At 50.4% G+C, this 138,547-nt stretch overlaps 6 protein-coding genes across 14 annotated transcripts; 3 read left to right on the top strand and 3 right to left on the bottom strand.

Moving 5' to 3' along the window:
• Window positions 1-2,539: 2,539 nt before the first annotated feature.
• Window positions 2,540-3,463, top strand: FNDC11 (fibronectin type III domain containing 11). Its single transcript, XM_069872098.1, has one exon. The coding sequence runs from the start codon at window positions 2,540-2,542 to the stop codon at window positions 3,461-3,463; it is 924 nt and encodes a 307-aa protein (XP_069728199.1).
• Window positions 3,464-4,761: 1,298 nt separating this feature from the next.
• HELZ2 (helicase with zinc finger 2) lies at window positions 4,762-34,755 on the bottom strand. 2 transcript variants are annotated; one of them, XM_069871495.1, is made up of 20 exons: window positions 34,683-34,743; window positions 26,440-27,559; window positions 26,170-26,353; window positions 25,656-25,763; window positions 24,503-25,026; window positions 23,507-24,139; window positions 20,893-21,676; window positions 20,378-20,453; window positions 15,547-19,060; window positions 14,272-14,357; window positions 13,801-13,932; window positions 12,989-13,141; window positions 12,580-12,721; window positions 12,016-12,132; window positions 11,274-11,466; window positions 10,390-10,524; window positions 9,977-10,195; window positions 9,512-9,668; window positions 8,903-9,070; window positions 4,762-8,188 (listed from the first exon to the last, which is right to left on the bottom strand). In XM_069871495.1, the coding sequence occupies exons 2-20, from the start codon at window positions 27,420-27,422 to the stop codon at window positions 8,064-8,066; spliced, it is 8,433 nt and encodes a 2,810-aa protein (XP_069727596.1). In that variant the 5' UTR covers window positions 27,423-27,559; window positions 34,683-34,743; the 3' UTR covers window positions 4,762-8,063. The 2 variants fall into 2 exon arrangements, 1 of the variants encoding a protein (XP_069727596.1); XR_011338693.1 differs by lacking the exons at window positions 4,762-8,188; window positions 8,903-9,070; window positions 9,512-9,668; ... (3 more) ...; window positions 12,016-12,132; window positions 12,580-12,721 and having other exon boundaries at window positions 13,007-13,141; window positions 14,268-14,357; window positions 34,683-34,755.
• Window positions 34,756-40,521: 5,766 nt separating this feature from the next.
• GMEB2 (glucocorticoid modulatory element binding protein 2) lies at window positions 40,522-55,990 on the bottom strand. 2 transcript variants are annotated; one of them, XM_069871536.1, is made up of 10 exons: window positions 55,953-55,990; window positions 52,658-52,849; window positions 49,854-49,951; window positions 48,834-48,961; window positions 47,699-47,802; window positions 45,920-46,077; window positions 44,270-44,341; window positions 43,262-43,399; window positions 42,627-42,749; window positions 40,523-42,406 (listed from the first exon to the last, which is right to left on the bottom strand). In XM_069871536.1, the coding sequence occupies exons 2-10, from the start codon at window positions 52,786-52,788 to the stop codon at window positions 41,760-41,762; spliced, it is 1,599 nt and encodes a 532-aa protein (XP_069727637.1). In that variant the 5' UTR covers window positions 52,789-52,849; window positions 55,953-55,990; the 3' UTR covers window positions 40,523-41,759. The 2 variants fall into 2 exon arrangements, with proteins under 2 accessions (XP_069727638.1, XP_069727637.1); XM_069871537.1 differs by lacking the exons at window positions 52,658-52,849; window positions 55,953-55,990 and having other exon boundaries at window positions 40,522-42,406; window positions 48,834-48,956.
• An 8,334-nt stretch (window positions 55,991-64,324) lies between these two features.
• Window positions 64,325-76,220, bottom strand: STMN3 (stathmin 3). Its single transcript, XM_069871895.1, has 5 exons — window positions 75,922-76,220; window positions 67,038-67,133; window positions 66,423-66,598; window positions 65,454-65,645; window positions 64,325-64,936 (listed from the first exon to the last, which is right to left on the bottom strand). The coding sequence occupies exons 1-5, from the start codon at window positions 75,938-75,940 to the stop codon at window positions 64,877-64,879; spliced, it is 543 nt and encodes a 180-aa protein (XP_069727996.1). The 5' UTR covers window positions 75,941-76,220; the 3' UTR covers window positions 64,325-64,876.
• Window positions 76,221-81,066: 4,846 nt separating this feature from the next.
• Window positions 81,067-124,326, top strand: RTEL1 (regulator of telomere elongation helicase 1). 7 transcript variants are annotated; one of them, XM_069871501.1, is made up of 36 exons: window positions 81,067-81,106; window positions 81,554-81,670; window positions 83,408-83,606; window positions 83,894-83,987; window positions 84,344-84,425; window positions 85,017-85,077; window positions 85,301-85,376; window positions 86,438-86,522; window positions 87,599-87,664; window positions 89,315-89,468; window positions 89,859-89,897; window positions 90,550-90,628; window positions 91,547-91,644; window positions 92,899-92,954; window positions 94,251-94,325; window positions 95,597-95,678; window positions 98,330-98,462; window positions 98,616-98,729; window positions 99,166-99,206; window positions 99,598-99,683; window positions 100,463-100,540; window positions 101,242-101,319; window positions 102,188-102,331; window positions 103,046-103,161; window positions 103,566-103,689; window positions 104,748-104,901; window positions 106,669-106,823; window positions 109,075-109,170; window positions 111,350-111,560; window positions 112,641-112,778; window positions 113,298-113,414; window positions 116,019-116,261; window positions 118,106-118,273; window positions 119,108-119,293; window positions 119,735-119,838; window positions 124,192-124,318. In XM_069871501.1, exons 2-36 carry the CDS (start codon window positions 81,569-81,571, stop codon window positions 124,264-124,266), a joined length of 3,909 nt encoding a protein of 1,302 aa, XP_069727602.1. In that variant the 5' UTR covers window positions 81,067-81,106; window positions 81,554-81,568; the 3' UTR covers window positions 124,267-124,318. The 7 variants fall into 7 exon arrangements, 6 of the variants coding, with proteins under 6 accessions (XP_069727602.1, XP_069727601.1, XP_069727600.1 ...); XM_069871500.1 differs by having other exon boundaries at window positions 113,295-113,414; XM_069871499.1 differs by having other exon boundaries at window positions 109,075-109,176.
• Window positions 124,327-131,145: 6,819 nt separating this feature from the next.
• TNFRSF6B (TNF receptor superfamily member 6b) lies at window positions 131,146-137,727 on the top strand. The gene is made up of 4 exons (XM_069871575.1): window positions 131,146-131,339; window positions 131,869-132,247; window positions 134,258-134,452; window positions 136,898-137,727. The coding sequence occupies exons 1-4, from the start codon at window positions 131,298-131,300 to the stop codon at window positions 137,173-137,175; spliced, it is 894 nt and encodes a 297-aa protein (XP_069727676.1). The 5' UTR covers window positions 131,146-131,297; the 3' UTR covers window positions 137,176-137,727.
• The last annotated feature ends 820 nt before the right edge of the window (window positions 137,728-138,547 follow it).

The raw sequence follows: 138,547 nt of genomic DNA, 5'->3' as shown, positions 1-138,547 counted from the left end.
TTGACAGAAAGGGCTGTTGAGCTCTGGCAGAGGCTGCCTAGGGAGATGGTGGAGTCCCCATCCCTGAAGGGGTTTAAAATCAGTGTGGCTGTGGTGCTCAGGGACAGGGTTCAGCAATGGGGCTGGCAGCATTGGGTTTATGGTTGGACTCGGTGAGCTTAAAGACCTTTTCCAACCTGAATGTGCCTGTGAACAGCACCTGCACCCTCCCAAGGGCTGGTGCCTTGGCCCTGGGTGGTTCAGCTCGGTCATCCTGGGCAGGGGTGAGGGCAGGAAGGGATCCTGGGTCCCAAACTTGAACCCAGCCCTGCGCACCACAGCACATCACCATGGCAACCGGCGGGGATGCAGGCAGCGGGCTGGGGATGCTGGATGGAACTCCCAGGGGTGACACGGTGGGTCGGGGCTGAAGGACTGGGGCTGGGGGTTGGCTGCCTTGAATGAGCCACAGAGAAGGGGTCAAGGTGGCCTCGATCCCATGGGTGCCGCCTTCCTTGGCACCCAGGGCCAGGCAGCCCCCGCCTCGGGCGACTGCAAGCATCCCTGGCTGCAAACATAGCAGCGCTGCTGGGAAAACAGCCAGTTCTGGCAAGGAAAAAAAGAAATGTAAAAACAGAAAGGGAAAACAAGCACAATGACAGCTCTGTCTGTGGGCAAACAGGCTGCTCCGGAGAGCCAAAGCGCTCCAAAAGCTGGGAACGTCACCTGGCGCGCGTGCTCTCCCTGTCGCACTACATACGGGTGCCAGGAGCTGGCACTGCTCTGGTTTAGGGGTTTTTTTAAGTGGAAAGGAAACATAGGTTGTTTTTTTAAGTTGTCAACCCCTCAAGGGGGGAAAACATTGCTGAGAATGCATGAATTACTATAAGTCACCATGAGGCTGGGGCCAAGCAGCTGATGGGCTTACAGATGCCTACAAGGAGATATTGTTAGTTATCTTATGTATTTAGGGAAACTGAGGCGAAGAAAAATTGCTTCGTCAACTAGCTATTACCAACTAACTTCTACAGGACATTCTACACTACACAAGAACTCAAATATCTAAGTTAGATCAGAGTCATTAAAGTTGAAAGACCTCCAAGATCATTAAGTCCAACCATCAATGCAACCCCAACATGCCCAATAAACCATGTCTCAGAGCTCCATGTCTACGTGGTTTTTGAACCCCTCCAAGGCTGGAAGCACCATCACTGCCCTGGGCAGCCTCTGCCAGGGCTTCACTGCTCTGTCAGTAAAGAAACGGTTCCTAATATCCAATTGAAACCTCCTCAGGCACAACTTGAGGCCATTTTCTCTTGTCAGAAGATACTATAAGATAGATCCTACAAAAACTTATGTACTTACAACCAGGGAATGACACCGAACGAGGAAAGCTGCCTGTTGCTGGAGTGAACCATCGCAGCCTGGCTGGGGTCACCCGATCATACGCTCCGAATTCCTTATTTATTGCTTTTTCAAACCAAGTGTATTCAGCTGGTGAAAGCCACACTCTCCGTGTCAGGCTGGGTTCTCATTACAGCATCACTGATGGCAGAGACACTGGCATTCCTTTAGCTAATTTCTGTTTATGTGAACCACAGGTTCTTCAGCTGAAGCACAAGAGAGAAACACCTCTCATCTTGGCTCAGCCAGGCACAGCTTTGCTGGTCAGTGAAACAGCGAAGAATGAGACAGAAAACAGATTTGGCATCGCAAAGGACAAAGGCTTGAACACTTTCTTACCAGCAAACAGTTACCTGCTCACAGGTGCCTTATTTGTGTTTCGTTCTCTTCCTGTATCTCACATATGGACTAAGAGAGTTCTACAAGAAAGCAAAGGGCTGAGAGGATGGTGTAAACTAAAACCAAAGAAAGGGAAAGCAATACAACACTGAAAATGTAAGGTTACGACTGTCGATCCAGTGCTGAAGACAAAGGTGCAAGGGAAAACACTAACGCTCCTCTTGAAAGCTGTTGTGAGGCAGCACGCAGAGTTTCGCACAGTTCTGCCTGCTCACCTCAGGGGCAGAGGGTTAATCTGAATCACCAAGGTGATTATGTAGCTGTAGGAACTGACTTAAAAACTGGGTCTCAAACCTCAGCAGCCCGGCAGATTACAAAGGGAGAAAAATAGACATTTCTAGAGATGCAGAAGAATGGAAAAAAAATTGCTTACAGGAGCACCAAGGCATCTAAATCGAATGAAACAGAAGATAATAAGATAGGGAGAAATTTTGGCAGAGTATCTCAAATAGTAATTGTTGACAGTGAATCTATTAAGCAGAGGCAGAATCTCTCACGAGGGGGTAGCAGGAGACCAGTTATTATAAAAATAAGACTATACAAAACATTAGAAATCATAGAACTATAGAAAAAAAAGACCCTCTGGAACTACACTAGTCTAAGAGTTCTTTTCCATCTACAAACTCATAAGCTAAGCTTTGTAATTAAGAGAGGAGAGAAATATCATAGCCATGATTGCAGCCCTCTCAGCTGCTTTTTCTTTGGTTCTTAACATCATTATCACTGCTTCCCTACACAGGAACTGAGCTTCGGAGCCATGGCTGGGATTTCTGATGAGTCCCACACCAGTTTGGAGATTGCCGTGCCCAGCAAAGGACACGATGACGCCAGCCAGCAGATGTACATGGAAAAAAGAAACTTTGTTCTGCAGATCCTTCAGACCACCATGAGCCCCCACCACATCCAGCACTACCGGAACAAATTTGAGGTCTTTAAGAAGTGTTATTTCTACGTGGACATCGAGCCCCGCCACGTGCATGCGAGAGACCAGAACCACGTGATGCATTGCACTGACATCATGCAACTCATAGATCCCTACCAGCTGCTGAAGATAAAGAAGAAGGCGAAAAACCAGATTGAAATTGAGATGTTGCTTATAGCGGAGCTGTTGGAGCAGCTAGAACAAGGACGGGAGGAGCTGAGACGCTACATAATGACTTGCGACATGATAACCTTCCTGGCCCAGTGGCCATTGATTTCGAAGAGGCTACACCAGCTCTCCAAGTTTATGGCAACTCTCGTTTCCTTGGATATGCCAGGAAAGCTCCACATCAAGCACCATTTGTTGTTACACGCAGATCTTAGAGGCACTAGGCTTCCCAGGTTTAGGGTTTCTCTCCGTGTCAAGATGCCTCTGATTTTTGATCGGAAAGGATCATTTGCATGCAAGAACTCAGCCAAGCTGAAGTGGTTTGACAAAAATCAAGAGCCACACCTCAAACCGTATGAACTGCACTTCAAGTTACTGACCAGCGAGATTCACAGAGAAATGGGATACAGCAGGATTCAAGAAGCCACCTCCACCTCATGCGTAGTCCAGGGCCTGCTGCCTGGCAGGTCCTACGAGTTTAGGATTGGAAGACCAGACACTCAGACCTTCATCCTTGTGAAATGGCACGACAGCATCACACTGACAACAACAACAGAAGATGCGGTCGGCAGCGCTTGTGCGGCAGAATGATGAGGGAGCGGGCAGGAGGATGCTTCTCATTTTATCCATTTGAAACAGGTTAATGAGAAAACTTAAAGGTAAAGCGTCTTTTGAAACACTTGGCGTGCAACTGAGCTTATTCTGTTTCCAAAAACAATTTTACAAGCGCCTTCCCCAAATCTCTTCAGGTTAACAGTGCCCATTACTAATTCCTCACACAAACTCGCTTCCCACAGCCGGGACGCACAGGTGGGAGCAGCGGGAAGCAGGCAGCCTTGCAGGACACCCTGGATGCAAAGCACAGGGGATGGAAACACCTTCCTAGGCTTATAGAGTCATTAAAGTTGGAAAAGACCTCCAAGATCATCCAGTCCACCATCAATGCAACCCCACTGTGCCTACCAAACCATGTCCCTGAGTGCCACAGCTACACACTTTTTGAACCCCTCCAGGGATGGAGACTCCCCCACTGCCCTGGGCAGCCTCTGCCAGGGCTTCGCTGCTCTTTCAGTAAAGAATTTTTTCCTAATATCCAATCTAAACCTCCCCTGGCACAACTTGAGGCCATTTCTTCTCATTCTATCACATGTTACTTGGGAGACGAGCCCAGCACCCACCTCACTGCAACCTCCTTTTAGGTAGTTGTAGAGAGCAACAGGGTCACCCTTCAGCCTCCTCTTCTCTAGGCTAAACAATCCCAGTTCCCTCAGATGCTCCTCATAAATCCTGTACTCCACAGACCCTTCAACAGCTCCGTTCTTCTTCTCCAGATGGTCTCCAGCAGCTCAGTATCTCTGAGGGGCCCAAAGCTGGACCCCAGATTCGAGGTGTGGTGTGTTCCATCCTCCAGTGCTTTTCATCCACCAAAAGCTGCCCAGTGCCACCTTCTTGCCCCTGTGGTGTTTGGTTTTTTCGCCCCAGGTTATTTTTATCCCCACATCCTTCCTTCAGAACACAAACCAAATCCTAAACTCTTCAAATCACTCTCCAGCCTTATCTCTAGCCCTGCCTCCTCTCACCCTCTACACCCTGTGCCTTACAGATACCTAAGCAGGATTAAATACCCACTCCTCTACGGCGCATGGTAAGATCACTCTGATTAAAAAACACCACAACAACCATGCCAACCACCCCCAAAACCCCTACAACAAACAGGGAAGGGCAACACAGCCACACGACCAACATGTTAAAACAATCTTTTCTGCCACGCGCATGAGTTAAAGCTCCTTTCCTTCATTTCCATTTGGTTCGCTCCATGCAGAGCTGCCTCCACGCAGGCTCCAGTCAAACCACCAAACGGACTTTTTAGTAATAAAATTTATTATTTAAATAAATTCAAATAATTTTTACAATTATGGCTTAAATATCAAGAACAAAAAAAAGGAATGTTGAGGTTCATTCTTAGAAACAGTAGTAGCAGGTAAAAATATTTGTATCCAAAACATCATCTGAGGTTTGCTGCAAGTCACAGACATACAAAAGATAAAAACCTGCCACGGTTAAAGTTCCTTAATTTACACTTCATGACTGTTAACATTTCATTTCTAGTTTAAAAAACCCAAGAATTTATTGCAGTAAATTGATTGTCCTACACAGATCCGTCCAGCTCCTCCCAGAGAGCCCCGTGGGCTCCTATCTACCAGCTGGTGCCAAGGGGAGGTTTCTCATTTCTGGACGCCTTTCAACCCCCATCCGAGCAGGACGCAGGGCGACAGCTACAACCACATGGATCACTGCAGGCTGACTACACACACAGCTTCCCCTGGGCTTAAGCTCTAGCCAGTACCAAGGAAATCATGAGCCAACATTTGTGTCCTGCACCAAAGTTCTTTTGTCTGTGAGCTGCAGGAAACGCAGAGCTTGTGATGGGACAGGTACCCTGTGCACCGTGCCGACAGCGCTTTCCTACTGGAATCACCAAAGAGTTGGTGGGTTTGTGGTTGAAGCATTTGAAGAATATGTGCTCGAACATAAAATTCTTTCCAATGTAAATTCAAAGCTCTGTGTGCAAGCGAAACCAGAGTACTTTGCACTTTTTTTCCTCTATTAACTGCTATGATTCTCTCTATTCATGAGCAAAAGGACAAGAACAGGACATTCCACTGTCACTAACAGTCTATAAAAAGTTCAACTAATGGCACTTTCTGCTATCCCTGACTATTCCAGCTGCACGACCAACGCTGCAGGTACCTGCTCACAGCCCAAACAGCCCAAGCCCCAGCCTGGCTGTTCCTCCTGCTGGGTGGTCCAAGGCAGCGTTTTCTAAATACCCGTTACAAAACGCGTCTTCAGAGGAACGAAAAATAAAATGCACATTGTCTTGCAGCGCAGAGGTGACCAAGAAAACCATTTGAGTCTCGGCTTTACCTTCCAAGGAGTAGCAGCACTTTTTCCCCACTGAGAGCGGAGAGATGCTTTGTGAGGTCTCTCTCTCTCAGTCTACAAAAACTCACGGCCAAACCGCCCACAAAAGCATTGGACTAAGCCACTAAGCTTGCAAGTGCAGACTCCTAAGCAAGACTCCTCATTTATATCACGTGTAATGAAATAAGTAGCAAAACAAAACAGGGAAGAGACTCTTTGCAGACATTAGATCATGAAAACAAGACCCGTTCATTCTAAAGGGACGAAGGCGACCGTGTCAGAATCAGGCTGGTGTCACGGTAAAGTGTTTATCCCAGCAATTCTAGTATCTCTTGCAATTCCCTCACCTTGGAGACACAAAATTGCATTTCAATAGTCCAGAAAACTATTCCTATGCTGGCTTATTTTGGAATTGCAATATTATTTGCAAAATCCGGCTGGTGCAGAATCTTTAAGACCCCAGCCAGGATGACTCCAAAGAGGAATAATGAACTTTACATCTTACCAGGTTTTTTATTAAGCATCTTTAAAACCAGCAGAAGGTGCTTCCTAGAGACTTTTGTCCCTTCTGGACTCACCAGCCACTTGCCTGTTATTATGCTAAAAGAGCAAGCCTGGTTGAATGGGGCTTTGAACAACCTGATCCAGTGGGAGGTGTCCCTGCCCATGGCAGAGGGGTTGGAATTGGATGGGCTTTAAGGTCCCTTCCAGCCCAACCCATTCCTTGATCCTAGCGTGCAAACCCACCCAAGGCAGAAGTGCAGGAATGTGGTTTAAAATAAGGAAGAGAACAACAAAATTTCTCCATAGGTCCTTGAGTCAAAACTAAGAGAAAGCCATGAGAACAAACACAGCGTTCAGTAAGGACTTTTCCAGACACGATGCTTTCTTATTGCACGTTCCTCCACACTAGAAAGAGCCAAGCTGCATTTTCAGTTGCAAACACAGGGCAAAATTCATCCCTGCCATAGCACCGCGAAATCACGGGGACCCCTCCCTCATGCCAAGGACACACTTGGAGCAAAACCACCCCGTGACTGCATCTTGGCTCCATCGCACGTGAACATCTAGAAACAACCAAGCGTGTGTGCTTGGGGAGAGCTGAGGCAGGCACTTCATACATTCACAACTGAAAGGAGAGGAAGGACATCACCCCTCCCTCAATACCACCACCGCGTTTCAAAAAGCAGCTCCGTGATTCAGCAGAGAGCACCACCTCGCTGCTCTGTGTCTGCATCAGCCACGTGTTACGGGGCGAAGGCAGCCTTCGCCGGTCACAGCTTCCAGTTTACAGCAGTTTGGCTACTTAACATAAAAAAATACATTATACACATCTATGCCGTGGTACACTTATCAAATTTACATCACTTCTCTTAAAAAGTCAGGCCTTAAGACTGTGAAACAAATCCACAGAGTTAAAAAGTAATAAATTAGAAGCAGCCTTTAAAAAAATCTGGGGTAGGAAAGGGGAGCTTTTGCTGGAAGAGATTTCAAATAAAACCCAGCACAGTTTAAAATATGTGTACAAATTCCAACATTTCCTGGTAGGAGCCGTCCTTGGTTTTTTGTTAACTTCACACTGGTGAGACAACCTCCTTCATATAAAGAATAAGTAAATCTATTTACAGCATCAACTTGGCCTTGGCTCTGTGGTATTTACAGCTCAGAGAACAGCGAGCTACACAAAGAGTGGTACGTGGTTCTCTCTTTGCTTTCTTTCTTCATTTAAAAAAACAAAGAACAAAATCCCCCCCTGCAGAATGTGTTTTTTTCTGCTTTGCGAAATGAGAAGCCTTAAAAAATCCCCTGGCCTTGGTTTTAAAATGAGTGGTAGCACTCAGAAGCTTTGATCCTCTAGAACAAATCGGAGCTCACCAGGCGGCTCCGTTGCGCGCGGTCGTTCCACCCGTGACGAATGGAGCGAGTGTGTTTGGTCCCCAAGGCGCAGCTGCACTGGCAGAGAGGTCGGGGGGTTCCGCTGAGCATCCCACAGTTAAAAAACAGCATCATCGTCAATAAAGTCACCCCCCCATCCACCCATTGCCAATGCTTTTTTGGTTTGCTAGAGCTGAAGGTTCCTATTCAAGGTTTGATTAAAAACCCCACGATGCCAAAGCCGGCGCCGTCACCGTGCAGGGGAAGATCCGGGCTCCCCCGTTGCGTTTGGCTCCGTGGGTGATTAAGGAATGGAAAGCTTGAGTCCTTCCCAAGGCACACGAAATGCAGTTCACATAGAGGGATGAACTCATCGAGGTACGACCCGTCCTCACCGGCGGACGGCTGGAGTCCTCCTGACAAAAATCCCCTGTGCTGCAGCGAAGCATTTGTGCTGCCGGTAATGCTGAAGGAGCCTCTTCCACAAGAAGTTGCTCTCCAGGAGGTACCGGTTCCCTGTCAGGAATGGGGGCAGTGAATTAGTGGCCAGAAGAGGCTCAGATGATACAAACTTCTGTCTACCATCTCGAGGCTGTGGGTGCTGGATAAGGCATGGAGCGCTAGGACGAGGGAGAATGGCTATAAATTGGAAGGGGGAAGATTTAGACTAAGCATTAAGAGGAAATTCTTCATGCTGAGGGTGGGGAGACCCTGGCCCAGGTTACCCAGAGCAGTGGTGACTCTTCAGAGCCAGGTTGGATGGAGCTTTGAGCCCCCTGGTCCAGTGGGAGGTGTCCCATCCCAGGGCAGGGGGGTGGAATTGGATGATCTTTAAGGTCCCTTCCAACTCAAACCATTCTATGATTCTATGATAACTTGCAGGAGTGTTTCCCTTAGCCAGCACTCTGTGAAATCCCAGCACTGCTCTGCGAGCAGCCTCCCTACACATCCCAGCCTACATCTGCATGATTAGGAGCTGCCACATTCTGTTAGGAGAGAGCTCTAGCTCACAAGCAATGGAAACACCGTGGTCTGAACCAGAGGCTGAGAAAAACTAATTCCACATGCTGCGTATGAGCCACACGCGATCTCTGCTTTGCCCAGACTGCCCACTTTTGAAACCACAGAAGAAAAAAAGCAAGACCATTGGTAGTACTAGTTTGCATTTCCACTCCTTTATCCAAGCACCCTGTTCCACTGGAGAGCTGTCCCCACTCCCAGGAGACCCACCTAAGATGCAGAGTCCTTCCTGAGCTCGTGTGATGCCGACATTGATCTGGTTTGGGTCGGTAATAAAGCCCAGGTATTTCTTCTGCCAGCTCTTTGTGGGCTTTCTATCAATCTCTGACCGGGGGCAGGAGCGGACGGTTGACAGGATCACGTATCTCCACTCGCTTCCTAGAAAGCAGAATTGAAACAGGGTTTTTTTTTCAGAAGGAAGCATCTGGCCTCCCCTCCACCCCACAGGACACTCATTTCTCTGCAGCAGACACACAGAACTGCAGCTTCTTGTCTGAGTTTCTCCAGCTTTGAGGTCACTGGATTCCTGGTCATTGGTCTCCAAAGAGAATGTGCTATGGCAGTTCTTCAGCACCCCAGTCAGACGTCCTCCACCTTCCTACCTTCATCGTTCTCATCCTGCCTGGGCACTCCAGAGGTTCCCAAAGAATTTATTACAATGACAAATCACTCAGAAATCTGGCCCAGAGATGCTTCCTCCACGGCAGAAATGCCCTTGGTGTAGGATCTGCTCAAAGACCATCTCTGTGAGAAGCCGCTTCAGTCCTCAGGAAGGCAGGAGAGAACAGAACTGGTCCTCCCCTCTCCTGCCAGCCTCACCTTGACTCTTCGTGATGGTGCAGACGGTCACCCCACAGATGCCCTCTCTCAGGAGGCTCTTGCTGATCTCGGACACCTGGGCGCTGTAGGGGCTCAGGATGGCGATGCTCTCTGGCCGGATGGTGCCATCTAGTGTCAACTGCTTCGCCAGCCTTACCTGGGGACAGGAGGGTCCTGCTCACCTGGGAGTGGGGGCAGGAGGGAACCAGCCCTCCAGCACCCTGTCCCCAGGGCAGAGCGGTGCCTGGCTATGCTGCTGCCCCTGCTCCAAGGTCTTTCCCTGCGGCTGCCTCTGGCCAGGAGCATCGTGGCACGCTCCAGATCCAAGAAGACATCAGGCAGATACTGTACCCCACTGATCTTTATCCTATATCGATACCCACTGTCCCTCGATGATCCCTGCAGCCCCTCTATGCAACACCCTCCCATTTTGCATCTCCAGCAATACCCTAAGACCCTCCTCACCGCCTGCTCCGCTTCTTCTGGGTTAGCTTTGGAGTTCTCATTTCCTTCCTCAGTAGAAATCATGAGGCTCTGCTCCTTCCCCTCCAAGTGCCCGAAGATGATAGGGCAGCAGTCATTATCTTTGTGATGGAAGACACTGGGCTTACGAAGAAGCTGGGGGCACGTTTTCAGACGCATTTCATAGAACTCCTGGGATGGGAACTCACAAATGGCTTTGTGCTGGCAGAGAAAAGGGGAGAAAATGAAGTGAACAACAGTCAAGGAAACTCTCACCCTGCAGGTTCGACCTGCAACGCACCAGGCACCTGCATCATTACTCTAGGAAGGGAAAACACTAATGGACTGTATCCGAGACAAGCCCCAACTACAGCATGTCCATGATGGAGAAAAGTCAATCCACTTGAGGGCCTCACCATGCGGTACTGGGTATCCAACATCCACGCCTGACTCCGGTAGCGCTCAAAAAGAGACTTCTCCATGCCAAGACTCTTGCAGAAGTCATGGTTGACCACGGGCCGCAGCTGTTTGTGATCCCCAAGCAAAACAACCTGGAATGAAGAGTGGACACCTCAACTCTGAGGGTGGTGGCACTAATGAAGGCAATCAGGTCTTTGAAAAGTTATTTGCACACAGACATTTGTCGCTACTTATTTATGGTATGGTTACAGCAACCTCAGTCAAGGGCCATGTTATATAAAGATCCTGACCCAGATAATGTGGAGCCTTGTTCCCATCTGACAGGAGAAAGACATCACATAGTAAGTCTACTGTGATCTGCTCTATTCTTCTCACCACTTTGGGCCTGGGTCAGCACATTTTTTGGTAGCAGTGATACCCACCCACCAAAAATCTAGCCTCATCACACTTGTTTTCTCTTGCAGAAGGCCAAGAGCAAGTTTAGAGCAGACAGCACAAGCGTGACTGAAGACAAGGAGCTGAGATGATGCACACAGCTAGAAGCGAGCAGGCGCAATAGTTCTTCACCTCAGCTTTCAGGCCTGCAGCAGGTCTTATGACTCTGTTTTATGCGATATCCACAGATAACGCGTAGCTCACGCATCTAGTGAGAATAGTTATGGACTGTGTGGACCTCTCTCAAGACTTCAGTTAGCAGAGTTATACGCGAGAAGGAACAACTCCCTGAAGGCTGAATCATGGATACACCACCACAGATACTACAAAGAACAACCTTAAGACCTGGTAAAACTCAGAAGAGCAGCATAGGGAGAGTGAAAGATGCAGAGATTTGAGAGCCCTGTGCAGCCATCCTAGAGACACATCTCTGGAAAGGTCTTACCTTCTCAGCATAGCAGTGGCTGACCAAGGGGATGAGGGTTTCAGGCTCTGTGGACATGGCACACTCGTCAATGATTATCTGCTTGACATTGAGCTTCTCCAGGGAGCTGGCAGATGCAGCAGAGCACGTGCACAGGATGACATTGTGCTTCATCAGTTCATAACTACGAGCAGCTGCCAAGTGACATTTGTACCTGGTGGTTGACGTAGAAGACACCAGGTTATGCAGAAGGGAGACATCTCCAGGTTCCTCATGCCAGAACCAGGCAGAGGTTATACATTCCCAAATTATTACGGCTCTACCTCCCTCCTCAGAATGAGCTGGTGTTCCCAGAAAAGGACTCTGGATGGCCACAGTGGGAAATGTACTTTGTCCTGAACTCAACAAGGAAGAGGCTCAGGGCAGACAATGCAAGTGTCACACACACATAATGTGTCACCAGAGCAGAAGCGATGCTGAGGCTCTGCACTGCACCCCTAGCCCCAAGGTAATCTCTCTTATCATTATTCCAAACACATGCTTATTAATCCGCCTTGATGTTTCCACCTTGCCCCTTGGCTTCACAAGCCAAGACAAACCCAGAACCTTTCACACGGTTTTTCAGTTTGTGTCAGCTGAGACTCAACAAGCACAGCCCAAACCTCTTCTCATAGAGGGAGGAGATTGCTCCTTCGGGCAGTGCTCCAGAGGTGGCACATGGCCAAAGCCAGCTGTCTCTCACCAGGGTCTCTTTCTTACTCACTTCTTTGTTTCTTCTTCTGTTATCTGCTCTCCTCTCTTCATCCGAGCATCAAAGTCACAGATCTCACGCCAACGAGGGTTGGGTGGCCGCCGGATGCGATGATGCAGGATTATTTCGCTGAATAAAGAGTCAATACATAAATATTTTCTAACACAGACCCAAGTGATCTCTTCTGCAATGAAGCAGACCACACCTGTCTATGTGGAGAAACCCTGCCAACTGAAGAAGTCACAACCAGAGTTTTCCGTCTTTATAGACCTAACACTTAGTTCACCTTTGAGGACACAAAACACAACCACTTTCATTAGCAGTTGCAGGCAGGAATGAAATCAGAGCCTTTTAGAGCTGTTCAAAAGAGAGCTGAAAACATCAGAGAAGTTTTCAACAACCTGAGTTTCCTGACTAAGTCCTACACTGGACCGTACACCTCCACTTGAAGGAGGTTAATAGTGCTGCTCCAAAGTAGCAAAGCAGCAACTGCATTTTCTCTGGCTTGTTCAGCTCAATAGTGCAGAAAACATCGTGTCCCTGCACTCTCAGAGCCTGAGGGACCAACGGTCCTACCTGAGCTCACGCTTTGGCTTTGCATCCCGCAGGGCTTTGCGGCTGACGTGCCGGTTGCTCCCTGGGTAGGGGTATTCCATCGCCTCCATGGCCTCCCCGTAAACCCTCAGTGGTTTCAGTGCCTTCATCTTCAGCAGCATCTCTGCGGAGGGAGAACAGGTCTGCTCAGAGAGCACCAGGTACCAGTCATGAGGAGAAAGCTCATGGCCTGTAAGGTGCCCAGCGTTGACCACACGCTTGCCTCTTCTCATAACCCCACCTGTATCGGTCCCTCGCCCCGCAGTGAGGGGTCTTCCCTTAGGACAAGCCCTGCTTGAGGCCCCTCCTGCCTCCCAGCCTCCCACTCACAGCCATGCGTTCTTCCTCCCACCAGTACAAGCTGCTTCGAGGGCTTAAAACCAATAGTTACCAGCCACAACGTCAACAGACTTGTTGGACGGGCCACAGTACAAGATGTACTTTTCTTCTTCAGAGGATGGTGTTTGCTCCTTCTTGCCACAATCGTTGTTCAGCTGATGGAACCAGTAGACAATGTGAGTTCCAACAACGGTTTTCCCTGTGCCTAGAAAAGCAAGGAGGTTGCTGAGAACATTTTAACAGTGACACCCATGTTCTTAGATCAGCATCAGGGGGGTCAGCCGTGAAATAAAACCAAGAACCAAGGGGAACGCACTGAACAGGTGTGGGTGATGCCAGCCCATGCCACCTTCTCCTGTCTCACCAGGTATAGTATGGAAAGCTGTCCAGGGAAGTGGCTGAGTCACCAGCCCCAGAGGAGTTTAAAAGATGTGTAGACATGGCACTTAGGGACATGGAATCATGGAATGGTTTGGATTGGAAGGGACCTTAAAGCCCATTCAGTTCCAATCCCCCTGCCATGGACAGAGACACCTCCCACTGGATCAGGTTGCTTTAAGCCCCATCCAATCTGGCCTTGAACACCTCCAGGGCTGGGACATCCAGGACTCCGTTGGTTTTCTGGGCTGCAAACACATATTGCTGGCTCACGTTGAGTTTCTCATCCACCAGCACCCCAAGCCTTTCTCTTCAGGGCTTCTCTCAACTTACATGGATTAGTGCTGGGTTTGGTAGCACTAGGTTAACAGTTGGACTGAATGATCTTAAGAGTCTTTTCCAACCTAAATGACTCTATGAAAGCAACAGATTAGCTCTAAGCTGCCCCTCAAAACAAAGCAGGCACGTACACCCACCCAGCCTTACCTGGTGGGCCTTGGATGAGCGTGAAGGGTTTTCTCAAAGCATTTAGAATAGCCTGGTTCTGACTCTGGTTGAGTTTCCTGCGGCTGCCAGGGAGATCAAAGGATTTTTGCTGCAGGATTTTGGACGTTGTCACTGTTACGGCAAAGAGCCAAGAAAATAAATTTAAAGAAGGTTTAACACACAAGCGATTTAACCTGAGGATGCAGCAGGTACCAGGCAGTTGCACCCCATGAACAAGATCACCTAAAAGTAATCTTTGTCCTATGCCAAGAGGTTCTGCCCATTGGCTCTGGGACCTAAAAATTCACCTGTACCACCTTCCTTCAGCAGAGCATCCTGCACCCCTGTTACCTCCCCTCGGCAGGGGGACACCCTTGGCCTGGGAGCGTAACCCCTACAGCAAGGACCATGGAAACCACGGGGAACCCTGCCTGGCCTCAAGTAGGTGCCACAGAGAATATTTGCACCTACCTTTTTTAGGAGGTTCATGGCCCAGGGCGATGCTTTTAGCAAGCTCAGACGCATACTTAAGCCTCCAAATTGCCTTTTCTTTCCGTCTGACAGACAAGGAAAAATAAGAATGAATGGAAAAAGGAATAAAACAGTGAAAATTGTAATACAGCCTTGTACAACGGTCCTGTTTATTCTTTCACTCTGCTTTGGCACTGTGTTATATTGTAGAATCATGGAACGGTTTGGGTTAGAAAGGACCTCAAAGCCCACCCAGTTACAAACACCTCCTGCTGTATCTGGTTGCTCCAAGCCCCATCCAACCTGGCCTTGAACCCCTCCAGGGATGGGGCAGCCACCACTGCTCTGGGCAACCTGGGCCAGGGCCTCCCCACCCTCACAGCAAAACATTTCTCCCCAAGATCTCATCTCAATATCCCCTCTTGCAGCTGAAAACGGTTCTCCTCATTCTGTCCCTGCCCTCCCTGATCCAGAGCTTTCCTGGAGCCCCTTCAGTGCTGGAAGCTGCTCTAAAGTCTCCCCAGAGACTTCTCTTCTCCAGGCTGAACAACCCCAACTCTCTCAGCCTGGCCTCACAGCAGAGGTGCTTCAGCCCTCAGATCATCTCCGTGGCCTCCTCTGGACCCGTTCCAACAGCTCCATGTCCTTCTTACGCTGGGGACTCCAGAACTGGACACAGGGCTCCAGGTGGGATCTCACAGGAGCAGAGCAGAGGGGCACAATCCCCTCCCTCGCCCTGCTGGCCCCACTGCTGTGGATGCAGCCCAGGACACGGGGGGCTTTCTGAAATCCTTCCACAAAGAATTTAAACCAGAACAACTCCTATTCCACCCTTTTGCATCTGGGACTATTTCTCAACAGAGAGCTGAGCATGCCAAGATCCCTTGAGAGCAGGGAACACAACTTGTGTCCAGACTACGTTTCATTATGACTCACCCCATTTTATTAGATCAGCTTCCAATTTTTTCCTAAAATTCACAATACAAAAGCAAGCACATTCTGCCCCAGAAAAGCTACAGCAAACCCTGATCCGATGCTTCATGCTGCCTTATATGACACACATTGCAGTATCCAGTAACATAAGAAACAGATAGCAGAGTAATTTCAGCACGACACATTCCCCTGTTGCCCTGTCCTCAAGATCAACCAGAAGGTGTCTGGAGACCAGAACTGAGAAATGCTACCACACCACCAAACGTCAACAGCCCCAGAGCGTGGCCAGTTGGAGCTGGGTAGGGACAGGTTAACCAGGGCACGACCACTGAGCACACTTACATGTCTGGCAGCATCTTTGGGATGAGCTCCACCGTGTACTTCGCAGAGGTCTGTGAGATCTCCACAGGAATGTTCTCCATAGACAGATAGTGGATGTAAAAATTAATGGTCTGCTCACTAGACCTATCTGACTTCTCCTCATCGCTGAACTCTTCGGTGACCCCGTGAGCCACCCAGGTGTAGGTATCAGGATCAACCACAAGTCTGCTTTCTGGCCTGCCCTTGTTTACAAAAGTCAGATTCTGGAGGCCATGGCAAAGATATTCCTCATCCTTTTGAAGGCTCCCAACCTTCAGCCCACCTAAGCGAATGCACAAGTAACAGTGGCAGAAGTCCACGTCGATGGAGCAGTCCTCCAAACACTTTTTGTTTAGAGCGAAACTCCCTTGGAGCTGCCCTTTGCTCGTCCTTTGCTTTGCCCAGGTTATTCTGACATCGTGGAGGACAATCGAGTCGTTTTCAGCCACCGCACACAAAGCAGACTCCATGGCGCTCATGGGCATCCACACCTTGCTGTACTCCGTGGCGTTTTTGTACTTGTCTTTGGACGGCAGGGTGGCGTAGGCGGAGAAGCAATCGATAGGCTTTTCTGTGTGCTGCAGGCAGATGTCAAAACCCGGCGTCACACACCACAGCTGCACGAAGGGCACCAGAAAACCCCGGCAGACGTCGGTGGTGAGCTGGAACTGCAGCGTGTTACCGGTGCTCAGCTCCAGGGAGATCTCCATGTAGTGCGAGCAGTGGCTCTTCCTTACCCAGCCCATGTGCTGCTGGTACAGCTCCTTGCTGTTCTGCAGGAGGAAAGCCGCGGTCTCAAAATCCTCGTTCTTGATGGCTGTGAGCACGTCTCGCCAAGTCTGCGTGCCAAAGAGGCTGACGCTGTAGTCGCGGAGAGGTCCTTCCCGCAGGCTGTGGTCCTTCATCGACTCTGCAGAGTACACCCTCCTCTTCCACATCAGTCTGATGCTGTTCCGCTGCTGGATAAACGTGGGCTGCTCTATCAGCTGCAGGGACCTGTAGCTAATTTTCTGGGGATCTGGAAGACTCTCTTTGTTCAGCGGAAACAGGACTTTAAAATCCTTGCTCATCTCTGTGATACCCACTACAAAGGCGATCTTCCGCAGGACTTGGCCCTTCAGCTGGGTGGCCATCTGCAGGCAGCGGGCTCTCTTCTCATACGTCATGGCCTGGGAATTCTTCCTGTTGAAGTCATGACAGAGAAGGTCAATGTCATCTGAAGAATAGATGATGGGCTTCTTGCGAAGCACGGAATGAAGGTGCCGCTGGACCACGACATCCACGTAACGGCGGATGGGAGAGGAAGCCCAGGTGTAAGAGTCAACGTGCAGGGAGTAGTGGCCTGCTTTTGACTGGACGGTAGAGTTAGAACGACTGAAATAGGAGCGACCGAGCAGCCTCCTGAACTCCAGGGCCACGGGGGCCAGCTTTGGGTGGATGTCATCAGTAACGATAATGTCTAGCATCTTGTGGAAGTCACGGTCTTTAACAGCTGATAGCAGATGCTTCCAGACAGGGTCCAAGAGACTGAACACCACAGTTTTAGAGGAGTCTTGGTCAGGAGGCACCACCCCCAGGTGGTGTGAGAGATGGATGGACAAAGGAAGAATGTGGCTGTACTTGTTTCTCATGGCTGTTAACTGTTGAGGGTTTGGCTCGCACTGACAGCGCAGAGGAGTGACATTCCTGGTGTTCTCCTGGTTGGTGAGGAACTCAGCCACGAAACTGTTGAACATGATCATTAACTCCTCGATCATCTGATGGGAACCTCTGTTACCTGGGGAGCTTTCCTCATCCAGCTGGTCATAGAAACAGTCCTCCTGCAGCCGAAACTTCCGATGGACCCTGGAGAAGTGATAAGCCACAGCTATGCAGTCCTCTAGAGTATTGAAACAAAGCGTGCCTCCCACTTGCTTGTAGTGGTCCTTAATGCAGACTTCTGCCTCTTCATAGGAGAGCTGCCTGTCTGAGCGGATCACAGAGGTGGTGAAGACTTCCTTTAACATCTCATCAGTCTTCTTTTCTATGGTGACAAACAAGGAGATCACCCGGCGATCTTTCTGCGGCAGGAGGCTGCAGACATCTTGGCTAATGTGGGGTGGGAACATGGACAGAGGCTCCTGGTTGGGAGCGTAGTAGGTGACACCCCGCTTCTTTGCTTCCAGGTCCAAGGCGCTGCCTTTGGGAATGATGCCAGCCACATCTGCAATGTGGATCCCAATCTCATAGTGAAGCCCAAGATCCCTAACGCTGATGGCATCGTCCAAATCCCTGGCACCTTGGGGGTCAACAGTGAAGGTCGGGTAGCTCCGACAGTCCTTCAGATTTTCCTTGGTGAGGTTTAGTTTGCTGCTGGAGGTGTATTTGGCTGAGTCCCTGGTGACAGCAGGTGGGTATTTCTTCTCCAAACCATATTCCAGCTCAAGGATCTTCAAGCCTTCTTCCAAAGTCAACGCCGCATGCAGAATCTCCGTTATTACCCCCAAGGGGTAGTAAAACCCTTCCCTCCAGGAGATAACCTGGACACAGAAGAATTGGCATCTCCTTGTCTTCTGGCTGATCTTCTCACAGCTGACCACTTGGTACTTTCCATTGACAAGCCTGCGGATGGGAATAACGTTGGGTTTCTCTTTCAGCCCCGGGACAAATATTTTGGTGACAGTGGGGTCGATGGGTATCATCACCCGGGGATCAAATTCGTCCATCATGCAGATGAAGGTCCGTTCTCTCTCCCCACGCTTGAAGATGCCAACCACCTTCCCCTGAGGGCGGTGGCTGCCGCTGTCAGCCGTGCTGCTCTGCAGGATTTCCACGAGCACCTCATCCCCGGTGAAAGCTGTCCCGCAGTTAACTCTGCCTTTGATCTGAATGGTCATCGCTGGGGAGTCATCGAGGGTGAAGGCAGAAGCTCTGTCGAACCCTTCTTTGACCAGCTCGCATCTCTTGTACATTTTGGGGTGCATGTGCAGGTAGTCCTGCATCATCTGGGAAGAGAAGCTAACATATTCCTGCCTGCGTTCCTGCCGGGCTGAAGCCTCAGACTTCACATTCAGCAGCCCTTCTTCAGACACTGTCACCAGCACGTTCTTGCTCTCATCTAAGAGCTCCTGGAGGATAGGATCATCAGGATTCACGCTTTCATCCTCAGAGCTCCAGGAATCTGTGTCACTGTCCTCCTCGTCCCTCTCTGGGCTCGTTCTGCTCCAGCTCTCCTTGTCGCACGCAGCCTGTTTGATTTGGGCCATCGTCAGGTTCTCTGGGAAGATGCTCCCCTTCTCGATGCACTGCTGGATGAAGCGCTTCCACACCTTGCTGCACTGGCCATGGGAGCACAAGGCCACGGCATCCCCCACCGCAACAACCAGCGACTGAGCCCGGGTCATGATCGTGTTGAGCACTCTGGCTTCGTTGAAGAACTCGAGATGGTGAGAGGCTGAGATACGCAGACTCTCGCTGGTATGGACTGTGCTGATGATGATGACCCGGAACTCTCGCCCTGCACCAGAGGGGACAAGGGAGAAGTCACTCACGGGAACCCAACGGGGAAGCCCCTGCCTGGCTGCCACCCAGCATTCCACCCATCTGTGTTGTGTTACGTGGCTGGGGGCTGATGCAGCCTTGCTTGGTTGAGTCATGGATGCAAACGAAGCTCTTGGGGATCATGAGGGCCTCCAGGCATGAACCAGGATGGACACCACAAACCATCAGCACCTGCGCACCAGGTAGGGAAGGGTAGGAGAGAAAGGGGAGGTGGGGCACTGGATGAGTGCAGCCTTGAGTGCCCATGGAGCAGCCCCATGCGCACGGTGCCCCTGTCAGCCACTCCTCACAAACACAGGTGGAGTTTTCTGTGAATCCCAAAATCCTCCAAGAACCAAGGGCCTTGCAGGAACAAGAGCAGTGATGGTTCGCAAGAATCCCTCTCCCCTCAAGGGCAGCCCTGCTGATCGCGCAACAAATAACAAGCAGCAAGAAGCACCCTGGTGATTTCAGAGCTGGGAAGAGACTGCAAAGAAAGGGTGTGGTGATCCAAAACACGCCCCAGGGGTTGGTTATTCTCACCACGAGGAGTCCCAGCTGCACCATAAAAAAAAATAATAATAAAAGCACGGATGAGTCATAAACTGAGTCCTTGAGGACAAAACCAGCCCTATCCTCCTCTCGTCATCCAGAGCCACAGACTCCTCCTTTGGTGAGCAACGCTGTGATTCGTTGCTGTGACTGGTACCCACAGGCCGTCCTGGTTTCAATTCCCTTCTATTTCCAGCCTCCCCCACTGGTACTTGGGGCTTCACATGATTCACACATGCTCAGGGCCCTGGAATCGCACATACAGGGTTTTCACCCTCCTACAAAGCAACATCCCATATATCTGAAATGAGCCGACAGCTGGGCGGGGATTGAATTCAGTGTGAAATCCTACTCACCAAGGAAAGGACAAAATCACAGAATTGCCAGTCAGAAGGGGATGGAAATCAGCCAAAGGGTTTTCAGGCACTCCCTCCTAATCGGCGCTCTGTGGGCTGTGGCGGTGGCAGAGCCACAGGGAAGCACAGGGGAGCTTTGCTAGCACCACACTCACCCTCCCAGAGATGGATTTTGCCACAAGATCAGACCAGTATTTTGCATTTTAGCAAGGAGGAAACATTAAGATGCCAGCAAGGCCCAGCACTTCTTCCCCCTGCTCATTTCACGGTGGCTGTAACTGCCATAGACTCTCCTGACCCCCAACACCAGTGGGAAAGTTCTCCCTCTCACACAGAAGACCTCAAAATGCAGCCAGGCACGACCAGCTATTGCACAAGGCACAAACCTGGCAAGTTCTCATAGTTTTCTACCACCACATCCTGCAGCTGCTTCTTCCTCAGCTCTTGTCTCGTTGCAGAAACCTGGTAAGGAAGAAATAGGCAGAACTGAACACAGTTTCAGCTCAGAAACATCCCCCACCCAACACCAAGGTCCCTCACCCAGCTCTGCTGCAGGTTCTCCAAGTTAATCGACAGCAGCCACATGGCCTGGGCTGAATTCAGCCAGTGGTCCCAGTCTGCCCTGTAGTTAACCTGCCCAGAGGGCGCTGAGAGAAACCTTCAACTAAACCATAACACCATGAGGCACCTCCACTCCAATCACCCATGACATCCTACCCAAACGGAGAGCACCTTGACAAACCACTGGTGACATGCAAGACCCCAGAGTGCCTATTTTTCCTAGCAGAAGAGAGAGGTTTATCCTAAATAGAGCCCAGCATTTATTAGGGAGAGTTTAGAGAGGAGTCAGCAGTGCACACACCACCTCTTCAGGTGGGGAACACGTGGTTCTCTTACATACCTGCATCCCATGGGAGACCACACAGATCCTCTTCAGATCTCGGACACCCCACTCATCTGGCCACCTCTGATAGATCTCCTTCACTTTCTCAATCACTTGTGTTATCTCAGAGGCGTTGTGCCAAGAAATCATGGACACATCCCTTTCAGCCACGCCAGACACGTGGCAGAACACAAGCGGATAGATTTCGGGATGGGGTGGGATGTTCCCACTGGCTTGGATAGCGTTGCCGTTGCCAATGTAGAAGTGCTTGGAGACAAACTCAATTATGCCTGCAGTGGAACGATAATTCTCATTGAAGATGATCCTGCTCTTCATGGCCACCTCATGCTGCTTCTTCTGGTAAAACTGAAAGAGTCGGTTTAACAAGGTGTGATCAGCAGATTGGCCATTCCCAACGCAGAACAGCTTTGGGGTTATCTGCATGTGGTCCCCAGCGAGGACAATCCGGGTCTTGAAAGTGGCGTACGAGAGTGGAATTAAAGCTTCACACTCCAGCATCTGAGCAGCTTCGTCAATCATGATGTGGGTAAAGTAGCCTGGTTCAACCTTCAAGTTCTTCGATAACGTGGAGGTGGTAATAATGATGTGGTGCCTGTCGATCTCTGCCCGCGTGGGGTGCCGGAAGGAGCGCTGGTCTGGCGAGAGGCAACAGTACATCTGAGTGATGGGGTCTGTCATGTTGATGGGACGGTCAGTAGATATAATCCTCAAGGGAACAGCCCACGGATGCCCCTTGGTCACGTAGTTATGGAAATATTCCCGGATGTAGATGTCAGCAGCACTGCAGGGGAACAAGAGGGGAAGCTAGCAAGGAACTGTAAGTGCCCTTCCCAATGTTGTGATCATAATCCCAAAGCACCATCCCAAAGCACGGCTGAGAGAGCTGGGGTTGTTTAGCCTGGAGAAGAGGAGGCTGAAGGGAGACCTCATTGCTCTCTCCAACTACCTGAAAGGAGGTTGTGGAGAGGAGGGAGCTGGGCTCTTCTCCCAAGTGACAGGGGACAGGACAAGAGGGAATGGCCTCAAGCTCCACCAGGGGAGGTTCAGGCTGGACATTAGGAAAAAATTTTTAACATAAAGGGTCATTGGGTATTGGTAGAGGCTGCCCAGGGAGGGGGTTGAGTCACCTTCCCTGGAGGTGTTTAAGGGACGGGTGGATGAGGCTCTGAGGGACATGGTTTAGTGTTTGATGGGAATGATTGGACTCGACGATCCGATGGGTCTTTTCCAACCTGGTGATTCTATGATTCTGTGATCATGCACCGACATGCACCCAAGCTCTCCCCAGCTCTGGCTGACAACACACTCATCCCAGGAGACATTCACATATGTGCAAAGAATCTGGTGTTTACACAGCCATCAATTCCAAGCCTATTTTGAGAGTACGGTTTAAAATAGAAGCTGATACTCAGGACTAGGGCATCTCTTGGTTGTACGGAGAAACGCAATATACTCAACAAAAGCTGTGGCCCTGCCTCTCTCTAGGGAAAAGTCACGCTGACGTGACCCAGCACCTCTCATCTGACAGCTGACCGTCCCCAGCCTGGGCGGGTGACACGAGATCTGCAGATGAAGCTTCAGTGCAAGCAGACAGCCTGAAACAGGCTAAGATTAGCAGTCACCCATCTATTATACATTAAAAACTCAGGCAGTAGCAGGCTGCAGGATCAGGTGTGGACAGTCTTCTCAGTGTAACTGCTCTAATTTTAACAATCCTGGCCTGGTTTCTCAGAAGGCAAATTCAACGGCAGTCAGACCAGAGCTGCATTTCCTCTTCCCCAAAGTCTCCCTGGAAAAGTCAAAAACATCGGCATCCGTGCAGAGCACAATGGGCTTCAAGGGCAAGTGGGGCACATCATCCCAGCGAGGGCAGGCAATGGCTTCTGCTGCTTCAGTACACAGCAAAGGCTGGCAAAACCCATCTCACCAAACCCATCCCCATCTCATAATGGGGCAGGAATACACTGTCTCTTCCACAAAGACTTCCACCCACGCCAGGCAACTTCCCAGCAGGAAGCACTAGAGCAGTTTAAAGCGTAGTAAATCTAACTGGATCGCTCTAAACCAGTAATTAAAACGCGTATTAAGAAAATGGTAGCTCAGCTCCATCTCCTACATCTTGGCTTATCCTGTCAGGCAAGCGCTGGACCAGTGCAGGGTCTCAGCCCATGAATCATAGAATCGTAGAATCACCAGGTTGGAAAAGACCCACCAGATCATCAAGTCCAACCATTCCCATCAAACACTAAACCATGTCCCTCAGCACCTCGTCCACCCGTCCCTTAAACACCTCCAGGCAAGGTGACTCAACCACCTCCCTGGGCAGCCTCTACCAGTGCCCAATGACCCTTTCTGTGAAAAATTTTTTCCTAATGTCCAGCCTGAACCTCCCCTGGTGGAGCTTGAGGCCATTCCCTCTCATCCTGTCCCCTGTCACTTGGGAGAAGAGCCCAGCTCCCTCCTCTCCACAACCTCCTTTCAGGTAGTTGGAGAGAGCAATGAGGTCTCCCTTCAGCCTCCTCTTCTCCAGGCTAAACACCCCCAGCTCTCTCAGCCGTTCCTCATAAGGCCTGTAAGACTCTGGTCGCCTCCTCCCTCATCCTCTGCTAACCTGTTAGTGTGAGTGCAGATCAGCACCCGCGAGTTGGGCTGCCGGAGGATCTCTATTGTGGCCATCGCCAAGGTGAATGTCTTCCCCGTGCCAAAAGGCCCGTAGATGAGAAGAGGTGGGACCTGCCGGCTGCTGGTTGTCTGGCCCGTGATGAAGGAGATGGCTAGTTTCTGCTTGCTGTTCCCTTTCTGTGGTGACCCAAGAGAGTAGGGGACAGTGCAACCGGCGACGTCTGGTAGGACCAGCTTCTCATCCAACAGGTGATCCACAGCCTGGTGCCACTGTCGGAACAGCAGCTGGTCGATTTGGAACTGGATCTCCACCCTGTGGGAGGTGTTTGGCTTGAAGTTCAGCTCGGAGCAGCATCTCTTTGGTATCTGTAGCCAGATGGTCTTCTCTGTGGTGGCTTTATGCTCCACAATAACCTCATAAACCCGATTGTCTACAGGTGGGTCAAGTGCCAGGAAAGCAGTGGGCACAGACCTGCTCAGCAGATAGCCCTCGTCTGTGTCTGGCGAGAGGTTATAAGGTGTAGGCACTTCAGCAAACAGCTCACCAGAGTGGGCAAACTTCATCCCCACGGAGAAGCTTTGCAGCATGGGGGTCAGCGAGATGAGGACCCGCAGGTTGAGTCTGAAAGGAGGAAACACCCAAATGAACAGCAGGGAAGTGGACCATAGGTGCAAGCACCCGTCCTGCTGCAGAGGGAGCATTGCCACCAACCCTGAGAGAGGGTCCACCAGCCTCCCGAGCACACAGAGACAGAAATCACACCTCTAGTTAATCCACGGCTGCAGGACAAGACCCAGCTCCTCCCCTCCTATCACTACCAAGCAAGACGTGTGTCTTGAGAGGTTTCCACTGCTCTGGGAAGGTGCCCCAGGACCCAACCCAGAAGGGATAGAGACTTCAGTAGCAGTATGGTCCCAAGGGTTAGTGATAGCTCTGTGGTCCACAGCGAGGGGAAACCCATCTGGATCCACACCTGGCACTTACTTGGCAATCAGAGCCTGTTCAGCTTCTTCCTCGCGGAATAGGAAGCTGTGCATCCTCTCGCGATAGTTGAGGTGGGTGATGGGAACAGCCACGCTACCCTCACGCTGGCAGTCCAGCGCGAGAGCAGGAGGTTTGTACTTGGCCAGCAGATCCATATCTTCACTGGTCCTTGGCACGCTGGGAATGATGATCCGGTTCCCTCTATCCCATCGCACAAAGTTGACGGGGTGGCTGCTCTCCCGGTTGCCGGGGACGTGCTGGGGGGCCTCCCGCCGTCCCACCTTCACCTTGATCTTCTGAATGAGGACGGGGCGTTTGCCAAAGTCAAACACCACCCACTGCTCGAAGACGCCCAGCGTGCAGCACTCCATGCAGACCTCCACCAGCGCGGTGGGTGGGGAGGAAGGCAGGGTGGCCACGTGCTCCCCTCGAAGGTACTGGAGACCCCGGGAAATCCCATCCTTGGAGAAGTAGAAGTTGACTCCAGGTTCCCGCTTCAGTAGTGCCACGTGCTGCAGAGACATCTGCCGGTTGAGGAGAAGACAGGGACATGGTGAGGGCAGCCCAGGAGAAGACCTCAGCAGCTGATGAGGTCCTCCCAGAAAAGCTTCCTACTGAAAGCTGCTGCAGGAACTGAAAGCTGAACCTAGGGTGCTCTTGAAATCCTCTTGGAAGAAGTGTACTCCTTGTGCAACCCCACAGCAATTATTTTAAGCTCTCAACCTCAGGTTTCAGTTTTATAGCAACTGAGGAATCTGCTACAAGCAGGAAATCTCCTAAGTTGGAGAGGACATTTAGACCCAGCCTCTTTCCACGGACGCCCACGAAATCCTGGGTAGGAAAGAGACTGAATCTCATTATTTGTGATGATTTGTGGGAGGTGCTGAGGGCAGCCGGGTTCACCCCAGTCCCATCGCACAAGATGAGACAGGAGATATGGTGGCTGCGCCCCTCCCACGTGGCTCCATGGCAGCGTCTGAGCTGCTTCCAAATACCCAACCCTTGTCCTCATTGCAACATCCCAAAATCCATTGCCCCTTGCAGAAATAATAATTAAATAAACGAAAAAAGAAACCCCAAAGGACAAGGACCGTGCACAGCAGCAGGCGCTGCCGGCAGCTCGCAGGCTCCCGCTGCATGGAGCTGGGTTTACCTGGGAGTGGACCTTGAACCTCCAGCAGTACTTCATCCTCCTGTCCTCCGACTGCACGTGCAGGGGCTGCTCGCACACCACTCTGACGCCCTCAACGTGCTCAGACATCTGCGGGGGAGGCATGAGAGGAGCAGGACTGAGGGCAACATCCCTGGGACAGACATCCCGCAGAGCCCTCCACCCTTAGCCTTTGCCTTTTCTCTTCATCCTCCCAAGAAGGAACAATCAGTAAATCCTCACGCTCAGTCCTTACCCTCCGCTGCTCAGAAACCCCACGCAGAAGCCTTTGGAAATGAAAGGACCCACGGCAGAGCACTGGGCTTGGGTACCACACACCGGCTCTTGCGCCGCTGTCTCAAAAGGTGTAAGGGAACAGGGATGAAACCTCCCCTTCTGCATCACCATTAGAAAGGTGAGCAGTGGGCTCTGCTCCTAAAATCTTACGCAAGTGGCTCCTCACAATGTGCCAGGCTACGCCGGACCAACGCGCTGCCACCCTGTGCCCGCAACTCACAATCAACACCTCGTTGGAGCACGTCCGATACTCGGTGATGAGCCGGTCCTGGTAGGACAACAGCCCTTCCTTCAGGGCTTGCTTCTTTTTCTTCACAGCAACCTTCACCCTCTGGATCCACTCCTGCAACTCCTCATTGGAATGAGCCTTGGTGCAGCTGTTCCCCATCTCGCACACCTCCGCTCTGTGGGGACAGAGGCATCGCGGGTGGCAGGAGGGTCCCTGGGGAGCTGCCCCTGCCCTCTTCCCCGCACTGTGCAGACGTCTTACCTCTTACACAGCGAGAACTTGGTCAGCCCCAGTGGCGGCGCGCGATAGACCCACTGGACGGAGGTGTCTGCCGAGAGCATCTGCACGTGCTCGGCAGAGGAGCAGTGGCTCTCAAAGCTCTCCTGCGAGCTGAAGGTCACCAGGCAGAGCCGGCAGTAGAAGTGCACGGGCGCAGTCGCCGGCAGCTCGCCGTTAGCGCTGCAGGTCTCTGCGGTCGGCAGCAGGTCAGAGCGGACCAAGCCGTGCTCCCTCTCGGCCTCCCAGACGGCCATCTCCACGTCGCTGTGCGCGAACCAGCAGCGCTGCAGGCTGTGCTTGCAGGGCTGTCCCCTGGAGACGTACCTGCAGTAGCTGAAGGTCGGCATGAACTCGGGGCAGGGCCGGATGGCCGTGTACTGCTGCTTGCGCCGGCTGTCCGACACCACGTGCACCAGGAGAGGGTCCCACACCTGGTGGAACTCGCAGAGCCACCCGTGGCCGCCCGCCGAGATGCGCTGCGGGCAGCCCAAGAAGCATCGCTTGCAGATCTCCTGGAACTTCCCACCAAACTCGCTGGTGATCTCGCTGGCGATGCTGGCGGTGGCGGAGGCGTCACCCCCGAGCTGCGCCTGCAGCACGGCCGCCTTCAGCCGGCGCCGCTCCAGCCGCTGGTCCCTCTCAAAGTTCCAGACCATGGCCTCCTCCACGCACCTGGCGAAGGTGCACTGGTTCATGTGCTTCCTGCAGCCCTGCCCCACCACGTAGTACCTGCAGACTGTGTAGTGCGCCGGGTTGGGGAAGCCCGGCCGCCTGGACACCTTCCTCCAGACGGCGCTCCGGCGGCGGCGGGCCAGGAGGATCTCATACATGCACTTGTGCTCCACATCTCGCAGGTGGTAGGTGATCTCGTTCTCCTTCACGCTGCACTTGGAGCAGACCAGGCGCAGCTCCAGCTGCTGCTGGAGGCTGCTCAGCGGCACCGCCGGGCCGTTTGCCATCGGCATCCTTGGCGGTGACTTGGTCGGAGCAAAATTAACGGCAGGAAGTTCCTACAAGCTGATGCCAGGGTTGGAGGCACCACGGAGCGGCCGTTTCCTAGCTTGCTGCGTACCTGCCGGCCATTGGTGCGAGTTCACAAAGCCTGACAAAGAAAGGAGAAACAAACGGCTTAGCAGGAAGCATCAGCTGGTCCCTAGCTGGACGCACACCAGGGTATCGGCGCAGCCCGGCCGTGCTCACCAGTAAGGATCCAGGAACCCAGAAGCACCCTCAGCCCCAGCACTCAAGCTCCTGGGGTCCATCCCAATGCGCTCGCCCGGCTCCGTTCACCGACGAGCACCGTGTCCCTGCGGGCGCTGGGCTGCCCAGCACAGAGGGCTCCCCACAGCGCTCAGCTCAGTCACGGCGTGCTGCAGCCTCTTGGCTTTCACTGCCCAAGGTGGGAGAGCCAACTGCAGTCTGGAGAGCCCACTATGCTCCCCGCAGCCACCATGACCTCCTCCCAGACTACGGCCGGACAATCTGACTTCTTCCCGCTGCTGATGCCTCCTCAGATTCAGTTCATTCCTGCCAACTTTCTTTCTTTTCCCTGCTCCCTCCTGGCTCCAGCCACACAGCCCCAGTGCTGTCCAGGCCAAGCAGGAGAAACCCAGCTCCAAGCCCACCTCACCCTGTGGCACTCAAGATTGATTGGAATTAATTAACAAAGCATCCACCGTCTTTGCTCCGTGGTTGCAGCACCAAAGGCCGGGAGGCAGGCATGCTGGAACAGAGACCTGCCAGCATCTCCTCCGGCTGACAGCTCGGTAAACACCCGCTGGGAGAGCTCAGGCGGTGAGAAAGGTGACTCACTGCTCCCTGCCCTCCCCGACCACCGGCTCCGGCATTTTCCAGCAGTTTCCTGGGTAACCAGGGCCCGGGAGCATCCCTGAGAATGATGCTGCAGGGATTCGTGGCCCGGCCGCCCAGCTTGGGGCGAATCATAGAATCATAGAATCACCAGGTTGGAAGAGACCCACCGGATCATCGAGTCCAACCGAAGGAGCAAATCGAAGTCCAACTCGAAGTTCAAAAAAAAACCAAAAAAAAGTCCAAAAAAAACCCGAAGTCCAAATCGAAGGAGCACACGCGAGCAGCTCTGCAGGCAGGGAGCTCAGCCAAGCAAAGCCACCAGCCCCATGCCCAGCGTCCGCCTTGGGCTCGGACCCACAGCCACGAAGGACGAGCTCTCCAGAGACAGGGGATAAGTGGTGTTTACAGCCGTGGTCATTCAAACTCTTGGCTTGTATCAGAAACGGCGTGACCAGCAGGTCCAGGGAGGTTATTGTCCCTCTGTGCTCGGCACTGGTGAGACCGCTCCTCGAATCCTGTGTTCAGTTCTGGGCCCCTCACCACAAGAAGGATGTTGAGGCTCTGGAGCGAGTCCAGAGAAGAGCAACGAAGCTGGTGAGGGGGCTGGAGAACAGGCCTTATGAGGAACGGCTGAGAGAGCTGGGGGTGTTTAGCCTGGAGAAGAGGAGGCTGAGGGGAGACCTCATTGCTCTCTGTAACTACCTGAAAGGAGCATGTGGAGAGGAGGGAGCTGGGCTCTTCTCCCAAGGGACAGGGGACAGGACAAGAGGGAATGGCCTCAAGCTCCACCAGGGGAGGTTCAGGCTGGACATTAGGAAAAAAATTTTAACGTAAAGGGTCATTGGGCAGTGGCAGAGGCTGCCCAGGGAGGTGGTTGAGTCACCTTCCCTGGAGGGGTTTAAGGGACGGGTGGATGAGGTGCTGAGGGACATGGTTTAGTGATTGATGGGAATGGTTGGACTTGATGATCCGATGGGTCTTTTCCAACCTGGTGATTCTATGACTCTTTCCCAGCCCCTGGGATAAGCAGGGTGTTCGGTGAAGTAGGCAGTGGGGTGCTGGAGCTGCTGAAGCTCCAGGCAGCAAACACTGAGCTGGTCCTGCAGGGCAGAAGCAGCTGGAGCATCACCCACCCTCCCAGCTCACCGTTAGTGAGCTCCTTGCATGCCATCCCCCTGCCACAGCCCCAACCCATGCCGAGTGAGGAGGAAATCACCTAATCCTACTGCTCTGCTGTGCAGCAGGTTGCACACGCGCCTGGTGGGTAAACACCAGCTCTATTATCTCTCAAGGTCTGGCAGCAAGCCTGACGCTGGGTGGAACTGCTGGTTTCTGGTTTGGTAAGCTGCGAGACTCTGCGGTGAAGCCCCACGGCAGCGCTGGCTCTTCCTCCGCCACGATTCGAGTCACCATGCCACATCTCAGCTAAACCACCCCGAATCATCTCTGCGCCTCAGTTTCCAAGCCTGCCCCTGCAGCGCTCCCATGCAGGCTGGCAGCCCCCACTTGAGGCACGAGCTCGCAGCCAGATGGGCAGCATGGCCCTGCCACGGCATCTATAAACCATCCAAACCCACAGCACTGTGGTCCTGCTACGGTGGCATCATCCGTGTGCTGCATCCCACCCAAAGCCCCAGCAGAGCTGTTGGACATGAACACAAGTGCTAAGGAAGAGCATCCTCCATCCAGAGTGGGGCTTGGGCCAGTAGGGAGCCAGGGTATTTTCACTGTCTGACTGTAACGAGGTCGTGGTCCTCAGAAGAAAACAGTTTCTGCAGCTCAGTTGCTGCACATGGTTCAGGAGCACTTTTTTTGCTCTGATTCTACCACAAAAAAAAAAAAAACGTTGGGGCCACAGCAGTGGTTTTGGTGTTGCCTGACTGCTGAGTGATGCAGAGAAATCGTTTCACACTGAAATGAAATAACTTGGGAAGCCATAAAAATACAACAGAGCCCCTATAAACAATAAAAAATGCAAGATGGGGAGTGGGACACTGTGCCTCCTGCCCAAGGGCACCAAGAAATGCTCTGCTGATCCCCAGCAAGACAACGAAGGCAACGCAGCGCTGGCACGGAGCATCAGACCCCAACACTGGGGGCTGCTCCCACTGAACCCTGGAACGATTTGGGTTGGAAGGGACCTCAAAGCCCATCCAGTTCCAAACACCTCCCACTGGATCCAGTTGCTCCAAGCCCCATCCAGCCTGGCCTTGAACACCTCCAGGGATGGGGCAGCCACCACTGCTCTGGGCAACCTGGACCAGGGTCTCCCCACCCTCACAGGGAAAAACTTCTCCCCACAATCTCCTCTCAATCTTCCCTCTTTCAGTTCAAAACCATTCCCCTCATCCTGTCCCTGCCCTGCCTGATCCAGAGCCCCTCCCCAGCTTTCCTGCAGCCCCTTTCAGCACTTTAAGCTGCTCTAAGCTCTCCCCGCAGCCTTCTCTTCTCCAGGCTGAACAACCCCAGCTCTCTCAGCCTGGCCTCATAGCAGCAACTCCTCCAGCCCTCGGATCATCTCCGTGGCCTCCTCTGGACTCACTCCAACAGCTCCATGTCCTTCCTGTGCTGAGGGCTCCAGAACATGAGCACCAGCAAACCCCCACTCATCAGGAGCCAAGGCAGCGATGTGGGGGGACGGAACCTGCCTTGAGCACAGCCTTGTGGGACCCTGCACGGGGCTGCAGGAGGGGAACCCCCTGCACCTTTTAGGGGGGGAAATATCCCTCCTGCGCCAGGTTCGAAGACTGTCCTGGTTCAAAGTCTGATGCCAAGAAGCAGCGTTCCCTCTCGGCAGGGGGATGTGGCAGCGAGGGGCCAGCGGGACCAAGCTGCTGCTGAACATCAGCCCACGGTCTTGCTCAGCCTCGAAGAGCCTTTAGCTCATTCGAAGCCGGCAGGGGTGAGCAGCTCGCTTCTGGTGGAACCGGGGATGATATCTGTGGCTTTGGGAACACTCTAGTTTCCCTCCAACAGCAGCTTTACCTTCCTTCCTCTGGAATTCTCCTCCTTAGGATGAGCCCTCCAGGGAAAAGCCCTCACAGTCAGGATCTGAGCAACATCCACCTGGGTGAAAACTCCACAATACCTCAGTAACGCACACGAGAGAGGATGAAATCTGATCACCAGCCCTCGGCTCATGGCGCGGGAGCCAAGAGCTGTGGTCCTGGAGACGTGATCCTGCAGCACCGACCTGCTCGGCTCAACGCTCCCCGAACTCCCTATAAAAACTGTACAGGACAGCCGGACTACTGCTCGCCTTCGTCCTAAAGACACGGCATCCCAGTAGGAAAAAGCTGAGGGAATATTCTGCCTGTAAAGGGTCAATTCCCTCGCTGTTTATTTTTTTTAAGAAAGCCTTTGATTTGGAGCAAGCTGCCAGAACACGTCCTGGGTCTGGAGGTGGGAGGGAAGAGGAAGGGGAAGTGCGAACCCCTCTTAAAGTCTCCACGCAGCACAGCCACTGAGGCCAAATTAAAGCTTTTTTTCTCTCTACAACCATCCTACACCAGCGCAGAAAGGAGAAAAGAGGAAAAAGCTATGGGAACTTTTGCAATCCAAGCCTTTGCGGAGGAAAGATGCAGGGAACAAGGAATCCTGTGGAGGTGCACCACGCGGCAGCCCTCCTACCGACAATAAAACCCTGTCAACAGGGCAAAATCCAAGTGGCCCAAGGAAAGTAGGGGCTGATCGATAGGAATATTTACAGACTGCGATTCGCAAGCTGAATTTTGTATGTTTGAAGAAAAACAAGCTGCTTTGCTGTGGTCCTGAAAAGCCCAGCCTGGTGTTTAAAGCCACTCGCATCACGTTGAGGGGTGAAACGAGTCGCTGTGGCAGACGGAGAGGCTGCGTTATCGCACGCCCAGCTCCGCACCCGCTCCCGGAGGCTCAGGGCCTCATCAGGATGAAATCTGCTCATTGCACCCACCCTGCTCAGGCACCGACCCGGCCACACACCCCATTGCCCAGCCCCAGGGCAGCCTCGCTGCAAACCAAACCGAACCAAACCAAACCAAATCACAGCACCATCTTGTCAACGGAATTTCCTCCACGCTCAGGAAGAAGCCTCGGGTCAGGGCCAGGCCACGCCGTGTCCGAGCATCGTCCCCCGGCAGGCGCCTCGCGGGGCTGCGCTGACGCAAGGGATAATCACATTTCCCTGGAAATGGCGAGACGAAGCACGGCAGAGAAACGCTCATCACGCCTGGGCGGCCAAGTGCTGCTGCTCCACACCCCTCTGCCACCCCCAGCCCACGGGGAGGAAGGTGGCCTTCTTGTCAGGTCTTGCCTCGTTTAATTATTGACAGATTAGGTAACACGCTGCTCTGGGGCGAGCCACGTACGCGTCAATCAGAGCAAGCAATGAGGGTCAGAGTGCCAGAACAGCCCCTCGCAAGGATGGGGACAGGCCAGCAGCACGCCCCGGGCAGCTTGGGGGACCACAGCCTCGCACCCCCGCTATCAGACTTAGCCAAAAACCAACCTGGACACCCAGGAAGTTTTTTACCTCTCAGCCACAAGTGCTCGGAGCAGTGGGGCAAGACCAGTGCACCATCCCTGAGCACCCTGCACACAAATCATAGACTCATAGAATCATAGAATCACCAGGTTGTAAAAGACCCATCAGATCATCGAGTCCAACCATTCCTATCAAACACTAAACCATGTCCCTCAGAGCCACATCCACCCATCCCTTAAGCCCCTCCAGGGAAGGTGAATCAACCCCCTCCCTGGGCAGCCTCTGCCAGTGCCCAATGACCCTTTCTGTGAAGAATTTTTTCCTAATGTCCAGCCTAAACCTCCCCTGGCAGAGCTTGAGGCCATTCCCTCTTGTCCTGTCCCCTGTCACTTGGGAGAAGAGCCCAGCTCCCTCCTCTCCACAAACTCTTGGAGGTAGTTGGAGAGAGCAATGAGGTCTCCCCTCAGCCTCCTCTTCTCCAGGCTCAACACCCCCAGCTCTCTCAGCCGTTCCTCATAAGGCCTGTTCTCCAGCCCCCTCACCAGCTTCGTTGCTCTTCTCTGGACTCGCTCCAGAGCCTCAACATCCTTCTTGTGGTGAGGGGCCCAGAACTGAACACAAGGGTTTGGCACCTGTGGAGTAGGAGCTGCACCGCAGATGCTGCCCCAGGGATGCTGCCCGGTGCCACCCAATCGCCTGCAGTTATCAACCTGTCTGCAGCGAAACCACAGCCCCTCCAGTGTTTCCCTCTTGGGCAAAACCAACTCAGAAGTTGCTGGGGACCCTCCTTTCCCAAGCTGTTTCCAACGAGACAGTTCACTCCACATCTCACCCAGAGCCAGTGCGGTCCTGCCAGCCTGGCTGCTGCAAAGCCCAGGTCGGTGGGCACATATGAACTGCCCCAGTCTGCACGCAGCCTCCAGGCACCTGCACCCCCAGCATTTGCCTTAGCCAACTCGAAAAAGTTCTCTAGGAGCTTCCAGACCATATTCCCAAAGTGCAGAAGCAACAGTAGGGATGGGAGGTGGCACCACACACCCCTGCCAGCCTGGGTGCTCCCTGCCCTCCAGTCCAGGGCTTTGCACCCCGAGACCTGCACCCTGACTGTAACAATGCCCCCTCTCCCAAAAGTGCTCCAGCTGGGGCAGGGATGCTGCGAGGTGGGGCAGGGACGCCGAGGAGGGGATGCTGGGGTAGGGGATGCCGTGAGCCAGGGCAGGGATGCTCCGAGCTGGGGCAAAGATGCTCCTAGCTGGGACAGGGACGCCGAGGAGGGGATGCTGGGGCAGGGGGATGCCGTGAGCCGGGGTAGGGATGCTCCTAGCTGGAGCAGGGATGCTGCGAGCTGGGTAGGGATGCTCTCAGCTGGGGCAGGGATGCTGCGAGCAGGGCAGGGATGCTCTGAGCTGGGACAGGGATGGCGAGGAGGGGATGCTGGAGCAGGGGGATGCCGTGAGCCGGGGCAGGGACGCTCGGAGCAGGGGCAGGAGCAAAGAGGGGCTGAGCAGGACAAGCCCCCCAAAGCCCTGCAGCCCCCAGCCCCGCCCCGGGGAGCCGCACAGCGCCCGCCGCCCCCCGCCCGCCGCTCTCACCGCCCGCCGGGCACTCTCCGCCGCCGCTGCCGCCGCCGGTTTCGTTTCTGGGGCCTCCCCGCATTCAAACCGGGGCTGGACTTCGCGGAAATTGCATCACGGCGGCCCCGCCCCGCCCCGCCCGCCGGCACCGGGGGCACCGAGCACCGCGGGCACCGGCACCGGGGCGGGGGTGGGGTGGGGGGTGCGCACCGGCACCGGGGGAGGCGGCCCCGGCAGCGGGCGGGGGGCAGCAGCATTCCTGCCCGCATCCCAGGACCCCCTCTCAGCCCCCATCCCCGTCCCGCCCCATCCCTGCATCCCCGCGCCCGGGTACCGGGATGCTCCCGGGTACCGGGATGCTCCCGGTCGCCGCTCACCCGCCCGGATCGGGGCTCTCCGGCGGCTCCAGCGCCCGGGACCGGCGGCACCGGCTGCTCCGGGGCAGAATGAAGCGAAGGCGAAGCGGTGGCAGCCCCGGACCCCGGGGCCCCACGGGCTCCGCTTTAAAAGCGCTGCTGGGAGGGGCGAAGCGCCGGTTTCCTTTCTGTTCATCAGCATCACTTTCGTTTTCCATTTCCTTCCCCACACCCCGCCGCACCGGGCTGAGCCTCGAGCCAAAAAAAATTCTCAAATCCACCCCCAGAAAGGATGCAGGGCGGCAGACCCGGGCTGCAGGCGCAGAGCATCGCCTGGTGCTCAGCTCGGGAATCCACAGCACCCAGAATGTGGGGGTCCTCAGCCCCCCAGCGCTGCCCCTTCCCAGCTCACCGAGCCAAAGCCACAGCAGCCCCATCAGCTCCAGCAGCCCCATCAGCTCCAGCAGCCCCAGCACCCCCTCAAGCAGCCCCAGCAGCTCCCCCTAAGCAGCACCAGCAGCCCCTCCTCAAGAAACCCCAGAAGCTCCAGCAGCTCCCCCCCAAGCAGCCCCAGCAGCTCCAGCAGCCCCAGCACCCCCAGCAGCACCTCCTCAAGCAGCCCCAGCAGTCCCAGCACCCCCTCAAGCAGCCCCAGCAGCACTCCCCCAAGCAGCCCCAGCAGCCCCAGCACCCCCCACCAAGCAGCCCCAGCACCCCCCAGCCAGCTGAAACATCTCCAGCAACCCCCAAGCAGCCCCAGCAGCTCCAGCAGCCCCCCCTCAAGCAGGCCCAGCAGCACTCCCCCAAGCAGCCCCAGCAGCCCCAGCACCCCCCCAAGCAGCCCAAGCATCTCCAGCACCCCCCAAGCAGCCCAAAGCATCTCCAGCTGCCCCCAAGCAGCCCAAAGCATCTCCAGCAGCCCCCAAGCAGCCCCAGCAGCTCCAGCAGCCCCAGCAGCAACCCCCCCCAAGCAGTCCTAGCAGCCCCAATGTGGTACAAGACAGCATCATCCCTGCGTGGTTTGATGCTGCTGCAGACTGCAAGGTGGTACACCAGGATAACTGGCAAACACAGCAGCCCCGCTCACCCCTCAGCCCCAGAACCCCCTCCCCAAAACACAGCCAGCCAAGCAAAAGGCCCTGAAGGTTCCTCTAAACCCACTTTCAGCCCCAAGATGGGGCTGCAGCAGAGCATCGTCCCACCAGCCCGGACACGAGGCTTCCCAAGGTACCGACCTGCGAAGCGGATGCTGCGCTCGACACAGCGATGCACCCAGGTCCCAGCCTTCCCACCTCATAAAACTATCTTCGTGCCGACGGCCGGCTTCAAGCCCTGGAAAGCAACCAGGGACAACCAGCACGCCTCCAACTATGAGTGACTGTAAAAGATTGCAAGCACGGGAGGGAAAAGTTTCCCTGCCGACAGCAATGTTGTTAAATCCCGCTGAGGGACGGGCACATCGTGCTTGGTGACGCCGCGCAGATGCCCCAACGCGAAGCCAGCAGCGGTGAGAGAAATAAAAGTTCACCCTTGAAACAAGCAGGAGGAGGAAATGCAGAGCCAAGAGTCAGCGGGAGCAGGGGAGGAAGGAGGGGCTGGGACCAGTTACAGTCGTGTTTGTCAACACTGGAGGAAGGAGGAAGAGGACCGGTGTTTTTCACTTCCCTGCTTCGTGCAGTCGCGCCCATTGGGTGCCTTGGAGGGAGCCCAGCCCCGCTGCTCCCCAGCCTCCTGGTACGGAAAGGGGCTCCAGGAAAGCTGGGGAGGGGCTCGGGATCAGGGAGAGCAGGGAGAGGACCAGCTTTTTTTGAGCTGAAAGAGGGGAGATTGAGATGAGATCTTAGGAAGAAATATTTTCCTGGTGGGGAAAGGCCTCACCCAGGTTGCCCAGAGCGGTGGTGGCTGCCCCATCCCTGTTCAAGGCCAGGTTGGATGGGGCTTGGAGCCCCTGATCCAGCAGGAGGTGTCCCTGCTCGTAGCAGGGGTGGGACTGGATGGGCTTTGAGGTCCCTTCCAACCCAAATCATCCCATGGTTCCCACCCAGCAGCAGCCCCAAGAGCCCTGAGGGAAAGGGCTTTGACACTGGGAAGGGGTGCAGGGCAGCTCAGACCTGTGGATGCTGGATGGACCCCACCGGAGCGGCAGGTGGTCATGGGAACCAGCCATCTCTGGGCAGCAAATTCACCTGGTCCGTGTGCTGAAGCTCTGGTCTCTGCCAGCGCCGTGGCGGGGACGGCTGCCGGGCTGCACCCTGCTCTGCACATCACCAGCAAGGAGCAAGCCAGCAGCTCAGCCTCAGAGTAGGACCTGACCCTGCAGAGCCTCCACACTCAGCTTTCCTGCCCAGGAAGGAGCCTCTTGGCCTTTTCCTTGCGTCTGCCACCATCCATTACCATTTGGAACAGCGCAGGGACTCCATCCCTGCCCAGGAAAGGAATCATACAACCATAGAATCACCAGGTTGGAAAAGACCCACCGGATCATCGAGTCCAACCATTCCCATCAAACACTAAACCATGTCCCTCAGCACCTCGTCCACCCGTCCCTTAAACACCTCCAGGGAAGGGGACTCAACCTCCTCCCTGGGCAGCCTGTTCCAGTGCCCAATGACCCTTTCTGTGAAAAATTTTTTCCTAATGTTCAGCCTAAACCTCCCCTGGTGGAGCTTGAGGCCATTCCCTCTCGTCCTGTCCCCTGTCGCTTGGGAAAAGAGACCAGCTCCCTCCTCTCCAAGGAGCAAGCAGTCCCTTCCCCTGCAAAGATGTTGCCCTGGAGCTGAGAGAGGCCGAAGAGCTCGGGAAGGCATCGGCTCTGGTCTCCTGCCCTGGCACGGAATGAGCACAAGCAGCAAGGCGTGCGGCAGCAATGCAGCCGGTCCTGGTTTGTGCTGCCTGTGGGCAGAACTCATCCTCTCCACAGCACTGACTCCAAACGGCAGCAACTATCTCTAAGAGCCCAGGTATGACAGGGCAGCAGGGAAAACCAAAACACCCTGAGACAACCCCCTCTAGGATGCCAGAGCCAGGATGCACAGTGCCAGGCTCACCCCGGCACCGATTTTACAGGTGAGATTTGGAGGTTTCACTCTGATTTTACAGGATATTTTCCCCGGAGCAGTAGCTCCAAGGGCAAACAGCTCTCAGCACCTTATGTAAAGCTTCTGGCCCTGCCTGGCACGCATAAAAAACACAACAGCAAGAGAGAAGAAACCCACGGGAGAAGCCAGCTCTGCTGTTACTTAATCTGCATCCGGCAGAGGGGAGGAAGCCTCTGCCAGGACCAGGCAGGCGCAGCCGGAGCAGGGAGGAGGCAAAGCCACGTCACCGCACGAACAGCATCAGGGTGGGGAAGAGCCGAAACCTGGGACCTGATGACGAAATTTGTCTGATATGTTGGGCAAACAGCAGGCTGAAAGCCCTGAGTTTCAGTTTCCATTTCCAAGGTGACAGGTCTGATGGGCACCAAGTGGTGGGAGGGGAGCTCGGCTGCACCCCCAGCCCTGGGCACACTGCGCTGCACGACTGCACGAGGACAAACCGAGCCCCTGCAGAGCCTTCCTGGGAAGATGCTGGAGCATCTCCTGCCCTGAGAACACCCCTAAACCAGCCCAGAAGAACCTGGTGACTGAGGAACTAGTGGTTTCTCGCAGCCTCCCACTCCCTGGTTGTGCTGCTGCTTGGATGCCCAGGCAGTGGGAGCCTCTGCAAGGCTTTCCCAAGTGCTGTTCGTGCCTGAAGCTGGTGCCTTCACCACCACAACCCAGAGGAAAACAGGGACTTGGCACGACTCACCTGCAGCCCTTGTGTCACTTGACCCTGGATGCGAGTCCTCCCCTGGTGCTGGGGAGGGAAGGGGAGCGCGGCTGAGCCCCCTGGGAAGAGGCTGTTGGCAGATCAGGCACCGGTGGGCGCAGAGGAGCCCCAGCCCTGCGCAGGGACCCCAGGCTCACGGGGCAGGCTGACCCGCTGGGATTTACCCCAGTGCTCCAGTTGTGGGGTGCACAACACCCACCACAGTCCTGGGAGCCCAGCCAGACTCCACGAGCGCAGCATCTCTGGGGAGGGCAAAGCCCCAGGTCTCAGTGCTGACAGGGCCATGAAGAGAGCCTCCCTCGGATCAGCAGGTGGGATGTGCTCCCCATGTTTTACCACCAGTGCTGAAACAAGGAGACAAAACAGCCTCACCACCACAGGACCTTCCCTGGGTCAGGGCATCCTGCTCAAGCCCCGGTGCCTTCATCCTTGCTGCCACAAAGTGAAAATACCTATTTTCAGCTTGCTGCACACATCTTCCTTTTGCTTTTCCCTCTCAGCCCCAGCCCTACCCCAAGTTACCAACAGCCCTGCAAGTACCCAGCTCTTCTCCTCAGAGCAGGGAATCATACAATCACCAGGTTGGAAAAGACCCATCGGACCATCGAGTCCAACCATTCCTATCAAATACTAAACCATGTCCCTCAGTGCCTCGTCCACCAGGGGCTCCACACCCCTAGGAGGTGTTGCCTTGCAGGACAAAGTGCACCCACACAGGGATCTGTGGGGCAGGTGAAGGTGCGTGGAGGAAGGGAAGAGCTGCTGCCTCGTACCTGCTCTGCCCCAGCACTTGCTACCCACTGCCACGTCCCCAGCACCGCTCACACCAATGTGGAGATCCTGCAAACACTGTCCCCACCCCGCGTTCAGATGCCACCTCGCAAACACCCTTGAAGAGAAGCCAGGAGGCCCCTCCAGCCGTCCCTCTTCAACCTGGCCGTCCTCTCTCTCCCCGCAGCCCTTGGATAACCTGGATGGGTTTGTCCAAAGTAGAGACTGATGCAGCGCACTGAGCCCTTGAGAGCTCCACAAACGCACCAACGCCTTCCAGCTCCCGGCACTGCTGCGGGAAGGTGTCCCGGTGGCCAGAGGGAGCTTCTCTCACCATCACAGCATGGGAACAGGGGGCTTTGGACTGGAAACGCCGCCTCAGGTCCAGCTCAGCAATGCTGCCCACGCTGGAAAGACAGGAAGAGGTTCATGGTCATCACCCCTTTTCTCGCTTTGACATGCTAACGCTGTCCCAAGTACAGAGATAGCAAGGAAGAAAAGGTTGCAATATCTTAGCAGCCAGCAGCCTCGAAGGGAAATGCATGCAATTAGCCACGACTCCTGCTAATCAGCTGTGGCCCCACGTTCAGGCTCAGCCAAAACGAAACAGAATCTAATGCTTAAGAGGAATAAATCACTTTTCCTCCTGATTTTCCTCCTGGTTATCAGCGCTCAGTGCAGCCAGCTCTGCCCCAGCTGCCCCAGGGATGATTACACTTTGGAGCCACATTCCAGGCTCTGCCAGCCCTGCCCACACTGGGGACAGACCCGCTCTGCACAGCACCCCGAAAAGCACTCAACTCAGCTTAATAAGCGGGTGCTTTTCTAATTCAAACCTGGTGCTCTGCGAGTAGGATGTTCCGGGCAGCAGGTGCCCAGCACCAATCCGAGTCTGCTGCCAATATCAGAGGTGGAGACAGCATCGAGTGCCACAAGCAAAGCCCAGGTGTTCAGGGACAGCCCTGCCACCCTCCCTGCATCATTCCAGGACGTGGATTTCAGCAGAGGTACAGCTGTAAAGAGCTTTTTTCCCAGGATGATGCTGCATCCACTCACAGTGAAATGTAAGGCGAAAGGTGGAAAAATAACAGTGATCCCAAACGACCCTGAACAAAGCAGATGTGCACAGCCCACGAAAAACAAGTTTTTAAAGACTCCTAAACCACTTCCAGACAGACACAGCTGCTCACAGCATCCACTGCGAGTTGGGGACGCACAGGCTGGACCGGTGAGCATTTGGTGTTCCTGCCCCAACCCAGCCCCACTTTGCAACCATTGCTGTCACGACTGGATGCAGAAATCCAAGAAACCAGCAGCACTCTTCCAAAAAAAAAAAAAAGAAAATATTTATTAGCTCATTAAAGTGACCTGTTGTCGCTGCTGCTGCCAGATCAAAGTTGTAGAAACCCCAACGCTTCAAGCACCCGACTCCTTCCAGCCAGAGGCAGCGTGTGCCCCAAAACTGAGCAGCTGGGAGTCTCACAGCGAGCTGAACAGAAGGGTTTCTAGGGGGTTGACCACCCCAGCAGAGAACGGCTGCTCAAAGCCAGCAGGGAGGGAATGGCAGCGCCCGGCTCCCGTGGGACGAGGCACCTGGTGAGGTGCTGGGGATCGGGACCAGCCTGATCCCATACCAGGGTCACCCCAGGTGACTGGGTGCAAGCTCCTCGGAGCGCTGCCGATCTGCTCATCTCTCTGAACATTCAACTGTGCGTCTCTGCCTTACGGTGTGATCTCACAACCAAAAGGCTTTGCTTAAAAATCGCTGTTTGCTTAAGAAAATCCCAAAGAATGGGAGAAAACTAGAAAAAGTCTCAAAATCCTCAGCAGTAACAGCTCCTCTGGGCTTCTCTCTCCCCATTCCAGGACACCCCACTGCGACCACTGCCACAAGAGCTCCTGCTTTTCCACCACCCAAAGCCAGCAATCACATGCAGAAGCCAAGCTCAAGAGGCTTGTGCCCACGCTGCTCTAAAGAGCCTCTTGCCACTCTCAACGACCGCACGTGCCCCACGGGGAGCCCCTCTCCATGCCCACAGCCCGCAGGGATGGGGAGCTGCTGGCTCCCCAACACCTCCCAGCAGTTCACTCCCTCAGCAGCCACATGGGTGCCTGCTCAGTGCTTCGCCTGCTTCCCCTTCTGCTACCACCTTCGCCTCCCTGCCCTGCACCCCTGCACCTGCCCTCTCCTCCAACAGCCGCTGCTCCAGCTACGCCTGCAGACAAGGCAGGAATAACTATTCCAAGAGAACAAGGAGGAAAGTTTTATAAAAAAATAAGCTTTTTTTTTTGTTGTTGTTGTTCTCTCCTCCAAACAGGGCAGGGCATTTTTACCTTTCCCTTCTCCAGGTCTTTCCTCCCCCTCCTTCCCTCTGACCTGAGCCTCCTCATTACAGAGCTGAGTGGCTCCGAGTCATTAACCCGTGCCCCTCATTACAGCGGCAGCGCGGCCAGAGAAAAGGCAGTTCCACCCAGAGCGGCACGGCCAGCGTCCCTCCAGGCAAGTCCCCCCTTTCACTTCTGCTCCACCTCGTCGGCCACTGCAGTCACCTCGATGGCGGCGGCAGCATGCTCATCCCCGGTGGCTTCGGTGGCACCGGACGGGACGGTCACGACCGTGCTCCCGCCAGGAGCCATTTGTGTCACGTTCTGGATGGCTGTGCCAAGTCCCGGCAGCGTCAGCAGCTGGAAGGGGCTCACCACCTTCACCACCGTGCTGCCGTCCTGGACGGCGGCCGTGCTCAGCACCGTCAGGTTGGAAGCGTCCGGGTGGATCTCCACCGTCCCGGGGAAGGTGGAGCCGGCGGAAGCCAGTACCGTGTAGCCTCCCAGCAGCGGGGAGGCCGGGGAGCTGGCGGCGGGAGGCTGGGACGGGCTCTTCCCCAGCACTGAGGGTGGGAGGGTTGAGACCACTTTGCCGAGAGGGAGGGTGGTGAGCTGGGAGACGGGCACGCCGGGGGTGACAGCGAGCTGTGCCGGCTGGGACAGGACTTGGGAGGTGATGGCAGCTGGTCCGGAGGTGGCTCTGGTCAGCCGGGGACGTTTCAAAGGTGTGGGGATGGAGACGGGCGTGAGGGTCATCAGGACGTTGTTGAGATGCTGTGATTTGTGCTTCAGCTCCTTTGCTCGCTTGCGGTGCTCGTCACACTGCTGCTCCAGAGCTGGAGAGAGAGGAGGGTCGGCTCAGCCCCGCAACAGGCTCCCAGGGACCACAGTGATGCCTGGAGCAGCAGCAGCAGCCTCACCGCGGCTGGTTTAGCAGCCAGCCCCACCACAGCTTGTTTAGCAAGCACCAGCTTCAACCCAAACCCCTCTTTCTTAAACAGAATGCAAACTTTCTATCAGCGATGGCCAGAGCATCGGCCTGGCCCAAGGACATACCTGCCAAATCTCGCGTGTACTGCTCCCTCGAGCGATCCATCTGACATTTGTGGCTGGCCAGGACCTTCTTGACTAGATCCAGCATTCCAAAGTTCTGGACTACGTTGTTGAGTAAAACAGCATCTTAAAAACAAAAGAGAGAGATCTTTGAGGAAAGCTGAATTCCGCATGCAAACTGTTTCGGGCTTGGTAAAAAGCCGTACGACAGCAAACACACTCAAATCTGTGGGAGGGCCATACAAGAGGCTGGGGAAGAGGAGAAGACAGGAGAAGTCATGAGAAAGTCCAAGAGGTCACTGGCATATAAACAATCCTCTCCTGCTTAGCAGGGGTGACAACAAAACTGCTGGCATGGTAGCTGGTTCCTGCAACATTATTTCAATGGCCTAAATTCCACCTTAGCTCCCAAGCCAAGTATTTGTCTGTCCCCAGCAGACAGGAAGGCCCAAGCATAGGGAACTGGAGAACTGAGGCCATCTGAAGTGTCACACACCTAGTTGAGTGCAGCCAGACACAGGACTTAGTTATGGTGAGCTATGCCCCTACAGATATGCCACCCAGATACTCTTAAGGAGGAAAAAACTCCACAAGCCCCTTCCTGAGATGGCTCTGAGCACCTGTGCCCAGGTCCTTACCCCCGAGCTGCAGCGGGGGATCCTGCGCTCGCTGCTGCAAGCCCTTCATGGTCTCCACTAGCTCCTGGTGAAACTCCTGGATGACTTCGTCCAGGAGACCTGTGTCCTTCAGGCTTCGCCAGAAAGCAAAGGTGTCATCTGGAGAAAGAGAAAGCAAGGGAAAACCTTAAAATCCTTGGAGGGGATTTTAATGGCAATCCACTCAGCATTTCCTCCCAGCCCCTGCTAGGGTGAAGCCCTGCCAGGCTGTAGGTACGGGGTGCTGGGGCAAAGCCCAGCCCAAGTGTGCACCTGGAAAAGGATGCTTTCCCCATCCTCTGGCACACAAACAGAATGCCACAGAAAAGCCTCTTGCTCAGAGCACACCAGAGGAGCAAGAATGATTCATGACCCTCTGATTGTTTTATTTCCTAAAGCCACACTGAGCACTGGACCTTTCACTTTCACACAGAATCATAGAATGAATCACAGGTTTGGGGTGGAAGGGACCTCAAAGCCCATCCAGTCCCACTCCCTGCTATGGGCAGGGACACCTCCCACTGGATCAGGGGCTCCAAGCCCCATCCAGCCTGGCCTTGAACACCTCCAGGGATGGAGCAGCCACCACTGCTCTGGGTAACCTGGGCCAGGGCCTCCCCACCCTCCCAGGGAAACATTTCCCCTCCCTCGCCCTGCTTTGGATGCAGCCCAGGGCACGACTGGCTTTCTGGGCTGCAAGCACCCAATGCCAGCTCATGCGGAGCTTCTCACCCACCGTTTTTTTAGCAGACATTGTCATGCTTTGCAAGAATCTCACCCCAAGACGATGCTGCAGTCAAACCACATGCAGGCAGGATATAAACAGTGCTATATGCCAGTAAACAGCAAGCAAATAATCCCAGTGGAGGCTCACGCAGGGCTGCTCCACAAGGAGGGTCCTGCCCCTCATCCCTGCTGTTTCCATGTTTCCCTACACCTCCTCCAGCCCCTGCTCCCGATGTGCTCAGCCTGGTGGATCCCAGGCCGTACCTCCGATGCTGGTGCTCCAGTCGCTGGCATCCTCACACGTTTCTATGGTAATCGTCGCTGGGGATCCGTTCACTGCAACCAATAGCAAGAAAGAAAAGAAAAAAAACCCCAAATCCTGATTTTTCTCTGTATTTTTCACTGGCTGTTTCCAAGGGAAGCGCTCTCGCTGCCTCTCTGACTTCTTTTTATTGCGTAGGACCACTTTTATTTGAACGTGGCTCTCGAAGCCAAGCAGAGACACCCAAGCAGGCGGGGAAGCCGCTGACGGTTGCTGTGCCAGCAGTATTTGCTCTTCCACAGCGGAGCGCAACGCCCCAGGGATCAGTCACACAACCCCTGCACAAGGACACATGCTCAAGAGCAGCGTTTCCCTCCCATTTACCCCCAAATACACAAGCACCGCCCAGGGCAAAAGTCAAAGAGATTTAGTCTTTTTGGCAACCCTTTTCTGCCCAGCTCACAGTTTGCAGGACTGGAATGGCTGAAGGGTTTCGAAAGCCTTGAAGTGGAGAGCATTGCCCCCCGCTGCGCAGGGATGCAGGGCGGCTCCCTCCCTCCCTCCAGCTCTGTCAGATCTCAGCGGTTTTGTTAAGTAAGAACTGGGGAACCGGCATCATTCCGCGCGCAGGAGTGGGATAAACAGGAATCCAGCCAGAGACTCACAGAGCGTTTGTAGCGCTCAGCCACTGCCTTGCAATCTAACTACTCTGCTCCTTCACTCGGCAGCCTCAGGGCTCCGGTTACTCCAGAGCAGCCCAGAGGCATGGGAAGCATCTCCCTGTGCATGAGCAGATGTCCCTGTTTAACAGGAGGGCTCAAGACAGGCTGCACCGTGTCAGCTTTGGCTTCCTCACCACAGCCCTGGGCTGTGCAGTTGGCCAAGGGGTTCACCCTGTCCTTGCTCTGCCCCCGCAGACCCCGTCAGCTCAGGGTATGAGACTCTTCGCAGGGGCTGGAGAGCATGTTCTCATCTTCTTAACTATCAGGAGCAAAAAGAGTTAAAAAATACAGAAGTATTTAGAAATTAGAAAGCTTTCTAACAAAATAGGTGCCTGTAATTATAGGTCAAATTCAGTTTAGGGCTACAGCTGAGGCCACAGCTCCATTTAAATCCAGTTTTATAAGCTACATGCATGAGTGCGAGTAAAAACCTGTTGTGTCCAAAGCCTATAATAATTCAGCCAGGGATTCCTAAGTGAAAAACCTTAAATTATTGTGGAAGAAGCCAGGTTAGAGCTGGGGGGAGGAGGGATTCTTATCCTGGCACCTCGTGCAGCAGGAGCTGACCCCGCCCTGTGGACACAGCGCGTGACCAGCAGTGAGGACAGAAGAGGACTTCATCAAGCAATGACTTCTGTTTTCTTACAGCTTAACTGCAGCCTTCTGCTTCAGCTGCAGAGTTTGGGGGGAAGCAGGAGGCCAGAAGGGTGGCTCTTCAGGCCATGCAGTGTTACAGAGCAACCAGGCAAGTTACTGCTCTAACAGCACCTCTGTCTCACTCTGCTACAAGGAACCCCGCACCAGAGCAGAGAGAGAAAAACAACCCACAAAGCAAGAGGGGCAACCAGAAGGGGTGATGGTTACGTGGCATTCGTTATGCGTTAACGCTTCCAAGGCCATGTTCAGGCTGTGAGGAGCAGCTGGACGTACCATCCGCAGAAGCAGGAGTGAGAGGGATGTACTCCGTGGATGTCTGGCTGGTCAGGGACACTCTGGCTCCAGTCAGGTCAATCTTGGTGCTTCGGCAGGTGTTGGAACAGACCTTGGTGTGCTGGTAGAAATCCAGCTCTCCCGAGTCCATGATCTTCCTGTGAGGGAAGGAGCAAGCACGGGGACACGCAGGTCAGCAGGAGCCAAGACAAAGCTCCTGGCAGCCCTCACCCTCAAGCTTTTCCAAGTCCCTGATGAAAAGCAAAAGCCAGGAGAGCAGGCGGAGGCAACGGTCTGAATATCCCTCCAAGCCCTGATCGTAGAGGCAGCATTAACAGTTAAATAAAACAGCGCCCACATCCCTGTACTGGCCACATGCACAAAGCCAACAACTACACAACACTCCTGGGGTGCTAAAGCATTCTGGGAGGCTGGAGTGGGGAGCAAAAAGCCCATCAAGCTGTGGTAAAGAGCTGGATCAGATTTGGTTTCCAACCACTTCCACATCACATCCTGCATCCTCCTTCTGAACCAAGCGGCACTAGAGTTTCTTTGGACCACTCAAACCTCCAGGAATCTATCAACCCCTCTGAGCAGGCTCTTCTGCACAGGCGTCTGTAATTTTACCTAGGAGCCCTCACTGGGTATGATGAACTACTGATTAGTTTAGGGAGGAGGGGGGAGCAGCAGGGAAGGTCCAGTCTGGTCCCACCAGCACCTTCCCCCTGTATGTCTGCAGTTCCCAGAAGAGGGGTTGGCTCAAGCCTCAGTCCACGGATGAGACAGAAAGAAGTCTCTTCCTTCTCTTTTTGACTTCTGTTTTGACTCCTCTCTTTTGACTTCCTTCCCTTTTTGACCCTCATCAAAAGAACGGGGAGATTACTCTGTATATAAACTAAACCAAGGAGGTTGCGACATTGGCAGATGTGACCTTCCCAGCCTGAGTTGTCTCCAAAGCATCCCCAGACCTTGCTGGCCAACAACCACCTGAGCTTCCCAAGACTTGTTTCAGGAGCTGCTGTGCTTGCCTTCACACATTCCTTGGGAAGCATTTTTTCCTCGGAAGACCTGCCTTGCTGAAGCCTAGGCCTATTACGCAAAACTAGGTGGAGTAAAAGCTGTTTAGAAGGAATATGGGAGACGCCTGCATCGATGCAGAAGAATACAGGCAAATGCAATGACACCCTGTGAAGAGTACAAACCCACTGACAGTTCCAGAGGAAAGAGGGCATGAGTTTTTATCCTGCCTCCAGGCAGAGACAGACTGTAATTAAATCACAGTCTTGGGCTAGTGTTCAGGAAGGCCATAGAATTAAATTACTGTAGTTAAGACTAGACAAGAGAAATGTCTGCACAAATAAGGTTTAAATAAGTCCTCGGTAGTTAAAAACAGTGATATAAAGCAGATGTGCTGCAACGGGAGCACATGACCAGGCTTCCCTCTGGTGGGTCCCAGTGAGATCCCACAGTCAGCACCGCCCGATCACTGCTGTCCATTCTAATTTTCAAAGACCTTATGCCAGCTGGGAACTACGTGGTTCAAGCCCCAAAATGATTAGGGAAGCCTTTCTTGTCTCAAATTATTCCCTAGGCACAAGTATGAAGCAAAGCCTTGGGACAAATCACATAGGGGCCAGGTGGTCAAGACAAACGTTCAGTGGCACATTTGGTGTCAGCAGCGCAACAGCCGTGCCGAAGGCTCTGTCCCGCCCCACCGTTATCCCCTAGGAAGAAGGAGTCTCTGCCTGTTCCTCTGCGGACACAAACGAAGGCACTCACCGAAGCATGATCCCGTTCATCCGGATCGCCCGCTTCCAATCCTTCAGGGTCGACTTGCCCGCCAAATGGACAAACTCCTTGGGGCTAATTAGGTGATCGTCAAACTGCAAGAGACAGAAGTGTGACATCAGTATGACAAGCCATAAAATAACAAAAAGCAAACCCTGCGAGCATGATTCCGCAGCAGAGCCAGGCTGCCCGGGTGGCATTTCCTGGTGCCCAGCAGTGGAGCTGCATCCCAGCCAAAATGTGCTTGTAAATCACAGCACCACCACAGATGGCCAACATGCGCTTCCCCACCTTCGAGAACATTGACCGAGTTAAAATTAAAGCTGAATATTGATTTGTGGATGATTTGTTAAGAGCTGCCCAAAGCCGAGGGTCTGGAGGTGCGTCAGCACAGAGGAGTTTGCCAAACGCTTGGCTCAGGCAGGACAGCCTGATCCAGGATGGAAAAGGGCTCCAGGAAAGCTGGGGAGGGGCTCCTGATCAGGGAGTGCTGGAACAGGATGAGGAAGAACAGTTTACAGCTAAAAGAGGGGAGATTGAGATGGGATCTTGAGAAGGAATGTTTCCCTGTGAGAGTAGGGAGGCCCTGGCATAGGTTGCCCAGAGCAGTGTTGGCTGCCCCATCCCTGGACGTGTTCAAGGCCAGGTTGGAAAGCCCTCTTCCCACAGAGCCCAGAGGAAACATTCCCTCAGCAGGGTATTGTTTAGTCCACATGCAAATGTCCGTGATGGCTCAGCAGCACCACTGGGTGTGTGTTCCCAAATTCATGCAAATGTTAACCACGAGTTATCCAGGACACAGCGGAAGCTCTTCAGCAGGTCCCAAACCAATAAGCTTCGACAACTCCTGTTTCAAACTGAGCAGACACTGGAAGTGCCCAAATATCTCAAACTCCTCAATAATGCAGTTAAATTGAGGCAGCGTCTCTCCAGCCACAACGGCTCAACTCAGCCCAGAAGACAAACATCAGGTGCCACGGCACCAAGAAGCTTCCTTCTCTCCCACCACAGTGTGGTTCTGATGCAAAGCAGCATACCAAAGATCATCAAAACCAGAGCAAGCCAGGGGAGCCGCGACACGGGCGAGGGAAGGCACGAGCCCCACCTCAGGGACCTTGGCTCTCACCTGCACACATTTCACGTTGATCCCGGGGCACACAAACTTTCTCCAGATGAGGTTGGCTTTGCTGTCTCCACAGGTGATGGGGTAGACAATCTCTGCCTCCAAACTGTCCTCGTCTTCAGCCATCTTCACTTCTCACAGGGAACAGAGGAAAGGACAGACCACACAGAAATGTGAGTCGCAGCCCCCACTCACCACCCGGACATACACAGGGATAAAGCAATTTTCAAGCTCAGGATTTAAACAAATGTAGATGATGTGTGGTGGGGTTTGTGGCCACCATTCACTTCCACTTGGCTAGTAAAGCATCCAGCCATGAAAATTTCTCAGGCAAAACAGCACAGGCAGGTTTATACCAATCGAGCGGCAGCTGAGTGCGTGAGATCAGTGAACAGGGCTGAAAAAATTCAACTGTTGATAAAAGGAAAGGAATGATGACGTTTGGGCAAGTATACATTGACCTGCAGTTTTAGGGTAAAACTGGTTTTCAGGCAACTCCAGCCCCTCTGATCCCAGTCTTTGCTCACTGAATTCACTTCTACCGATGACCAAAGCCTGTGAGTTTGTTGCAAAACTAACCCTGTCGCCAGCTGGAAGGGCAGGAGCTGGACACAGGGACTCATCCTGCACCAGGAGAGGGCAGCAGCAGCCCAGCCAGCAGCCACCGAGCCCCTGCAGCTCCCAGGGATCCCGGGGAGAGTACCCATGGATTCTGGGAGGAGCATGCCTGGGGTTCCCTGGGAGAACAGCCACAGAGGCTGGGGAGAGCATCCCTGGGGTCCCCCAGGAAAAGATCCCCAAATCCTGGGGAGAGCACCTCTGGGGTCTCCCAGGACATCATCCATGGTTGCTGCGGAGACCATTCCTGGGATCCCCTAGGAGAACATGCCAGGGACAGCATCCCCAGCAGGAGCCGGTGGCTCTGCCAGACTCTCTCAGGTGGCACTAGCACCGAGTTGTGCCACATCAGGGTGGTGGAGCCAGCACAACACAACCGGGGGCTACGGCACGGGCTGAACCTACCTAGAACCGCTTCCTTCAGATGTGTGGAGGCTGTAAAGGCGGCGGCAGCCGCAGCAGCTGCATTTTCAGTCTCCAGCGTGTCTTCGTTTATGTCCCCACTGGTAAAAGAAACAGAGAGGCGGAGTTAAGCCACACGGATGCACCACCCCCACACTCGATGCCCCACGGAGACACTGCTTCAAAAGTCACGGAGACTACGCCTTCCCACAAGAGCTAAAAGTCAGCTCTGGTTTTGAGTGGCTCAGCTCTGGTTTTCCGTACAGAGATGAAGAGCCCCGCAGCAGGCGGGCAGCATCGCTGCCAGCAGCCCAGCCGGCCCTGCCTCGCCTCCCTTTGAATCTCAGCTCTGTGAAGCTGCCTCCAGCGCAGCCCGTACTGGGGAGCTGGCGGGGAGGGATGCTGTCAGCACAGCCCCTCAGAAGTCACTGCCAGCCTCTGGCAGCTTTGCCCAAGAAGAATTCCCCAGGAAAAACATGTGTGAAACACACTGCTGCTGTCTGGGCGATGGAGATACCGGGGACGCTCCCAGCAGCAGGACCTCTAGGAGTGGACACATGCTCTAAAGGAGTTTGACAAACCCTAACAGCAGATCCATGAGCAGAGACAACGTAACACGAGCTACAGACCCTTATGATCCGATCTCCAAGCCTTTGAAAACTCAGTATTTCCATCACACTAACCAACATCTGGCTATCGGACTGCTTTTATCCTCCCCATCCTGGACATCTCTGGCTTCCCTTGGTGCTTTGCTGATGGAGACACACAGCTGGCCCTGCACAGCTCCCACACCCTCCCTGTTTGCCCATTCCAGCTCTCACTGCGGTGTACAAAGCCTCAAGTCCCACTAATGAGCTTCAGGACATGCTCAGACGGGAAAGGCATTGAAGGCTGGGATCCAGGACACAGGCTGGGAGGGTCCTGTGGGAGGGACGGAGCCTGCACTGGTACCTTTATGGACCTCTGCATTGCAGCCAGCTCTCAGCTTGGGCCATTCCTCATGGAATGATGTGTGCTTGGTTTTGTTATTGAAGATGGGGAGATTGAAATGAGATCTTGGGAAGAAATGTTCTCCTGTGAGGGTGAGGAGGCCCTGGCCCAGGTTGCCCAGAGCAGTGGTGGCTGCCCCATCCCTGGAGGGGTTCAAGGCCAGGTTGAATGGGGCTTGGAGCCCCTGATCCAGTGGGAGGTGTCCCTGCCCACGGCAAGGGATGGAACTGGATGGGCTTTGAGGTCCCTTCCAACCCAAAACATTCTATGATTCTGTGATTCTATGTCTTATTTACTATCCAAGCTTACTGGACCTCTTCAGAGTCCTGCAGGAGCAGGGAAACAATGGTTAACTTTCCAGATACTTTCTAAGGGAGACTGTAAGAAGAAAATAAATCTGAAACCTGTCCTGGTTTGGTACCATGGATGGATTAGAAGAACAGCCCCGGTGACTCGCTGGCAACCACATTTCCCAGCTGTGGTGCCATGAGGACAAGTAAATTCAAGAGCAACTGGTTTTTGCATCCTGGCCCCCTAACACACAGCTCCGGGGTGGAACTGCAGCTTCAAAGCATCCCTGCCTGTGCCAGTTGCGGGGCAGGTACAGATTCGATCGGAAGCAGCCCCGAGATAAGGGAACCAGCGTGGGCAGCAGCTCAGCCTCACCCAGTAACTGGGGAGATGCTGCTTCGAAGGGGTGAGAGGCGAGGGAAGAAAGGCCCAGCGGGATGGCACACTGCCTCTGCAGCTCACAGCGACCAACAAGCCAGATCCCTGAGGGAAAGGGGATGGATAACACAAAAGGACTCAAACAAGTAAACTTGGAGCAAACGCATTTGCACGCAGGTTGAATTACTCAAGTGACTGTGACACGAGAAAAAGGGAGGAATCTTAACCTGGATTTTCTACACCAGTTTCCTGCTTGGTTCTTGCATTTCTCCAGCTGCAGCCACAGAAATGGGCTTGAAGGTACCAGCCAGGCACTTTGGCCGTGGAAGCAAGGACAGGACCAGCCTGCAGCTGAACAGCCCAGACCCAAATGGGCAGCAGCACTGAATCACAAATCATAGAATCACAGAATCACCAGGTTGGAAGAGACCCACCGGATCATCGAGTCCAACCATTCCCATCAAACACTAAACCATGTCCCTCAGAGCCTCCTCCACCCGTCCCTTAAACACCTCCAGGGAAGGTGACTCAAGCCCCTCCCTGGGCAGCCTCTGCCAGTGCCCAATGACCCTTTACGTTAAAAATTTTTTCCTAATGTCCAGCCTGAACCTCCCCTGGCGGAGCTTGAGGCCATTCCCTCTCGTCCTGTCCCCTGTCACTTGGGAGAAGAGCCCAGCTCCCTCCTCTCCACAACCTCCTTTCAGGTAGTTGGAGAGAGCAATGAGGTCTCCCCTCAGCCTCCTCTTCTCCAGGCTAAACACCCCCAGCTCTCTCAGCTGTTCCTCATAAGGCCTGTTCTCCAGCCCCCTCACCAGCTTTGTTGCTCTTCTCTGGACTCGCTCCAGAGCCTCAACATCCTTCTTGTGGTGAGAGGCCCTTTTTGCCCTTTCTTGATTTATCTAAACCAAACTGTTGCTTTATATTCCAGGTGACACAGGTTTAACAGACAGAGCGCAGCCTGCTGTGTAAGCTCGAAGCTGTGGAGCCCACAGCCCATGGGGCATCAGCAAGGCCCAACTGGAGATGGTCCAGCCATCACTGAGCTCCTCACAAAGTGAAGTGGCACAGAGACAAGAAGGGGGTGATTAAATACACCCCGACTATGACTGCAGCTGGGAGGTTTCCAGCTCACCCCTTTGGTCTCTTACCCATGCTGGGACAGGTTGGTGGTGACCAGCACCGTCTTCACCTCCTCCATGCCGCCTCCATCCACCGCGCCGTCGGGCGTTGTCACCACCACCACCTCCTCCATGTGAACGCTGACGTCCGGAGTCGCCATCGCGAGGGGGGAGTAGGCAGCGAGGGGCAGCCAGGAGAAAGAGCCCACGGTCACCGGCTGCCTGTGGAGAAACGAGGGGAAGCGCCGTGTCAGAAGGTCCCCCTGCTGAATTTGGTCATGGAAAGACCAAGGGAGCAAGGGGGCTGCAAGGAATTCGCGCTCCTAAGGAGAAGAGGATCAGCAAATCTCCATCCCAAGAGGAGCGATGAGGAGAGGGACCCACCACAGGCTCTGCAGGCTGAGTGAGGGTGATGGGCATGGGAAGAAGCAGGAAGGGACCCGGCTGAAGGTGGAGAGGGGCAGAGAAGACAGGGAGCAAAAAAATGGTCCTGGTATTCCCCAAACACTGTGAAGACACTCAAGCTGAAGGTGCAATTCCAGATGTACTTCAAACTACTTCTGAGGATTTCATGCTGCTGGAGGAGCTCATCACTGCCTCCTCCAAAGTCACACTTGAAAAATCCAGCTAAAAAAGCCCTCCCAGCCTGCAGAAACCAAGTGACATGGTCAGCTGATCTAGGGAGGGTGGCCCCACCTTGAGCAGTGGGTGCAGTTGGGGCACCACAGGATAAAAAGGATCTAAAGCCGTGGCAGAACATCTAGAGGAGGGCACGGAGTGAAGCGTTTGGAGGGGAAGGGTGTGAGGAGCGGCTGAAGTCATAGAACCATAGAGTCACCTGGTTGGAAAAGACTTTTAAGATCATCGAGCCCAACTGTCCCTGTCCACCACTGAACCATCCCTGAGCACCTCGTCTGCCCCTCTTTTAAACCCCTCCAGGGATGGGGACTCCACCACCTCCCTGGGCAGCCTCTGCCAGGGCTGAGAACCCTCTTGGAGAAGAAATTTCTCCTGCTGTCCAACCTGACCCTGTCCTGGTGCAACTTGAGGCTGTTTCCTCTCGTCCTACCGCTCGTCGCTTGGGAGAAGAGCCCAGCACCCACCCCCCCAAAAACCTCCTTCCAGGAAGCATCACGGGGTTGGTGGAGAAGGGGAGACCTCACAGGGGTCCAGGAGACACACAGGAGGGAGGAGGGTCCAGGGGTCAGGGGGGGCCTGGGGTGGAGGCACACGAGGGTTCAGGGAGGAATTGCAAGGGGGTGTTTGTGGGGGGGGGGGGGGGGGAGGCACAGGGTGTTGAGGGGAGGAGGGTTACACAGGGATGGGCGCTCGCAGGGGGGTTGCAGGGGGTCTGGAGGGGGTGTTGGGGTCACAGGGTGGGCAGGGGTCTTGGGGGGTGCATGGGGGTGCTGGGGGTGCAAACGTAGGGGTGTTCGGGGGGATTGTAGGGGTGCTTGGAGGGGGGGTTTCTGTGGGAGGGTTGGGGGGATACGGCAGGGAGCTTTGGGGAGGTGCATGGGGGGACTCCACAGAGGTTTTGGGGGGAGGATTGTAGGTGGGTGTTCAGTAGGGGTGTTGGGGGGGGATTGCAGGGGGCTTCGGGGATCATGTATGAGGGTGTTGGGGAGGGGTGCGCGGGGGGCTATGGGGGTGCAGGGCTGTTAGGGGAGGTGTTTGGGAGGGGGCACAGGGACATCAGGGGCTGTAGGGGTGTTAAGAAGGGGTGCATAGGAGTCTTAAGTGAGGAGTATTAAGGGGGGGTGCTGAAGGGGGTACAGGGATATTAGGGGGCGCACGGGAAGCTCTGAGAGGTGTTAAGGGGGAATCGGGGGTGTGCACAGGAGGCTTTAGGGGTGCAGGGGGATGTTTGGGGGGCAGAGGGCTGGTAAGGGGGTGTTAAGGGGGTACAGGGGAGGCTTCGGGGGGTGTTATGGGGGTGTCTGGGGGAGCTGGGGGAAGTGCAGGTGTGTTAAGGGGCAGAGGGGTGTTCAGGGGGTGCCAGGGAGGCTTCAGGGGGATTAGGGGGGTGCTTGGGGGGTGCAGGGGAGCCTCTGGGGGGCTGTTATGGGGAGGTGTTAACAGGGTGTTTGAGGGAGATGCAGGGGAGGCTGCGAGGGGTGTTAAGGAGGTGCTGAACAGGTTGTTTGGAGGGGTGCAGGGAAGACTTTGGGGGGTGTTAAGAGAGGTTTTAAGGAGGGTGTTTGGAGAGGAGCAGGGGTGTTAAGGGGGGTTCGTCGGGAGATGCAGAACAGGGGTGCTCAGAGGGTGCAGGGGAGGCTTTGGGGGGTGCTCAGGCGTGCAGGGGAGGCTTTGGGGTTGCAGGGGGGCTCTGGGGGTGCAAGGGAGGCTCTGGGGGTGCAAGGGGGTGCAGGGGAGAGTTTGGAGGACACAAGGGAGGCTCAGGAGGGTGCAAGGGAGGCTGTGGGGGGTGTTCGAGCGTGCAGGGGGGGGTCAGGGGGGTGCAGGGGAGACTTTGGGGGTGCTCGGGGAATACAGGGGGGCTCTGGGGAGTACTCGGGGGGTGCAGGGGAGGCTCTGGCGGGAGCAGGGGAGGCTCTGGGGGTGCAAGGGGGGCTCTAGGGGTGCTCGGGGTGCAGGGGGGAGTTTGGAGGATACAAGGGAGGCTCTGGGGGGTGCAGGGGAGGCTCTGGGGGTGCTCTGGGAGTACAGGGGGGGCTCTGGGGTGTTCTCGGGGGGTGCAGTGGAGGCTTTGAGGGGCGCAGGGAAGGCTCTGGGGGGGTGCTCGGGGAATACAGGGGGGGCACTGGGGAGTACTCGGGGTTGCAGGGGAGGCTCTAGGGGGTGCAGGAGAGGCTTTTTGGGGGTGCAGGGGAGGCTTTGGAGGTACCGGGGGGCTCTGGGGAGTACTCGGGGTTGCAGGGGAGGCTCTGGGGGGTGCAGGGGGGGTTCAGGGGTACGGGGGAGGCTCTAGGGGGTGCAGGAGAGGCTTTTTGGGGGTGCAGGGGAGGCTTTGGGGGTACCGGGGGGCTCTGGGGAGTACTCGGGGGCGCAGGGGAGGCTCTGGGGGGTGCAAGGGGGGTTCAGGGGTACGGGGGGGGGCTCTGGGGGGTGCAGGGGAGGCTTTGGGGGGTTGTTCCCGCCCCCCCGCGGTGCCGGCGGCGCGCGCGCTCCCGCCGGGTTGGGGTGGGGGGGGCGAAGGGGGGGGGGGGGAAGAGCGCGCGTGGGCGCGCGGGAGGGAGGTTGGGAGGAGGAGGCGGAGGCGGCGGGGAAGGGGGGGGGGGCGGAGGGTGGCGGCCGCCGTCTCCCGCCGTAACGTCCTGACGCTCCGCAGGGACGGCGCGGGGCGAGCCGGGGCCGCGCTTACCTGGGGCCGGGCCGGGGTTGGGGGCGGGGGGGGCCCGGCAGGCGGCGCGGGGGCGGCGGGGGGGCGGCGGGCTCGGCGGCGCTCGGCCCCCCCCGCGCAGGCGCGCGGCACCGGGCTGGCGCGGGCCCCGCGGCCTCAGGGAGCGGCGCGCGCTGCGCATGCGCGGGGGGAGGGAGGGAGGGAGGGAAGGAGGAAGGGAGGGAGGGGCCGCGCGCCCCCGGGAGGCAGAGAGACCCCCCCCCACCAACCATGTGCAACCCCAGCGTCCCAAATGGGCCCTATGCCTGCGTGCCCTCCCCGTGACAGCCCCAGGATCCCCAATGTCCTTCATAGAATCATGGAATAACCAGGTTGGAAGAGACCCACCGGATCATCGAGTCCAACCATTCCCATCAAACACTAAACCATGTCCCTCAGCACCTCGTCCACCCGTCCCTTAAACACCTCCAGGGAAGGGGACTCAACCCCCTCCCTGGGCAGCCTCTGCCACTGCCCAATGACCCTTTCCGTGAAAAATCTTTTCCTAATGTCCAGCCTGAACCTCCCCTGGAGGAGCTTGAGGCCATTCCCTCTCGTCCTGTCCCCTGTCCCTTGGGAGAAGAGCCCAGCTCCCTCCTCTCCACAACCTCCTTTCAGGCAGTTGGAGAGAGCAATGAGGTCTCCCCTCAGCCTCCTCTTCTCCAGGCTAAACACCCCCAGCTCTCTCAGCCGTTCCTCATAAGGCCTGTTCTCCAGCCCCTTCACCAGCTTCGTTGCTCTTCTCTGGACTCACTCCAGAGTGGTCTGTGTCCTCCCTAACCATGCCCTGCATGCCCCCCTCAGTGCACCCCGTGCCCTCTGTGTCCCCCCAACCATGCCCTGCATGCCCCCCCATACCTCCCCTAGGGTCCCCTATGCCCCCCATACCTGGTGTCACCCCTAGCCATGCCCTGCGTGCCCCCTCATACCCCCCCTAGGGTCCCCAATGCCCCCCATGCCCGGCATGCCCCTCCCAATGTGCCCCATGCCCTCTGTGGGCCCCCCAGCCATGTCCTGCGTGCCCCCCCATGCCCCCCCCCAGGGTCTCCAATGTCCCCCATGCCCTGTGTGCCCCCCCTAAAGTGCCCCATGCCCTGCATGCCCTCCTGTGACCCCCCCAGGGTCTCCAATGTCCTCCATGCTCTGTGTCCCCCCAAAACCGTGCCCTGCATCCCCTCCCGTGACCCCCCCACAGGGTCCCCTATGCCCTGTGTGCCCCCCAACCATGCCCTGCATGCCCTCCTGTGACCCCCCCAGGGTCCCCAATATGCCCCATGCCCTGTGTCCCCCTCAACCATGCCATGCATACCCCTCCCCAGGGTCCCAAATGTGCCCCATGCTCTGTGTCCCCCCCAACTATGCCCTGCATGCCCTCCCATAACTCCCCCAGGGTCCCCAATGTCCCCCATTCCCAGCATGCCCCTCTGTGTGTCACCCCGTGTCCCCTGCATGAGCCCCATGTCCCCTGTGTGTGTCCCCAGGCCCTTTCATGCCCGCTATGTCCCCGTGTCCCTTTCATGACACGTGTCTCTGCACATTCTTTTCCTGTCCTTATCAGTAATGGATTATAAACAGGGAGATAGAGCAGTGTGCTTTGGGAAAGCCGCTGCGTCTGTGCAGGTGTTCAGATATCATGAAGCTCACTGCATGGAATCGCAAATCATTCAATGGTTTGGATCAGAAGGGACCTCAAAGCCCATCCAGTCCCAACCCCATGGGCAGGGACACCTCCCACTGGATCAGGGGCTCCAAGCCCCTTCCAGCCTGGCCTTGAACCCCTCCAGGATGGAGCAGCCACCACTGCTCTGGGCAACCTGGGCCAGGGCCTCACCGCCCAGGGTGAGGAGAGCTTCCCACCAGGGAAACCCCTCTGCATTTCCACCAGTGCTGCTGGCAGCGGTTCTGGGGAGCAGCCGTGTCCTTGGGACCAAAGCGGGGCTGGACAGGCGGATGAAAGGACCCTCTGCCACCATAACTGGCTCCCTGTGTCACCCAGCGGCAGAGGTGTTGGTGCTAAGAAGGTGGCAATCCCACCTCATCGCTGCCCTGCTCCAGTTTTCCCAGCAGCCGGTGGCCTTGGAAGGCAAACCCTTCAGCTGGCAGGCGCTGGGCACGGGAGCCTCCCTGGGCTGGGAGGAGCTGCCCTCCTGGCACCTTATCTGCTCCCGGCCAGCCCCACTATCAGCTGGCTGCTCCTCGCAGCCTGGGAGGCCGCTGGGAGAAAATTCAACCTGTTATTTCCAAACCTTCAGCACGTTACTCTGCAAAATGTTTCTTTTTTTCTGCCTGCCCAGGCGTGGGTTTGCATTCACCTCGACAGAGCTGCTGGTTCTGTCCCTTCCCCTCACTCAGACAAGGCTCAATCTCTTCGTAAAGAATCCATCCAAGGGTTAGTTAAAATATTTTGCTTTCTTGGCCTGGTTTTGATCTTTCAAGAAGTGTTTTGGTGTGTGATGTGATCTGGTCCAGGACTTTGTGTCTTTCAGGCCCCCGGGTGCTGCCTGATAGCATTTGGTCCCATGGGGCTGCCCAGTAGGAGCCTCTGTGCAGCACCTGCTGCTCCTCTTATCCACCCTGTCCCCGGGCATCCCATTCCTCTGCTTTTGCTCCTTCAAATCACAACAGGATGAAGGACCTGACTTGAATTAAGCAGTTAGAGGGTGACCATGCCTGGTGTCCCCAGCATATCTTGAATTTTATAGCACTGAGGCACTGTGCCCTAAGATAAACGCAGGGGCTTCCTTTACTACGTCTGCTTTTTTGAGAGCCTGGGTTGGTGGTTCATAGCAAACCTTGGCAGAGAAGTGAGCAGCGCTGCGTTTGCACTTAGGTCGTTATCGCTGAAAGCAGGAAGGTCACACTGCAAGAATAGAATTCCTGTTTGTGCAGCGGCAGCATCCTGTGCACACGTGGGAAGAGCAACATAGAATTACAAACCCTGGAATGGTTTGGGTTAGAAGGGACCTCAAAACCCACCCAGTTCCAAACACCTCCCACTGGATCCAGTTGCTCCAAGCCCCATCCAACCTGGCCTGGAACCCCTCCAGGGATGGGGCAGCCACCACTGCTCTGGGCAGCCTTGGTGAGGGCCTCCTCACCCTCACAGGGAAACATTTCTCCCTAAGATCCCATCTCAATCTCCCCTATTTCAGCTGGAAACGGTTCCTGTCATCCTATCCCTGCCTTCCCTGATCCAAAGCCCCTCCCCAGCTTTCCTGGAGCCCCTTTCAGCACTGGAAGCTGCTCTAAGGTCTCTCTGGAGCCTTCTCTTCTCCAGGCTGAGCAACCCCAACTCTCTCAGCCTGTCCTCGTACAGGAGGTGCTCCAACCCTTGGATCATCCCCCTGGCCTCCTCTGGACTTGCTCCAACAGCTCCACGTCCTCCCTGTGCTGGGGACTCCAGAACTGGACACAGGGCTCCAGGTGAGGTCTCACCAGAGGGGAGCAGAGGGGCAGAATCCCCTCCCTCGCCCTGCTGGTCCCACGCTCTGGATGCAGCCCAGGATGACTTTCTGGGCTGCAGGCACACGTTGAGCTGCTCATCCAGCAGCATCCAACAGGCACAGGCTGCTCGGCTGACGATACGTGCTCCCTGCTCTTACAGAAGAGCTGCCCTGGGCAGGGAAAGTTCCTGTCTCCTGCCTCCCCCTCGGCCAGGCGCCCTCCCTTCAGCTTTCCGCATGGGTTCCAAACCTCCTTAATTTCAATCGCAGCTTTTTGTGTGTTCCTGTATGCCTGGGCCCAGGGATGTGACACTGAGTGTTGCCCACGCGAGGTCTCCCGGGTTGGGGTCCCTGCCCCCGCTGTGTCCAGCCCAGGGGGAAGGCTGCATCATTTCTCAGGAAAAGCTCGTTAAGCAAACATTGGATTTCTTTTACAGAACAAGCTCATGTGTTTTTCAGAACCGGATTTATTGTGTTTGCAATTGCCTTATGTCTTTTCCATATTCCTCTGCGAAGACATTGCATACCCTCACCCTTCCAGCCACGAGGGACATTGGCAGCACCCTCATGTCAGCATTTTATCCCTGTTTCTCTATAAGAATAGTGACAAACCATGGATCTCTGCATCCTTTCACACTGTGTGCAAAGTATTCATTTAGCATACAGAGGCTTAGAGTCTATTTTGTTAAATCTTTAGGTCAATTTTCCATTTAATGCATTTTATTCATATTCTCACAATACAAAGAGAAGCCTCAGAACTAAAGCCATACATTCAGGGAGAGAGGCAGACACGTATGGTTTCATACCAAGTTTATTTCTTTTTTTTTTCCATTTTTTTTTCATAATCACTTCTTTTGCACAACAACAACCTCAAGTTGACAATTAAATGCACGCGGTGGAGCAAAGGGAACCAGACAAGGCTCTGTTGGTGATGGAAAGTCCTTCTATGACCCCACGCCAGCTCCCCACCCGGTACGAGCAAAGGTGTCCCAGGCTGCAGCAGGAGGAGCGAATCCTGCCTGGGAGGGCAGCCGGGGTGCTGAGCCCTGGGGTCACAGCTCAGCCCCACGGCCACGCAGTCATCTTCCATCTCCCTGCCTGCAGCCCCAGGCCAGTTGGTTCTTCCCAGGGTGGACGGTTGCGTGAAACAACTCAGTCCTTTGGTACTTTCCGTTTTCAGAGCCCTTTAGAGACACGGATGCCTCGGCTCTCCCACGGTCCCAGTGGGGTAGGGAGTGTCTGCGTCCCCTTGTCACGGAGGGGGAAACTGAGGCACGGGGGATGCTGGGACTGGGATCCCAGCTGCCCACCGCGCTCGGGCCCCACCGTCTCCCTGCACCCCAGGGACCACAGAGCACCCAAAGGTAGGTGTTGGCCAGTGCCCCTCTTCTGCTTTACTTAAAGACAATTGACTACGAAGGTGGAGTTTATTGGTCTTACTATGTCATCTCATCCCTGGCATGGATAGTAAGAAATCTCTAGCACCGTAAACAGCCATTCCTGACTCATTTCAAGTGGTATAAGAGTGTATGTGCATATATTGTTCCCACGTATGTGTTTCCGTGCGCGTGTGCACAGCCAAGTGCACAGCCGCTGTGAGGGAGGGGGGTAACACAGGATGGCATCCAGGGAACCCCCCGGGACAGGCTTTGCAGAGCCAGGGCCGGAGTCACACCGGGCTAAGCCAAAGCAAGCGAGCTGAAATTTAAAAGGAGCAGCGATACTGACCTACCCCCTAGGTAGGATGCGTATGATCGTGAACTGCTGCCACTGTCCCTGGAGGGTCAACTCAAAGGTAACCCTGTCTGGGTTAGAGCAAGATTATTTTATGACTCAAAAATAATAAGGACTTGGCTCAGTCCAGAAGCAGGCTGGGAGCAGCATCCCTGAAAGCACCCATTTCCAGGGCTGAGCTCTTGGCTGGAAGGAGTAACATGAGCGCAGGGCTTTAATTTGGAATAGGAGGCGAGTTGTCCCAACTCTTGCACAGCCTCACTCATCGCCCGGCTGTCGGTGCCAGCTGGGAACTCATTTCCCTCAGCTTCTCTGTCTTGCTCAAATCAGAGGCCCTTCTCTGGGAGAGCTCTTTGAAAAGTGTATGCATGCATGTCATAAATTGTCACCATCTCGTCTTTCCTCCCTCACACAACTGCAAACCTTCATGGTCTGGGCAGAGATGCTGCTGGCTGCCTCGAGGATGCTCTCCCTACCAGGCCCAGTCTTGTGTTCATACACTGCTGCAACAATGGGGCTGCTGAGCATCGTTAAGAGGCTTGGTTAATAAATATCTAAAGGAATCAATGAAGAACCTCAAGCCCTGCCATAAGGAAGGCGGCTCCGGTAATTGGGAGGGTTGCATGCCATGTCTGCGACTGCAGTATGTGGGAATGGTGTGGGAATGAGGAAGGCTGGGATGGGAAGGGTGTTAATGAGGATACTTAATTAGTCTCAACTGAGGCATGAAGTACACTGCTGCACACAACCATTAGCAACCCTGGGAGATGAAAAAACATGAAATAACTGTGATCTTGGACCATGCCATGTGCTGCCACTCAGGCACGGCACCACAGCACTGTCCCCATGGGTCTGGGGCAGCAGGGCAGGTTAGGGGGACACCCCTCGTCCAGCCAAATCCGCAGGAGCCGAGGCAGCCAAAGCAATCACACATTTCCCTGATAGCGTCCAGCAGCACTGGACAATGTCAAGCTCCCCAGCATCCCCTCCTGCATTCATCTGCACCAAGCAAACATCGCTCTGCTGCTCCTCAAGCATCTGGCCCCACGGATGAGGCTGTTTCCTTGGCATGAAGCTTCTCGGCAGCAGTAACAGAGCCTGGCGTTCCCAATGCAAACATCTCCCTGTTCATCGCTGCTCCCCTGCCGCAGGAGCTCACCCTGCAGTAACACACTTTTCCAGCCACGTCCACTGCCCCTCACAGCACTAACCCAACCAAAGTGAGAGAAATGAGACTCCCAGTGCTCACACCTGCATGAGCACCATGAACCAGGCCGCTCTCCTGAGCACTTCCCATGGGATTTTTTGCCAGACAAAGCTATCGCAAGACTAAGTCCCCACCTGAGATCCAGGCTGACCTCCAGGGAGGTGGAGGAGAGCGACTGCAGGGCAGCACAAAGGGTCGGGATGGAAGATCCAGGCAGAAACCGAGTCCAGAGACTCAGTAGCTGTTTGGGGAGGACGGCTCTAAACCAGCACAACCTGCCACCAACTGCTCCTTCTTCAGCACTCACGGCTTCTCTGGCTTCCCCTGGCACTGCAGGGAACAGCCTGGTCCCCTCACACAAGGAGGTTTGGGTTAATACTAAATTATATCCACCAGCACTGAAACATCACCTTTACTCCATATCTCAGCCCTTCCTCCTCCTCCCAGCTCGAGGAGCAGCCCTGTCCCCGCTCTCAGCGCCCTGCCCGCAGGACTCAGCTGCCTCCAGCTCCCGACTCTGTGCTTTTCCAGCTGCCCTCTGGTCTGGATCCCACCCTGCTGGCACCCTGGCACCCTGCCTTCCCCCAGCCCAGCCTCCGACTCCTTCCGAGCCCCAAGGAGGGAGTGAAAACGGTCATTTCTCTTGTGTTAAACTCCTGCTCGTGAGTACAACAGTTCTGATAATAATCATAATAATCAGAGTACTAAAAACAGTATTTACAACAAGCTCCAGGTCAGAATTACACACCAAGCAAACACTCAGCACCACAGAGAGTAGGACAGGGTTAATATCTCGCAGATACCTTCTCAGCTCCCACCAACGCGGGACACAGACATTTGACGGTTTCAACCATTTCTTACACACAAACATTTCATTTAAATTTCTTTTAAATTATTATTTTTTTTAAACTTTTTAAAATTTCTCGCCATGATGTGGATGAGGTGAAGCTGGTGGGGATGCCACGCTCTACACAGATGCTTATCTAAAACAGCTACTACTATAAACTGATCATTCACTACTGTTAAGAAATTCAACCCTCAGTAGCCTTCCTCTTTGCCCTAAATCTTTTTATCGTCACTGGGCAGTGCTGGGGCTTTCTATCAGCCCTGTCCTCTCCTGCCCCAGGCGAGGGCTTTGGGAGCAAGGCAGCCCTTCCATCTGGGAGCAGAGCCCCTAACATCAAACTGCAGCCACCAAGGGATCTTGGGGAGATTAGCAAACAGCCTGGGATTTGATCTCCAGCAGCTGCTGCTCTTTGGCTTTCTGGGGGGGTTCTGTGCCCACCTAATGCTCACTCAAGGTCATAATCAATTCCTTTTCTAATTAAAGCACAAGGCAGACAAACAATTCAGATCAGACATTACTGCTACAACTGCATGTTCTCTGCCCATCCCTACCTCCATCAAGAGGCCTTGAAAAGCTGAAGATAGACAAGGAATGAGCACGGGGACATCTCTTCACCCTTGCTTCAGACTTGCTCCCCTCTTAGCTCCCTCTCACCCAAAGCTGCTGGGCTGGAGGTGCCGGGCAGGCTGCTGACGTGCTCAGCGTCCCAAGGTGCTGCCTGTGAGCCAGAGCTTCAGGGCTCATCTGGTGATCTCTGACCTCGTTGTCTGCCCTGGAACAGCACCAAAGAGTCACATCCACCTTTGGAAAGAGGGAAGGGTGATTATTCTGTTCAGAAAAAGGCTATTTCATAACCATGCACCGTCTCTACTGGATTTGCTTTCTTACTGGAATGAAATCTCACATTGTGGGAGCACTGGGGAGCCCACAGAATGAGCGCACTCTCCCGGGGCTCCTGTGGAGGCACGGATGCAGCTGCTGTCTGAAGTTCTCCAAGGCTGCTCAGCCAAGACCTCTCATCCCGACTCTGCTAGGTAGAGGGTGGCTCAGTCTATGGGCTACTCCAGCCTCACCTACTGGCACAGGGGCTCTCAAAGAATCACCCACAGAAGAGGACTTTGTGTCACTGCCTGCCTGGGCTGGCTCCTCAGCCATCCCTTCCCTCTCTCCTGCCACTGGCAAACTTGGGGCTGTTCCCTATTCCACTTCACACACAGAAATTATCCCTTACTTCCCATATTCTGAAACTGATATTGGGCTCAGAGCAAACACCAAGAGGAGTAAAAGCCCCGGATAGGAAATCCATATCTCTGTGACACTGCTGGTTGAATTTATTAATATCTTAATGGGGTTTTTTTTTTACATCATTTTAAGAAATATTTTCTTTAAAAAAGGACAAAACCCTCCAAAGAAGCTGTTCGATTGACTGATTGATTCTCTATTTCACGTGAACTAGCTGCTATTCTGCTTAGAGGTCCCTATGATCGGTGAATCCCCACAAGTACTGACGATTAAGGATGCAGAGATAGAGAAGCGTGTAGCTGGGGGACGAACACCAGGGGAGGGGGGGATGGAAATCAAATGTTGCATCTAGACAAACAAAATAAAATGTGTAGATTGGTCGACTGGTTGGTTTGTTAACAGGAATCAGGTGCTAGATGTGTAGAAAAGCCCTCTATCCAGAGATCTCCTCCCGCTGTTCCTTGTTCCTGCGAACTTCAGCTGCATGCAGTTCCTGCAAAGACAGGAGAGGTGACACCAGGCTAACACTTTCTGCTCTTGCAGTCGCTAGTTTCCTCCTCTCCTGCACACTGGATTTGCATCACACAAAAAAAGGAGACCAGTTTCACATACAACAGACCCCACAGACAATGGGTTACGCCTGCAAGGTGTAAAGCATCTCATCCGTGAGACCTGGAGGTAATGCAGACCCATAGCGAACACATTCACTGCTCCCCTCTTCTGCAAAACCCTTTGGCCAGGCAGCCCCTGGATGCGGGGAGGGCCTGATCTCTGCCTTTGAGCTGACACTTCTCAAGATGAACCAGATAGTATTTTCTGTGTTGACCTTGAAGGACACAGTCCCCTCCTCATGTTACTCTGGAGCGGAGCCGCTCCATATCTCGTTTTTAATCAGCAAGAAAATGCCCACTCCCCTGTGCCCACTGCACTGGGATGAACCCACAGGAACCAGACCCCAACTCCCTCCATGGGAATCAGCACCCAGCCCTCTCCTGGGGCATCGCACTCGCCTTCTCACGGAGCCGCTCCCTCAAGGCGGCGAGGTGTGCTTCGCGGATCTCCCTGCTCAGCTCCATCTTGTAGTTGAGCTTCTCCTCAGCCAGGCGGCTGAAGTTATTGTTCTCCTCCAGTGCCTTGTGCAGCACCTCCCGCTCATGTTCCCGCTTCTCCGCCAGCTGCTTCAGCACCTGCGCCTCCTGGGTCTGCCGGGAGAAGGCATTGGAGAGGCGTCATGCAGCCAAAGAGGCTCTGCTGGCCTTCAGTTACCCAGAGAGGCTTTCTGACCATGTCCTCTGCTCAAAACCCCTCTGCCACCCTCCTCCATCCCAGAACGCTGTTGCTTGGAGGATGCTTTGACACCTTTTTTTCAGCTATGGGGCAATGACTGCTGGGCCCAGTGCTCCAGGCTGCTCCCACCGGCTCAGCAAAACGAAGGCAACATGCACTGGGGCACAGAGTCCCCTCTCCGAGTGTCACTTCACTCTTCACATCATTTCAGCTTTCTCCCCCCTTACCCACCAGCATTCATAACATTTATCCTTTGCCTTACTCTGCTGGTTTTCTCCTTATCAACAGCTTTCACCTTTTTATACATCACACACAATAAAATGTGGGAAAGAGCCCAGCCTGCTGTCAGAAACACAAGGCTGTGTTTAGATTTGAAGCTTAAGTTTGGTGTGTGACCAACTGCTACATCGCGTGCAGCATCAGCTGGCGTGATCTTTGCCCCCAGCCAGGTCACACACGTGAGGTTCAAGAAGAGAAGAGCAATCTTTGAGTCCAATTCCCTGCCCAAACCGGTCTGCAGAACCTCACCCTGGGATTCCCATGTCTCACCTAACAGTTTACAGCAGGATGTAATAAGTGTAAGAACACTATTTCCAACCATTTTAAATGGCTCTTGCTAAGTCAGCTTTAGGGTTTGGTGCAACCAGTGCCCATCACAGAAAAGTCAGTGCTTCTACAGGACATGTAGTTACCTTCCTCCTCTCTTCTGCAGCCTCCAGCCTCCTCTGCAGCTCCTCCAGGGACAGGTCCTTCTTCTTGGGGGGAGAGGAAAGGATTGGGCTCTCGGGAGATAAGTCTGAAGGGGACTTCAGAATCACTTCAAAGCTCTGGCCTGATGCCCTCTTATCCAGCTGCTTCACCTCCATATCTTTTTTTGTGGTGGAAAAAAAAAAGCCAAATTAGGAGCTCTGTGGACCTGTGGCACTCATTCACCTGAGGAATTAGGGTGCTCCCATGTCCTGACTTGGGTGATCTTGTTCTCCCTCTGAAATCTCCTGATTACTGATCAGCTTCACCCCTCTCCTCCCTTGTCAATGCAACCCAGGATTACAGAAGGGCCACATTGCTGCTAGTGAGGCAGATGTCACCCCAGTACGATGCAGCCACCGCAAGCTGTTTTTCTCTGGGAAAATGTGGGTTACGTTAATAACATAAACTATGAAAGGAGATTAAATGGAGAGACCTCAGGCTGGGGCGTCCATCGCTGCTCTGGGATAGGAGAGCCCAGTGTGGTGACAAGCTCCTACAGTGCCTGCAGGAGCATCATGCAAACAATGGTGCAGTTTCTGCAGGAGCAGGGTACGTACCTCCATACTGGTAGATGGTATTGGGATGGGGCTGGGTGTGGAAACAAGAGCAGATGAGGGAGAGCAGAGACAGCTCCTTCATTTTCTCCTTGTAGGCTGAAAAATAGGAAACAGCAATGAGAAGAGAATCGCGTGGCAATGGCTGCTCTTTTTCATAGTGAAAAGAAGCAAGTAGGCACGAGGAAATTCGTCTGTAGTTACCACACTCTACAGAGGCTTTTCCAGGCTGCCAGAACTTGCCAAAAGGTCCCCAAAGGGCATCTTTCTAGAGCAGGCTATGTTAGCTGCCACTTAGCAAACATCATGGGAAGGCAGTAGGAATCTAGAGGTGCAATATTCTGTGGAGGACTTTCCCTCCAAAGGAGCTGAAGCGCTGCAGCCTGTGTAGTTCTCCACATCGGGAGAGTTGCCCAGACCCTTTCTCCATCCCACTTCCAGCCTCGGAGGTAAAATGATGCCCATCAACACCTGGAAACATTGCTCAACCCTGGCAAGTTCCTGATACTTCACAGTTCAGCATTTCTGACAACAGGGCGAAGAGACAAGAGGCAGTCAGCTATGTGGAGAACAAATGGGCGTTAGAGTGAAGAATCATTTCAGGGGTTGCTGCTAACACAGGCAAGTGCTGTAACTCAACTTCCTGAGGTACCTCCTTCCATGCAAGATAAGGGAGGATGCAAATGGAATCCATCACCACCTTGGCCGCTGCAGGCAGAGGTCAATACTAGGCTGCAATCACAGTGAATGCTTCCCCCTGCAAAGGACAGGGGGATACACAATCCCCTCAAGCTCTGCTGCTGTGAGCCCTCCAGTTCGCTCACCATCCCTGCAACTGGAGGACACATCGCAGCATCCTCAGAGATCACAAATGTAAACCAAACAGGAACACTTTACTTGAAGAGTGCTAGCCACACAGCAGGACTGCCTTGATTTTGTTCTTGTTGAAGAAAGCCTCCAAGAGTGCTTTATCATGCTAGAAGTTGTGGCATGTAGCAGTAAACTAATGTTTCTCCTAATGTGCAGCTGGAGCCCAGAGGAGGGTCCCTGGACTAAATGAGAGACATTACCATTTAAATGAAACAAACCACGCACCAAGGTGGTTGCTCCACCTTTATCTGCAGTCCAGGGTGAAATAAAGACATTAAGCAGATGTGCCACATCCCTGATCTACTCATTTAATTCTCTCCTAGCACATGTTATGGAGCACAATGCTTTGTATTTTGTTACTTGAACTTCAGTAGGTCTGCCCAGTCCTGGTTTCATGGTTCTTTGTGTAGACAAGTATACACTGCAGTCCCTGCCTGTTGTAGTAATTTTGCAGCTGCCTCCATTCCATCGGGATCTTCCCTGTCTCACTTTCCCTTCTGTAGAGCAAACTGACCATCCCTCTCCATCAATTAAAATGAAAAGGAGTACGAGGACAAAAGGACACCGCTTCACTGAGCTGCAGCCGTGCTTTAATGAGCTGTGGAAGCGCTGTGCGTCCTCCCAGCACTGGAGCCTGCAGCTGCACCCCGGCGCCAGCCATCAGATGCAATTAGCAGCATGCGGCCACACGGCTCGGAGGAGTGGGACCAGGAGCGGCCGGGGCTCCGGAGACCGACAGGGGAAGAGCTGGAAGAGCCCTTAGCAGCCGGGCAGTCCTCAGTGCTGGGCAAACCCGCTCCAGCCTCCCCGCTGCCGGGGGGAATGGGGGAAGCAGCGGAGGCGGCGGGGGCGGAGTGAGACCCCCAGGCGGGAGCTGTCCCTTCAGCACCCCGGGAGCTGTCCCTTCAGCACCACGGCCCCGGGACTCCCCGCCTGGGAGCTGTCCCTTCAGCACCACCGCTGGCGAGACCCCAAGCAGGCCAAGGCCAGGGACTTCGGCGTGAAGAGGGGGAAGGACCAACCCCTGAAGAAACCAACAATCATAGAGTCATAGAATCACCAGGTTGGAAAGGACCCACCAGATCATCGAGTCCAACCATTCCCATCAGTCGCTAAACCATGCCCCTCAGCGCCTCGTCCACCCGTCCCTTAAACACCTCCAGGGAAGGTGAATCAACCCCCTCCCTGGGCAGCCTCTGCCAGTGCCCAATGACCCTTTCCGTGAAATATTTTTTCCTAATGTCCAGCCTGAACCTCCCCTGGTGGAGCTTGAGGCCATTCCCTCTCATCCTGTCCCCTGTCACTTGGGAGAAGAGCCCAGCTCCCTCCTCTCCACAACCTCCTTTCAGGTAGTTGGAGAGAGCAATGAGGTCTCCCCTCAGCCTCCTCTTCTCCAGGCTAAACAATCCCAGTTCTCTCAGCCGCTCCTTGTAAGACCTGTTCTCCAGGTCCCTCACCAGCTTCATCACTCTTCTCTGGACACATCGCTCTTCTCTCAACACCCTGAGAAACAAATGGACACCTGAGCATGCACACACACACATGCTTCTGCTCTGAAGACAGTGGTTACGCCCATGGGACACAAACGCATCCACAATGACTTTGTCCTCATGCGCTTTAAATCTGACACGTTCAGCAACAAAGGACAGGCAGTACATGTGTCCAACACACTGTTAATAGGCATGCCGTAAGGAGAGAAAGATCCTCTGAGTCAGTAAATAAAAGTAAGAAACAGAACCTCTGGGTCACTATTTAGGAGACTGTGTCCATGAAGATCAAACCCAGGATCTCCTCAAGCAAAACTATGTCTCAATCACAGCTGCATCAGAAAGGGCATGCTTAAAACTCTCAGGCGCAAAAGATCAGCACTGCAAACCTCAGCACTAAAATCCACTTTAGAAGGACTTGCACTCACATCTGCCAATAGCTATAAGGTCTTGAGGACACATTTATGCCAGCAGACAAAACCCTTAAAGACAAGATAGCTGGCTGGCCAGAACACGACACAGACAACAAGTCACTTATAGGAAAGGCTGTATGTCTCCCAGTGCACAAATGTAGACATTTTAAGAGCAACCAGACAAGAAATGCTGAACTTTTCATTTAAGCATCTATTTATGTTTTTTACCTCTGCTAAGTCAGTAAAAATAAATTCAACTTACACTGAATGAATATTGTACATGTGTCTAACCTAGTAAAGACAGCCAACTTTACACCAAAGCACCATTTTGGTCTCAGAGGTCAACAAGAGCTTTGTCTTGCCAACAGGGAGAGGGTTAGAGCAGGCTGCTCACTCAAGCATCAAGTACCAATAGTCTGTTTCTTTCTAGGCAAACACTGCAACAGAAAGATCAGGCACAAGTTCATTCACTTTGGTCTGGTCTTTACCATTAAGTCATAACACTTCACTGCTTTCATATTAGAATTGGGGTGAAACATTGCAAGTAACAGAGCTGTGTGAATTAAGACATGAATAAACTGTAGAAGGTATAGAAAATACATCAGTGTCCCATCCTGTAAAGTAGGGTAAACTTGTGGTTTGTTGGCTTTGTGGGACCTTGGGGAGCTATTTACCTACAATCCCACCAAAAACGTGCAGTCGGTTTCTCTACATCTCTGAATATTTATGCCCTGCAACCAGCAGAATCTGATCCTGCTCTGTTTCTATTTCATTGCATACCCCATGCAACAATTCATCTTCACTAACATTTTTCTCTGCACTCTATATTTTGCATGGGCACAATGACTCCCTCCCTGTTGCAAGGAGAAGGGAGATTAACTGGGCCTTTGCCAGGCCACCAAGAGGGTCAGGGCGCTCTCAACTTGTTTTCACCCTTGTGACTCGTTTCCTGTGCTCCCTCTAGTGCTGTACAGCACATACTGCATTGCCACATCCCTGCTGCTTCGCAGGAGCACTGTACAAGGCATTTATCCATGTAAAGTGTTTATCTCCAAGTTAACCTCTGGAGACACCATCCAGCTGCTCCCTGAGTGGCTGCAGTCAGGAAATAGAGGAACAGCTGGGGACGGGTGTGGTGCGCGAGCAACGGGAACCACCTTCTCGCTCACGACGTGCCTGGTCAGTGGGTCTCAACACCTCTTATTCATTAAAAAGTCCTGCTCTCTGCTTCCTAAGAAGCTAAAATTAACTTGCATACTGTTTGAGCAGCCTTTTTGTTTAGTAATGTCCAGCAAAGCAGAGTGAGGCCATTTAGACACAACACTGACAGAGTCATCCATAATAAACCAGAGGCAGAGCAAGACTAATCCATGTGAATTCAGGCAATTTGAATGGATGAGGCTGGATCTGCTGGGTCTGACAGCAAGGTCAAAGGAAGGTTATGACAAGAAAATAATCTGGTTTGCAAAGATAACTCTGGAGGAGTAAAAATTGCTTCCACAAAGAATATTAAATCATGAAAAATGAGAACAGTCCAATCATAAATGTAGCCAAAGCCCAACCAGTAGGTAGAGAAGCTAGAGAGAGGGAGCAGAGTCCTTCAGCACAAAGACACACACAACAGAAGCAACTACAGCCCTCAATAAGCCTTGAGAACACAACAGACTGTGCATGTTCTCACCTGCTACAAATCCTATCATAAAAATAACAGCCAGCCCTCACCTCAGTCTAACTTACATCTATCTTCTTGCTCCCAGCTTCCCAAACCAGAACAGCAAGAAAGCTCACACACCCAGAAAACACTAGGAGGCTTTTTTCAGACCAGCAGTTGTACCCCACATCGATGCCATGCACCATCTCAGTCGCCCACCATGAGATCTGAAGCTCAGAAGTTAGTGGGCTCACGTGGAATCATCCATGAGAACAGGCAGATGCAAGCACTACTCTGCCTTCTGTCAGACATCTTCTAAACTATCACCTGGGAATGGTTTCCAATCACTTGGCTCTTTCTCTTCTAGGTTTCATTTGCAGTTCATGTGCACCACATCAACCCGTGTCATGCACAGCTAATGGATTTTGTTGCAAATCACTCAAGCTGTAGCACTGGAACATGTGGTTTGCCCTCAGGGAAACATCCAGGGAAATTTGCTCTTCTCTGGGCTCAGCAAGAGGGAAGAGCCCAAGCTGCGCAGCAGAGACTTGGCTGCCTGGGTTGGGTGGTTGGGTGGAAAGAAGCACGGCCTGGGTTGCTTGATGGAGGAGAGGAAGGAGCCAAATGGAGGCAGCTGACCCAGAATGCTTGGGGATCTGGGACAAACACAGGTTCAGATGGTCAGGTTAGGGTGACATATAGAGCTACAGAGGAACTGGGGACTGGATAAGGCACCAGTTCATGAGACAGTCAAAGACAGGAGTCCAATGCCAGGATGTGTCAGGTACAGATGCACTCTGTGACCACAGGCAGTCATTCGGTGTCTTTGGATCTTGCTTTTCTTTGCATTAACTGAGGATTATTTTACTTGCTTATGGCATTACCTGTACAAATGCACTCAGAGAACACAAGATTCTCTGGTATGGCCCTACACAGGTACCTTGAAGGAATGAAAGAACTGTTCAGAAATACATTGAGCAGCTCTTCACCAGTTAGAATGTGCCAAGGTGTTACAGCACAGGCACATGGTCTTTGGCTGCTCTGTAAATCTTTTGTATTTCTAAGTCAAAGCCAAAGATCTGACCACCAGTTTAACTCTCCTCTTGCTAGAAGACTTTTTTTTTTAATATAGGCTTACATCTGGAAGAATAAAGTCCATGCCAGCAGGGAAACTGGAAGGGATTAGGTAGGCACATTGTTTCCAGTTAATTTAGGGGTATAGACGTTTGTGAGCTTCAGGTCCCTCCAAGTATTATAATCAAGGGTCATCAGCCCCATCCCCCATAAGAAAGCTTCAAGCTGCAATCCATCCTGCTGCCCACACTGCTGTCCCAAAAAAGTCTGGTCTGCAACCTTCCAACTGCCACATCAAGCCGCTAAATCTCAGCTTCTCCTCTGAAGAAAGCAAATGTGCTCATCTGATAATACAACGCCTTCACCAGATATAAGCCAACACCGATAGGCTCCAAGAAAGCCCTTTCCTGAGATATCTGAGGGATCCTCACAGACTCAACATGGTACCATCAAAGAAGGTATGAGGTATATTAGAAAGAAGCAATGCTTTCCAAGGAGTGAGATTCCCATTTGGATACAGCGGCAAAAAAAAAACAACCAAAAAAAACCCCCCAAAAACCCCCAAATTAAAAATGCCTGTAATAGATTCTTTTGGTCTGTAAAACTGAAGTCACAATAAAAGTACCATGAATTTATAAGATCACATACGCTCCATCAGCACCTGAAGAGAAAGAAAATAGTGATTTCTTGAGGATGCAGAGAGATGGAGAGGTTGATAGCAAGGACTGTGACCCTCCAGTACAAGCAGGAGATGTGTCAGGACAGGGCAATACCATATGGTGTCCACGACAACAGAAAGGGATGAAGGGGACAGCCCAGGTATAGTCCCACAACTCTTGCATTTCAGTGTAGGAGGGGAGAACCTTGGGATCTGTTAAGGCACGTAGACCATGCCCAGTTGTGAGGCCAGAAATGACAAACCAGTGTTTCCTCTTGGCTCCACCTTCTCAAGCAGGCGAACGTTGGAGAAAAGCCCATGGGGCTGTCACCTTGCTGCAACATTTCATAATCTTGTGTCTCTTTATTCAACCTACTAATAGTGGGGAAAGTTCTGTAGCCCTACAGAGTCCAGCCAGACACCTCTTCTGTGGGGTAGAGAAGCACAAAGCCTGGTGCAGAAGCTGCAGGAAGGAGCTGCGAGGGCTCTACCCCTGCAAGGTCTGCTTGGTGGCACAGCCAGCACCGCAGCTGAGCCTGCACTGAGCATGTGCTGCCGCGTCCTCTGCTCTAGCACCAAAAACAACCACCATGGCCAGGAGAAAACGCCTGAGGAGGCAGGGAGAAAAGAGGGGTGACTGCTGGGCTGGGGGAAGCAAGCCCCGTTTCTTTTCATCTCAGGGATTTGGTTGTTTAAACAAACCCAGGAAGGTCTTCCCAAGGGGGATAAGCCCCCAGGCATCAGCTGCAGACAACTGCAGCTGCTCTCCCTTCAGCACGGATCTGCTTTTGCTGCGGATAAAGAAGAAAATAATGAAGAAAGCAAACAAGATTCTTTTCCTTAAATTGACAATTTGCTTGCCTTTTTCTCCTGTTTTCCAGTCTGCTCTCCATTCCTGCCATAAGTGCTATAGGGAGCTGCTCCCTGCAAAGGCAGCTGGGCGAGGCTCAGCCTCACTCCCTCCCTGGGCAAACTCTGCATTATCCTCCTCCCTCCTGCCACAGCACTGATTTCCCATAACTTTCTACTGCTTTAAATTGTTCCTCTATTTGATCTGAGTCACAAGGAAGCATGATTTCTCTGAAGCACATTCCCCATCCTAAATCTCCTTTGACACTAAAACCGCATCTTTGGGAAGATGAAATGTGCCACTGGCATGTGGCAGGTTGGGAGGGTAAGAATGCACCAAACAGAAAATCCCTACACGTGTTTTTTGTCCACTGCCTCGTCCATCTCAAGTTCGAGGCAACCTTGGTTTAGATGGCTGGTAAGCTTGAGCTGTCCCTCCCACCCCCACTCTGCAAACAAGGCCCAGTCCTGTGCTGTAGGGAAGATGGGTGGGACCTGCCGAGTGTGCACATGTTCATCGAGACAGGGATACTCGCAGAAATACATACAATAGATAAGAGATTTTCTATCATAGAAACACATTTTTTCAATGCTGCTTTATCATCCTTAATTGCACGCAAAGCCCATTTGGGATGAGCTGCACCCTTACACCCCACACCTCCATCTCTTTGTCTCTCTTTCTTTTCTGCCTTTCCTGGTCTTTTAGAAGGAGAAAGGAATAGAAAACAGAAAGCAGCAGGAGACGTGGGCAGAGGCCAGTGAAAGAAGCAAGCAGTGTTGCTGGTCTCCTCCTGGCTGGTTCCCCACCTGGTGTTGGGCACAAAGCACTGCCTGCTTTCCCTTTTTGTCTGCCGTTCCTGTTCAGCCCTACATCCTCAAGGACTGAGCTTTTCCTGCCCCAGCCCCTCTTTATGCACTGCAGAATTCAGAGCCGTTTCAAGAGACAACTTGGGTTTTTTGAAAAGAAAAAGACCCTCTCCACCCACCCACTGTTCATTGTACCCCTTCAGGCTTTTCTTCTCTTCCACCCGTGTTCCCAGTTCCAGCCATTGGGATGCCTCCTCCTCAGTTAAACCTTTAGGAAAGGGCTGGACGCAATAAGCACAGCATCCTCAGGGCAGGTTGCCCTCCTGCAGCCAAACCCAACCCCGGTGCCAGGCTCCCAGGCAGATTCCGCACTGTGATACCTGCTATTGCTGCAGGAGGGAGGAAGGGCTTCCCTTGCAGCATTTGATTTCACCCAACGCCATCAGAGGACCTCTCCCCTGGAGCATCTTCTAACAGAGACATGTAAGCTGTGGAAGAAATCTGGGGCTGGGGAGCCCTGGGAAGACACAGAAACCCATCCAGGTTGTTCTGGTTGGGCATCAGGGGGTTTCTAGGGCATTGCTGTCAGTCTCTTGCCCGTGTCTTTCTCTCTGTTCCCCACTCAGGCAACACCCAATCTTCACAAAACAAAATGTAATTTTCAAAATGCTGATTCATTTCCAAATGCTGAATTCTCAGCATCCAGCTACACAGCGTGTGGGTTTTTTCTTAGGGTGAAAAAGAAAAGCTGTATCATGTTACCAAAAATAACGGTTAATTGGCATGCGGCAGCTTCTTATGGCACAATGTAACACCAGCAAAATTCTAAATTGGCAAGTTTATCACAAGTGTATTCATATTAAAATAAAAAGCCCACCTGCTATCTCGCATCAGAGAGGTGTGTGTACGGGGGAGGAAGGGGAACAATGCCTTACCAGCTGCCTCCTCATCGGAGGATTCCCCAGAAACACATGGAAAAAAAACCCCAAACCTTCAAAATAATGATAAATAAAAAAGAAACCCTGATGATTCTGTAAGCTCCTTGCTGACCAGCCCCCCTAAAACCTGCTTGCCTTACCTGAGACGGTGCTGGCCATGCTGCTGCTGCGTCGGGAGCGGAGCTGGTGCTGCAGGAGCGCAGGGAGCTGCGGAGGTGCTGCAATGCTGCGGGGAGGGAGAACTGACTCAGCTGGAGGGGGCTGCAGCCATCCACGGCGGGGAGAGGCTGGAGCGCCCGGAGAAAGGGAAAAGGGGCGGAAAGAAAAAGAAGGGTCACTAGTTGGGAATATTAATGAGCGGATCAGGCCTCCTTTCCTTGGTGGCTCTGACGACAGATCCCTCCCAGGCAAGACTGCCTGCCAGCAACACAGACCCACCGCAGGAGACACACCCAGCTGGGCTCTGGCAAAAGATGATTTTTCCTCTTCTTCCTCCCTTTCTTGTCTGCTCTTGAGGGACTAAGTTGCTTTTACCCTTGCTGAAAGCAGAAATAAGCAAATTCATTGATTGTTACGGTTTTTAAGCCCATCCACTGCAGGGTGGTGCCCACCTGCAGGACCAGGGCTGGCTTTGCTGGGCTGAGGTGGAAAACCCGCACCCCAAACCATGCGGCAGCTTTAGGCAAACAGCTAGGGGAGGGGGGATCCCAGGCAGGCTCAGCATCTCTAGGCATGCTTTTTGCACCAGCACTGGGGCACAAACGGGGCTGCAGTCATGGGGGGAAACTGCTGTAAAAGTAGATAAAGAAGAACACAACAAAGCCTTCTGAAATCAATGGGGCTTCTCTGGGTTTCTCTTCCCCACCCCAGGTATCTCGACTGCTTTTCCTTTCCTGCTCTGTTTTCTATCATTTCTACCATTTCCTTTTGTGGCTGTTTCTAGGGACCAACACATCTGTGCTTTCAGAGTCTCACAAACACATTAGGGACCACAGAACCGTCCCCAGGCCCCGCTGCCAGCTGCACCTCTCTGACCACGGCTGCACAGACCCCACCTCGGGGCCGCAGTTGGATCCCACACGATTCTCTCAGATCTGCCCTTCTTGTCCCAGATGTTATCTTGCTGGTTGCACGTCCCCTCTGGCTGCAGCACCCCAGATCTCCCAGCATGCTGCAATGCAGACACTCCCAAGCAGTCCCAGCAGCGCAGAAAACTACGGGTTGTTGGAGCAGCTGACAGCGCTCTGGCTTGACCAGGGAAGAAGCCACAGGCAGTGCCTGCTAAATTCAGTTAGAAAGACAAATAATCCTCTTTTTTTTTTTTTTTCTCCCTAATTCTTCCCCCCCCACCCCACCACCAATCTCTAAGTGAACACTGTACGGAAAAAGAAAAAAATATAGATGATAAGTCTAGTTCAGAGTAATATTAAAACTATCCACCCATTTCCCCAGTGTGTTTGGAACATAAGCTGGTTTATGGCCATTAACTGCTCCCTCTTTGTTTTAGTTGCAACTCCCTCTACTTTCTCCTTGGGTTGAATCTCTATGACTTCTGGTCTCCACCAAATCACCGATCCCATCTGCTCTGGTTTCTTCATCTGTAAAATCAGGATTTCATAGAATAATAGAAAGTCTTGAGTTGGAAGGGATGGACCCTAGGACAGGGTTGCTGCTCTTGGCTGCCAGGGCAGTGCTGGCTCACGTTCAACCTGCCACCGACCAGAACCCCCAGATCCCTTTTTGCAGAGCTGCTCTCCAGCCTCTTGCTTCCCCGTCCATATGGACAGGCAGGGTTGCTGTGTCCCAGGAGCAAAACCTGGCACTTGCTGTTATTAAACTCCATGCGGTTGGTGATTGTCCAGCTCTCCCATTTGTCCAGGTCCCTCTGCAGGGCCTCTCTGCCTTCAAGAGTGTCAACAGCTCCTTCCAGTTTCATGCCATCTGCAAACTGAGCTATTAAACCTTCAAGTCCTGCATCCAAGTCACTTACAAAGACATTAAAGAGTCCTGGTCCTAAGATGGATCCCTGTGGTATTTACTCCCCTTCCTACAACCAGGATGGTTGTGATTAAAAGGGTCAAAGCGAGTTGTTCTGTCGACAGAAAGGCTATGGATTATCATAATTCAAAGGAATAAAATAATTCTGTGGTCAAACAAAAGTTTTAGACTGTTGCTATGGGAACCCTGCATCTTAGAGAGACAATGAATGGCAGCTTAATCCTCTCCTATCTGAAAGAGGGAAACAACCTCCCTGCAAACTGGAGGAATGGCATAGCCACCCGTTTTGTCCTGTTCCTCAAGGTTCTTGCTTGTCTGGGAAGGGAGATCCTGCCCAGGTGGGTTCTGAACACAGTGATGACCATTCACTCTGTACTCCCGCACTGCTTAAGTGTTCCGCTTGCCGGGTTCCCCGCAGTTCTGTTCGGCTGCTCACACCTGCTTCTCCATGGAGTTTAAGGATCATATTTTCAAGGCTTTCCTTCTGAACAGTTTTTTTTTTACCCCTGAAGGCACCACTTCAAATGAAAAACAGGTCATCCAAGATCTCCCTAAGCAGCAAGCAGTGACGATACCTGGGCTCCTGCTGCCCACGCCGCACACAGAGGCCGCTCTGGCAGGGTCTGGACTGTTACACACTGCCCTGGGCTGCTTTTTAAACCTTTCCTCTGCTCCCTCGTTCTCCCTCTCCAACCTCTTGCCCCACAAGAATATATATTTAACCCTAGGGAGCCAAACACAAGGATGATAATCCAGGCCTAAGATCAATGCCAGCCTTTACCATGGCTGTATTCCAACACAAACAGATGCTGAAGCTTCAGGAAGCCTTCACAAGTCTTTTGCAACCTTAATGAGAAATCACTTTTTCTCTTCAAACTTACACAATTTGGTTTTCTCCAGTCTCTGTTTTCAGAAGCGACCGGTGCAGCACTGGCGCAGACAGCGGTGCCAACGCGGGCACTGCAGACCCGGTCAAGTGAGGTAAACGGTGCAGAGAAACCACCCTCCCGAAGGATAAGGAGTGCTCAGCCGGTGCTGACTCATGTTTGCTGCTGGACACCAGCGCAGCTGCTGACTCACTCTCCCATTTGGGTTTGGTAACCATCCAGCTCCTCTCTCTCGGAAGGGAACGCTGCTTCAACCAGCATCACCTACACAACAGCTGAAACCATCTGATTTGATGAACTACTGATATTATTCTTCAATTTGGGAAAGATACATTTACAGGAAATAATAACGATGCAGTACTCCATGTATTTATGATGAGTTTCAAGCCCTTATCCCCCACTCCCGTTTTATAGTCTTTACAAAGTCATTTCTTGTACAGCTTAACCTTGCACAGCTGGTATTGGGTTAGAGTTCACAGCCATCCGCTGTTACACTTTGGGAAGGTCCAAAGGAATAACTTGATGCTCTCAAGCCCATCCGCTACGGTTAAGGACAGTTTACAACCTAGGCAAGTGCAGTTCAAGGAGTTTAAGGGCTGACAACCAAAGCAGCAATGCTCGTGGGCTCCCTGGATGACACAGAACATACCAGAATTATGAGACTACAGAACACACCCGAGTTTAATGTCTGTTCCTTTTAATAGCATTTTTTCTTTAAATATCAAAACGCTTCCACATAGACACAAGCTGTGCTGCTTGCGAGGAATATAGGCATTTTAAAGTGACAATAAAACATCCACATCCTGTTCTGCATCTACACAGTGACCACCTAATAGCATGCAACGCAGCAATAAGGTACAGATAGGTGGGTGCAGTATTTCATCCCTACCTTCCTCCTCACACAACTGCATAAAATGTGATTTTGCAGCATTCATGGATCTGAGTAAATGGCCCCTATCCATTTATTAAAGCACTTGAGCCTTAGAAAACGAGGAATCCCTTGGCCAAGAGTTAACTGCAATCCTACACACATGGAACCAATCCTCAGCCTGAGCAACTCAAAAGCTGATGAAGCCATTCCCGGCTGTGAGTATGGACACATTGAGAGGGACTACAGGCTGCAAGGATTGTGCTGGGAAAGCAGGGAACAAAGGAGCCACATGCTCAACGCTAACTAAAGAAACCCTTCAGAATTAATTACTGTTCTTAGCGCTGCAAGGCTCAACACAATGACATAGAAGTCATTCTATCCTACATGCTGGATTTTCAGTGAAGATGCTGGTGAGCTCTGCCTTCCCCCCATGCAGCAGGACTGAAGGGTTTCAGGTGCCCAGCACAAAGCAGAAATGCCCTGGAGGCAAATTCTGGTCCAGGGCATCACTCATCACACAGCTCCCAAGCGGTCACTGACAGCAAAGAGGTGAAACATCTGTCACAGAATTACACAGCCGTTCAGGTTCAGGACCTTTAAGCTCATCAAATCCCACGATAAACCCAGCACTGCCAATGCCACCACCAAACCCTGATCCCGAGCACGACATCCGCACAGCTTTTAAACCCTCCAGGGATGGGGACTCTACTGCTGCCCTGGGCAGCGTCTGCTAGTGGCAGAGAACCCAATCTGTGAGGGAATATTTCCTGATATCCAATCTAACCCTCCCCTGGCACAACTTCAGGCAATTTCCTCTCATCCCATCACTTGTCCCTTGGGAGAAAAGCCCAGCACCCACCTCTCCACAACCTCCTTTCCAGGAGCCGCAGAGAGTGATGAGGTCTCCCCTCAGCCTCCTGTTCTCTAGATTAAACAGCCCCAGGTCCTTCAGACGCTCCCAGAACCTCTGGGCTCCAGACCCTTCCCCAGCTCTGTTCCCTTCTCTGTACATGTTCCAGCCCCTCAAGGTCTTTTCTGGGAACGACAGAATCTCTTTGTTGGAAAAGACCTCGGAGATCATCGAGTCCAACCGCCCCTGTACATCACTGACCCATCCCTGAGCCCCTTGTCTTTTACACCCTTCCGGGGCTGGGGGCAGCCTCTGCCAGGGCCGAGAACCCTTTCCATCAAGGAGTATTTCCCAATATCACAGAATAGTTTGGATTGGAAGGGACCTTAAAGATCACCCAGGGCCATCCCGCTGGCTCAGGCTGCCCAGAGGCCCACCCTCGCCCCGGCCCTGAACCCCTCCGGGGTGTTCATCCAGCCTAACCCTCCCCTGGCGCCACTCGGGGCCGCTCCCTCCCGTCCCATCCCTCGGGAGAGCGGACCCGCTCCCGGGCCCAGCCCCACCGTGAGGCGCCCTCGGGCCCCGCCCCGGCCCCCCGTTGCCCCGGGCAACGAGGCGGCTCTCGCGAGAGCCGCGCGCCGGAAGCGCGCCGGGCACGTGACGGGGAGGCGGCGTCACGTGACACTGGAGCGCGGGGATTCCGAACGGCGCGGCGGGAGGTGAGGGGGCGACCGGGACCGGTACAGAGGAGCCCCGGTAGGGGAACGGGAACAGGGGGGGAGAGTGGCCCTGGGGACGGGGAGAGGGGGAAAGAGGAGTCCCGGGAAGGAGGAGCGAGAGATAAAGGCCCTCCGGGAACGGGATGGGGAGAGGAGTCCCAGGAGCGGGCACCGGAACGGGAAAGGCGGAAGCCTCGGTAAAGGAGGCCCCGAGGAGAGGAGGGGCTCTCCCTGGAACTTGGAGGATACCGGGAGCGGGGGCTCGGAGAATGTTGGGGGGCATGTCCTGGGAACGGGGAGGATACCGGGAACGGGGCTGGAGGAGAAGGGGAAGAGTCCCGGGCGCGGAGGCCTGAGCGGGAGCGGGTTCCTAGGCCCTGGGTCAGTCCCCGTGGCCGCCCCGGCCGTACGACCACGGAGCAAACGCGACCCTCCGTTCCCCTGCAGGGCCCGGCCGGGAGGATGCCCAGGATAACGCTGAACGGCGTCTCGGTGGAGTTCCCGTTCCAGCCGTACGCCTGCCAGGAAGCCTACATGGCCAAGGTGCTGGAGTGCCTGCAGCGGGTGAGTGGGCCCTGCCCGCCTCTTGGCCTCCCCTTACCACCACCTTTTCTGCCCCCCAGAAAGACCTTCCCTAAACAGAATTTATCACAATTCAGGCTTGCTTTGAGTTGTTCCTATGCTGCCTTTCCCAGCTCCTCTCTGACCTTCCTCTCTGACCTTCTCATGGGAGGTGGCCCTGCCCAGCATGGAGGGGTTGGAAGTGGATGAGCTTTTAGGTCCTTTCTAAGCCAAACCGTTCCCGGTTTCTGTGATTTTTTTTTCCCTGGTATTTTTAGTTCTCTATTTAGTTACTGAAGCCCCAGCAGTGTGCAGGTGGCAGCTGGAGGGAAGGTAGAATCATAGAATAACCAGGTTGGAAGAGACCCACCAGATCATCGAGTCCAACCATTCCTATCAAACACTAAACCATGCCCCTTAGTACCTCATCCACCCGTCCCTTAAACCCCTCCAGGGAAGGTGACTCACCCCCCTCCCTGGGCAGCCTCTGCCAGTGCCCAATGACCCTTTCTGTGAAGAATTTTTTCCTAATGTCCAGCCTAAATCTCCCCTGGCAGAGCTTGAGGCCATTCCCTCTTGTCCTGTTCCCCGTCACTTGGGAGAAGAGGCCAGCACGCTCCTCTCCACAACCTCCTTACAGGTAGTTGTAGAGAGCAATGAGGTCTCCCCTCAGCCTCCTATTCTCCAGGCTGAACACCCCCAGCTCTCTCAGCCGTTCCTCATAAGGCCTGTTCTCCAGCCCCTTCACCAGCTTTGTTGCTCTTCTCTGGACTCGCTCCAGAGCCTCAACATCCTTCTTGTGGTGAGGGGCCCAGAACTGAACACAGTTCAGTAGGTAGGCAGGATGTTTCTGCCTGACTTAGGAAAAGGAGGAAAAGCTGCACGGGTGATCCTTGTGTGTGTGCGGTCTGTCCTGACACAGCAGGGACAGGGATTATGGCGTCAGCCCCTGGACTGTTTGTGTAATTAATTGTTTTATCCACAATAGGATGGCCTTACCAAAGGAATGTCAAGTACGAAGTGGGTTTTAATGATAGCAATCTCTATTCTGGAGTTGTCACAGGTTCTGTTGGCTTCTTCTTAGAACAATTAAGCTTATCATGGAAACTTGGGCTTTCCATGTGGCTCAGTGTTTCTCCGTGCCGTGGGCAGTGCCTTGGTACGTCCCTGCTTGTGCTGGAAGCCTGTTAGATAGAGGAATTCCTACAGTACAATCAAACACAAACTGTCCTAGCAGCACGCGGTCAGCTGCTGTTTTCCTCCTGCAACTCATACCGCTGTTATGCACTCTATAAAATTGTAACATCCAGTAGGACCAAGTGTTTAGAAGAGCTTGGAAAATGTTCTGCCTAAACTGTGATGTGGGATACAGCCTTAATTCTAAGGGAAACAAGCAGGCTGTGATCTGAGAGTCACCACCTGGATCTGGTTTGGGATTTGTTTCCCCATAACTTCTTTTTATGTGTTTTTATGCTGAAATGGGATGTGTTGTAGTTGCTTTAAGACTGGAGAATTCCTGTGCTGAAAAGGAGATGATGTCTGGCTCTTAGTTTTAGATTGAGCTCTTAGTTGGTTAGTTGATCCTACAGGTCATGCATTTGTCACAAGATCTTGTGTGTGCTTAGGGTACTGCTGTCACTTATTACAAGGAAATCATTACAGCACAAAGATGTTTAGTAGCTGAATCTCCAAACTACTCTTCTTCCCCGCCCCCTTTTGTTTTATTTCTTGTCAATAAAGAAGGTAAATGGCATTTTGGAGAGCCCTACTGGCACAGGGAAGACCCTCTGCCTGCTGTGTTCTGCTCTGGCATGGCAGGAACACTTCAAAGACACTATCTCAGCCCGCAAAATTGCACAGCGTATGAATGGAGTGGAACTCTTTCCCGAGAGACCCATGTCATCCTGGGGTAATGCTACCACAGACGCTGATATTCCAGGTAAGCACCGGGACTTCTGTCCTTTATGATAAGGATGTAGGTATAAAAGCCGTGGAGCTGTTGTTTGGCAGCTGAAATAACACTGTTTCATGGATTTTAAAGGTGGCTTATGTATTTTTGTTTTCCTAGAACATCAGAACCTCACTGAGCTCTGTGTGTGTGGGAGTAGTTAGATGACAAGATTTCGTCCTGTCTCTACAAGGCAAACTGTTCATATAGTGCCAGCTGGAAAGGAGTTTTTGCTGTGCTAATACTGGCTTTCTGCTTTTTTCTGCTCTGTTTGGCAGCTTATTACAGTGACATTCCCAAAATAATTTATGCCTCCAGAACTCACTCACAACTCACGCAGGTGATTAATGAATTAAAGAACACCGTCTACAGGTAAATATGGCTTCTTCTGTTCAAATGAAAGGTTGAGGAACCCATTTCCTTTAGTTATTGATGGAACTTAGGTGGATGACTGTAAGAAAATGATATCCAGTGAAATGTAGTTCTCTTAATGTGCATGTATGGAACGTGAATTGGTTTGGGTTGTTTGGGGGACTTCTCAGACTTCACATCTTCTCTTATGTCCTTCGATTGCTTTGACTTTTTACAAAAAAGTATTGTGAATGTTTGTGGTGCATTTGTTCTTGTCATAACCTGATCACTTTTGATACATTATACCCAACCTAGGCATTTGCAGCTTCTTTCTTACCTTATTTTTAACATCAGTTTTGTGTGCTCTGTTTGAACAGGCCAAAGGTTTGTGTGTTGGGTTCCAGAGAGCAGCTTTGCATCCATCCTGAAGTGAAGCGGCAGGAGAGCAGCCACATGCAGGTGAGAAGGCGGCCTTGGTGGCACAAGCACAGTGAGAACGTGGTGGGTTTGTTTTGGTATAAGTGTGTATTTCTGAACTCGGACATTGTATAACTGCTGGAGGCTGTAGGGAAAGATCGCAGCTCTGAACCTGTGTGGAGGAACTTCTAGTTTCTAGTTTTGTGAGTGAAAGATTTCATTGAGTCTCTGATAACATTTTTCATCCAGAAAAGGGCATAGTTTTGTAGAACATGAGAGTTAATAATTTGCAGTTTAATTTCTGATTTGCCACTCAAGTGTTTTTCAGGAGCAACGATCATGTCAAAATAGTGACTGTTAGTTTTACAAATAACATCAAAAATTGGTGTTTTGAAAAGTACTACTGGCAAAATAGAATAAAATTGCCTGTGAGCATCTATGTGTTCTGTGCTGCATAAATGAGCCTGACTTTTAAGAGGGAGAGAAGAACACATGATTTTAATACCAAAGAACTGATGAGCACTTACTCTTTAGCTGGAGTTATGGAAAACAAAGGGCTCTTTACCCCTTAACTTGCTTTTCAGTGCTTGATGAGCTGTGCTACTCCTGGCTAAAATATACTCTGTTCTACAGATCTACATGTGCCGGATGAAGGTGATGGGTCGTGCTTGTCACTTCTATAACAACGTGGAAGGTGAGTTTGGCTGTGAAAGTGAAGCCCTGGCTTTTACAGAGGGAGAAATTTGCTAGATGGGTTTGGAAGAGTTGGCAGAGTCTGTGCACATGCACGTGTATTGTTTTGCTCTGTGTTAATGTCTTTGAAGAGATGTTAAGAAGTGGATGAGCGTGATGATCAGGGTAGCAACAAATCTTCGTGTGATACCTTTACCTTGTGGATGTAATTTAATTCTTCACAGAAAAAAGTACAGAGAAAGAACTGATTGAACCGATCATGGATATTGAAGACTTGGTTAAAAACGGAAACAAGCACAGGTAAATGATCCCCCCTGACCTTCCTTCCTCTCACTTGTGTAAACAGTCTTTCTCTGCTTGTTTTTACTAATACCCTGGTATGAACTTGGCACACACTGAAGTAGCAGAACGATGATGAGAGATAAGTGGAGCAGCTGAACATGATGCAGAGAGAGCTTGCAACAAAATCATGTGTGCATTACAGCCTGAACTTCTCTTACTGCTGTTTTCATCTTACTGCAATTTATTTGACTGACTGGTCTAAAGACTGAGTCAAAGCAGAGTTGTACTCACTAATGTTTTATGTCTCACTTGAGCCCTGGCTGCCAATATTGTCTGATGTGACAAATGATATTGCAGTTTGGTTTCAGAACTAAGAGGATGAGATCGCTGATTTGTTGAAATAAAATAGTCTGGTGCTACATTTGCTCCTAGGCTGGAGGAGTGAAATGATAATGCAGTAATGATTGCTGCTCTTTCTCCTTAAGGTCTCCGGGAGACCTCAGAGCAGCTTCCAGAATAGAAAGGGGCTCCAGGAAAGCTGAGGAGGGGCTCTTGATCAGGGAGTGCAGGGACAGGGTGAGGGAGAAATGTTTTTCAGCTGAAAGAGGGGAGATTGAGATGAGATCTTATGGAGAAGTGTTTTGCTGTGAGGGTGGAGAGGCCCTGGCCCAGGCTGCCCAGAGCAGTGGTGGCTGCCCCATCCCTGGAGGGGTTCAAGGCCAGGTTGGATGGGACTTGGAGCAACTGGATCCAGTGGGAGGTGTCCCTGCCTATGGCAGGGGGTGGGACTGAATGGGCTTTGAGGTATCTTCCAGCCCAAACCATTCCATGATTCTATGAATTTCTTTTTCCTTTGCTTTCTTGATCTGCACAGCTAGGTATTATTTTCTATACTTCTTTTCACTTGTGTTGTGTGAGTAGAACTAACCATCTGCCCTAAAGCTAAATGTGGCAGTTTCAGCTCCTTAAGAAGCTGATTGAAAACCCTTGAGAGTACAAAACATAGTGTGTGATTGCTCTCCTAATATTTCTGCAAGGATTGCTTTACAGTTTGTACTGTCTTTTTTTTTTTTTAACAGAACTTGTCCTTATTATCTTTCTCGAAGCCTGAAGCAACAAGCAGATATTATTTTTATGCCTTACAACTATTTACTAGACTCGAAGGTAATATATATCTTTGGTTTTAAATATGCCTATTCTTCTCTTTATCTTATATTGACTTTTTAGTAGATGAGCTGTGAGGAACTGATGCAAAGCAAAGGAATACCTTGCGTGGTTGCTTCAAAACTAGAGTAAAACACAGTTCAAAATCAGAACTGTAGAGGGTGCTCTTTTGTGTTTTTCGCTGTAAAATTCTTTGAAACAATTAAAGAGAGAACAAGATATTTGTTAGGGGTCTTGCTATTTGACTAGAATTGGCTTTGCAGGAGGTGATGCCCTTGTTTGGCGATATTCACCTCCAGAATATAGATCTTCATTCTCACACTGTGCAATATTTTTGTGTGCATTCTGAGACGTTTTTGTTTCTGCTGCCAACTACGTGATTTCTAGATTAAGGAAACTTGCAATAGAGGTTGGACACCTCTCTTGGATGGGATTGCTGGCTTTGTAAGTAAAGCTGTTACATTGTCCATAATTCATGGATAGAAAATGGAACCTTTGAAAACTCTGAGGAGGAATCAAGTCCGCTGACATCTCCGTGCAACTTGGAGTAATTAATGAGTTATAGTAAAAGCCAGATGTTTAATAAATTAAAAAATAAAATTATAAACCCTCTGACCACCTTAAGCAAAAAAGCATTGTGGAAGGAGGTTGTGTGACCCGGTACTGCCGAGGTGCTTTCAGAGCATCCACTTCTTGCAAAGACGACACAAGCATGTATTTGTGTAAACAGGGCAAATACCCCTTCTTTGTACCCCTCTCCTCCCAGGTCCTTGTTGGCAAAAACAGTGACTGAAATTCATTTTGATAAACTTGCATGTCCTAGTATGATACTACGGGGGGGGCGTTTCTTTACTACAATGTGAGTTGTAACCTCCATGATGCGTTTTATCACCTTTTTTCCAGAGAGAACAATTTCGTGGTTTATACATTAGGCAGCCCCAGTGATTATTTGCCGTTTTTTCTTATTCAAAATACCTGAAGCCCGATCTCTATCTCATGAGATGGTTTCACAGTCAATCAAATCTGTATTTGTCTGTGGCCTTTTCTTCCATTCCCTCGTTCTCTTTTACCTTTAGAGCCGGCGAGCGCACAACCTAGACCTGAAGGGGACTGTGGTCATACTTGATGAAGCTCACAATGTTGTAAGTTTTCTGGGCTGTTGCCATTATTCAGACAGTCAAAAAGAAGAGCAGACTCGTGCCCTCTTACAACATGCTGTAATCCATACTCAGCTATTTCAGTTGTCCATTTGCATGAGCATTTCTTGTTCCCTTGACAGTTAAAGCTTTCTAGTTTAATTAGAAGTTTTCTGACACTGCTGAGATTTTCTACAAGGTGGTTGTTTCTTCCTGAAGGGTGGAACTCCACAATTATGATAGCTCTTATTTTCTTGTTTGGAGAGTTCTCTTCCAGCCTGTTAGAATTCATTAAAGAACCATTCTTGAAGCTCGGCTGCATCAGCTGCCCAAGCGCAGTAGTTGGCAAACATGACTCTTGTAACATTTCAAAGTCATGGTGGGGAAAGATAACTGCTGCATGACGAGATCTTCCTTGTAGTTGGCTCAAAGCTGCAGCCCTTTTCCTAAAGAACAAAATGCGAAGGAACATTTGAAATACGTCCTTTTCTTTCTGCATCAGGAGCAAGCTCCCAGTGAGATTTCTGCTAAGCAGCTGCAGGTTTTTTCTGACAGTGTTCAGTAAACAGACTACTGGGGGGTGTGCGATGTTGGACTATAGAGAGAGTTGCACAGATGGCTCCAGTATGTGCTCCTTCCGTCAAAACATCTGGTTTTCTGTTGAAAAAAGTGAGTGGAAATCCAGTCACAGTTGCTTGAATTTTGGTTTGGGTTTTCCCCTCATTGATTATTGTCTGTGCGTAGAAATTACCCACAACAGCTATCTTGGAACTATTCATTGTGCAGTCGATCCCCCAGGGTACTTTCTGTTCCAAATGAATATGTGGAAATTTAGTAATCACTCTGGAATAAAATTGACTTATTTCTAATTGGATTATTAATGCATGCAGCTCGTTCAGCATTTTCTTCCTTAACTTATATCTTCATAGCTATTGCAGTTTGGTTTGTGTAGGTGAGTCCTTACTGTTTCTTTTCATTCCTCAGGGAAAAGGATTCTTTTTGTGAATAAAAAATTTCTGACAAAACACTGTGACCTAGTGCTCCAGCCCCTTCCCCAGCTCCATTCCCTTCTCTAGACGAGCTCCAGCCCCTCCATATCTTTCTTGCACTGAGGGGCCCAAAACTGAACGCAGGATTCAAGGTGCAGCCTCACCAGCACCAAGTGCAGGGGGATGATCCCTTCCCTGCTCCTGCTGGCCACACTACGGCTGATTCAAGCCGGGATGCTGTTGGCCTTCTTGGCCACCTGGGCCACTGACTAGTGCCCCCAGGGTCTTTTCCACCAGGTAGCTTTCCAGCCACTCTTCTCCAAGTCTGGAACGTTGGCTGGGGTTGTTGTGGCCCAAATGCAGGATCTGTCTCTGAGTCTTGTTGAACCCCATCCTGTTGGCCCAGCCTGTCCAAATCCAACTGGAGAGCCTTCCTGCCCTCAAGGAAGAAAGTGGAAGAGGCAAAATCTCATCTGTGCTTCAGAAAAAGAAGGATGCCCATTAATAGTCTAAGTCTTCGGGTGTTTATCAAGCATCCGTTGTCTGTAGCTGCAGGTCAGAAATGAGATATGAAATCAAACCTGGTCATCTGGACTTCATCTATGAAACCGCCTGAGCAAACAGCACCAGGCAGTCAAAATAATGCTTCCATTCTTTCATATTTTAGGAGAAGTTGTGTGAGGAGTCGTCATCTTTTGACTTGACACCCTATGATTTGGCTTCAGCCATGGATGCTATAAACGTTGTACTGGAAGAACAAGCCAAAGTGGTTCAACAGAATGAAATAAATGCTGAGTTTAACATGGAGATGGCCAGTTCAGGTGTGTTGAACCACAACCCAGTTTCACTGGAGTTCTAGGGCGCCATTAGCAAGAGCAGGAAAACAACTTTTCCTAACAGTTTCTGGAAGATTGATACTCATCAATAGATAAATAGTTAATAATTAGTAATCACTGCCAGGTAAAATTGAGTGTGACATGAGGGGTCGTAGAATCATAGAATTGTTTGGGTTGGAAGGGACCTCAAAGCCCATCCAGTTCCACCCCCTGCTGTGGGCAGGGGCACCTCCCACTGCATCAGGATTCGAAAGTTCTCATGAAAGGGAAAAGTGAATGGGCCTTCATGTCTGTAATTTCTGAAAATATCATAAAGATGATAGGAATAAAACAGACATGAAATCTTTTCTTTGAAATCTTTCCTTTTTTCAACAGGGCTGAACATGGAACTTGAAGATATAGCAAAGATAAAGAGTAAGGTTACTTCTTTGTGCGTGTGTGTTGTTGAAACTGTTTCAAAAGGTCAACAGCTGTAAACTGGGTTCATGCAGCTTTTCTGTAGATGTTGCTTATAACTGAGGAACTCATGGATGTTTAAGTTGTCTCTTTTTCCAGAGAATTTTGTGGAATGTTTTAGTTAGATTTTTCCTAGGAAGACGAGAGACTTGCCAGAAGAATTTTTCACTTCCTTGCTAGAAGTTCCCTTGTTTTCTAATCTTGTGCTGGAAACGCATTCATTGCATCATTCCACTCTAAGAACATAATGCTGCGTAAAGTAAATAGCAAGAGCTTGAAATGTCTCATGTTTACAAAGCATTTCCAAGAACAGCTTTACCGGTCTAGAAAGAGGAATTGAACATTTCTGTGACAGCGGTGTTTTCTAAGAGCATCACAGGCGTCATCAAAGAAAGTTCATAGAAGTTCTTAAATTTTAATATGAATATTTAGAGATGGTATCTTGGAAACTAGTTGTGATCATTTTGGTTTGTTTAAAGAATCAAGAAACCAGCAAGGTTGCTGTCTTTAACAGCCCTTTGTAGCAAAGCACACTTAAAGAGGTTTAGTTGAGTCTCAGAAGTGAGTTTCTGTGAAGACAAACTTTTTTCTTCTCTTGATTCTCTTAAAGAAATGCTTCTGCAGCTGGAAAATGCTATTGATGCAGTGGAGTTGCCACCGAACAATAATGGAGTCACCAAAGAGGGAAGGTAAGTTTCTTCTCATTGCTATTTTCACATTTTAAAAGTACAATGAATTCTAGACCCAGGTGAAGCTGGTCAGCTGTTACGACAGGTACTGCTGTTCTAGTGTCAGTAAACTATATTTAGTCCAGGACTTGAGTTTTCTTAAATCCCCTTTTGTTAGTAATTATTATTTCGGGTGGAACTTCCTTCTAAAGCAGTTCAAGAGTGGGAAATCCTCTGCCTATCAGGTATTCTGAACTGGAAGAAGCTCCTCACTCTGCTTTCAATTTTATGGAGAAATGGTTTTAAGCTGGAAATGGGGAGATTGAGGTGAGATTTTAGGCAGAAATGTTTTGCTGTGAGGGTGGGGAGGCCCTGGCCCAGGCTGCCCAGAGCAGTGGTGGCTGCCCCATCCCTGGAGGTGTTCAAGGCCGGGTTGGATGGGGCTTGGAGCAGCTGGATCCAGTGGGAGGTGTCCCTGCCCACGGCAGGGGGTGGGACTGGATGGGCTTTGAAGTCCCTTCCAACCCAAACCATTCCAGGATTCTGTGGTTTGAGCAGAGTACCAGTGCTGCAGTGATTTGGCTTGATGTTCTTCAGAGCTCTGTAAGTCTGTTTCTGAAGTAATTTGCATTGTATGTGGTAAAGAAATCACAGGAATTGAGCCCAAATCTGTTTCCAAATTAATATGTATTGTTTGTTGTAGGGAAATCATGGAGAGTGTGAAGGATGTTGCTGTATACTTTCTGTTGTGATAAAAGTGCTGCTGTCTTTACAACCAAACACTTACTTTCACTCCTCTATTTTTTTCTTCTCATGGAGACAAGAATGTGTTTCGCTACTGGAAGGTTGAATGGCTGTTGTTATAAGACAGTAATTGTGAAGTCCCTGGGATTATTAACAGTGTTTACTCATTTGTCCTTTTTTCTTTACAAATTCCAGCTACATCTTTGATTTGTTCGCAGAAGCTCAAATAACATTCCAGACCAAATCCTTGCTCCTGGAGTCTCTTGAGCAGATTTTACAGTTCCTCTCAGGCCGTAAGTGTCAAACTGTTAGTTCTTTCCCTCAGACTTTTCACTGCAGTGTAAGCAATTGGAAGTTTGTGTTACTTGGGGGGAGGAGGAGAAAGGCTTCTTTGTTTGGATTTAAATTATAAAGCTTTGTAAAGCCAAAACTTGACCCTTGAGGACCAGTGTCTTTTTGTTAAGACTTGGTCCTTGGCTCTGCTGGGAAACACATTTTATGCCTGTTCTCAAACAGAATGAGTTTTAAGAACCACTTTGTGTCAAAACCTGAGTGAGTACCAGTGTGTCTGTGCACATACATGTGCATGCAGAGAGGGGTTTTTCACTCAATACAGTTTTCCTCCAAAAACTGAACAGTTGTGGGGTAGAACTTGCTGATGTTTTGCTAATGGTCCTTCTAGTGTCTTGAGGTCTTCCCTGGTTGTGGAGTTACAAAACAGGAATCACGTAATGTGTTTTTTCCTTTGACTTAGCAAGTTTCTGCTCTACTATCAGCACCTTGTTCTTAATTTGCCTTTCTGCAGATTAAAATCTGCAGTTTCTACGTGTGCTAAGTAAATGCTTTAGTTCTTACTAGCAGACTCTTCCATGAAAGCATTGGAGAGCAAGCCTGCTCCACAGAGACTAGAATATAGATGTCAGTTCTGCGAATGCATCCTTTTAGAACATATCTATCCTTTCTTTTTTTCTCATCCTCCAGTATCTTTCTCCCTTTAGGCTGCTTGCACTGTGTCTTAACGGATGCATCTGTTTATTATTTCCATGGTCAAATTCTCTTCATCAATGCATTGCATATGTTCTTTTAATGGCTCCTTTACAGTCCCTGCTCTAAGCTTGCAGGTGATTGCCAAAGGCAGTTTGTAGCTCTAGTAAGGTTAATTTTTGTCTCTGCAGGTGTAGTCAGTTCTTTATTCTTTTTTTTTCTTGAGACTAATATTAGTTGTCTGAGCTTTAAAAAAGTAACCAAACTGTTTAAGCAAGCTTATCTTTGTTGTAATTATCTCCTTTCCAATTTTTAATATAGAGAAGCCTTAAGAGGTTTACATAATTGTCTCAGATGGAAGCTTCTCCATGCATCAGAGACATGAAACTTCCTCCAGAATGCTGTTTTTTTTTCTCCTTGCATCTTGAATGATGATGAAAGACTTGAAATAATTGGTTTCAGATAATATTTTTAAGTCATTGTATTCAGAGTATTCAGATATAAGCGTGTACAAACAGATGTGTATTTGTGTTTGAAAAGTAATCATGCCTTATTCTCTCTAGGCACTGGGATGTTTGTCAATACATCTGGATTGCATAAACTCTCGGATATTATCCAGGTAAATAATTAACGCTGCTTCTGTGTATAGCTGCAGGATGGAAGTTGCTTTAGAAAAATACTGGATCCACTTTGTTCTTGATTGTTTGTATGCTTTTGCAGCAACTGAAGGTCTAGGGAGTTTTAAGGAGAGAGTCCACTTTGATTTTTGCCCAGGTCATTTTTTTACAGCTTTGATCTCCCTTTTTGGAGATGCCTGGTTTGAGCCTCCACGAGGTGGAGCTGGGCTATTGGGCGATTTACTGTCTAGCAGAAGTGTTTGAAATGTTCTGAGAGCTTCTCATAAAATAACAGGACAGGCTAAGGAGAACAAAAACCCAAACACCTCCTTCCCTGGAGGTGTTTAAGGGATGGGTGGAGGAGGTGCTAAGGGACATGGTTTAGTGTTTGATAGCAATGGTTGGACTCGATCCGGTGGGTCTCTTCCAACCTGGTTATTCTATGATTCTATGATTCTAAGATAATTTACCTTTTAGCCTGTGGATAGGAGAAAGGCAATTTGAAGTGGAAGAGCAGGCTTTTGCTGAAAGCAAAGATCCCCGCTGCTGAGTTTGTGCACACAAACACTTAGTGCAGATCACCTGCCACGTGATAGTTTGCTGTCTTGAGATTTGTTGCTAGGACTAGGTTGGTCTTTGGTTAAGCACAGTGCTCTCTTGCAGGACCTTGTCGTCAAGACTTCCTTTTAGAAGAACACTTAACTAAAGACATTTGTGTGCCCCACCTTTGGCTGGTTTTCAGAAACTGATGTTTCCAGGAATTGCACTTTTTTTTTTTTTTAAATGGTGGAAAACATTTTTTGTTGCAATGAGCTGATATTTTAATGGGCTTGGATAATTCCTTTTAAATGCCGGAAGAAATTGTGTTTAGAAAAATTAACAGGCGTTATAAATATTTGAGAACCACAGCTGTTTTCATTGGAGCTGCATTGGAATGCCATGTGTTTGAAAGAGAGAAGAAACATAACTCTGTGCAGAAGAGTTGATAGAAGCTTTTAATTTAATATGTGGACACCTTGATGTGATTACAGCTTGATGTTTTTGCTGGAATGTTAAACAAAGGGATTCTAGAAGTACTTTTACACTCAGTTGTGGCTCTAATCTCCTGAACTTTTTGAGCAATGACAGAACCATGTGGCTAGCAGGAATTACCTGTAAAAAATGTATTTAATCAAGGAGGTGTTTGAGGCTATCGCAGCAGTAACTTTTGCGGAGATGCTTCTCAGTGCAAAGATACATTGGGGACTTTGCTGGAAGCAGTTGTTAAATCCTTCTGTATGTTTGCATCCCTTTTCCAGACAGTGTTCAGCACCGATCCACCACAAGGCATGACAGGCTTCATGCCACATCAGTCGATATCTAAATATTATAAGGTATGGGGTACTTTGTCTTCTACATTTTTCCTGGCTAGCATTTACTCAGTGTATCCAAGACTCAAAAGGATGCGGATGGTACCGCCAGTGCTGAGGTCAGTGGTTGCTTTAGGTTCAAGGGAAAAGAGGAGCTATGCAGTAATTTTTAAAGAAACTCTAAAATGAAATTAGGAAAGTGCAGCCAATGTGCATTATTGAACACTTTTATACTGCTTATTATGTTAGAATTGATGTGTTCTTCCAATAATTCATTCTCTCAACTTTAATTTAGCCTATTGCCAAGCAAATACAATCGAGACGCTGAACCTCTGCCCCAAAGTCCTTATAATTAATTTACAGTTTGGAACTTACAGGCTGTGATCATAGAATCGTGGAATGGTTTTGCTTGGACAGGACCTTAAAGCCCATCTAGTCCCACCCCCTGCCGTAGGCACAGACACCTCCCACTGGATCCAGTTGCTCCAAGCCCCATCCAACCTGGCCTTGAACCCCTCCAGGGATGGGGCAGCCACAACTACCCTGGGCAACCTGGGCCAGGGCCTCCCCACCCTCATCATGAAGAATTTCTTCCTAATGTTGAGTCTAAATCTTCCCCCTTCTGATTTAAAGCCATTCCCCCTTGTTCTGTCCCTGCACTCCCTGATCAAGAGCCCCTTCCCAGATTTGCTGAAGCCCCTTTCCGTACTTGAAGCTGCTCTAAGGTCTTCCTGCAGCGTTCTCTTCTCCAGGCTGAACAACCCCAACTCTGTGAGCCTGTCCTCATACAGGAGGTGCTCCAGCCCTCGGATCATCTCCATGACCTCCTCTGGACCTGTTCCAACAGTTCCATGCTATAATGAATTTTAGGAACAGACTTTAAAAATAAAAGGTAGCCTTCATATTAAGTTTCAGGTGGTACTATTTTTGTTGTCAAATGTAGCGAGTCTTTCTAATACTTTTTTTTTCTGGTCTGTGTTTTATTCTGGTGGACGATACCCCAGTAACTGGGTTCTTTGTCCCTGCTTGGGGCAGCCCGTGAAAAGCTGCTCCCATAAACTGACTCAAAATGGCTGGGTAAATGGTGATATAATGCTTTGCTTCTTGCAAGATGCCTTATGAAAGATAGGAAACAAAATAGGAAAACCAGACAGGAAACAATAGAACCTTACTTAACACTGAAAGTGACACTAATTATGTTAACTACCATTACTGTGGGCTAGCTATTTTGAAGAATGAGGTGCAAGTTCATTTCTGTAACTACCTCTAGAAGTGTTTCTGTTCTTTTCCTTCAGGTGCACATTCATATGGATAACAGTAATCAGAAGAAGAAACAAAGGACGGATCTCTGGAATTCATCATCTTCAAAAAATCAAGGCACGTAAGCAATTTAATATAAAACATTCTTGCCCCAGTGCTGCTTTGTGCACTGCTGGAGTTCTTCCAGTGCAGTTATTCCAGTGAAAGAAAATTACCTCAGTTGTTGCTTGTACTGCTGAAGAGAAAAGTATAGAATCATAGAATAGTTTGGCTTGGAAGGGATCATGAAAGTCATTTAGTACAACCCCCCTGCAGTGAGCAGGGACATCTTTAACCAGATAGGGTTGCTCAGAGCCGCATCCAGCCTGACCTTGAATGTTTCCAGGGATGGGGCAGCCACCCCTGCTCTGGGCAGCCTGGGCCAGAGCCTCACTACCCTCATCGTGAAGAACTTCTTCCTAATATCCAGCCTAAGACCTTCTTCTTTTCATTTAAAAACATCACCACTTATCCTGTTCCTGCAGGCCCTGCAAAAAAGTTTTTCCCCATCTTTCTTATCAGCCTCCTTTGATTATTGAAAGGGCTTAATAAAGTCTTCTCAGAGTCTTCTTTTCTCCAAGATGAACAACCCCAGCTCTCTCAGCCTCTTTTCATAGGGAAGGTGTTCCGGGCCTTTGCTCATTTTTGTGGCTTCCTTATTTTGTTGCAGCCCAGGATACCCTCCTTCAGGAGTGACACTGAGATTTATGAAATGTTCCATTATCTTCTGATCAGCTGTGTCTCCCTGCAGATCTGTGTTGTGCTACACAGCGTTGCTAAGGCTGTAACTCACTTTCACAAGAAGGAGGTTGATGTATAGATATGGTACTGAAAATGTTTTCCAAAAGTACCATGAGAGTAAATTCCCTCAAATTTTTTAATCTCTAGTGAAATTGCTCATATTTATAGTGGAGGAGTTTGATTTGTTCTGATGCTCTGTAGTGAAGGTTCGTGTGATGTGCCAGAGAAATAATGCTTGAGGATGAATTCTTAGCCAGATAATGCCATGCCTTCTCTTGAGAATGTATTTGTTTCACCAGAGTCCTTTTCTTCAGGACAAAAGTAACATTTTTCAAAGAATGGGTTTCCATGAATTTAGTGGTTTTGCATAATAATGTCCTCTTAAGTGCTTCCACAAAATAAGTTGTGTTTCTGAACAGAAGTATCCTCTTTGGTTATCTTCAAGTACTGTTTTCCAGAGTCACTGCTCAATTGGATTTAGAAGTTCCAGGCAGAGTTCTAAGTAGATTTTGTTAAATGTGTGCAGCAAAAGGCTAGTAGAAATGCTTTCGGCTTATTGCATCCTCCGTGGATTTAATATTGTTAACCTTAAATGCATAATTGCAGAACACCAGGCTAGAAATTAATTGCAATTCCAGGTTCTCCAGGAGCTGGATGGCTGGTGCCTGGCAGTCATCTTGCAGGGTCACAGGGAAGTGTATTTCAAACTGAGCATTGGTGAGGTGAATGTGAGTGGTTGGTGCTGTTTCCTTCTAGGCCATCCCATAGCCACTCAGTTTGTGTTTATGCTGGAGTTTCTTGGGCTCCTGACATCAGTGACTTTGCTCTTGTCTGTAGGTACTGCCTGGCCCATCCATGCGTGTTGTAACTGTGATTTGCCCCAATTTTTAGTGTGAATTCAAGAGATACAGAATTTGCTGAACTTTGGAACGTAATTCTTCTAGAGTCTGGACATCGTCTGGATGGATTTGCCCAAATTTAATGCAAGGATACGATTTTAAGCTTAGAATAAATGTTGTTGTGTAATTCTAAGCAGCAAGTGACTCACTGGGCTCATCTTGCTGGGGATTTCCTGAAGCTCTTGGCTCCTGTTTGGAAATCCAGTTTTTGAATGAAGTGTACATTTAAGAGACTTGCACATGCAAAAGAGAAGCAGAAACAAATGCCAGGTTTCTTTATTTGTCTGCTCTTGTTCTTGATGTGGGCAATTGTTTCATTCCTCTGTTCCTTTGACTGCCCCTGCAAAGCCGATGCTGTCTGCGGCCAGACCAGCCATGGTACAGCCATGAGCTGAGCAGTGAAAGAAATGACGGATGCGATATTCCCATTTTCCTTTACAGCCTCTCTTTATAGTATGCCAGCTTTTCTGTGTTTCAGATGTTGTTACGGAAAAAAATTCACATCCCACAAAAGATCTGAGCAGGAGCTGAAAGGTTTGGCGGTTGGCTATGGGAAAATGGAAAGCTGAGATGAAAGGGTTTACAGCCTTACTGTTTACTCTGGCAGTTCCTGACAGAGGAGGAGTTTCTTCTCTTTTCAAGCAAGAGCATGGGTGGAGGTTTTGTTTTCCTAGCACCTTCAGTTTGTCCTTTATTGCAGTATTCCGTAGTTCTATCATATTTCCCGTTCCAGTTGTCCTTGACAGCAAGGAGCGACTCAGTGGATGGAGGTCTGAGGAGTGGTCTGCTCAATCTGCCTGTTAATTGCCAGCAAAGAGATCGGATGCTCTGTCTTTTCTGTAACTATCCTTTGATTAAAAGTATAATCTACTTCAGGTGCGAGAGAGCAATGACCTCTTAAATTATATTTTGAATGGATGTAGTAATTAAATCTGGAAAGGACCAAAGCAGAACATCTTGTACACCTGGAATTCTAGCTTCAGATCCTGGCTGTTTTACTTTCAGAAAGTCAGATGCAATATGCTAGGCGTATCCTAATTTTTCCACTTCCAGACTTGTTTCATAGTGTTTTCTCTTTATTTGTTACAGGAAAGACCTTAAGCTACTGGTGTTTCAGCCCTGGATACAGTATGCATGAGCTTGTTCGACAGGGAGTCAGGACAATTATTCTTACTAGTGGGACTCTCTCCCCGCTCTCATCATTTACAATGGAAATGCAGATGTAAGTTCCTCCCTGCGTGAACAGGACTCTTACTGACTTTCACTGTCTGCTCTTGGGATATTGAGTTTTATCTCAGGATTTTTGAGTGTTCTGGACTGGTAGCCAGTATAATGAAATGAGCGTGACTGGAATCTTCCTCTTGTGTTTCTTTAGCCCTTTTCCCGTTTGCTTGGAGAATCCTCATGTTATCGATAAACACCAGCTCTGGGTTGGAATCATTCCCAAGGGCCCTGACGGAGCTGTGCTTACTTCTACATATGAAAGAAGGTAAGGGGGCTTCCGTGTGGAATTCTGCTTTGAAGTCTTGGGTTCTGATGTTTTGGGTTCTGCTGACAGAAGGGTGCTAGTGAAATGAGTCATCTCTGTAGTTTTTCTTGGATAAACACTGTGGTGAATAACAACACCCTTTGCCACTGCTGTTGAAAATTCAGAGCTGGAGGGCTGGAAGGGATTTAGATAAATATCAGAGGAAGTCATTCTTCACAGTGAGGGTGAGGAGGCCCTGGCCCGAGCTGCCCAGAAAAGCTGTGGCTGCCCCATCCCTGGAGGTGTTCAAGGCCAGGTTGGATGGGGCTTGGAGCAGGGGTTGGAACTGTATGGGCTTTTGAGGTCACTTCCAACCCAAACCATTCTATGATTCTATGTATATGAAAAACATAAAAAAGGCAGTATAAAGATGTTACTGAATGTTTCTTCTTTGTAGGTTTGCAGAGGATTATTTGTCTTCTCTGGGGAAAACAATTGGTAAGTCAAGTGACAGATTTCAGAAATGGGCTGTTGCACAGGATTTTTAGTAATTTCCAAGAGGGAGAAATAGTAAAAAGCAGACAATAAGACAGAGAAAAGTGAAGGATTGCACTGCATATCTAAATTCTGTTTGGTTTTTATGCTGTTCCGGCAGCTGACTACTGTAATTGCACCCAAAAATGAGTTTGATTCCTTGGGTTAATGTTTCCAAGTTGAGAATTCATTGTATTGTCAGATGTTTGTGTTGGGGTCAAAAATTTGGTTCTGAAACACAGTCAAAGTGGCGCAAACTAGAAAACCAACTTGTAGAGGTGATGCAGCCAAGAAGCCTGTGTGTCCATCCCAGGATGAAAATGCCCTCAGCAAACGCTTGCCTTTCTCATTGCAGGTAACCTTGTGCGAGTTGTACCCCATGGATTGCTGGTGTTCTTCCCATCATATCCTGTCATGGATAAGAGCCTGGAATATTGGAGAGTATGTTAATTGCTCTGCTTTTATTAGGTGGCTTGGTTACACACATCAGGCAGTCTGTAGTTGTGCTATATAACCATGCTCGTTAAAAATTCTTTGTTATTAATAAGTAAATGATAAAATGTGGAATGTGAAAACCCAGGTCAGGCTGTTTTTATTTTGACCACAACACACTGAAATACAGCATTGTGAAACCAAACCAAAAGAATTGTAATACCTTATTTCAGCTGATCTGATCTCAGAGTTCATTTAATTTCACCAGACTTCTCATTATTAAGCCTCCAAGTTAGAGTTGGTCTCAGTGTTTCATGTCTTGGGGTGGTGGTGGGGAACAGGGAAATCCCAATATGAGCATTTCTCTTTATCTTTTATTTATAAGTATTGCAACTTTTGTAGCGGCTCTGCTCATGATGCAAGTGTCCCTGGTGAGACTTCTTAGAACAGTTCTGGTTTAGATGCTCCTCTCCTTAAGCAGGAATGCCCTGCTGCAGTGGGGGTCTCTGGGAGGTGGATGTTGGGAACTTGCAAGTTGGAAAGAACATTAATAGATCTCTAGTCTGCATAATGCCTGAGTTGCACCAACTGGAAGGAATCGCTGTTCGGATTATGTGTTTCTGCTCCCATCTCCTCTGTCTGGCAGGAGAGAACAGACTGTTGGGGAGGTCTGTGGCTATCACTCAGTCTCTAAGGCCTTCTCCTGAGCATTTCCTTTCCATGGGCACTTCTGGTACATGCTTGTTTTCGCATGGCTGTTTCTGATCTGTTCATTATCTGTTCAACAGGAGCACGATTTCGCTAAAAGGATAGAAGAAGTGAAGCCAATGTTTGTGGAGCCCAGGAACAAAGGAAGCTTTACAGAGGTTGGTTATTTGCATTACATATCTGTAACGCTTTCAGAAAGTCTTTTTATGTTTTTATACCTTCTCTAAGATCTGTCTGGGTGTGAAACATCTGAATCCTATTGTAGGATAAAATTAAAAATCTGAGATCTTTGAATTGTAGTCCTTCTACACATCCTTTCTCTGCTCTTTCGGCCAGTTGTGCTAGGTGCAGTCTTCATTTGAAATCAGTGGTGTGACAGCAGCTAACGTGCCTATGTGCTGAGTAATTGCGATGGTTGAAAGCTGCCACTTTAGTCACTGGCTTCCGTTAATGTTCTGCAGGACATTTCCTCCCAGCTTGTCATGCTTTGGTTGTTAAGGAATTGTACAGTTTCATCTTGTTTATTTATAGTCTCTCTGTTTGCTTAGAGGAATTAATATCCTTGAGTTGCTTTCCTGGTTTGCCTGTTTTACTTGAGGATTTGCAGAAACACATGACAGAACATGTTTTACCTTCTCATCGGAAGTACCTGACATTTATCTTTTATGCTCACCCAGATGTATTCTAGACTTCACAGTAATTCTCACATTTGCACTTAGTAGAAAGAATTTATACTAAGCCAAATTAGTCCTATTGGTAGTTCTTAACATGCAAGGCAAATTTAGCTGGTACAGGTTTCTATTTCTGCATATGCAGAGGATAATATCATTCCTGCTCTTGCTTAAACTTTTTCTTTTAGGTAATAGATGCATACTATGATAAAGTTGTCTGTCCGAAGTCCAATGGAGCTGCTTTTCTGGCAGTGTGCCGAGGGAAGGTAACGTAACGGAGAATTCATTGTGTACAGATTGTATAGCTGATGGGGAAAAAAAACCCATCCTTCTGGATTTCAGTAGGTTTGTTAAGTGACTGTAATTATACGTAGAAAAAAAATGAGAAGTAGGCTGCCCTGAAGCCTTTCAAAAATTACGTCAAGTTGGCCTACGTCTCATTCCTGATTTTATTCAGGGGATGCATCTTTGGGGATGAGCATCATACTTCTATTTCCTGCTGGCTGCGCACCAAAAACTCAACCTGCTAGAAGAGAACTAAAACCCATTTGTAATCAAACATGTTACAACAACAGGGCCCGCGCTCTTTAATGTCTTCATAAATTACATGGATGCAGGACTTGAAGGTTTAATAACTCAGGTTTGTGGATGACACAAAACTGGGAGGAGCTGTTGACTCTCTTGAAGGCAGAGAGGCCCTGCGGGAGGACCTGGACAAATGGGAGAGCTGGACAATCACCAACCGCATGGAGTTTAACAAGTGCTGGATTGCGCACCTGGGACACAGCAGCCCTGGGTGTCCATATATCTGTTTTTAATGTCAGAAAAGGTTTGCTGTGACCTTATATGTCTTATAAACAGTTTGAGGGTATGGAAGATTCGACATCATTTAAATATCTAGGAACAAGACATAAGCTGAGGTGTGCTTTGTCCAGGGCCTCCTAGTGGAAAAAGCTGCCTTTACAGTCCTAGTAATAAGAGCAAAAAACCGTAGTAGAGACTGCTCCTGGTGTATTAATAGACTTCACTCAGCTAAGGATTTAATTTAATGGAGAAAAAAGGCCAATAACTGCTGAGCTACTCTTAAATGTCACTTCAAATGCTGTTGATAACGGAAGACACTTGTCTTTTCAGGCCAGTGAAGGCTTGGACTTTGCAGACATGAATGGGCGAGGAGTCATCATTACTGGGCTTCCGTTTCCTCCTCGCATGGAGCCCAGAGTCATTTTAAAGATGGAGTTCCTGGATGAGATGAGGAAAAGCAGTGCAGGTGCACAGGTAATACCAGGCAGCTTCTCACTGTTTGCAGGCTCAGGCCATTGTTCCTCCCTTTGGCCTCTGAATTTGGCTTTTGTTGTCCTCCCAGCTTTCTAGGACCATGATATCAGAAAGTCAAAAAACCTTGGGAGCTTGTCTCAAATACAGTCACCTTTATCTTAATAGCATTAAGTGTTCCAAATTCTGTTTCCAGTGGCACCATCTCTATCAAATATAGGCTCAAAAAATGGTGTGAATAAATCTTTGTGAGCGCATTATCCTTGTGTCTTTCTGAGGGAGGTATTTCATCCAGAGGGAGAGTGAAGAGCTGCCTCTGGTGTCTGGCTTGGGGAGTTTGGGGAATTGGGGCTGTGTTGTGTGTTTGGGAGTTTGTGTTTTGTTTTGTTTTGGCTTTGTTTTTCTATAGCTTCAGGCATGAGAATAAATGGCATTATAGGTTCGGTTTATTGTCCTGCAGGATAGCAATTAGGTCTTAACTAATATGATGAGCCTGTTGTCCTGCCAAGGCTGTCAGCGCAGCATGGATTTCACTCAAATTTCCTGTGCACCAGCAGTTGGGTGTGATATCAGACTCAACTCGTGTTTGGGTTTCCTAGGTCTCTAGAGATTTGTTAGTAGATCTTGTTTTAAAATTTCTTTAGGAAGAAATATTGACTGTTCAACACAGAGAATGCTTTTTACATGGTAAATAATTCTTTCTCCCACCTATTGCAGTATTTATCTGGGCGTGAGTGGTACAGCCAGCAAGCTTCCCGGGCTGTTAATCAAGCTATTGGCAGGGTCATCAGGCATCGCCAGGACTACGGAGCGATCTTCCTATGTGATCACAGGTGAAACCTTGGCTCTAGAACACAAACATACATGGAATCATAGAATGGTTTGCATTGGAAGGGACCTTAAAGCCCATATTTTGGCAGCAGAGTATAACAAAGTATTACAGTTACTTTCTTAAAGTAGTGCAGTTATGATATAACTTGTTATATAAAATTACTTAATTATTATGAATGGTAGCCTCAAAACAAGAATATCAGCACATATCAGACAGAATACCAGTACCTGTGTTGGGATATAAAGCTGCTGATGTCTAAGCTGAAAGAGGGGAGAATGAGGTGAGGTCTTAGGAAGAAATGTTTTCCTGTGAGGGTGAGGTGGCCCTAGCCCAGTTTGTCCATGATTCTAGGATTGGTTTCATTCATTCTTGCAAGTAATTCTCTCCTTTTCCAATCCTCCACAGGTTTACAACTGGAGATGTAAGAGGCAAACTGCCTTCATGGGTCCGCCCTTATGTCAATGTTTATGACAACTTTGGGCATGCAGTCAGAAGTGTCTCCCTCTTCTTTCGGGTTGCTCAAGATATTGTAAGTGTCTTTCAAAAAAGAAAACCACCAATAAGCTTTCTTGAAAACTGGTTGGAAACTGGGAATACCAGTCGGGGCGAGAGAGGTGATAGAGTCACCTTCTTACTTCTAAACACTGGGAGCTTTATGGCAGAAGAGATATGCCTCATTCTTCTCTGTGGGAGAGCTGGGACAGGATGTGTTGTCATGCTGTGCAACTCATTAGGTTAGATCACAAAAATAACTTCCTTTTCCACTCCCTCCTAAATAAATCTGGCTTTCGTTGGGTAGCATGTGGCTACTGGAACTGATGTTAGCATCAAAAAGCTTCCTACCTCACCCTCAGGGAGAGGGTATACTCGTTGAAGAATCAGTCAACCCTTAAATTGGAGATGACTGTTACAGAGTGAGACAAACCTGTCAGTTATTCTTGCAGTTCAGCACTGGGTTGTCATTACTAATATGGATTCTCTCTTAACATCTCTTTTTCTCAGTAATAGTTCCTAGATTTAAAAAGTAAAAAGCCTGGAGAAAGTCATAGTAAGTAATGGGCTGGAAGCCAGAATGGAGAATTCTCTGTCCCCAAAATGGAGATTAAGATTAAAATAGGCATTAAAATTTCACATAAGACTTGGGTAACTTCCTGGAAAATGTTTTAGTAGAATACAAATAGTTCAAAATAGTAAGTTCCAGATGTACTGGATGTTGTGATGATGGTTTCTGATCTTAAAGGCCAGTTTCAGGGTAAGTAAGAGCCACAACCCAGCATGCTTTGCTGGAAGGAGCTCTGTTGCATGGATTATTTTAGGAAATGATTGTTCTTTGGCAGGATCACGGACCTTTTTCAGTTACACAAATCACTTAGTGCTCAGCTCACTTACTGTGCTTCGTCTATCCGTGTCACTTCCCAGTTATTCAGTCCCATCATCCAAAGCATGTAAATCCAGAATGTTTAACAATCCTCCTGTCAAAGCTTATTTGCAGATAAAGGAGTTCTCTGTGGGTTGTTGCTGTGGGGTTTTTGGTTGCAAAGGAAGTAGAGTGGCAGTGACTTTTCTCTTCTGTTAAACTGCTTGCAGATGCCCCCGCCCCTGCCACACTGCCCGTCTGGCTCTGCTGGTTCCCTCAGTGAAAGCAACACAGCACCATCTACTTCATCCGAGCAGACCCTCTCTCTGAAGAAAGCCAAAAACTTGGATGACCATGTTCCCAGTTTGAAGAGGAAGAGAAAGGGTAGGTCTGGGTCCTCACAGATGTACTTCTTTGTTTTAAGCTGAAGAGCAAGAGACTGGAAACTAGAATGGGAGAAGAAGCTAGGAGAGCCCAAAGACCAATGGAGAAATTGGATCAGAAGGTACATAGCTCAGCATTAGCAGATGGGAGAGCCAGTTGCAACTGCAGAGTGAAGAGGCAGATGGGGCCTGAAAGGGTGTCCTGTAGAGCAGTTGGTGGGATATTGTAGATAACTTCAAGAATAAGAACTCAAAGTCGATTTCTGACTAGCATGGACTTTTCACATGTCCTCCTTCTATCCCGTTGTATAAATGACTCCTCTTACACAGTAATCTGACTCAGAAAACAGAGAGCATTGACCTTGGAAGAAAACAATATTTTACAGTTCATTGTTTCCCAATGCCAAAGCATGGAACTGTTTCTCGGGTCAGGTGTTCTTTCAGAACATTGCACTCTTGATTGCTTGCTGTTTTGGAACAGAACAGTGAAGTTGTGTTTAAAACTGATTCCAAAATAGTTCTGGCTGAGTGTGAGGGTGATTTCACGTTGCATCTAAGCCAATGTGACTGCAGGTTGTTGTTGGAAGGGATTACTTTGGCTGCCACTTAGAATCATAGAATAGGTAGTGTTGGAAGGGACCTTAAAGATCATCTAGTTCTAACCCCCTTTCCATGGGCAGGGACATCCCACTAGATCAGGTTACCCAAGGCCCCATCCAGCCTGGCTTTAAACACCTCTAGGGATGGGGCAGCCACGACTTCCCTTGGCAACCTATTCCAGCGTCTCACTGCTCTCATGGTGAAGAAATTCTTCCTAAAGTGTAGCCTAAATCTGCCCTTCTCCAGTTTATATCCATTCCCCCTTGTCCTATCACCACAAGCCTTCTTTCAATTTCCAACCGTGTGCTTGCACTCCTTCCCTTGATCTGAATCCATCTACTGTGCAACTGTAGAGCAAGTAGATGAGCTTGCTGAACCAATTTACCTTTGATCCATGTGACTGGAAGTCAAGGGAAGAAGCCGCTTTACCTCTTCTGACATAGATTTTCGGTTGCGTGGCATTGTGTTAACTGGAACATCAAACTGCACCTGTAATCATAGTTCCATTCTTCTCAAAATAATGACTTTTCTTAGTCAGTGATAAAGTAACTTCACAAAACAGGGGAAACATATTTTGAAGAGAATGCCTTTTAGAAGTACCAAGCTGATACCAATTGAACACTACCTATAGCTCTAAATTCTTACATCGAAAACCAAATATGCCTGGATCCTGATTAGTGAGAAGAAGTGTTCTTGGAACCTGAGGATAGCTGTGTCTTAGAGGCAGTGATACTGTGAGAATTGTAGGCTTTAAAAATGCTTGTTCTGTTTAAAAATAACAAATTGTATTTCCTGCCAGAATCTCGTAAAAACGGGAACTCGGATTTTGGGAAATCCATAAAACTGGAGTCATTAAACGCAGGCAATGACTGCACTAAGACTTTTCCCCACTGATTCTAAGTCATTTTGAGGTCAAATATGACCATCACTCAAGGAAAAGTTTGAGAGAAGTCCATTTAGGTTGTGGTAAAAAAAATGCTTGAGCAATTTAGAGAGTGATTAACCAAAGCAGTCTTCTTACTAAGTCATTTAATGTAATTTTGCAAGATGAAATCACCCAATGCATCTTTATAGATTGCTGCATAAGATTTTGAGGTATTACTAAATCAAACAAAATGCAAGTGTTGACATGGAATATTTTGTCATCTGTATTGTGATGTGATGCCAGTAAATGGAGATGGAGCATCGAGCCTGTGCATGGAATATGAACAAGAGTTGGTCTTGCCTAGAAGACAGCGTGTTGGGCTCTTGGATGCATTGGAGCGCAATGAGAAGAGCAGGGAAGACACAGAGGAAGAAAATTACTTGTCGGGAGAGGAAAAGGTAACGGCAATGGTGTAGCAAAATGCTTGTAAGTAATAATTGTAGGCGCTAAAACAAAATGAATTTGGCATTAAGAGTACCAGTTCAACCCTACTTCATGAAGTGCTCCCTGTAATCGGCACTGATAACAGCAAGTTCTCGTAAATAAGCTTAATTGAAGGGTTTCCTTGCCAGATTTGATGAGATGACCAATGGGTACAGACTTGTGCTGAGCTCCATAGGTGGAATACAGAGATTCCTGGAAGTCAACCATGCTCTCTGGAGAGCAAAGAGCTGCCAAAGAAGAGTTTGATAGACACACACAGTCCCTTCTGGGTGGAATCTGTGTCAGCACTTGGTGTGTGACCATATATTGAGTTAAAAAAAAAAGGGAGGGGAGGTTGTTTTATGAGTTAGAACTTCGCTTTCAGATGAAAATCTTTAATTGGCCTCAGAGAACATTGCAGACTTGCAGAATATCTTACTTCAATCAAAAAGCCACTATTACATTCAGATTGGCAAAGCTTCATCTGTGCTGCTTATTTTCTTTCCTCTTGGATTGATATTTTTAATACGTCAGTGATGAGGCTGCATCATCTTGCTTGCCCCAAATCCCTGTTTGCGGTGGTTGGTGGGGCAGCTCCCTTGCCATCAGCAGGAGGCTTGCAGACTCGGTTTGGCGGCTGGGAGCATGTGGACTGTAGGAATGCCTGTTGCCACACTCCTGAGCCACCTGCTTAGGGGCAGAACACCTAAGGGAAAGCGCAGAGGTGTAAAGAGCATCCGGGGATGATCTGAGGAGGCCTCAGGGAGGTGGATGTGTACGCAGTAGGAAATGTACAAACCTGGAGAAACAAATAAGGTGCAAGAATATTTCACTTGTGTGCACTTGATTAAGAAATCGACTCCATCACCCACGGGTTGCCACAGCGTAGACACCAGAACTTATTCTTTGGAAAGCCTGGAACATCTTCAGGGCCTTGGTAACTTGGCTACAGTATCATGTTAACACAGCTGCACTGCTTTTGGCATCATTCAGCGTTTCCTTAGGTCAGACAAGTTGATGGTCCTAAGGGCTCGGCAGTGAGTCAGCTTCTGTCTGCTTTCTGTGTTCAGCATTTTGGCTCCTCTGGCTGGCAGAGAACGGGTCATCCTGTGCTCCCCTCAGTCGGTGACCTCTGGCACCAGAGGGCTGGGGAGCGCTGTCCTGACGTGCGATGCCTCCGCAGGAGCCAGCTTCCATTCCAAGTCTAACACGGAGTTGATGTTAACAAGTGCTGGATTAGGACTAAATGATGTGGGTGTGCGTTCATTCTTTCTTCACCATTCATCGTAGTATCTGCATTACCACTTTTCCTTTTAACAAGCTTATACCGTACCCCTGTTCCCTAAATAATGGTAATTCAGCTGCTCTCATTCTGAAACAATTTGCTGGGGGTGGAAAAGAAGCCTTCATCTCAAAAAAATTCAAAACACGAGAGAGTCTCTCCATCCATTTAAAGAATAATTTGTCCGTTCCCCTCATCAGCGTTTTCTTGCAAGATGTGCCTATGGAAACCTGTCTTTCAGAAGCCTTATCTAGTCTGATCATGCAGCCAAGGTGGTGCCTTTACATAGTCCAGGATTAAGATGATGGTTTTGATTGTTTTTCTGACTTATTGCATGTATTCTAAATGTTTGACATGCTGCTTGTGTTCCACTTCTTCTTTCTGTTATACGATGCTTAATGTGGATTTAAATCATGGACAGGCTTGTCTGGAATTCAGAGTCCTTGTAGTATCATGGGTGCACTGAAGGGGCCAACGAGGGACTTTTTACAAGGGCATGGAGTGATACAACAGAGTGGAATGGCTGTAAATTGAAAGGGGGAGGATTTAGGGTAGGCATTAGGAAGAAATTCTTCACAATGAGGATGGGGAGGCCCTGGCCCAGGTTGCGCAGAGCAGTGGTGGCTGCCCCATCCCTGGAGGGGTTCAAGGCCAGGCTGGATGGGGCTTGGAGCAACCGGATCCAGTGGGAGGTGTCCCTGCCCATGGCAGGGGATGGAATTGGATGGGCTTTGAGGTCCCTTCCAACCAAAACTTCTTTATGATTCTGTGATCTTCTAGAACCAGATATGTCCAAGGCTCTGTTGCAATGATTTAGGTTGCTTTCCTGATTGGTGTCACAAACTGAGTTAGCAAGCTTTGCTACTGGGAATGGCAAAATGAAATGGGCAATAACTTTGAAAAGCATTTTTTGGACCTTTCTTCTTTTCTTTTAATCTTCACAGGCACACCGTCTGTCTACACTTTCCCTTCAGTATGAGAAGAGGTTAACAGATGAGCAGAAAGGAGGAAGGAAGAAAATAAAGCTAGTCAGCAATACAGTATGTGTATGTTTTTTTCTCCAAATTGTAAATATTCATCAATATACATCTGAAACCTGTTCCTGTCGTGCTCTTTCTCAAATCTAGGCATTGCAGACCCAATCAAGCACAGGTCCAGGTAGGGATAGTAGAGGAAGAGAATTGTGTTCTGGCTGTGAACATCTCCCATTGACTGTTGAAAGTTGTGATGGTTCAGCCTGGAGAAGAGAAGGCTCCGGGGAGACCTTAGAGCAGCTTCCAGTGCTGGAAGGGGCTCCAGGAAAGCTGGGGAGGGGCTCTTTGAGCGGTCAGTGTAGGGACAGGATGAGAGGGAATGTTTTTGAGCCGGAAGAGGGGAGATTGAGAGGAGATCTTAGGGAGAAATGTTTTCCTGTGAGGATGGGGAGTCCTTGACCCAGGCTGCCCAGAGCAGTGGTGGCTGCCCCATCCCCGGAGGTGTTCAAGGCCGGGTTGGATGGGGCTTGGAGCCCCTGATCCAGTGGGAGGTGTCCCTGCCCATGGCAGGGGTGGGACTGGATGGGCTTTGAGGTCCCTTCCAGCCCAAACTATTCCATGCCTCTATGACCAAGTGTTGTGGGTAGTTTCCTTCTTTTGGATCAGAATAGACAGCATAGTTCATTTGGAAGGAGCCTACAATGATCATCTAGTCCAGCTGCTGGTAGAGCCTGAAGTTGTATAACTAACTAGTTTTGAGTGAGCAATTGCATTCTAAGCCCAGCTGTGGTGAGTCATTGTTGTGAGTTGTGTTCTCATTAGGCATTACTGTTCTCCCTGTCCCCACACTCAGCTCATGCTGCTGGTTGTTCAAGAGTTATGATAAATTCATGAGATTCCCTTGGGTGATGGTGTGTGCCAATAGTTGTTTAAGGTCCTAACTGGGTGCTGTCTCTGTCAGACTCACAGTCACCTGCCAAACGAAACTTGTAAAATTATCGGTGTCAGGATCTGACACTGATATTCAAGATGTGAGCAAGGGAGCAGGTTCATTGCAGAGGGTTGTGTTTGCAGTTTGTTGTGATCTGATGTCATGATGAGTCAGGCCAGCCCTCAAGGTTTGGAGCAAGTGTCATTTCTCTTATTAATAAGCCGCCTCCTAAGAATAGAATTGTGCAACGAGAGTTGGCTGCCTTCTCGAGGAACATTCCTCTGAAGCGATCAGGTTTGTCAGGAAAGGTGAATAGCATTGCTCTTCTGTGAGGGAATGAGCGCTCACAGATGTTAGAGGGACTGTGGTTATAGAAATAGATATAATAACCATTGCCCCAGTGACAGTTTTGTGTTATGGACACACCTGACAATTGCCCAACAGCTTATATGTTCAAAGTGTGTGAGCACACTGTAATACACAATCACTTCATGATATCTGGATTCCTCTGTCCAGATCTGGAATCCCAAACATAAGAAGGATATGGAGCTGTTGGAATGCGTCCAAAGGAGGGCACGAAGATGATCTGAGGGCTGGAGCACCTCCTGTACGAAGTCAGGCTGAGAGTGTTTGGGTTCTTCAGCCTGGAGAAGAGAAGGCTCCAGGGAGACCTTAGAGCAGCTTCCAGGACTGAAAGGGGGCTCCAGGGAAACCTTAGAGCAGCTTCCAGGACTGAAAGGGGGCTACAGGGAAACCTTAGAGCAGCTTCCAGGACTGAAAGGGGCTCCAGGGAAGCTGGGAAGGGGCTTTTTACATTTTTTTTTTTTCAACATTGTATGATTCATAAAGGAGGGGTTGTCCTGAAGCCATTTCACTTGTGACTGTAGAAGAACAACATTTCCCAGCTGGAGAGAGTAATCTACCTTGCTTATGTGTATAATGCCTTCCAGAAATGTCTTGGAGGAGCAAAATTCTTGAATGCTTTGTTTTTATCCCCTGCTTCCAGCAGTTAGGTTTGTGTTTATTGTGATGATTGGACTTAATAATCTCAGAGGTCTTTTCTAACCTTAAGGATTCTATGATTCTGTTCTGTGGCACTGAAGCCATTTTAGTTTCTTTGGGGGAGAAATAACACATGGATCTGGGGGTGAGTGCTGTAACTGCAAGAGATGGTAACAACAGTAACCTGTTAGTTGAAAGCTTTCATTGTTTTGTGTGCTGGCGGAATTATAAATACGTTACTTTTATTCTCACGTTAATTCAGATGAGTGTTTGAGTCTTATTACCTACTGAAGAGTCTTTCTGTCTTTGCAGCAAGCTGAGAAGAAAGCAGACCCGACGGAGCCAAAGAAGGCCCGAGCTACGTTGTACATCGCAACCGTGAAGGAGACCCTAAGCCAACAGAACTATGATCTCTTCTCTAAGGCTCTTCAGCACTACAAGAAGACAGATGACTTCCACGAGATGTTATCTCAAATGAGCTCCCTCTTTATAGAGGATGAAAAGAAGCATGTCTTGTTACGAGGTACAGTGGCTTCCCTGGTATTTTATATCACATGACATTTGCCTTTCAAATAAGCTTGGGTATCTCAGAGGTATGCATTTGGATTCAAAGACCATGCCGATAGGATGATAATCATTAACATTTATCACTTGATATCCCCAGATCACACAGAAAATATTCTCAGTCTGGTAATCAGATGTTAGTTTGCATCTTGACAGGCCTGAAAAGAATCATGTTCTGTGGAAGTTTGTGTTACTTTAAACTTTGCCTGAAAGTAGTGTAGTTTATTCCCCATGGTTCAGGATCAAGGGTGTGAGCTGGATAGGTGCGTTCATAAGGGTTCAGTGTTAAAGCAGTAAATAAAGTAGATGGAACATCTAGAGAGATTTTCTATTTATATGACAGTGATCTGGGCAAGCATGGGCTGTTTATTGGTCTAGCTGGTATTTTCTTGGCTATCAATAACTGCATTGGCAGTGGACTCCCACGAACACTTCTAGTTTAACAGAATGTTTTCTCTGTGAATTTTCATTTCCCTCTCAACTTGTGAGCAAAAGGGCAGATTTTTCTGTGACGCTTTTCATCTCCTAAATTAAAACAGCACAATTGTGCATCCTGTAAGTTGTTTAAGGTTAAGAGGCTCAGTATGAGCACTTATTACTAAAGAAGCCACGATTTGTTTCCCAATTTGCTAACTTGGGGTATAAATAAGAAAATGTCTAATCACCATATTAAGGCTTCAGTTTACTTTTCAGAAGTGCAGGCGCCTGAAACCTAAAGTTCATTTGACATAGTGTAGTGATAGGATGACAGGGAATGGTTTTCAGCTGAAAGAGGGAAGATTGGGATGAGATCTCAGGGAGAAATGTTCTCCTGTGAAGGCGGGGAGGCCCTGGCCCAGGTTGCCCGGGGAAGTCGTGGCTGCCTTATTCTGTATTATTCTGTATTATTATATAGATATCAGATAACAACATTTAGATGTTGTTATTGAGCTGCACTTTTTGATCTTACGTGTTACCTAACCCATAATTCCTGCCATTGTTCCCTTTTGTGGACTGACCTTTCTGTTCTGTTTTTATTTTTCCTTCTCTCTGATGGAAGAATTCTACCAGTTCGTTCGACCTCAACATAAAAAGCAGTTTGATGAAGCATGTTGCAGTCTGACGGGCATGGGCTGTGGCTACAAACCTGAGCACAGCCTCCTGCGGGAAGAGAGGGAGATACTAGCCAGGAAAATAGGTGAGGAGCTGTTTCAGCACGTGCAGGCAGTTGTGTCCATTGGTGGACATCGACTGGTCATGGAGAAGATGTCTAACAGGTAGAAATGCAGAGGTGGAAGGCAATTTAATGTGATCAGCCCTGAGCTATTGCTGTGCTCTGTGCTCCTCTTGCCTGCCTTCCTGTGAGCACGCACAGATGTGTGAGCAGTAATTACTGGATAGTTAGCAATGATGCCATTTTATTTCAAAAAGGGGTTTTACAGATCTATTTAAATCGCGAATCTCACCTTTGAGTTTATAAACTTGGTGTCATCTTTTTTGCCCACATAGAGCCATCAGATTTGTGAACAGAGGGTGATCGTGTCCTCACAGAGCTTGTGAATCTTTGAAACCCTGGGACAATCAAGTCCTAAGAAAAGCAGGGTGTTGGCTCATCCCCTCTTACCAGAGAAATACATCTATATTTTCAGGGATGTTGCGCCCTTCTGTGTTCATTCTTCCCTAAGTTCACTGCTAACCAACTGGTTTGATTTAGTAGAAGCAAAACTGAGTCAACAGAAAACTGCGTCCTCAGAGGCCTCGTGTGCTCAGTTAAACGCCGGGCTCCACATGAACCGAGGAGGATTCCACTTGACAACAGGACTGAACAGTGCAGGTACCCTTCGTGTTAAATAAAACGTTGTCCCGGGGTAAGAGATGTTCTGGTATGTTTTCTCACTGGCTGTAGATTCTACTGGTGGGAACCAATGGTTTTGTGTTCACCCAGCCCAGTGGCTCGCTGGCTGTTGGTGGGAGCGGTGGTAATTCCAGATGTTCAGCAAGGATTGTAGAAAAGGAAACATAAAAGCCAATAAATTAAATCAAAGTGGATATGAAAGAAACTAACTGAAGTCTGAAGTTCACACTAGAGGCTGACCTGGCATACGTCAAAGAGGGAAAAGATGAGGTAAGCACAGGGCTGCTGGGCTTCCTGCTTGTTCAGGGTTCAGGACAGAGCTGTTTAAGGAATGTACTTTTAAATGAGGTCAGGATGAATCATAGAATGGTTTGAGTTGGAAGGGACTTCAAAACCCATCCAGTTCCTGCCCGTGGTGAGGGTGTTGGGACACCTCCCACTGGATCAGGTTGCTCCAAGCCCCATCCAACCTGGCCTTGAACACCTCCAGGGATGGGGCAGCCACCGCTGCTGTGGGCAGCCTGGCCAGGGCCTCCCCACCCTCATCATGAAGAGCTTTTTCATATTGTCTAATCTAAATCTTCCTCCTTCCGATTTAAAGTCATTCCTCTTTGTCCTGTTGCTACAGGTCCTTGTCAAAAGTCCCTCCCCAGCTTTCCTGGAAAGCCCCCTTCAGGTACTGGAAGCTGCTATAAGGTCTCACTGGAGTCTTCTCCAGGCTGAACAACCCAAACTCTCTCAACCTGTCCTCATCACGGAGGTGCTCCAGCCCTTGGATCACCTCCATGGCCTCCTCTGGGCTCGTTCCAACAGCGCCATATCCATCTTATACTGCGGGTTCCAGAACTGGACACAGGGCTCCAGGCTGGGTTCTCAACTGAGTGGAGCAGAAAGGGAGAATCACCTCCCTCGGCCTGCTGGCCATGCTTCTTTTGATGCAGCCCAGGACACGGTTGGCATTGTGGGCTGTGAGCACGCAGCGGTGGCTTGTGTTGAGCTTCTGATCAATCAGTACCCCCAGTCATCCTCTCCAGGACTGTTCACAATCACATTGTCCCTCAGCCTGTATGAATCCAGGTTTGAAGAAGAAATCAGTTCCTGTTTACTTACTGGCAATATGCACACACCTCATGTGGACAGGCTATTCTTTCTGCAGAAGCAGAGACCAGTACATGAGTTCACACAATCGCACGGAGTCGTCATGTGCGTCCCTCTAATCTACTGCTGTCCTGCATTTGTCTCCGAAGTCAGAGGCTCAGTTATGATTTGATTACAGGTCTTCCTGAGAACAGCTGGGAATTTTATGTATTCCTCACAAGGAAATGAGTAGGATGGTTGGGCAGCTTAGAAGTCTTTCTTTGAGGATAAAGAGGGGCTGATCCTTTCTTTTTTAAAAGAAAAAGAAAATAAATAAAAAGCCAATGCTTCCTGTAAGGTTTTAAAAGCTTTCAATGCTTTGTTTCTTTGTTTCTTCTTTCTTCAATGCTTTCTTTCAAAGCATGTTGTTTCTTTTGATTTGTTCTCCTGTTTTGTTTTGTGTTTTAAGAACACTCGAACAAGACAGAACCTTGGGTAAATATTTTCTTCTGAGGTCCATAAGGTCGGTTTTCACCAAAATGTATTTCTGCTAAGAGTAATTGAGAAAATAATAGTACTAAATGCAGGTGTGATTCCATATCCACTCCTTATAGAGTCTGCCTGGGGGGAAGTAAGAATGCTGTGCAATAAAAGATACCGATTGTATCATTCACACCAGTGTTTTTCCCCTTTCAGGGAACTCAGCTAAGCCCAGATTTTAAAACTGCATTGTATTCTTTAACTTCTTTAGAAGTTCTTTAGTGGAGAATAAAGCTCTAAATATAAAAAGATGTGACTAGTTAATTTGTATCAGTTTCTTATCATATCCTTCATCCGCATTTGCATGCCTGTATTATGCAAAACAGAACTTTTTCCTGTAAAAGGTCTTGGAAAACAAAGCTGGTGTTTTGAACAGAGTCCACTTGGAGTTTAGCAGGGTGTTTATAGCTGCTCCTACCTTCTTTTGCACTCCTACCTCACTCTTGTGCAATCCTGGGTATTATTTCAAGTTATTTATTCTCTTCTACCATTATGCTTTCCTGTTGGTGGAAATCTGTTCCTTAAAATTGCTCTCACTCATTTATTTGCCCATGTTTCAGGCCAGCATCATTGGTTAAACCACCTGTTTAAAATGCTTTGACTCCTTCACTGTAGCACAGAACCTGATTTATTGCTGACCACCAAGCATAGTGTCTCCTGTGGCACCTTTTCCTTGTTCCCTAGTGACCATCTGATGCGTTTCTCCATTTAAAAGATCAAAAAGACTCCAGAAGGTGCTAAAAGTGACCCTCAGAATTCATTAGCCCAGTTGCCGTTTTCAGGAGCAGGTTCTGGCTCTGCCCAAGGCTGTGCCAGAGGGCAGTGAGTGGCTGGGCAGGCAGTGTTCTTTCTCACTTGAAAGTAGGCCAGGAACCCCCTTCTGAGTAAAAGAGAAGCGACACAAAGGAGGGACCACTGTCTCTGTTCCTCCCCAAGCCCTACTCACACGTTTTTTTTGTCTCCCAGGGCAGAGCGCCAGCCGAGCTCCAAGGAAAGACATGGAAAAAGCTTCATGCTCTAGGAGAGATTCCCACCAGGCCCTCCGCGCTGCCTATCTCCATGACGTGAAGAGGGCATTGGACAAAGGCACTTACAGCCGTTTCTATGAAGCGTTGTTGACTTACAAGAAGACAGATAACTATGACGCGATGATATCCGTGATAGCAGCGCTCACCACGGAGAGGCCGGAAGACTTTCATCTCCTACAGAGTAAGGGATTTTCTGTAGTTGCAAAGCAGTCGGTGCTGTGATCTCATGTGCGCGATAACCTTTCGCTGGTCATTAGTCTGCAAATTCTCTGTGTTTAGGAAAAACTTTTCGCACTGGTAAACTCTACCTTTCCTATCATCTGGTTTAGCCAACCAGATAAATGGAGCAGCAGGAAAGACGCTTTAAATGTCATTCAGAGAGGAAAGAATGGCAAGGTTATAAAATATTCTCTCTGTTTGTTCAGTGTGAAATTGTCTATTAAAGACTTGAGGTAAGACCTCAATAATTCCAGTCCCAACTTTCAGGCTTGTTAACTTCGGCCAAATGATTTCACTAACAATTTTTTTCCTCCTGAGTTACTAGAAGAGATTGCTCTTCAGAAAGCCCGTGCTGACTATTGACCTGACTCAGTTTTCTTTGCATGACGTTGGTTGCCATACTGGCTTTTCTTAGCTGTACTGCTAAGCTCTTGGAGTGCTTCCAGGTTTTGGGATAAGTAATCGTGGTTTTGATTCACCGTTCTTCCACAGAGTTTAACCTGGGAGTAGTTATGGAACTGTGTCATAATTTAGTATCCGTATTGTTCATAATAAGCTAGAAATTTCAAGCTGGGGTTTATTTCTCAGTGGTGATTTGAATTGGGCTTTATTAATTAAAAAAAAAAAAAGGAGGGAGGTTCTTCTTGGGATTGCACCAGGTCCTGCACAGAGGTCCAGGCAGTCACAAGCACAGATATAGCCCAAATCATTTCATGATTCTGATTATGTGCTGGTCCTGATTGCCTAGAAAAGAATCATCTTGCCTTGTGCTCTGTAACACCTCAGTTCATCCTTCTTCCATGTCTCTGGTATAAACTCCTCTGCAGGAAGTGATGCAGAGTATACTGGGAATTGTTGTCTTTAAGAGATCACAATAAGGATTCCACTGATCTTCAATAGATGTCACAGTATCCACTTTCTTAGAGAATATTTTTCTGGTGAATTAACTTGTCAGATTTGTCTTGACACATTGAAGAGTGGGAGGGAAATGAGCTATGCGGTCTGAGTCATAATCTCCCCCTGAGCATTCTTTATCTCCGAGATTCGGTGTCTTTACTGAGCAAGCTTTTTGATCTCAAAGGACTTTGGGGTAGAGTTGGCAGTAATCAGAATTGGGATTTTTTTTAGAATTTCTGTATGTGTTGTGAATCCTTGTCAACCAAACAGTAATGAGAAGTTTCCTTTTTGAGAAAGCCTTTTAAAATATTTTGTATATACCTGATATTGCTAGATCCGTTGTCAGGTGGAGGGCTGGGTCAGGTATTTACCCCTGGAGTGCAGGGATATGAGGGGAAATTGCTTTAATTTGGAAGGGGGAAGATTTAGATTAGACATTGGGAAGAAACGCTTCACAATGAGGGTGGGGAGGCCCTGGCTCAGGCTGCCCAGAGCAGTGGTGGCTGCCCCATCCCTGGAGGTGTTCAAGGCCAGGTTGGATGGGGCTTGGAGCAACCAGATCCAGTGGGAGGCGTCCCTGCCCATGGCAGGGTTTTGGAACTGGATAGGCTTTGAACTCCCTTCCAATTCAAACTATTCCAGTATTTTATAATTATAATTAGCTGTAGAGAACAGAAGAATTTTGTGGTAAATTGAGATTATTTTCAATTAAATATTCACCTACATGCAAGGAAAAGTGTATAATTTTTAAATCGACAAAACTATCAAGTGTTCCACCAACCTGAAGATACTCGGGAATGTGACTGGTATTGTTCATATTCCAAAGAATTTCTCCCCTCCAAAGCAAGGAGTCTTCCATGGTCAGGCATTTATTTTCCTGTGTGTTTGACAGTGTTTTCTTTTGGACAGGGTTTTACATGTTTGTGCGCCCTCACCACAAAGACCAGTTCAAAGAGATGTGTAAAGATTTGACTGGAATGGCTTGTGGCACGGGAGAGAAGCAATTGGAACAGCAGGTGCAAGGTGAAGGGAGTCTGGAGAGCTTATGCGCTCAAGGAGAGAACTGCTGCATATCAGGTTGGGAATGAGCATGTGGCTGAAGCTTAGAATCAATAGGACAAGGGGTGATGGTTTTAAACTGAAAGAGCAGATGCTTAGACTAGATCTTACGCAGATATTTTTACCTGTGAGGGCGGGGAGATACTGGCACGAGTAGCCCAGAGAGGTGGTGGATGCCCTGTCCCTGGAAACATTCAAGGTAAGGTTGGGTGGGGCTCTGAGCCATCTGATCTGGTTGAAAATAGAATGGTTCGGATTGGCAGGGACCTTTCAGATCATCTAGTTCCAAGAAGTCCCTGCTCACTGCAGAGGAGTTGGACTGGGTGACCTTCATGGTCCCTTCCATCCCAACCCATTCTATGATGCTGCTGCTGACTGATATCCAACAGCCTTCGCTGTGGGCTGGGGCCTTCCTGCTGTAGGTGTGGAAAGGGAGATCAAAGCAACAGGCCACATGCAAGCCGAGTTAATAAAAAATCAAAGATAGAATGCAATGTGAGGTGGAGAAGTGCAAGGAAACAAGGAGAAAATTATAATGCTGCCTTCTTTAAACTGTTCAGTAGGTTAGGGGTGAAGGGAAAACCTTTGCACCTAAGTGGGGTGGAGGCAGGAGTGAATCAAGATCCACTGTTTAGCAAGAATTTGCCACAACTATTTCAGTATAAAGGGTCCCTTTCCATAATAATTTGTGTTAGTATAGGAACTTCTGTTGCCAAAGCAGTATGGCATAAAAAAAATAGTTGTTCAGTTTGTTTTGTTGTTGCTCTACAATAAGAACTTGCTGGACTTACTGCTAATTGTGTCCTGTGTTGCACTGGTTTGTATGCTCTGGGGTTTGTTTTTTATAACCAGATGCAGCCACTTCGAAAGGTGAGGCACCACAGAAAATTCAGAAGAAGATTTCTTCCTTCTGCTTCAACCAGCAAAGCAAACTGGAATCGTCAATGACCAAAGCATCAGGAGAAGCCAGTAACGTGAGAGCACCCACAAGCCCTGGAGCTGTGCCTGTCTTTCCCCTGGAGATGGAGCCAGAGTGCGGTAGGTATAGGTGAGACTTTGAGTGTAATTCTCTAGTATTCTGGAATAAAGAAAAGTTATAGAAAACTGAGAATTATGCTGATGGAGTAATAAATGTCAGCTGGTGTGTGCCTATATTTGCTCAGGTGCAATAACCATCAGAGTGGTTTGCTAATGATGTAAGAGTTTCCTGAGAACTTAAAGATTTTTCTCCAGAGCTTCCTTGTAAAGCAAGGATGCAACCTCCGTTTCTAAACAGGGATCTGAGGCATCGGTCTGAGTGAGGTTATGTGAAGGAAGTGGGGTAACAGGGCCAAGTACTTCACTGTTAAGGTAGTTTGTATAGCTAATGATCATTGTTCTCTGGGCTGCGCTGGAAATGTGTGCATGAACATTTCATAGGTGGTTACTGGAATTTAGTCATTTCCTTCCTCTCTTTCTCTCGCCCCCTTTCCGCTCTAGGAAGATTCCAGTGCTCTAACTGCAGATCTGAGGATGATGTGCCTTTTAAATGTCCGTTATGTGACTTCACTTGCTGCAAAACATGCTGGGAGCAGTTCTTAAAGGTTATTTTATCATTGGTTTCAACCTTTCTCAAAACTGCTGGCACATTTGGTGCTTTTCAGGTGAACCGTGTGGACAGCCCTGTAAACAGAATTCCTTTGTTTACAGAAAACACCCAAATCCCCATGGAAGATTTACCACTTTTCTTATTGCTTTCTAAGTTCTGCAGTGTGATTTGGAGCAGAACTCTAGCTTACACTGTGGTTCTTCCACCTTTGCATCTCCTTCTGAGCTGCCTCCGCATGTTTTCCCATCGAGAGCTGCACAGGCGACAACCTGTGGAGTCAACTTGGAGAAAATTATCGTTGTTTTTACATCTGAACCTTTATTTTAATTTTTTCTTTTTTTGCTTAGTTTCATAATTTCCCCCATCTAAAAATCTACTGTAAAGCTGTGTCCTGAGATGAGGCAAATCAGGGACAGGCTGCCTGGGGAAGTGGTTGAGTCCCCGTCGCTGGAGGGATTTGAGATATGTAGATGTGGCCCGCGGGGACACGGTTTAGCGATGGTCTTGGTAGTGTTACGTTGACCATTGGACTCGTTCTTAAGGGTCTTTTCCAACCTAAATGATTCTAAGACTCTATGATTCTAAGTTTGTGCTCAAATATCTCTTGTGTTATCCCATGCTTTGGTTTTCCTGGATGAGTAAATTGGTGGCTGGTGTTCTTTAGGTGAGAGGATGTAACTGATCCCACAGCACATGTGTCTGGTAGCATCTTGCCCACCGTGTGCCTTGAGTGGGCATTGCTGCTGAAAACTCAGTTTCCTTCTACACCAAAGTGTAACGGGGGTGAACATCTGACAGTCAAATGCTCCATAGGAGAGTCAAGGAAGGTCATAACGAGAATCTTATTAGCATGTGTTTATAATCTCTCCGCTTGAGTTGGTTAAAAGACTCCCTGGGGAAGTATTTTTTTGGTTAGGCAAGCGTTTATTATCCCACAGGGTTATCTCAGCCCATAAATTTTTGTCTTATAAATATCTGGGAAAAATTTCCCTCCTTTTGCCAGTAAGATGTAACTCATAATTGTTGATTTATCAGCTTAAGAAGCCACAAAATTAGAGTTCTTTTGTATTGAGTAATTGCACTGCCCTATATCGTGGGGTTTATCTTAGAATTGGTGATTCTGAGGTCCTCAACCCCCAGGTTCACGTGCATTTTCATAGCTCATAGATAAATAACAGAACTTGTTCAGCTTCTGTTTTTTAATCACCCCTTTTTCTGATTGCACATCTCAGACTGGGGATTAAAATAGTCTCCTCTACTCGTTTGGGCTGCATTTCAGATTCAGGTACTTGAATGCATCCAGAGGAGGGCAGAAAAGCTGGTGGAAGGACTGGAAGGAACGTCTTGGGAGGGGCAGCTGAGGACTTTGGGTTTGTTTGGTTTGGAGAAAGGAGGTTGAGGGGTGACCTTACTGCCGTCTATAGCTTTTCAAGGAGGGGAAGTGGAGAGAGAAGTGCTGAGCACTTCTGGCTGGTATCCAGTGGCAAAATGTGTGGGAGGGGATCAAAGCTGTGCCAGGAGAGGTTCAAAAGTGGATGTTAGGAAACATTTCTTTACACAGAGGCTGATCAAACACTGGGACATGCTTCCTAGAGAGGTGGTCAGTGCTCTGGAGCCCTTAACATGCTTGAACTTTTGTTTAGCTCTGAAGTGCTCAGGCAGTTGGGCCAGGGGACTATTGTAGGTCCTTTCCAGGTAAAGATTTGTCCAAGCCAGCGTTCTTTCTCTGACACTGGCCAAAAAGGGATGGCCAGGTGAAAATGTGGAAGAAAGGAGTGATGATTCTTGCAGGTGATCACTCTGCACCAAAGCTGTTTGTAGCACAAGAACTCCCTGAGCCAAAGGCTGCTTCTGTATATTAAGAAACCTTTGATGTGTTTCCATCACATCGTTCAGTTCCCTTTGGACACAAACAGACTTGCAAACCCTTCCACAACTTAGCCAAGTGTTATGTGCAGAACCACCTCACATTTTATTGTCCTTGTTTGAAAAGGATGGAAAACCAAGCTATTCTTTCAGTTCTCAAGAAAACTCAGGATGCCCTGTCCTTCACAGGGGCGACTTTGGGGTCATTCTGCACGCACCAACACTGTGATCAGTTTGCCTCCTCCATAGACAACACATATCAAAGTCCATTTCTAGGAATGGGTTCGTTCTTGCTTTGGACAACAAGTTATTGGGTGTGGGGGATGTGAGAAACATCTTCCTCTCAGCTGAGAGAGACCTTTTCTCCACTGTTCAAGCATCCTTCAGGGGTTAGCATGACCCCTGTTCCATAGCCTCTGTGATGGAGAACCCTTTCCTCACCTTACTGATGACCTGCCTTTCTAGTGATGATGGCTCGGTCACATCCGCTTGCTTATGATACTAATCAAGTGTGGTTCGGTTAATGACAGCTCAAATATCTTGTAGTTTGGGATATGACTTGAGGACAGATGCAGACAGTCCCGTCTCCCAGTGATGAGACAAACTGCTAGTCATGCAGTCGGGAAGGAAGAGCAGTCTGGTTGAGTACATGATTGCAAACAGGAAGAACGTTATTCCATGTTTCTCTGAAACCAGACCCAGAGGAACCATCTAACCCTGCCATCCACATTCCTACCCATGCGCTGGTTGGTTGATCAGACAATGGGCTTCATTCATGGCCAGGGCTGTGGTTGTGGGGTAGGTACCTTCACCGGCAGGAAATAACATCCTAGTTTGTGTCTGAGCTCTGCGCTCTCATCAGATGGCATTGGGCTTTGTCACCACTGACTGGGCTGGATTTGAAAACTCATCTCTCTTCTTTGCTAACAAGTTACTCACAGCTTCTTCAGCTCTGAAGGACTTTGGTGGATATTGTTTCTACAAGGAAGTGACTAAGTGCCTGTTATTCAAAATGCAATGACTTGAGGGTTGCAAATTGTGATATCCTTTCCAATTTGTTGTTTACTGAAAGAGATTAGGGAGAGGTGAGGAATAGTTTTGGAAGCTTTTGGAGGAGCAGACAGGATTCCCTGCTCTGGAGGGGCGTTAGAGGGGTCAGTGCTGGTTGGGTGGCTTTCATAGAGTCATAGAATGGTTGAGGTTGGAAAGGACTTCAAAGCCCATCCAGTTCCAACACCTCCCACTGGATCTGGTTGCTCCAAGCCCCATCCTACCTGGTCTTGAACACCTCCAGGGATGAGGCAGCCACAACTTCCCTGGGCCAGGGCCTCCCCACCCTGATCATGAAGACTTTCTTCCTAATGTCTAATCTAAATCTTTCCCCTTCCGATTTTCAGTGCGTTGCTGCTTTTCAGTGTTTAGATCCACCATTTATTCCTGCTCTTTTTGCAAATTTTCCTGAGAGACTTATTTTCATTTGCATTATCTGTAATATGGGAAAATAATATAAGATTTCACATTTCTATATTGCACTTATATATATTTATATATGTACACTTCATATATTACACTCTTTAACAAGTCGCTGTCTGCTGAGTGGTAAGATAAGTTTTCTTTTCCCCTTCCTTTTACGGTATTTCAATTAGTGTTTCTAGAATCAAACCATTAGTGCCCAAACCTGCTCTGCAGGCTACATTGTCTGGTACAGTGATTTTCTTCCATGCTATGGGAAGCCCTGGCAGCCCCGCTGATGGAAATCACCATCATTTCACCCCACTGAGATGGCAATTTGCTCAAAGATTAATTTTGTAAATAGTTTTTTTGCTGTCTCACTTTTGAAATGAGCAGAGCATTTTAGTTTTGCTGGTAATTTGGAAGTATAAAAAAGAGCAGTTGGGGTTCAGTTGCAGGTCAAGTGGCTAAAAAGCTGTCTCTAAGAGAAACTGAAACCTGGGTGGGTAAAAGGTTGCCTCATGTACTCAGTGTTCTGCTGTTAACCTCAAAAGGTGGTGAGGTAGTTATGAAGAAATAGATGTACTTGGTTCCCCTGCAAAACTCTTGGCCATGACCACATGTCTCACTGATGTCCTGGTACGTGCGGGAGGTAGATTCCTTCTTGCCTGTGCAAGAGGAAGCAGAGTTTCAGGGAATTCATCAGCCACCTGTAAGATGTAATGAATTTACAAGTACAGCCATAATTCTCGTGATTTCTCTATTTCCTCGTTCCTGCATTTCCGGCTTTCGGAGATGTCACAGCTGTAATTAATGTGAGATAACTGCTGTAACGTTTGTTGCTGCTGAAACGCTTTCTTTTTCCTCCTTTTCTACTAGCGGTTAAATAAATGACTGCCCGGTAACACCACGTTGAGAAATAGCAGATAGGATATCTCGGACTGTCTCATGGCTTATTGCTCACCTTGGACCATTGCAAATGTAACAGAGAAATCTAATATTCAAACGTTTTGTCCATTTATTTACACAGATGGTGAAGAAGTGCCCAGAGTGCCGCAGTGATGTCAAAAAGCAACGATTAATCCAAGTTTTCTTCTGGTCATAATCTCCCTGCCAGGAAGGCCAAATGCAGTACATCAGCAGAACAAAATCCCTGCACGCCGGCTCTCAGGCTGAAGGGAAGAAGGGTGAAGGTTGATTTAAATACCTTTGATCCTTGGTGCTAGGTTACATGCTGTGCACCAACACGTATCGTTGCTTCCTACGAAGGTGATCAAGTCTGAATGGTCTCTTTCCTTCACCGCTGGCAGGAGAACAAGGAATATTGTCCTCTATTGGAAGGTTAATTTCTGATTTATCTTGGCCTGTCAAATGCTACGGTGGCTGCTACGGAGGGTGTAAAGTTACACCCCGAAGGCAGCTGGTTCCCGGGCCCCTCGGGTAACATCAGCTCCTGGAAAACCCCTCGCAGTGGAACTGAAGGAGGGGGCCAGGTCCCCCATCCTCGCCACACCAGTGTTCCTGGAAGAAGTGATTCACCTTCCCTGGTGTTTGGCAGCAGCTGCTGTCTCCAGCAGCAGAAGATACTGAATGAAAGGACAATTTTAGGAGCAAATTCCAGTGGTTGTGCAGTGAGGAGAAACGCTCCGTTGCATCTGCTGGGCACCCTGAAACCCCATTCCTCCCATCCTGCTGGGGTTCTTTGGAAATGTGCTGCTTTGTTTTCTGCACAGGACCGATACTTCCATTGTGCTTCTGTTATCTGACGTCATCTACCAAGAAGAAAAGCGAACTAAGTAATTTAAAACCCTAAAATAAATCATTAGATGGGTTAAAAAGAAAATCCTTCACGCTTCCACTCTCTGTGAGTAGTGGCTATCGCTGGTTAACCCAAAAAGTTGTATCCCTTTTAGATCCTCAGTAGTGCTCTAAAACAAACTATAAATAAAACCACTTTTGTCTTAATTCGTGTTTGTTTGAATATATATTGTTTTAATGTTTTGCCAACTATAAAATCATAGGGTATAGAGTCCCAGCATCTCTGGCAGAAGAAAGTGGAGGAGTTTGTGCTGCTGGGATTTTTGACACGAGTACTTTTGTTAGAGCAACGGGTTGTGTTCTCAGTTGCTGATTAGTTCTGAGGTCCCTGTGGTGGCAGAGCCATTTCATACAGCGTGTGTGCTCAGAACATTCTGGGAGAAGAGGTCCTTAAGTAATTTTAGGAGTGATGTTTCTTCAGCCTGGAGGTGGATTTCATATCAGTGGTATTTTGGAAGGTGTTATGTTAATAATTGATAACCAAAATTGCAATGTGGGCAGCGTTTTAACAAAATTTTCAAAGGCAGCTTTGTTTCCTGACCCCAAAGCAGCTCTGTGCCCGAATTGTGCTGAATTTCATTTGTTGGTCAAGGGTTTTTTGTTGGGCTTGCACCTTCACAAGTCACGCCCTGGGCATCTGCTATCATCATTTGTTCTTTTTTTAACAAGAGTAACTATAACTATCGCATTGTAGAGGTTTAAAAAAGAAAAAGATCACACTTTCCAGGTAAGTAAATGGGGCCAATGTGGATGTTTTGCAGTTGGCAGCTTTGGGGTGATCTGAATTCTCCACGTAGGGTAAAGCCTCACAGCCGCTTCTGAGCAGGTCCCTGCGCTTTCTTTCAGATGCTCATTTTGAATATTCTGTTTTCTCAGCCTGGGCTATCAGTGGAATGGCAAGTGGCAGAGCTGAGTGAAGGCTGGGAGCAGCGCACGGGAACCCTTGCCTGCTCCGTGCAGATCTCTCCCTCGGGAGAACTGCAGCTTTCTGCTTATGCCACTGGAGGGAAACCACAGCCCAAGACATGAGCGTGGAACAGAGAGGCAGCGAAATGATGCCTTTGTTTGGGTTTGCCTGTTGGAAATTACCTGCTGTGGACAGCAACAGTCACCACCAGGTAAACCCGAAGGAACTCCACTTGTGGGAGAACACAACTCTGGACTTGAGGGTAAGTCTCAAGGTCTCTACCCTTATTGATCACTCGATGTCACTAAAAAACAACCTCACTACCTCTCAGGTTTATGCTGGGGGTCCCAGGGCGTCCTTCCTCGGTTCATGGCTGACACCCAGCATTGATGTTACCTGATCTGTGACCAGCCCCCTGGCCCTTCCCAGCTCTCCAACCCTTGCCCAGGAGCCGAACAGCGTTGTCTGCATGTTCCCCATGGCAGATTGTTTGAGAATCACTTCTGGCAAAGGACTCTGTGCGTGCATTCCTGCTCCCCATCTTCCAAAGAACCGTTCAGAGCTTTGTGTGTCAACCGATCCCTCCTGACGTCAGTATTGTCCTCCTGGATGTGTTTAGAGTGCTGCTTCCTTCCACCTCTGCCCCAGCAATAAACCTGCTTCCACTGAAACCTTGAAGAGGAGGACCTCCAGGAACGGGCTGTAAGGACGTGCTGCAGATAGTGATCTTGATTTGTCTTGGAACCAGCTGAATTTACAAGAAGGAGAGTCCAGAATTGTACATCATTTATGAAGACCAGAAAGTGAAAACAAGAATTGTTTCTGAAAAACCAACGTTGTTCTAAGTGGTTGGAGGAACTGATCCAAACTACTGAGTGGCTGGGAGAGGAGAACCAATCATGGACCACCCTTGCTGATTTTGGGACGCGAATGAGACCTGTAACTCCTGTCATAAAGGAAGGAGATACCAATCTCTATTGTCCCTGCCTTGCTATGACTGTACCTGGAATGTTGTCTCCAGTTTGAGGGATGTGTCATGGAAAAAAACTTTCCTGCTACTTTTCCTAAATAAAGCTGAAAAGGCTTCTGAAAGAGATCAAAAAACCCTAAAAGCAACTCTTTTATGAGGAAAGAGATTCCCCGTGTCTTTGCTTGGACAAGTGGCTGCTGATGGAGAGCGAGGAATTTCTTTGCTTTTCAGATTTTCCTCTGAATATTAGTGAAAAACCTGACTTTGCAAGAGCAGGTTTGAAAAAGCAATGCTACTGGATACCCTGAAGCTCTCAGAAGTGTGAAACGGTGTGGGGAAATGAAATCGGAGCCATGAGAATATGATGCTGAATTCCTTTTCTAAGCTACCTCCACAGATCAAAGTCAGCAGCGAGTCAAGCTGTTGCTTCCCCTTGGTCAGGCAGAGATCTCCCAAACCCGTTCTGGGAGGTGAGAAATGGGGCAAGTAGAAGGACAGAGAGAAAAATATTAATCAAAGGTCGTTGTTCTATCAGACTCTTGTCTCTAAAAGGTAGAGGCTGCCTGGAGAAGCCCTTTCTGTCCCAGTAACGCTTTTACAAGCATCGCACTGTGGGTGTTCATCGCTTCAACCGACTCAGGCGTTTGCAAAAGTTGAGATGAGCCCATTTCTGTTGCAGCTTCTTGGAAAAATCAAGATGTGTCAGCAAGAGGGCTGAGGATGGCTCAGGAACCACGTGCAAGCTGTGGTAGGAAAACTGAGATCAGCTGTTTGCCCACCGGGAAAGGAAACGCGCTGCGGTGGCACCGAGGCCGCTCTGGACCGCGGGGCTGTCCTGGGGCAGGATGAGCCTCAGGCAGAAAACATCTCGCTTCAACTCCCCAGTGGGGTGAGCCGCAGTGTGGGGATTCAAAGCAGCAGTGAGTTTCACCAAAAAGAAATATCCTGCAGAGGCTGTGCCCCAGGAATTAATTGATAGAGTCAATTACTGAGATGACGCATGCTGACACAGCAAAGCCCCAGCAGTCCTTGGCTCAGGGATGTTGTCAAAAAGTATCATAAGTCATCAGGATTGCTCTGGGGAGCTACAAGTGATTGACAGAAAGCAGTGGGAAAATTAAACAATGCTCTCAGACGTGACTAACGAACTCTTTTGACCCCAGTTAGAGGCAAAGGCTTTCCTTTAACTGTGATGGGTAGAAACTGGTATTAGTGGAAGGAGCTTTGGATTTCTTCTGACTATAGGAGCTTATTTCTTCTTCTGGGTAGCAGAAGACTGGGTTTGATTTTCCTTTATTTTTATAAATTGTGTGTTTAGCGCTTGTAGGTTTGATCTAGAACAGTGTTAAGAATGAAGTCACCAACATAAAGAGGACATGGAACTGTTGGAATGGGTCGAGAGGAGGCCACGGGGATGATCTGAGGGCTGGAGTGTCTCTCCTGTGAGGATGAGAGAGTTGGGGTTCTTCAGCCTGAAGAGAAGGCTGCAGGGAGACCTTAGAGCAGCTCCAGGGAAGCTGAGGGGGGTGTCTGGATCAGGGAGGGCAGGGATAGCTCAAGGGGAATGGTTTTGAGCTGAAAAAGGGGAGGTTTGGAAGAGATCTTAGGAAGAAATGTTTTGCTGTGAGGATGGGGAGGACCTGGCCCAGGCTGCTGCTTGGTGGCCGGAGCAGAGGACACAGAGGAACGGGAGATGCTTGAGAAAAACATGAGCTGTGACAGCTGCCAGAGAAGCCCACTTGGAGGATGTGCGGCTGGCTTATAAAAACTTTCTGTGCTCCTTGCAAACAGCCGGATTCCCAAGTGGGATTCCTTTCCTGGTGCTCAGACAATGGTGGGAAACCTGTTCAGAGCCCCAGTGTGGGGTGGGCGAGGGTCCCGAGTGCTGCGGTTCCTTACCGGAGGTCTTCAGGGCAGAGGGCAAAGCCAGACCTGAGAGCAGCAAGGCTGCAGAGCAACCTGTGGGAGGGGATTTTAGACCCCTCCGTGTCTCCAAACGGAGATGCTTGAGAAGTTGTGTGTGTAAAGCAAGCGTTTATGGACTGGCTGCTGTTTTCAGACGGATCTCTTACATGTTTTGGTTCTGAGCATCAAGGCTTTGCTGGCCAGTGGTTGTCCTCTCTATTTTACCCCGAGAGATGGCACAGGGGGGTGATGCTCTGTTGGTATAAAACCTACAAAGGGTTTTCTCCTGGTGGCCAGCCTGTGGATCAAGTTGCCAAGCCAGGACTGGCAGAGCCCTGCCTGTAGCAAGGGGGTTGCGGGGGGTCCTGGTGAGAGGCCAGGAACCGTTTGTGACCCAGGAACCGGTGGGTTTTGCATGAGGGGCAGCAGGAGCCCAGCGCGCAGCTCACAGCACACTCTCTTGCCCTTTTCGCCGATGAAGGTGGCAAATTGTGACATTAACAGTGGTGGAGGACAAAACCCATCCCATTTCCCAGCTGAGTGCTCCGTGGTCAGGATGGGATTGGAGTGTCGCTGGGTTTTCTTCTCTTCCATTCATTGGAAAGTTTAGAAAACTAGAAAAAAAAGCTAAATTCCTTCTGAAAGTTATTTGGGATCAATTGCAGCCTTCCCATTCCTCTTTGTCTGGCAGGAAAAGGCTGATTTTCAGGTTCGGAGCACACTGGGCTCTTCCTGGGCTCCTGCTTTTACACTAGACAGGTAAATTCGGTGGGTTTTTCCCCTTCCCCCTGTGCTTGGGTTATGGAGGGATCAGAGCAGGTGCAGGTGAAGTGGAAGGAGCGTGTTCCTGCCTTCCTAGCTCATATTGCGCTCCACAGAGGAGCCCTTGGATGCTCTTGGTTTCAGAGGGAATCAGGCGAGAAGGGGCAGAAGGACAAGGCAGGTGCTGAGTTCAGTGTCCAACTGAAATCCCCGCGCTCCGAGCCCCGTCTCACCTCTAAGGTTCTCCAGGCTGACCTCCTTGTTGTCCTGCAAAAGGGAGCTCCAGGTGTTTTGGCGTTAGGGCTGGAGCAGGAGGGGGTCACACCGGGCACAGCTGGGGGGCTCCCCGCGTTCTCGGGGCGAGCACTGAGGGATAAACTCTATTCCCAGAACGTCACCGAGCCTTTACAGCCAGGTACGGAGCGTTTGCTGCAGGAACTCCCCGTCTTTCCCCCCTAGCCGAGAAAAAGTACCCTCTGCATCCCACCACATACCCCCCGCATCCCTCTCTGGACCCTCAGCATCCCTCTCTGGGCCCCCCGCATCCCACTGCGAGCCCCCAGCATCCCTTCCCGGACCCTCAGCATCCCTCTCTGGACCCCCTGCATCCCTCCGCGGACCCTCAGCATCCCTCTCTGGACCCTCCGCGGCTGGAAGCGGAGCGAAGGCGGCTCCGGGGGGGCGAGGGCACCGGGCGGGCCGGGATTCCGCGGGCGCTTGCGTAAGAGGGGTCTTTCCCAAGGGCTGCGGCTATAAAGATGCTGCCGGGCGAGGGGAGAGGCACGGCGAGGGGAGAGAAGGGTGCGGGGCCGGAGGAGGCAGGGCAGCCGCTCCGGGGGTGGGATGCGATGGGAGGGAAGGGGGGGAAGCTGCTGCCAGGGGACAGGGTGGGCTAAGGGAGGGAGGGACGGCGGCTGCTGCTCCTCCACCTCTCCTTCCTCTGCTCCTCCACCTCTCCTTCCTCTGCTCCTCCACCTCCTTCTTTTGCTCCTCCACCTCTCCTTCTTTTGCTCCTCCACCTCTCCTTCCTTTGCTCCTCCACCTCTCCCTCCTCTGCTCCTCCACCTCTCCCTCCTCTTCTCCTCCACCTCTCCCTCCTCTGCTCCTCCACCTCTCCCTCCTCTGCTCCTCCACCTCTCCTTCCTCTGCTCCTCCACCTCTCCCTCCTCTGCTCCTCCACCTCTCCCTCCTCTTCTCCTCCACCTCTCCCTCCTCTGCTCCTCCACCTCTCCCTCCTCTGCTCCTCCACCTCTCCTTCCTCTGCTCCTCCACCTCTCCCTCCTCTGCTCCTCCACCTCTCCCTCCTCTGCTCCTCCACCTCTCCCTCCTCTGCTCCTCCACCTCTCCCTCCTCTGCTCCTCCACCTCTCCCTCCTCTGCTCCCTCCTTGGCCGCTGCCGTGGGTCACACCTGCTCTGGGGCTGGGGGTCTTCCCCCCTGGAAGCTCTTACGCGTGTCGGGGCGATGAAGCATCAGGAGCGTGGTCACTTTTCCATCAGGGAGCCTGTTCGCCAGCACTCTGAGACTCTGCTCCTGTTGCTGAGCTGGAGCCTCTCTCGGAGGACGAACGACTTGGGAAGCAGATGGGAAAGCTCAGCCTTTCATAACGCTCCTCAACCATCTCTTTCTCTTTCTCTTTAGAGCTGGACGGTGGGATCGGTGCTGCTGCTACGAAGAGGAGCTACAACCCAGCCACTGTCCCCAGCGCCAGCCTCCAAGGAGCCCACTCTGTCTCTCCAGGCTTCTGATTACGGCACTCGGAAGCGCTCGCTGCTATGTTATCCTGCCACGTGCCAAATCCAAGGCATTCATCCAAGGTAACGTAGCGTCTGCTGCTAAAACAGAGCGTGTGTGCTTTGGAGCGGAAAGGGAGGATAAACAACACTCTGGATTCTTTGGTCCTGTACTGAGTACCTGGGTTTCCAAAAACATTCGGAGTTCACATGGAGCATCCTGATATTTGCTAGTTTGGAAAACTTTCCTTCTGCTTCTTGATACACAGTGGTGAGGGGTGAAAAGAGGAGGAGAACGTGCTCGAGCTGCTTTTAGTACCAAAGGAGAGGGATGGGGTGGTGAAGGTGCCACAAAATGGGTTTGAGAAGCATCATTTGGGAAGGATGCTCTGCCACCTGGGGTAGCAAGTGGAGGGCGATGGGGAGGCTGGAGGGGCAGGGGCTGGTTCCCAGAGCCAGTGTTGCTTTGCCCCTGGGGCTGGAGAGCGTGAGGTGGGACAATAACTTCTTGCATCCACAACACTGACAAATTCTGTAACCCAGCAGCTACGTTTGTCGCTGCTGCCTCTGCAAGAGGACGACCTAAGGGCTCTTTGCGCTGTCTTTGCTGCAGTGGATGTCTGCCTCTCTCCTCCTTTTCCTGGCTGAGGTCGGCTTCAGCTCCCCACCCACCTACCGATGGAAAGATGCTGTGACGAACGAGAAGCTCACCTGCCAGCAGTGCCCGCCGGGGACCTTTGTGGCACAGCACTGCACCAGGGACAGACAGACTGAGTGCCGGCCCTGCCCCGATTTGCACTACACGCAGTACTGGAACTACCTGGAGAAGTGCCGGTACTGTAATGTCATCTGCGCTGAGAGGCAGGTGGAGGTGCAGCAGTGCAATTCCACCCGCAACCGCGTCTGCCAGTGCCAGGAGGGCTACTACTCGGAGATGGAGTTCTGCATCAAGCACTCTGAGTGCCCGCCGGGCTCCGGCATCGAGAAACTGGGTAAGTACCCTAACCGGGTGGCTGTGGCAGTGGGATGTGTGCTTGCGAGGCTTTTGTCACAACCCAAAATCTCCAATGGTTCTAAAAATCGAGGAGAAATACAGCAGCCGATGATTGCCCGGCGCCTGACTGACTCCCTTTCTCTCCCCAGCCCAGTTGCCATCCCTGCTGGCGCCTGAAACTACTTATGGATTCTCATCCAACGAGGCATTTCTTTGGTTTTCCCCTACTTTTTGCTTTGAAAGCCTTTGGAATCCCCCGGTGCCAGGCTGAGATGGGGCACAGCAATCCTGGTTCCCTCCTTCACCTGCCGCAGCAGGCAGAGTTGGCTGGGATTCACCCATCCCGGAGCACCATCTCGCCCTGCTGGGGCTTTCCGCTGGTAGAAAGCTCCGAGCAGCTTCTGCTCCTCTGCCAGCTCCCTCCTCCTTGCAGGCAGGGAGCCAGGGAGCTGGGAATGCTAATTGTCTGGGCTGAGAAGTGCTGCTAATGATGCAAGAGCAGGGCTGGTGAATGCACGTAGCTCTGGGGCTGGGTTTTGTAGTTTTTATTGAGAGGTTTGCAGAGGCTGCATTTAAAACGTGAAATGGGAACATGGACGTGTTCCAAAACAGTAAACCCAGCCTTGTATCGATTCACATCTGGGTGAGATTCAAGAGTCCGAGACTCTGTCCCCAGTGAGATGTAAATAAGAGATTTCAGGGGTTTTGCTTTCCCGCTGTTGCCTCAGCTCGACCCTGCCTGGACCCCTGGTTTCCTTCATTTGCGTAAGTGCAAACCTTCTGAAAATAGAAGCTGCCTACAAGCAGGTTTCCCTCTCTCCCCTGAATCACTGGGGACTGGGCTCTGCCTGGAAACCACAGCTGGGTAGCAGAAAACCGCGTGGGCAGCATCAGCAAAACCAGCATTGTCTCACTTCGTGCTTTGAATTGGGGAGGCTTTTGAAGTCCTTCCATGCATGGCACCGAAGAACTCCAGGCTCCCCAGCCAGATAAAATCCTTGTTGTCTTCAGCTGGTGTTTCAGGCTGAGGTTCAGGGTTTAATTTTTCTCTGGGAGCACAGTAACGCAGCCAAAGGTGAGTCTGCAAACAACACAGCGGGGAGGCTCTTTGAAAGGAAGCATCAAATTTGGCTGTAGGGTGAGGAGCCACGTGAGCAAGGTCGTTTTGAGGAAAGGATTTCTTGTATGGGGAATGATGGCAGCTCAGCGCAGACATCTGAAGCCCACAGCAAGGACCGAGCACCCAGCGTGGGTGGGCAGAGCCCCGGGATGCGGGTGCTTATGTTGGATGGGGACAACGTGGACCCTGTCGTTGCAGAGCTGGGGCTCAGGGCTGTGGGCAGAGCTCGCTGGTTTTCGAGCTGGATGAGTGCCTAAAGTGGGTTGTGCCAAGGTAGAAGCTGTGTTCTTAACCAGGTAAACGATGAGGAGAAGAAAAAGGCTGTGAAATTTGCTCCCATCAGGGCTGTTCCCTCCTGTCCCAGCAAACATGCAAGAAACCCTTGTGCACTCTTGCTCACGTGGCTTCATCCCTGTGGAACGGTGACGGGTCTGGCTCCGAGCCCGGGTGGAAACTGCAGCGCTGCAGAAACAAGCAGAGCTTTCACCTCGATGACTTTCACTTTTACTTGGCTGGGAGCCTCCTGGCTCTGCCACAAGTCAAAGGGCTGGTTTGGCACTCAGCTTACCCATCGGTGTCTCCCAGGTGGTCCTTTTCAGTAGCCGATGAGATCTCCTCTTGTGGCTGGAGGTCGGTGATGATTTGTCAGCACATCTTGAATGCTTTGGCTTGGGAAGTGGGTGGGAAAATCCCAGCTGTTTGACCTACAAGCAGATACACGCTTCCCGAGGGATCCAAAACATCAGCCCCAAGTTCGAATGGTGTCTGGAGCTCTTTGCTGTGGCAGCACCAGCCCCAGCTCCCATCCCTGCTCCCTTGCCAGCTCGTCAGCACAAAGGAGCGTGGCCGGGCAGAAGGCTGATGGTCCCTTTGCCTCCCCACGTGCAGGTACCCCCTTTGAGAACACCAAGTGCCGCCCCTGTCCCCGTGGCTTCTTCTCTTCCTCCAACTCCACCAAGCCGTGCCAGCCTCACCAGGACTGTGAGAAGCAGGGGAAGGTGACCAACGTGCAGGGCAACCAGTACCACGACACCCTCTGCACCTCCTGCAGGCTGGGGAGAAGCAACAGCACGCAGGGACCAGGTGAGCTGCAGCTCCGTGGGGTGGGGAACACCAGGACCACGATGCTGCCAGGGCAGCAGCAAACTGCCTGGTGGCTTCTTTCTGCTTTGATGCAAAATCATAGAATCACCAGGTTGGAAAAGACCCACCGGATCATTGAGTCCAGCCATTCCTATCAAATTCCTATCAAAATGAGGTGAAATAGCTTGCAGCAGTATGGAGCGATCTGTAGTTAATAGTAATTATGGATAAAATATAGGCTCTCTGCCTTTCTCCCCCTCCAAGATCAGTCGTGCAGGGCAGGGACAGGGTATGGGGCTTAAGCAAAGGCCACTGCTCAGCCAGAGCCTGAGCAGGCTCCTTGCTTAGCAAGAACCAAGAGCTGGCAGTGAAATCCTGCCGTTCCTTGCCAGGAACTGGGATAACTGGGGATGCCGGGGCACGAGGACGGTTTTGGGTTTGGTGATACCCCATGGCTGGAAGTCATGTAAATGGACATGGTGTGAAGGGCTTGGTTTGGTTCCTGCCGTGCCTCCTGCACCCTCCAGGCTTTCAGCCTGTTTTCCAGAAAGCCTTTATTGCAGCTGCAGCCTTGTCTCGTGGAGGTTGAATGGAGCAGAGTCAAAGTTCCTCAGAGCTGAACCCCTGACCTTCCAAAAAAGCCCGTCACAGCGCCATAGAACAGCCCAGGCTGGAAGGGACTTTGAAATCTTATCTGGTCCAACCTTTCATGGGAAAGGGAGCCTGGATAAGATTATCCAGCACCCTGTCCAACCATGTCCTGAAAACCTCCTGCGACAGGGACTCCTCTGCATCTCTGGGGAAATCATCCCAGTGATTGACTCTTCTCACAATAAGACATTAATTGGCTCCATCAGCATGTGAGAGGAGCTCCTGCCTTTTCCTCCTCTCCTGGCACCGCCAGCGTGGGGCATTTCTCCTTCTAAAGCCTGACTCACACTCTGAGCTCCATGCCAGGAGCATGATCCCGCTGGGGAGAGGAGCTGGAAAGCTCTGTCGTCAGTGGAACGAGGTGCCGAGCAGGGGAGGGCGGTCAGGTGAGAGTGGAGTCAGCAGCGTGTGTGCTGCTGCTCATTGAGCAACGGCACCCGCGGCCACACCAGCCCTTCATCTATTAATAGAGCGTGCGGAGGCCGGTGAGCAATGGGAGCCGAGGGGTATTTTTATCTCTGGTTTGTCATTATTGCACTCGGGAGGCACGTGGGTTCCTGCTCTCCTCCCTGCCGCTACAGCAATCGCAGGAGCAATTCCATATAAACCTTGATTCTGCAGGAGAGCCAGAAAGCCAGGGAGCCCGACCCATCCCGCTATAATCAGTGAAACCGTTCCCAGTTTACAAGGACACAAAACTGGGCCGGTCTCTCCTCGATTGAGTAATCGTTTGGCCTTGATCTCTTGGAAATTCTTAGCGATTGCACTCACGCTGGATGCTCTCCAGCAGCGCTTTAACCACCTGGGACCAGGGCTGTCCCAAAGCCCTGCTGGGGGCTGCACCCGGGGCTCGTCCTGCCCCAAGAGATAAAAACCTGTGTGGGAAAACAGAAACTTTCAGGACAAGTAATACGTAAATGCTTACTGCGATTACTTCAGCTTTTCTGGAGTTTCCCTCTTCCTGCAGAGAGGAGGATGGGAAAGGTGTATTTGCTTTTATTAAAGTTACAGGAACCTCTCGGTGTTGTTTCCCAGCCATCCCGCAGCAGTTGGGGCTCTGCTGGGAACCTCACCCTGTGGCCGGGCTGGAGCCAGCCTTCCCGGTGATGTCCGTGATGTCACGTTTGGTGCTTGCCTCCTTCTTCCTTCCAACCTCATTTTTTCCATTTGTTAAATGCTTATTCCGACTTGCTTGTTCCACCGCGTCGCTGCCAGCAGCGTGAGGCAGCTCCCTCCTCCTTCCCCCTGGATTTAGGCAAAGGGTGAGCTGCTGCACCCTCAGGAAGGGACTCACGCTCCTTCTGCACTCACGTGCGTGGGTGGATGGTCCCCAGCTTGTGTTCACAGCTCTACAGGGCTGCACCAGCTAAGATACCTTCCCAGATCTGGAAGATGGATTGTGAGTGGTGGGTTTCCCTGCAGGGCTCACTGGGCTGGATCCCTGGTCCGAGCTGCAGCTGGACTTGATGATCCGGTGGGTCTCTTCCAACCTGGTGATTCTATGGAGAGCCGTGCCCGGGTGAGGGCGATGCTATAGAATCACAGAGTGGTTTGGGTTGGAAGGGGTATTTAAACATCACCTCGTCCAAGCCCCTTGCAATGAGCAGGGGCATCTTCAGCTCAATCAGGTTGCTCGGAGCCCCATCCAACCTGACCTGGGATGTTTCCAGAGATGGGACATCCACCATCTCTCTGGACAGACGTCCACGGAGAGGCTTGGTAGGGCCACGATCTGCTTTCCCAGCATCCCGTGGCCACTTTCCCTCTAACCTCTGGGCTGTTTTCTCCCACCAGCTCTAGCAGACGATGACTGTGAGCAAGCCATGATAGACTTTGTGGCGTACCAGAACATTCCTGTCAGAAAGCTGAAGCGCCTGCAGCAAATCCTGGAGCGCTCGCCGAAGAAACAGGCACTGGGAAACAGGGTGGCCATCCAGGAGAAGTTCAGAGCTTTCCTCACCCACCTGAAAGAGGGACGCTCCGAGGTCACCAAGGAGCTGCTGGACGCGCTGCGAGCTGCCAAGCTGCACTCCATCGAGGAGAAGGTCCGCGAGCGCTTCCTCCTCCACTGAGAACACGAACTGAACTTTTTGGGTGGTTTTTGGTTAGGTTTCTCCTCAGTGGCTTCATTAATTTATTAATCATTCCCAACCTTACTTGAAATGCAGTTAGAGGTGAGCGATGGGTCCGAGCTGAGGCGTGCGGTGGGTCCCACCAGGCATGAGGCTCTCGGAGCTCCCTGGGCGCTGGCTGCTGCTTTTCCAGCCCTCAGCAAAGGTCAATATTTTATCAGAAGAGAATCATGCAGCCAGCAGCATTTTCTTCTGGGGAAGAACCCAACTCCTCCTTTTTAGAAAGCTGTCTGGCTTTGTTTTTAAACTCTGTGGGTTTGGTTTTATTGGGTTTTTTTGGTTATATAACAGTGTTCCCCGCAGAGGATTCACTGGCATTTGTTGTGCTTTGTTCTGAGGAAGGAGTTTCCCCGATGAGGGACACACTGGGTGTAGGATGCCCTGAAGTCACTGGTACGGTCAACTTTAAATTTATTTCCAAACTTCCTGGTTTTATATTGTGTATGGAAGTTGTTTTCCAAAGGAAGAAACCAAAGAAGTTATTTTATTATATGATTCTGTCACCGGAGTCCTTTCCTAGTCTCCTTTGGAGGAGAGAGGGGGTGGTGTGAGTCCCAGCCCATCATCTTCTCCCTCTGCTTGCCCTTATCTGCTTTTTGCACATGCTTCACGCCACAGTCTCGCCACATCCCTGATCCGTGTGGCACAACAGCTCACGGAGAGCAGCGAAGTGGGATACTGGTGGGGCACAGCCTGTCTGCGGTGGGATTTGCTGCTGCTGCAGCATGGTTTAGTGTTTGATAGGAACGGTTGGACTCGATGATCCAGTGGGTCTCTTCCAACCTGGTGATTCTATGATTCAGTTGGGGTGAAGCTCACATCCCTTGGGTCAACCCAACCGTGTCACCCTGAGCCCCAGGTCTGTCCCCAAACCCAACCAGGTGCTGAGGTGGGTGAAGAGGCTCTGCCAGCCCCGCACGTGCCCTGGAGCGTCTCTGCTGGCTGCCCGCGGGGCTTTCTGAAGCCTGGCAGATGCCACTTGGGGAAGTCAACAAGATGCCCTCTGGGGGCATTTTCCAGCCTGTAGCAATGATGACACAGAACCTGCATCTTCTGCCTTGCATGAGTTTGCTTCTTTTTTTAGCTGACTAATTGCCAGTAGTTTGTGGTTCAAAAGAGGAATATTTCCCCCCAGCAAGGAGCTGAAACTTGTGCTCCGTGGAAGTGCCCCCGCACTTCCCCCTGCCCGGAAGGCTGACAGAACTGAGCACCAGAGGGGATTTTAACCTCCTCTTGGTGCCCACAGACACATCGTAGGCTCTTCCTGCTGCAATAACTAGCTCTTCAGCCGTAGCAGGCTGGATGAATGGGG

The sequence above is a fragment of the Phaenicophaeus curvirostris genome, chromosome 18 (genome assembly GCF_032191515.1).
Source record: "Phaenicophaeus curvirostris isolate KB17595 chromosome 18, BPBGC_Pcur_1.0, whole genome shotgun sequence".
In the NCBI taxonomy this organism is placed as follows: Eukaryota; Metazoa; Chordata; class Aves; order Cuculiformes; family Cuculidae; genus Phaenicophaeus; species Phaenicophaeus curvirostris.
Note: the sequence above shows the minus strand (reverse complement) of the source record. Positions and strands in the feature narration are given on the sequence as shown.

Bases quoted from the DNA above. Each gene is read 5' to 3' on its own strand.
- FNDC11 (XM_069872098.1), top strand. From the start codon at position 2,540: ATGGCTGGGATTTCTGATGAGTCCCACACCAGTTTGGAGATTGCCGTG.
- HELZ2 (XM_069871495.1), bottom strand. From the start codon at position 27,422: ATGCCGATGGCAAACGGCCCGGCGGTGCCGCTGAGCAGCCTCCAGCAG. The intron at 25,027-25,655 runs GTAAACCCAGCT...CTCAACCGGCAG, and splicing joins GGTTCAAGGTCCACTCCCAG to ATGTCTCTGCAGCACGTGGC. The intron at 13,142-13,800 runs GTAAGGCTGGGT...TTGCTTTTCTAG, and splicing joins GCTCATCCAAGGCCCACCAG to GCACAGGGAAAACCGTTGTT.
- GMEB2 (XM_069871536.1), bottom strand. From the start codon at position 52,788: ATGGCGACTCCGGACGTCAGCGTTCACATGGAGGAGGTGGTGGTGGTG. The intron at 46,078-47,698 runs GTGAGTGCCTTC...CTTCCCTCACAG, and splicing joins ATGAACGGGATCATGCTTCG to GAAGATCATGGACTCGGGAG. The intron at 42,750-43,261 runs GTAAGGACCTGG...TTTGTTTTTAAG, and splicing joins TCCCCCGCTGCAGCTCGGGG to ATGCTGTTTTACTCAACAAC.
- STMN3 (XM_069871895.1), bottom strand. The intron at 66,599-67,037 runs GTACGTACCCTG...CCACAAAAAAAG, and splicing joins TACCATCTACCAGTATGGAG to ATATGGAGGTGAAGCAGCTG. The intron at 64,937-65,453 runs GCGAGTGCGATG...CTGTCTTTGCAG, and splicing joins GGGAGCGGCTCCGTGAGAAG to GAACTGCATGCAGCTGAAGT.
- RTEL1 (XM_069871498.1), top strand. From the start codon at position 81,569: ATGCCCAGGATAACGCTGAACGGCGTCTCGGTGGAGTTCCCGTTCCAG. The intron at 91,645-92,898 runs GTAAGTGTCAAA...TATTCTCTCTAG, and splicing joins TTTACAGTTCCTCTCAGGCC to GCACTGGGATGTTTGTCAAT. The intron at 98,730-99,165 runs GTAAGGGGGCTT...TCTTCTTTGTAG, and splicing joins ACTTCTACATATGAAAGAAG to GTTTGCAGAGGATTATTTGT.
- TNFRSF6B (XM_069871575.1), top strand. From the start codon at position 131,298: ATGTTATCCTGCCACGTGCCAAATCCAAGGCATTCATCCAAG. The intron at 132,248-134,257 runs GTAAGTACCCTA...CCCCACGTGCAG, and splicing joins CTCCGGCATCGAGAAACTGG to GTACCCCCTTTGAGAACACC. The intron at 134,453-136,897 runs GTGAGCTGCAGC...TTCTCCCACCAG, and splicing joins CAACAGCACGCAGGGACCAG to CTCTAGCAGACGATGACTGT.